Source organism: Terrapene carolina, unplaced genomic scaffold (assembly GCF_002925995.2).
Source record: "Terrapene carolina triunguis isolate 2854851 unplaced genomic scaffold, T_m_triunguis-2.0 Scaffold242, whole genome shotgun sequence".
NCBI classification, from domain to species: Eukaryota; Metazoa; Chordata; order Testudines; family Emydidae; genus Terrapene; species Terrapene triunguis.
In genome coordinates this window covers 2839080-2973723 of record NW_020664593.1, presented here as the reverse complement: position 1 = coordinate 2973723, position 134644 = coordinate 2839080, and the positions used below count along the sequence as shown (strand labels likewise).

The following is a 134644-nucleotide window of genomic DNA, read 5'->3' as shown; positions in this document are numbered from 1 at the left end:
CATGACCCTTGACCGAGTTTGGCAGAAAACTGTGCAGTTTAGTCTAGTTCAGGCCGTGGCCTGCACTGCTTTGTGCAAGGGCAGCTAGCATGACAGATCTCTGTTGGAGGGTTTATTTAGGGGCCTTCAGATTCACAGCTCTGACTATTAAAAAGAAGGCCCCCCTGCTCTATTTCCCCACACTCCTCAATCAAAATTGCTAAGGTAGAATGTTGAAAAGTGGCATTAAAGCAGTCCTCATTCAGCAGCAGCGTCTTTGAGAGTTCTACCCAACATTGGATTGGATTTAACCAAACTCTAACCTTTGAAAACCACAAGCTACACATTCTATGGGCTTTTTTTGCCATGGGGACTTTAGGCTACTCCAGGGTTAGGTGGCAGCTGAGCAGGGTTTTGAGACTCTGAGTGGCACCTCAGTGGAGGACTTAGGTGTCTTACATGCAGCTTGGTGTCTAAGTCCTTTTGTGGAGCTAGCCCTAACAACCTATTTTGGTCACTGAAATTTGCTTTGAGACCAATACACAGAGGGAACAGATCTGTGACGTAGAAAGGTGCCATTTTTACAGTAGCACATTTAAGAGTAGGACTGCATTTTAAATACCACAGCATTCTAGTCTATATATGGAAAATACTAAGTTACCTGTGGGTTTGAATCACGTGATAGAATAAAAGCATTTTCTGTAAATCCCAACATAACACAGGCATCTGCTTCCCTTCAGCTTGCCCAGCCTTCGCCCAATGCTGGATGTCAACTATTTGCCAGTAACAGACATGAGGATAGCACGGACATTTTGTTTCACCAATGAAGGGCAAGCTTTGTATCTCAGCTCTCCCACGGAGATCCAGCGACTGACATACAGCCAGGAGATGTGTGACAATCTACAGGTAGGGCTTGTAAACGTAGAAAGCACACATGCTGCTTGGCTTTCTTATTGTGGAGAAATCTTTGAAGCACTAATGGGCTCCCATTGTCAGATCTGTGCTTCCTACAGAGGAGGGCTGTACGTGTTTGCAGCACTTCTGAGCCAGCCAGAGGCATCTCAACAGAGCCCTCCCACCACTGCCTTGATCACAGTGGCTTACACCATTCTCAGGCTTTCGGCTGTTAACACCACGTCCTCTGGTTTAAAGTCTAGTGCAACCTGTTCCTTTTTCAGATAATTTTCATTCAATCCAATTCATTCTTATTTTTAATTTGGAACCTGAAACTCCAAATAACAGCGCAAAGATTGCCCAGATTTTTTGTAACATCTGCAGTGTCATGCATGGAACATATGTCAATTTGCATCAACATTTCCAGAGAGAACCAATTTTCTCAAGAGAAAAGCTCCTACATTTGGAAAGAGTAAAATGGAAAAAGAAATGCTTAATGTCACTGTCTAATGCTCTGATCCCTGAATATGCACGTTCCTTGTGTTAAGTCTATGAAAGAATGCAAAACACTAACCCAAAATTTTATCAGCTAAAGATGGGGGAAACAAGATGCTTCTAAAACATTTGTTCCCAAAGAGCAAATGATGTATTTGTAAATGGTCAATTTATCTGGAACAGTATGTTTTACTTGTAGGTTTCTCAAGGTAATGACACTTTTTACTCTCCTAAGTTTAATTAAATTTAAATTTAATTAAAAGTTAAAGTTTTAAATGATTAAAAATGGTAAGAAGTTGGATTGTAACATTATTGCCAGCAGATGTGCCAGGCATTAGCTTTAATGTAAGATATGATTTAGTGTGAAACGTCCATGAAAAGACAATTGCTTGCTTTTATTTTTTATAGTGAAACCAGTGCTAGCTTGACACACCTATAGATGGAAGTTCCCTATTTATTCATAGCAGAGGACAACATGGGCAGCAGCAGGCCACACTTCCTACGTGCACACCACACACCCCAAGTACACCTTATGCTTGCCCTGCAGGAACCACCTCATTGGGACACAGAGGAGGTCAACAGTACTTTTGGTCCATGGCCCCTGTGGAGTAGCTCCTGTCCCCTAGCGCCTGGACTAAGTCCACAAACTGACATTAACGGTAGCAACTTCTGGTTACTACTAAGTTGATCCAGAGTTGAAGCAGGTTGGCACTCGCCCTAACAAAGTAGAGCAAAGTCCTAATGTGCTGCTTTGGTTGAAAGAGGAACGGTTTCAAAATGTTATGAGTGACTACTTCAAAATGTATGGCACTCGATACCAGCATGGCTCTAACTGAAGGGAAAGTGTATCAGCACAACGACTGTTCCTTCCCTAACTTTAGTATTGCTTATTTTATTCTAAAAGTAAACACAGGCCACACTCTCCACATTAATACAGCTTCTTCAGCATTCAGTCAGTAGGCTAGAAGGGCAGGCGTTCTGAGTTGGATATAAACCATTAAAAGTCTCCAAAAAATCTATTAGTGATTAAGACATACTTTTGAATTACTTACAGTATTTTCCACTACAGTAACTGATACAGCCCTTCTTTGCAGGTGGGAAAAGGTTCTCACATTGTACTATACATTCAAATACAGCAGCTATGGAGATGGTCTAAGGAAAGTCATTTATTCCAAGCAAAAGCTAGTTCATTATGTGAGGTTTTTTTACACTCTAAATGTCATTTACTGAAGGAAGTTAATTGTGGGGGGTTATTGGGGAAGGATCATTAGCAGTAAAAATGGGAAATAAGCTTGAGGTTGTATAATGAGCAGAGAACCAGGATGCCCAACAAAAGACATGGTATTGCCAGCTGTCGTTAGACCATGGCAATGTGTTGAGCAGCAGAAGTCATCACAATGCTGGCATTTTCAGCACTGAAGAATTGTTATGAGGAATGAGTGCTGCAGCCAGGCTTGGGCTCACTGGAGAGGAGGAGTTGAAGCGACTGTTTACAAATTATTGGCGGGACTCTAAATACATCACTGAAGAAGGGTTTAAAACTAGGGGATGGGCTAGATTTGTGTTAGCCCAAGTAAGGGAATAAAAGGCTCTTACCTCCCAACACTGCCACACTCCAGCTGCTCACATCACAGCTTCTGCACAGAGAGGAAGAGCAAGGGCTTTATACACCCAGTATCCCCCTCCCCCCAAAAAGCAAGTGGGAGGAGCATTGGCAGAGAGCCATGGTTTCACCCACCCTGACCTACCAGCTGGCAGAGCAGTAGTATTAATGTGCTGAAGCCATCTCCCCACAAATGGTTGCTACATAAGAAGTTACCCTAGCAGACTGCAAATAACTTTGATAGCTAGATTTGTTTCTAAAGAACCATTGGTTTGAAGGATACAGGTGTAAGCTCTCTGGGGGCAGAGACCATGCCTTCAGCTGTGTCTGTAAATGTCTCGTGCACGATTGGTGCTGTGTAAATAGTAAAATTAAGTGGGAGGTAGGCACAGCTAGCATCCAGCGATGAGCTCTTGGAGGGAAGCCAATGGCCTTTTGTAAAAATTGCTTCCTGTCAGCAAGCACTAAACTCATCTTTATTGTTTTCTTTTTGCGAAGTATTGATGGTCTGGTTGCCTGGATAATCACCAGCTGATTGTGATTTCTTGATTTTAATCAACATTTTTATGTTGTGGCTTCGTTGCATAATTTGCTCTCCACAAGTCATAAAATATGAACCCACCAGGGGAATGAATACAAATTAATTTTTTTTTTAAATGTGAGTGGCTTTGGTTGGACATTTTATCTGCACTATTGACCCAGCTCTCATAGTAACCAGACATCAAATGCTTAATGCTGTGTTTTTCATAGTATGAGAATTTTTTTTAAAGAATTGATGTTGCAGACAAACTGACAGTCAAATGTTGTCCCTTCTAGACCTGGTCTTGCAATACAACATGTGGCATAGATCAGAATTCATCTTTTATTTGCCAAACATCTGATGTCAATGACTCTCTATTTAAAGTAAATGGCAATCTTCATCGCTCTAGTTCCCTCATGTGTTCTTCTGTCTGATTTTGGCCAGGACATGCTTGGGGATTTGTTTACCCCAGTGGAAACACCAGAAGCCCAGAACAGAGGCTTTCTCAAGGGGCTGTTTGGAGGAAGCGGGCAGACCTTTGACAGAGAAGAGCTGTGTAAGTGATTATAACTGAAACTAACAGAAGACAAACAGTTAAACCGATACAAGAACAGGACACGTAATCTAGGAAAGAAGGGATGTTAAAAATGTTAAACATAACAGAGAATTTGTCCCACAAGCTACTAGAAGGAGCAAGAGCTTGATCTTTCAGAGCCTTGTTTCTATCTACCCAAAATGTTTTCTTTCTTCCCAGTAAGAGCAAGTGAACAATAAAATAGGCCCCATCACTGCAGTTACTGAAGAACAGGTTCGAGATGGCACTAGTATCAAACCTGCCTGGGTAGCTTGAGGCAGTCTGTGTGCCACAGTACACTCCAAATAACAGCAAGGGAGTGAGGAACTAGCAATGAACTCTCCAGGTATTGATGGGGGAATGAGCTAACTCCACTTTCCCTGTGTAGTTGGCGAGGCTTCAGCAGGAAAAGCCTCTCGGAGTCTGGCTCAGCACATCCCTGGCTCAGGTGGAATTGAGGGTATGAAAGGAGCTGCAGGAGGGGTAATCGGAGACTTGGCTCGTGCGCGCCTCGCCCTTGATGAGAGAGGACAGAGACTGGGAGAACTGGATGAAAAGACTGCAAGCATGATGGCTAGTGCAGAGGCATTTTCCAAACATGCACATGAGGTATGGGTTCTTTGCACGTACCCATGGAGAGAGTTTGCCCTACCCAGGGTTACCCAAAGTTAAGAAAGCTGAACCTCCTTCAGGAAAATTGAACAAAGCACAGTCCCCCAAGTGTTGTTACCTTCATTTATACAGCACCCTTCCCCACACATTGGGGAACCCTGGTATAGATTGTCATTATATGACACTTTACTGTTTATCAAGCATGTAAGAAAGGAGAGAAAGTATTGTCATTCACATCTGCACCCACTGAAATAAATGGGGTAGTTTTCCACTTCAGAGCTGCTGTTTCGGGCTCTCTGCAAACTCAGGGAGCCATCTACTTTGGTTACACTTACTCCAGATTTTCATAGCATTTAAAGCCAAAATGGATGATCAGATCATCTAGTCTGCCCTCCTGTGTATCACAGGCCATTACATTTCATCTGGGTATCCCTATATTAAGCCTAAAGACTTCAGTTAGACCAAAAAAGTTCAGTCCTCAGGAAACAAAACTGTGCGCCATGGAGAGAAAACAGGGGAGCCCCAAGGTGCCACCAATGCCTGAGTTTCCTGCAATGTTTTCTTCATAAACATCTGTCTTTCAAAACTGCTGCCATCTCCCATTGGTGTCAGTGGGAGGGAGAGTACTATGTTCCGCCAGTTAAGATGACCATTGCATCCATTCATTGACGTGTCAGTGTTGTTCCTGAAATCAGGCCTCAGTCCCTTTGGGAACAATGGGAGATAAGGGCAATATTCATTCATTGCTTTGAAGATTTTATGTGCCTATCCCTCCTGTCAAATATTCTGTTATGAACAATAACAGGAGAAATATTACCATTAATCCTGCTTCTTTTAAAAACCCACTAGTTGCACAAGATGTGCTGAACAAGGAGGGGGAAACTAGGGTGGGTCACAGGTGTACATCTGGATGCAAGGGAACAAGTGGGGCACTACAGGGCACAAGAAACTGGAGGCATGACCATAGTGTGTTATGCTAAACTGGTTTGCTCTAAATAGGCTGCTTAGCATGGAGACATTTGCTCTGTAAAACTGAAATGATGTCACCCTATGGTATAGTCCTAAGAGGGGGAATCAACTGAAAAGTAGTAGTAGTACATTAAGGAATATTTACCTGTAATTCCAGTTTTCCAGATATCTGTACAGCTGGATTACCACCTACCTCATGCCCCAGGGAGAATGTTATTGGCTATTATAAGTGCGAGGCAAAAAAATGCTCTCAAAGAGATGTGTACGGACAGATGGTATTCTGGAGGCGAGGCACCTAGTGTACCCTAATATATGGCAGTTCCTACTTCACCTTATGCAAAAAGCAGTGTGCTAAAGTAGGAATTCCCTGAGAAGCGTCTCTTCAGTGAACAAGAGCTATGGGTAAATAATGTTCTTTGTGGAGGTTTAATACTTAATTATGAAGTTAGAGAAAGCCTCCGCGCCCCCCCCCCCCCCCCCCAAAAAAAAAGTATTTCACAGCAGCAAAGGGAAATGACGTTTGGCAAAGAACAACCTGCTGCTATTTGTTTGCTCCAAATTTTCTACTTGATTATGAAGTCCATGACAATGAATGGACCTACTTCATTTGTGGTACCACTAGTTCAGTGGAGTTCTACCACATACTAACTTAGCACAAGTCTTTACCATTAGCAAACCAGATTTTTGTATCTAATTTTCATTTTGCTTATTTCCCATCTCTGTAGTTGATGCTGAAATATAAGGACAAGAAATGGTACCAGTTTTAGACTTCTAAAGAAGCTGCTTGGCTTTGATGAGAACACTATTCAGGGAAGCGGAACTTATTCCCAACACTACCAATCACTGGCCAGAAACAAAACTTTCTCCTAGGAAATGTTTTCCTGTTATTTGTTTGGATTCACCACAAGCGGGAAGTCAAGGAGAAGTTTTATATCCCACAAAATGGAGCCTAGACTTGTACTGGTCTTTTAGTCAAAATACCTGGCTTATGGTGTAGTAAATCTTTTTCCAAAAGCAACTGAACAGTCACATTGGCATGTAGCTTTTTTCAGAAGCTCTAGGAATGAACTGTGGAGAGTGTCTCTGGTTAAAAATATCCTGTACAAACCTAGAATGTTAATGCACTTATTAAAAAAAATGAATACAATTTTGCATGACCAATTGACATCTTAAAAAGAAAGCATGTTGTGACCGAAGAAAAAGGGATTTATTTCTATGCTGAGCAAAAAATATTTAAAAACAGCAAAAATCTTTATTTTTAAAAACTACACTACAAACAGCCAGTACATTTCAAGCATGGCTGCTGCTACTCTGGACAGAAAAATTAGATGAGCTGCATTTTCTTATTTGCTGCTAGTTCTTTTCCTTATAAAATCTTAGGTTGAAATCATCAGTGCTATTTAATTCCTATCCAAAGAATAAACTAACATCCAAATCCAATCCAAATGCTTTATTTAGTGTTTGTGAAGGAGCCAGTTGGGATGTCACCTAAGTGAGAGTAGAGGGTGTCTTTACAATCCAAAGAGTGCAGGAAACACCTTCCATAAATACTAATTTTCTGAAAGCATCCTTTGAAGGGGCTGTGATAACATTTGTCACCCCAGAAGTGTCTGCATCACTTGGTTGCCTTGTTTTTTCAATATTAGAAGCTGAAGAGAAGGTGAGTCAGTAATTTATTGAATTAAACTGAAGAAAGTAGAGGGCCCAGTGGATCAAGCTGGTAAATCCCCTCAAGTCAGTGACTTCAGCAGCTTGCAGGAAAGAGTTGCACTGAAGTGATGCTAAGCAAATTGCACAGTAACCCAATTTAAAGCTGGCTGGCTGAAGATCACACCAGCAACAGGTTTGAGCTGCAAAGCCCAGCAGATGTAATTTTATATAGACCAGTTTCTCCACTGTCTTGCCTGGTGTATTACCACTTACAACCTGTGCAAAACACTGCCACAGAGATGAGTGAGTGGAGAATTCAGGAGCACATTATATCTACTTTGCACAAGTGTAAATGCCCACACAAGGTGCAAGGTACTGGTGAAATAGGCTGTTCATATCAGTAAAGCTGCTGCCAGACCTCAACTGCTGCCACGGGGCTTTATGTGGTTTCCATTATGGGCTTTTAATTTTCTTCATTTTGCAGATACTGTCAGATTCTTTTCCACAACAGTTTATCATGATGTATTTGCCTGAACAGCATTCACATTACATAACAGTCAATTTCCTTCCCCAGCTCAGTTTTACTCCTCTGCATCAGCATAATTTCCAAAGTAACCAACTGTGAAGTCAGATGGATTCTAAAATTGACTTGGGAACAAGGTGCCAAGGTCATGTTTGCCAGCAAGTATGCACAAGTACAAACTAGGGAGAGAGAGAGACGGAGACACTTTGTATCAGGAGAATTCACTGAAGGAAAATGGTCTGAGAAAGCAGCTGCAGCTAGTGACCTCCCAAATAGCCATGGCCATCAGATTTGCTTTAACTTCCTACGTTTGTATCATGACAGTTTAATGCACACTCTGGACCACAAGACACTGCTCTGGATTCTGCATTTCCATGGAAAGCACTGCTAACTCTCACTCAGTCGCTCTCTCGGCTATTCCTTTCTCATATCTTCCCTGTTTTTAGTGGGGGGTGGGTGCTCACTGGCAAAAACACCTATTGTATATTTAATTCAGCTCAATTTTAGATATAGGTTTTGGACTCAGAAGTCTGGCATCACAAGCTGTGTGAATTAAGGCTATGGCACAAGTTTGAGGCGTCATTAAGGTTACACTGTTATGGCTCAATATGAATTTTGTGCTATTCAGAATGTTTAAATTTTGCTGCGGGCAAGGTTAAAATGACAGCTTTGACCATTATAGTCCAGTTCTAGGCCTCTAAATAGCCTTAGGGCTAATCCAGCCCCTGTGTGAATTGCATGTTTACTCTACATGTACTCTGGCCTATAGTTAGTTTAAATCACTAATCTTGTGGGCAGTTCAGCTTTACAAACACCTTAGAGAGGATATGTTCCCTAATTTAGCTGCAAGACTAGAGAAGGTATTTAAATGGTCACTGGATTAGGCTCAGACCAAACAGGTAAAGATTCAGCAGGGAAATCATTCTACCAGGCACATGAGTTCGTTCTGTAACTTACTGCACCTGTTTCTATACTAATATAACCGGTATGAAAAGGATATTCCTGGTTCAAGTGTGATGCCATGTACACCTCCTCTACTGGCTACACTGGGAGTTTCCATTGCAATTCAATGACATGTTGCAGTATCCATAGATGTATCACACATAACTGTGTGGGCAGACTAGTGGAAAGCTTGGTGAGTGATTAGGATGGTACTAGTTCTGTGGTGTATAGAAATTCTCGGCTTGCTATTCCGCTTTTAGGCAGAGGTGTTGCTCTAACATCAGTTCAGGGACCTCTGATCCTGAATGAAATGGGAGCCTCCTTAGGCAGATGCTAGAGCTCACTCTGTCATGAAGCAGTTGCACAAATCAGTTTGAACAGCTACAGCCTGCGTGAGGGAAATGTGCCTCCAGTAGGTCATTTACATTACACTTGCTCTATCAACAGTCTCTAACTTAACACCACGCTGTATCAGTGGGAAAGCCAGCCAGTAGCTTTCAATTTGCCTCTTTACTTCACAAAAGAAGAAGAATTTAGATTCCCCAAACATACAATTTTGAATGTTTAAATCCTTCATCTTTTTCTCTAGAAAAACTCCCCAGGAGGTCACAACTGTATCTTCCTTTCATCTATGGCATATTGTACATCTTTTCAGAAAGTTACAAATTCCTGTTTCTGTAATGTTCAGCTTTTGTGACTATAATTATTAATTTTCTTGTAGTCTGTAGAGATCTAAAAAACTGTATATGTTTGTATATAGAACGTTCTATATATATATGTTGTATAAGTTTGTTAGTGCACACTGTTAAAATGCTTTCTATTGAGAGTTACCGTGGATGTAGAGAAAAGCCTTCACCTTAAAATTTAATGAGGGAGGGGGAAGCCTGGCCGGTTAGTTTCTTGTGACATGAGGAGGAGTGTGGGATTTTTAAAGGGCCTACCCTAAACATTTTTTGTTAATAACAAGAGTAATAAAGTTGCAGCCTTCAAGCTGATAAGCATAGCAATGATTTTACTTGCTGAGAAGAAAATTAGGACACTAGGCTTTCTAAGAAGAATGTTGAAATCAAATGTGCTTTCACCTTTTCTACCAAGCCAGCACCAGCTCACACAAAATCCATAACTTCTAGGCTCTTTCAACATCTGAACTCTTAGTTAAAAAGTACAAACTCCAGATAGGTTACATTAGATTTAAATTATAAAAGGCTCTCTCTAGCGACACTTTGGCATAATGTTGCTCAATTAAAAATTTTTATGATGTTAAAAAATACATTTTTCACTCACAAAAAAATATGCATTATCCCAAACAATCCGATATACAAAATACACACACAGCTAGGGGTGTAATATGCAGATAAAATATATGAAATTAGATTAATTATGTGGCTTCTCATTAGACGAGTCCTTACTAGTAAGAACTATTTTATGTGCAGCCAACTCCTAGACCTAGACCACTTTAAACGTCAATTCTGAATTAAATTTTTTTTAAAAATCTAATGAAATTCTGTAACAGCACCAGGATTTGTTCTCTATAATCACATAAGATTTTTCTAAATCATATTTTTTTACATTCCTGTGTCCCAACTATTTATACTTTTGAGTAGATGTGGTCTGACTGCATTTCTGAATTCAAATTAGACCTTTTTTCTCTGTATTAAACAGAATATAGGTTTTGCATAAATATTTAAATATACACAGATATTCGATTATTAGACGTGTGAAGTTATCACAAAAATTCTCTGTACAAGTTTTTACATATTCCTTTTTCAGAAACCATCTCACATCCAATTCCTTGTGTGTATTATAATAAATAAATGGTATACTGAAAAAATAATTCTGTATGTATCTAATGTGGAAAAACATCACAGCTAATGTAAACGTTGTATTCAACCTCAGGATTATTCTATTTATAAATTGTCTCTATTATATCACAGGCAAATTGCCAGACTGCATTTAATTGCACTCTTTAAGTATTCTACTCTGGGTATCCCACATCACTTTTCATGACCTAAAGGTGAATGCAAACACAATATATTTCAGTCTTGATTAATTTTGCCTTGGTATGGTGTCAGTAAGAACACTCTCTCTCTCTCTCTCTCATTAATGAGTTGCATGTTTCCATTTGTTGACAACACTTCATCTAGGTGTAATTCATGTAAAAGAGTTTCCATTCATGTGTTTTCTCTTATGTGATTATTGACTAAAATCAAAATATTGTACCTTTTTTTTTTTAAACTAGTGTCCAATATTCTGGCTCTGTCAAGGAACTGTGGACAAATTATGTGTGGTTTTCATTAATGAGGCACCACCTAATATTTCAAAATGAAGGTTAAATCCAGGAGTGAACCACACACTCCTCCTGCTCCACTAACCATTTACTGTTTTGACAGGTATCCTAAAATTGGCATCACAAAGGTAAATTAAGACACCTTTGATTGAAGCTATTCTGAGTTCCCAGTGAAAGAACTGATGGAAAGAAAATAAAGGAAAGAATTGACATTATTTTGTGTAATTCTTTTTTTTCAGGGGTATGTAGTTAGGTAAAGGGTTTATAATGCATATTCCATGTGATTAAGCATCCCTACTACAGTCAGCATTTCTACACACGGCTTTTTTTGGTTTACAACTTCCATACAACGTCAGGCCCTACTAATGCCATCTTGTAAGTTAGTCTCTTGAGCTGTTATTTCTGTATTTTCATGATGTCTGGGACTCCCACAATATGCTGGCAGAGCAGGGGGGGCGGAAGGGGGAGCTTACGTATATCTAGCCATTGTGGTTATCAGTGCTGTACTGCCTTGGCTCAAGAGTTCCTGCCTAAGATTCCAGTGTCAAAATGCATACATACTTTCACTGCGAGTTGTGCTCCTAAATAACTGAAGCACTTTTTAACCCTCCCCCCCCATAGGCTTTGAGTAAGTTACAGCTGCACCATTTGCTTAGACAGGTTACTTGTATTATGCAAAGAAATTTAGAGAACATAAAGTGGCACAGGAACTACAAAAAACCAACACATGTTCTACATACATTTGCAAATGGAACTGAGAAGCCCAATTCCCCCGGTCTTAGGAAACAACAATTTGTTGGTTGGTCTTCTAGCATATGGACAGGGCCCCTCACCCCACCTCCATATCAGGGGCGCACCATGATTTTTACAGAGTACCTGACCCAGCTGCAAACACCGTCACCATGGTACACCACACCCAAGCACCAGATGGCTGTGGAGTCTTTCTGCACATGAGTGGCTGCTGTGCACGCCCCTACTCCTTGGCTGGCAGGTGAACAGGAGCATATGTGGGGTAATTACTCACAATATGATTCTGTTGCTCCACCTGCAAGGAGACAAAAATCTCAGTCAAAGCTAATGAACAAGTACCAATCTTCCCACCTCCCTTCCAACTAAAGACTGGCCAAGCAAACTAAGGCCAGAGAGAAATGTCAAGTTATTCTGCCTGGAGAGGGGAGAGGGAATGGGACGGGAGAAGAAGGGACGGAGTAGGATATACAGAATTACTAGTGAGCAATCGCCCCCCAGCATACGTCTTTCTTCTTCCACCCTACCCAGCAACAGCAATTACAGACACCCTATGCTACAAGCTATGACCCAAAAAAGCCCTTACTATACCGTAGAGCTTGGAATAGGTACTGGCCTGAAGCAATGTCAGCAGACAAGGTCTGAGCAAACTGCGAATGTGAGTTGGAGGTCAGGGAAATGAGCCTTCAACATCGGTGGGAAATGCTTCCACTTTCTGAGCCCAGGAAAGATGCTACACCTCTTAGAGCATGGGATTTAACACTTACGGCCATAGACTTTGGACCCAGTCATGGCTTGGGGGCAAGGGGGGTTCAAGCTACAACTCACTGAGCTGTTATTGTGGATTCTGTCCCACATTTCAGCCTTCACAACAAAAGTGTTACTACTCTTATGAGTGGGAAATACATAAACTTCAGAGCCTGCCTGACAGCCAGGGAGAGCCATGTCCTCTGGCGCAACTAAGAGAGACTAGGACCATGTCTACACTACAAACTTTGGTAGATGCAAGTTGTGTCAGCCTAAAGTCATTGCAGTTAGTATATTACACATGTGAGTGCATACTTGACTCCTTCCACCAGGGCTGCATGTCAGTGCACAGTGCAGCACATCATGGGTAGCTATCCCAGTGTGCCACTCACCATCATCCAGTGCACTGTCTTTTTGAAAAATTTGACAATGCATGATGGGGTAGAAATGAGTCATGCAGGGGTGACTGGAGCAAGTGGGGGGGGGGGGGGTTTCAAGTTCCCATCATGCAACTTTCCACATCCCATAAAGCTATACATTTCCCATAATTTTCATGCCTCTTTTAAATAGATCCCACTTCTTGTTCACCATCTCTAAGAGCTCTGTTGTCATTCATGAGCATTGCAAACCCAGAACAAACAATCCTCTGATATTTGCAGTGCCACAGGAAGAACCGTACCAATGGAGGATATGATGGTTTGAGGACAGTTTGTTGTGGGACACAGCGAAAACAATTCAAGGATGTTGATGACATTCAAGGAGCAGTTGCCTATTTGGCCTCTATTTCCATGGGAATAAGTACAGTGCAGTGGCACTGAATAGTGGCACTATTTTCCACAGGCGGTGGTGATTTTAGCTGATATCTTACTTCTGAGGGCAACAAAAGCACAGTTGCTGCTGGTGTCCCAAAACTGTCTGGGCCCATATGCCGCTAGCCTGTTTACTGCTATAGTGCCTACTGAAGTCATTGTTGAATGGCATGGGAAAGTGTCCTATCGTGGAAGATGAAATGAGGCAGCCCACCCCAGAAGCCTTCAAGAGAGAGTTGCAGAGTACCTCCATGAAAGTTTCATCAAGATCTCTCAGGAGGATACAAGGAACCACTCTATGGACATAAACAAGCTGCTCTGCATGCCCGTCCACCCAACCCTACCGTGGAATGAAAAAGAGATACCTCTACCTCTGTTTGTTGTACCACTACCTCCTCTCGGAGAAGTAAACCAATGAAAAGTCAATGCCTGACTCCTGCTAACTTGGGGTTGGGCGGGGCATCATCTTTATATTTAAACATTGTGAAGAAAAATGCATGCACACTTACCTGAAGTTCCTTCCCCTGCATTGGGCTTTTCTGCACTTGGTTTGTGGGACTGACTAGACTGGTGGAGTCTCAAAAAGCTCCTGGCTCATGGCATAGCTGGATGCCCCCACTGCTGTGTCCCTCCTCTTCCCCCTGGCTGTTCACAGCAGGGGTCTGTGTCTCAGGCTCCTTGGACGTATCTAGAGTGTTTTGGGGTGCTGGTGGGGTCTCCGCCAAGTGTGGTATGCAGCTCATTGTAAAAGTGGTAGGCCAGTGGCTCAGCACCAGATTGATTGTTGGCCTTCCTGGCCTTGTGGTATGCCTGTCACAGTTCCTTTGCTTTCACATGGCATTGCTGCTGGTCCCTATCATACCCCTTTGTCTGCAATCCTTGTGCAATCTTTTCGTAGATGTCCACATGTCTACAACTGGGCCATAGCTGTGTTTGCACAGCCTCTTCTCCCCACTGGCCAGGTGATCCAATACCTCCTGTCTACTCCAGGCAGGAGAGCATCTAGTGTGTGGAGCTGTCATGGTTGGTTGGGCAGTTGCTCACAACGAGGAAGAGATGGCAGGTGTGCTCAGCAAAGTGGACAATACGGAAAAGGCATTTCATGAGGGTTTTAAACTGGGCAGTGGAGTTCACTATCGTGACCAGAGCAGTCACTGCAACAGAGGTGAAATGAGATTCATTAACCTGAAACTCTGAATGAGTCTCCAGAATAAACTCTAGGGGATGCAAAAACCTGAGTTCTCATGCAAGTTAAAATGAGTTTAATTCCCCTACTTTGCAGCTATCATGAATGCAATTAAGAATGGCACCTTAAGACAAAGTAGTTTCCATCCCTCTGAGGTGTTTTGCTCCCAAAAGGGACCCAGGAGCACCTGGAGGAGGGAGGGCAGGTTCCACTGAAGAACCAAGTGCTGGTGCTTAACTCTCTGCAGTGAATGGAACAAAAGAAGCTTTTAGCCCCAGGGATGAGCAATTTCTCTATCCTCTGATGGCACTGTGAATAGCAATGAGCTGACACACAGACCAGGAGAGAGTTAACTAAGATACATCTACGCTGCAATAAAAGACCTGCAGCACAGCTGTGGCTGGACTGGGTCTACTCACTCAGGCTCACAGGGCTTGGGCTGCAAGGCTAAAAGTTGCAGTGTAGACATTCAGATTTGGGCAGAAGCCCAGGCTCTGAGACCCACCCCCTCACGAGGTTTCACAGCCCACACTCCTGTCTGAGCTTCTATTTTTAGCCCTGCAGCCTGAGTCAATTGACCCAGGCCCTGAGACTTGATGCCAAGGATTTTTTATTGCAGTGTAGACATACCCTTAGGGGAAATTGAAGACATCTTTGAGACAGCAGCAACACGTGTCCAACTTTTTCTGAACTCCCAGCCTCAATTCCATGACAATACCTCCGTTCCCAGAAGAGCTCTGGTTTGCGAGCAGAAATGGGATTGGTTTTGAAAGTGGCTGGAGGCAAACCATTCCACCAATGGAAAGCCCAAATGCTAAACAAGTCCACTAAGGACCTGATGGTGAAGGCGCCGCTTGTAAGGAACCATTAGTCTTATTAAGATCATCTGGCTTATGCTAAAACAATCTACCATGATATTCTTTTCTCCAAGATAAACTGACCAGCAGGATGGAAGTCACTATTACCCAGGAACCCAGCAATAAGACTTTCTGAAGCCTCTCGGGAGCACTGTCGGTAAATCCCGGAGGCCATCTGGTTGTTACTTCTCAAAAGGACATGACTCTGATGGAAAGAACTGGAGAACCAAAGCTATTTCCTATGACTAGGCTGTGGGAAAGATTACTTTTTGACAGACACAGACCTGCTTTATCCTGCTGGACTTCAGCCAGCCTGGCAAGAGCAGAACAGAACATGAACCAGAATAGGCTAAAACGGCAAGTTGTGTGGACACTGGAGCACAGTGAGTGAACGCGCTGCAGCAGTAAAACATAACCTTTACCCCCCCTTCTCCTCTCATTCCCGTTCACTCATTCTTTGTTTTTTTCAGGCATGTCTACACTGCTCCAGAGTTCAGACTAAGGAGGTGTGAATAGCAGCATGTCCCAAAGTGCTGTGCTGTAATTCCCCCATGTGGACACTGCAGTGTGAACTGAAAGGTCCCAAGTTTGAACTCCAGACCTTTTAGTTTACACCCACAGAATCCACATAGGGGAATTACAGCACAATACTTTGGTGTGCACTGCTATTAACACCTGCTTAGGGCTTGTCTACACTACAGGTTATGTCAGTATAACTTATGTCGCTCAGGGGTGTGAATAAGCCACCTTCCTGAGCAATGTAAGTTACACCGACCTACGTGCCAGCGTGGACAGTGCTATGTTGGCAGGAGAGCTTCTCCTGCCAACATAGCTACCACCGCTTGCGGAGGTGGTTTTATTATGGCAAAGGGAGAGCTCTCTCCCATCGGCATAGACAGTCTTCACCAGATGCACTTCTAGTGTAGATTAGTCCTTAGCCCAAACTGCCGGGCAGCGTAGACATGCCCTTCCTCTTCCCTTCCTTCTGGCCTGCTGAGGCCAGGGGCAAGGTGGTGCAGCTCTGAAGAGCGCCTTTCACCTCCAAGGCAAGAGCAGACTGGAGAGAGATGCGTTAACTGGGGAGCAGAAAACAAACCCTTCATCTGACAGGCTGCATCCTACCTGTGAAAACAGAAGAGGAGATACCCTTTTGGCCTGTGCTGTGAGAGCCAGGCCACAAAGTCAATTCAGTCACTGGCAACAAGGCTCCAGGCCTAAAAGCAGCAAAAACAGCCTCCAACTAAATATCTGCTCAGTCTCAGCACAGCAGTGTGTGGATCAGAACATCCCAACAGCCAGTTCTCCCCCTTCAACCTGCTTGCCAATTTACAGTGCAAAACAGGCATCTTCTAAAGATTCCAGTAGAGTCAGAGGTGAGGTCTAACTACATTAATCCAGCACAGGGATTCCTCCAACACATCATTCAAAGGACAAGAGCCCGATTTCAGAGAGATTTAAAGTCCAGACAGACAGGAGCACACTTAACATGGCTCCTTTTTTCAGCAAGTTCTTTTCTAGCTCTTTTGGAGATTTGTTTTTGCCAATGACCAAAGCCTAACCTCAAAGACTACTTCCACCAGACTAACAGCAATGCCCTCTCTCCCACCTCCCCTTCTTTCCTGATTAGCCTTGCTAATAATTGAAGAAAATCTAATCAGAATTTAGGAACAAAAATAGCAGCAGTCAGGCATTGGCTCAGAATTTTAATATGACTCAAATGCAGCAGCCTCCTCACTATCAGAACAGTGACCACCTTTTATCTACTCCTTTGCTCTAAATTATTGCTTAGTTATAATGAATCCAATGAGTTTATCAAATAAAGTTTAACTGTGTGCCAATCATTTTATTCATTAGCATCCCAACATACATATTCTCAGCAAAATCTGTGTATGAGGCTCATCCTTTCACGATTTCTAAAAACAGAACTCAAGAGGGAAAAATAAAAATATATCAAACAAGGAGTAACTGAAACCAGTGGCCCTGTTGAGGCCTGAAGCAGGCACCCAGGCAAAAGGAAAGCATTAGTCTCTAGTGCCTAGGTAATGAATTCAGACTGGCTCATCCAGCCATGCTCAGTGTACACGTGTGAGCAGATACCAGGCTAATGTCTTGCTGCCAAGGCCCATATCTGTTAATTCTAAGCTTTAATAGCTTGGAGAAGGAGAGAAAACAAGCATGATTCCCGCAGCTGAACTGGAGGGTGAAGTATACAAGAGGTGTCAGATACCGTGGCGACAAATAGCACATAAACCTAGATAGACACACACCCAGAGGGTGATAGTGACACAGTGAAGGTGGTGTGAATTGAAGGTAAAACACTGGAGGAGACATAAGCGCTGCAGGACAGGTCAGGAATAAGCTAAGAAGTAGAACAAAGGTGGTTATTTAGTGCTTTCAGTCAGCACCATTTGTCTTTTTCCCAGTACAACAGCACACTTGGAGGAACAAAGCCCAGCTGTCAGACCCCCTGCACTCGGGCTCTGTTCACATTTTTAAAAACTCATGATGTGTTCATGAAATCTCAATTCCAGACACCCCTACTAGCAGCACAATGGCCGCGCTTGAAATTAATAAGCAGTAGCACAGTATCTGGCTGTTTTCAAAAGCCAAAGGTGCAACTGTACTCCATCTAGATGCGGGTTAAAAAAGGAGCATCAAAAAGGATATTACAGAATTAAAGGGAGTTCAGAAATGAGAGGATGATGGAAAAACTCTCAAATGAGGAGAGTGTGAAAAGACAGATTGCTTAGCTTAGAAAGGAGATGAATAAGAGGGGAAATGATAAAGTCTATATGCTAAAAGATGGTCTAGAGAAGGCAGATTGGGAGCTTCTGTTCTCCCTGTCTCATAACACACAAGGGAACATTCGATGAAATTAAACGGCAGCAAATTTGAGACCAGACATTTATATGGATAACAAGAATTCCAAAGCTATAATAGTTAACGCTGACATGATATTTTGTAAGGGAGATAAAAACCTCATGCTTCAAAGGTTTAAACCAAATGTCTAACACAGGGGTAGGCAACCTTTCAGAAGTGGTGTGCCGAGTCTTCATTTATTCACTCTAATTTAAGGTTTCGCGTGCCGGTAATACATTTTAACGTTTTTAGAAGGTCTCTTTCTATAAGTCTATATTATATAACTAAACTATTGTATGTAAAGTAAACAAGGTTTTCAAAATGTTTAAGAAGCATCATTTAAAATTAAATTAAAATGCTGATCGTACGCCACCAGCCTGCTCGCTGCCAGCCTAGGGTTCTGTTCACCTACGCCGGCAGCGGGCTGAGTAGGGCCTGCGGCTGGGACCGCAGACCTGGGGGTGGGTGTTTCAGGGGTCAGGGCAGAGGGCTGGGGGAGGGGGTGCAGGGCAGAAGGCTGGGTGTGTGTGTGGGGGTTCAGGGCAGAGGAATGGGGCTGTGGGGGTGCAGGGCAGAAGGCTGGGTGTGTGTTGGGGTGGGGGGTTCAGGGCAGAGGGCTGGGGAGTGTGGGGCGTGCAGGGCAGAAGGCTGAGTGTGTGTGTGGGGGGGGTCAGGGCAGAGGGCTGGGGTGCTCCCAGCCCCCTACCCTTAGCGGCTCATGGCAGGAGGCTGGAAGGGATATGCCCTGTTCCACCCCCTTCCCCCAGGCTCTGTCCCTACCTCTCTCTGCCTCCTCTACGGAGCTGTGTGCACGCTGCCGCTCTTCCCCCTCCCCTCGCTAGGGCCATCAGCTGATTGACCAGGGACGGAGAGGAGGCGGGGCAGGAAAGCACCATGCTGGGGGAAGAAGCGGGGGAGGGGCGAAGCTTACCTGCCACAGAACCAAGCTTCTGCCTCCTGCCCCCGCAGGGGAGAGCGGTGGGCGAGGGGGCTGAGTGGGGCTGGGGGCCGGGACTGCGGCAAGGAGCTGCGTGCCACTCAAAATCGGTTCGCGTGCCGTAGGTTGCCGACCCCTGGTCTAACATTTAGGGATTAGGACCTAATGGGGGGTTCTAACCCCTTCCTCTGAAGCAGCTGGTGCTGGTATCTGCTGGAGACAGGAGACTGTCCTAGATGGACCTCAGGATTGCTCCAGTATCACTGTTCCTAGAAAAAATGTTCTACCTGTTTATGAGGCTAAGTAACAGGCACTGAAGTGAAGATGTTATCACAGACGTGAAAGGTGAAATCTAGACAATCTCCAGCCAAGGTTGACCAGTATCAAAGTAGGGGAAAGATTGGTATCTTCTTGCTGTAAATGACTCAGCCTTAGTCAGCTACTGTTTAAATGACTCATCAACATGACAGACCCCAAAATGCACGTACTGGGAAAGTTGCTTCTTCTGGTCAGCCAGCTCCAGATTTTCTCCAGGTAAGGTTTTTATTTTTTGTTTTTGTTTTGTTTTGTTTTTTTTTAAAAGGTTTTCAAGGATGTTTTGTTTTTATTCAAAAACAACATTACTCTCTGAGGGTCAATTCTAAGATGAACGGCATGGGGGCAACAGGGATACAAACAAACCACTGACTTTCTTAAAATATTAAGGCCCTAGCAGGCAAACAGTGTTCCTTCTAGCAAAGAGAATTCTCTGCTCTGGCACACCGTAAGGCAATGCTCTACTCATAAAACACAACCTGTTTATAAAATCATTTCCACACTTTAATACCATCTCCAAAAATGTTGGCATCACATGAGGCTCACAGCAGGGCTCAAAGTGTTGAACATACACAAAGTTTGTCATTAAATACAAATACAGTGGCATCCTATTTCTTCTCCTGTACACAGCTCTGCAGGAACACTTCCTGAGTGACTCATGTTTTATTGTATTAAAAAGTCCATTTAATTTCAGATGCAGTAAATTCATTAGGTTTGGGTTTTTTAAAATCTATAGCCTCAATTTACATATTTTAACAGGAATTCATTTAAATATTAGCATTTAGAAATTAATAACTGTAAACTGTAAACACTCCTTGCTGTGCTATCTGACCTCACAGAGAAGTCTGCCTAGGGAATTCATACAAGGCTTTCAAAACACATTTAAGAAGCCAGTCTGTAACATGCTTAGTAAAAAGAAAGGCACCAATTAGCTACCAACTTCCTGGATTTACCAATAAGTGTGCAGTTAATAATGTCTCCACCTGTGTGTAAGTTGGCACCTGCGTTGTAGAGTCCATGGAGCATGAAGCTTCACCACCACGAGAGGGTCTTGTTTCATGCTCACAACTCCAGCTCCTGCAGGTCTCCCCAGCTAGGCCCAATTTTCACTTTAACATTCAGCTTCACTGAGAGTTTTATGGCATTTTCCATTTCAAATTTGACAATCTGAGCTACCTGCAAGGAAACAAACAAGGTTAGAATTTTCAATGCACTGTTGAGGGACCTAGAGCCACACACTTCAGATGCTCCATTTCATCATCATTAGTTTGGCAGGTCAGGGGCTTGCAGCTCTCCACTCTGTTTGTGTGTTTGGATAGATTCTCCATTGACAGGAGTCTGACTGAATGTTTCAAGTATGATTAAGATATATGAAAGGAGAGACTCAGGAAAGTATTAATACATTTTCTTAAGGAGCTGCATACACTGGAGACCTATCTTCCTGCTTCAGCCAGAAACAGATTCTACCAAACACACTTCCCAAAACATGCAAATGAGAGAGGTTAAAGCAAATCATATGAGGAGCTACATAAAAGGAGAGAGACAAAGCAAGGATACCCAGGAATAAAGAGCTCATTGTGTCAGTACAAGAGGTACTCTACAAGAGACAATTATAAGCAATTGGAAAAACAATAATTTTACCAAAATCATCCCAATGGAATGTCATAATACCCATGATCACAATAAATACATAATCACACAGATATGTAACATACTGAAAGAGGTATTACAACACATACTATACTGTACCCACTGTACAAATGTCAACCTTTTCTTCTAAAAATCTAAGCCAGCCATAGTTCTTCCTAAATTCTTCCCCACTTGCCTGACTGATCTCCCCAATGTAAGTTTTTAAAATTTTCAGACTCAAATGGACCTGTGTCCCACAAAAATTTCTATTCTCCATTCAGTGTATGCTACTGATATCAGAAATGTGAATCATGACATTGAGAGTACAGAAAATATATAGTGAAGAAATAAACCCCATGTTATAGCAAGCTGCTTTAATATATCTAGCTTGACAAAGTAAGGGGTAAGATGTGTGCTTAACATAAAAGTCTGCACTGTAGATGTCTGAAGATCTGCATGATGGTAATCTTAGTGAGGGAAAGGAATTGTTTAGTGCGATACATAGGGATGTAACTAGGAGCATTGGCATGAAATTAAGAAATAGAATAGGAAAAATACTCAATATCAGGGAAAGTGCCCTGAGAGACATACTGGGCTGTAAGACTGTCCCTCCAGGGAAGTAGTGAAAGCCGTATCCCTTGGAACTTTTAAAGGGTTTGATAAAACAGAAGAGTGTCCTAGGAGGAGCAATCCTGAATTGACCCTAGGAAGAAGAACCAGATTGGATCTGATCAGCAAATTCTAAAACCCTGACAACTCCTAGTGCCTCTGGAGGGGAAGTGGAGCACAGGCCAGCCCTGCTTACACATCAGCACTGACTACATGCATTACAAGTAAGGAATCCGCTTCAGTTCAGGGGTGAGTGAGACAACAGATTCTCATTCTTGGAGAACGAAACCTTCCAAGGATGTCTCTTTAGCCCAGCAGATCGTCATCTCATGGACACCTTCCCTCCCATTCGCCATCATGCAACATATAACGATTGCTTTTATGGAATAGCATCATTAGGAAAATATTCATTTATACACGTAATTAGCAGTCATGGATCCTCTGATGACATTTATGCTATCAGCATACTTTGAACCCTGCCCTTTCTGAATGGTGAGGGAAAGTAGAGAATATTTGGTACTCCCATCTAGCAGATAGTCAGCACCTCCTTTGATACAGGGAACCTGCCACACAAATTGAAGCATGCAATAATCCAGCCAGGACTAAAGAAACTTTTCACTCCACACTTTCAATCTCCCTTTTCTAAGCAAGCTAATTGAGAAGCTAGTTAATCACAATATTCAGTGTCACTTGTAGGGAACCATACCCCGGCCCTGGATCCCTCTCAGTCAGGCTTCAGGACAGGACACCACTGGTGGCTCTGGTGAGAATTCTCTCTTCTTGTCCATACTCACCAGATGGGCCTCTACAGCATTTGATTCTTTTGGTCACCAAATATTTCTGTTCTGCCTCCAAGAGGCTGCAAGAGTGAAGGGGAAACACCCTGAAATGTCTCAGGCCCTTCCTCTCAGACAGAACCCACAGAGTTGATATGGACAACTGCTTTCCACTTCCAAAGACCCCAGCTGTGGAGTCATGCAAGGCTCAGTCTTCTCCCCATATTATTCAATGTGAGCTTGTCTTCACTACAGTGTTAACTTTTGCACAACAATTTATGTTCTTCTATGTGTCTGACAATTTTATTCTTTAGTATTGTTTCAACTAATTTGCCTAGTACGGACATCAAACTTACCAGTCTGTAATTGCCGGGATCACCTCTAGAGCCCTTTTTAAATATTAGTGTTACATTAGCGATCTTCCAGTCATTGGGTACAAAAGCTGATTTAAAGGACAGGTTACAAACCATAGTTAATAGTTTCGCAACTTCACATTTGAGTTCTTTCAGATCTCTTGGGTGAATGCCATCTGGTCCGGGTGACTCGTTACTGTTAAAGTTTATCAATTAATTCCAAAACCTCCTCTAGTGACACTTCAATCTGTGACAATTCCTCAGATTTGTCACCTACAAAGGACGGCTCAGGTTTAGGAATCTCCTAACATCCTCAGCCGTGAAGACTGAAGCAAAGAATTCATTTAGTTTCTCCGCAATGACTATCGTCTTTAAGTGCTTCTTTTGTATCTCGATCAGCCAGGGGCCCCACTGGTTGTTTAGCAGGCTTCCTGCTTCTGATGTACTTAAAAAACATTTTGTTATTACCTTTTGAGTTTTGGGCTAGCTGTTCTTCAAACTCCTCTTTGGCTTTTCTTATTACATCTTTACGCTTAATTTGGCAGTGTTTATGCTCCTTTCTATTTACCTCACTAGGATTTAACTTCCACTTTTTAAAAGATGCCTTTTTATCTCTCACTGCTTCTTTTACATGGTTCTTAAGCCACGGTGGCTCTTTTTTAGTTCTTTTATTTTATTTTTTTAATTTGGGGTATATATTTAAGTTGGGCCTGTATTATGGTGTCTTTGAAAAGTGTCCATGCAGCTTGCAGGGATTTCACTCTAGTCACTGTACCTTTTAATTTCTGTTTAACTAACCTCATTTTTAAATAGTTCCCCTTTCTGAAATTAAATGCCACAGTTTTGGGCTGTTGAGGTGTTCTTCCTACCACAGGAATGTTAAATGTTATTATATTATGGTCATTATTTCCAAGCGGTCCTGTTATAGTTACCTCTTGGACCAGATCCTGCGCTCCACTCAGGACTAAATCGAGAACTGCCTCTCCCCTTGTGGGTTCCTGTATCAGCTGCTCCAAGAAGCAGTCATTTAAAGTATCAAGAAATTTTGTCTCTGCATTTCGCCCTGAGGTGACATGTACCCAGTCAATATGGGGATAATTGAAATCCCCCACTATTATGGAGTTCTTTATTTTGATAGCCTCTCTAATCTCCCTTAGCATTTCATTGTCGCTATCACGGTCTTGGTCAGGTGGTCGATAATAGATCCCTACTGTTATATTATTAGAGCATGGAATTACTATCCATGCTCTAATAATATAACAGTAGGGATCTATTATGGAGATTCTATGGAACATGTGGATTCATTTAAGATTTTTACTTTGATTCTACATTTTCTTTCACATATAGTGCCACCTCCCGCCCCCCCCGTTCTGTCCTTCCAAAATATTTTGTACTCCGGAATGATTGTGTCCCATTGGTTGTCCTCACTCCACCAGGTTTCTGTGATGCCTATTATATCAATATCCTCCTTTAACACGAGGCACTCTAGTTCACCCATCTTATTATTTAGACTACTTTGAGTAAAACCCTTTTCCCTTGTGATGAGAAGGGACTGGTTCTATTGTTCCTAACTGAAGGAGAGCGTTCAACTTCTTGTCTCAGTAAAAGCTGAGGGATCCCTGAAAAGGGATGGGGAAAAGGGTGGAAGGGAGGGAAGGACGTAAAATGGATGATACAGCCCAACATTATGACCTCTGAGACCCATTCGTTTGTAGTGATCTGCCTCCAAGCATACTGGAAATGAGAAAGGTGGTCTCCAAAGGGGATGGGGTGGGCAAATGGATGTAGCTGTAAAACCAGAAGCGTGGAAGGATTTGAACCCTTGACTGACCTGTCAAAACTGTTGCTTTGAAGATGACTGGGTGGTCTTGGAGGGCAGGTGAGCAGCCCTCTTTCTCTGAAATGTACGTCTTTTCCTGGAGGGTTCAGTAGATGTATAGAATCCAGAAAACGGAGCAGGATGTGATCTCTGGGCAGTCTATGACCTACTAACCCATCTCTTATTTGTAGGTGTATATACATACCCGGGGTTGTTCAGTAGCCCTAGAGTCCTTCAGTACGTTCAAGGACTTATCTGTGGTCTCTGAGAAAAGCTTAAGACCGTCAAAGTGGAGGTCCTCAGCAGTGTTCTGGAATTCTCTCGGACACCCCAAGAGCTGGAGCCATGACCCCCTGCACATAACTACCACTGTGGAGATGGACCTGGCAGCAGTGTCTGCAGCATTCACAGATGCTTGAAGAGCAGTTCTGGACAATAATTTGCCCTCTGAAATGATTAACTGGAATTGCTCCATATGTTGTTGCAACAGATGTTCAATAAAAGCAGTAAACCTATTATAGTTTGAAAAATTATATTTGGCCATGACCACCTGATAGTTCGTGATCCTGAATTGTAGGATTGCTGACTAGTGGAACTTCCATCCAAAGAGATCTAGTCTCTTTTGGTCTTTGTCATACGGGGTAGACTTGGAGAAGTGTTGCTTACCCCACTCATTTACCACATCCACCACCAGGGAGTTAGGTGGAGGGTTGGGGAACAAGAAATGGGAGTCTGTAGGGGAAACATAATACTTTTTATCTGCTTGCTTACCTGCTGGCAGAACAGTAGCAGGCGTCCGCTACCCTGTCTTATCTGGATCTAGGAGCACCTCATTAATGGGTAACACAACTCTGGAGTGTGTTGCTGACTGCAGAATATCCAGCAGTTTGTGCTATGAGTCCTTGATCTCTTCAAGTGGAATTTGAAGAGCGTCAGCTACCCTTTTCATGAGGTCTTGAAATTGCCGAAAATCCTGGGCCATGGAAAGTGGCAGAGGCATAATCACTTGGTTTGGAGTCAAGGATGAAATAAGTGTTTGAGGGGTGGCCTCTTTATCTGCCCTGATCTCCTGCTCCTCCAACGTCTCATCCTGTGTGGGAGCTGACTGGGGAGGAGAGGACTGTATGACTCTAGCCTCCCTATGAGACAGTGTCAGTGAACTGGTAAATTGCTGCTGATAAGCAGTCCAGAGGTCCCAGTATAGCCACTGGGGGGGGGGGGGCCATAGAGGAGTGGGGGTGGCATGCAGGGTTGGTTCCACCACCTTGATGACAAGCATGATCTTCCCTGTGACTGTTAAAAAATAGGTTTCTGAAAGGACGTGTCGGAGAATGCTGAACAAAAATGAAAGAGACCAACTAGAAGTCTCCTTCATCCTCCCCAATATCGTCCAAAGGGCACCAGAGGACAGTGGAGATCTGGAGATCAGAATCTTGGTACCAATAGATGCTCAGTACCCATGAAGAGTGGGGACTCTGATTTGTCCATTACAAACAGGTCCTTTGCGTATCTGAACTCGTGTGGCCATTACTAAGGCCTTGGCTACACTGGCGCTGTACAGTGCTGCAACTTGCTGCACTCAGGGGTGTGAAAACGCCCCCCCCGAGCGCAGCGAGTACAGCACTGTAAAGCGCCAGTGTAATCAGAGCCTGCAGCTACTCCCCTCGGAGAGGTGGAGTACATACAGCGCTGCGAGAGCTCTCGCAGCGCTGGCGGCGCGACTACACTCGCGCTGCTGTGAAGTCCCAAGTGTAGCCAAGGCCTAACAGATAGAGCCTCTCAGCAGTAAAGGCAGCATTTAAAACCTGGTGAGCCAAGCATGCCCTGACAGGAAAATAAGGCTCCCCAAGGAGGGAGAGAGAGAGGAACAAAACAATTCTCTCACTAATTATCTCTACTTAATTATCTCTAACTGTAATTATCACTCATACTAACTAATCCTAACAAACAACTATAGGAAAGCAGAAACAGGATGGCTCAGGCATGCTCAAGATGTACACGCTAGGGCTCTGTCTCAGGCCAAGGCAGTTGAGAAAGAGCTGAGGGCAGTTCACCCGTGCACCCCTACCTAGCCTCAATGTCCAGTACAAGGAGAGACAGGCAGTGTATGCAGGCCAAACGGATAATGCTAAGGGAAAAATTTCTGATCAAGGGCTCAAAAGGGGCACACACACACATGAAGTGGAGCACCAATAGGGACACTACTCAAAGAACCACGATGCGATGTGCCTCCAGAAATCCTAGCTCCTCACATGAATGAGTGGAGCACCAGTGTGGATACAGTAAAGTATGGCTTTGCCATACGGCTGCTAGTACCTGGGTGCCAATCACCTGAGTTAACTCTGCAGGGAAGACACCCCCTGAATGAAGTTGTTGGGACAGCTGGTGAGGTATGGGCAATGTACTAGGAGCACAGACACAGCACCAAGCTCTCAGTTGCCTTTATGTCAGTCAAACAGCACTACTCTCTAACTTTCTCGATGACTAGCCAAAATCCTCCCCTGGATAAACACCAGCTGGCTAAAGCTTGAGGTGATTCCATTAGGAAAAGGGAATTAGCTTGAAGAACTTGTCTCCTCTAACATCCCCAACTGTCAATGGCACCTGCCCTCTGAGGATTAAACTAGCCCACAGCTTCATGGTCCTTTTGGACTCCTCATTGTTAATGGATGCCCAAAGAGCTATGCCAACAAAAACCATCCACTTCTATCTGTGACTATCCAGAAGTTTGCACCCCCTCTTATCAGACACAGACTTGGCCACAGTGAAGCACACTTTCCTAATTTCCTGGCTTGGTAATTGCAATTTATATTAGGAATAAGCCATATACCCTGAAAAACCTCTCTGGTATAAATTGCTGCAGCCTGTCAGTTTAGCAACACAACTCACAATGAACAAACCACCCTAGTGCTTTGATCTCAGTGTGATGGCTGTGGAACTGCCATATAATAACCTAAGAATACTGAGATGTAATAATTTTATGAACACTGTATAGGACCTGCTCAGTAATGGGAAGTTACTGTACATTGGGTTATAAGACTTTCTTGCAGGAATCCATTGATCTAGCCTAATAGGGGACTATGGGGAAAATGAGCAGGAAAGCAACAAAATGGATCCAGATAAGGAACCTCCACACAAAACACTTGGGGGACAATTACAAGAAAATGGGGGAACTGTTAGCCTTGAGGAGCCTATATCCTGTCTCCAACAAAGATACAAGATTTGTTTTGCCAGGCAGGGAGCCCAGAGATCAAAAGGACACTAAACAAGAGAGGAACAGTGGGGCTCAATTATCAAGGGCTGTCCAAGGGGACAGGCTGATACAAAGAGAGACTCTGGGTATGTCTACACTACAAAATTAGGTCGATTTTATAGAAGTTGATTGCATATGTCCCCACTAAGCGCATTAAGTCGGCGGAGTGCATCCTCACTACCGTAGCTAGCATTGACTTACGGAGCGGTGCACTGTGGGTAGCTATCCCACAGTTCCCACAGTCTCCACTGCCCATTGGAATTCTGGGTTAAGCTCCCAATGCCTGATGGGGCAAAAACATTGTCGCGGGTGGTTTTGGGTACATGTCGTCAGTCGCCCCTCCCTCCGTGAAAGCAACGGCAAACACGCCTTTTTCCTGGGTTACCCATGCAGACGCCATACCATGGCAAGCATGGAGCCTGCTCAGCTCACCGTCACCGCTGCTGTGGGCAAGTTTACTGTGGGGGCTGCTGTGATCCAAGTAGCCAATGCAATCATTGACATTCTGTTATCAAGGGTAGTGACTCTGGGAAATGTGCGGGCCTTTTTAGATTTTAGGTGCATCATATTCCTGTCCTTTGTCGCTGGTGAAGAAGTCTTGCAGCCCTACGTTCCAGTCCGGTCGGCGCTGTAACACCCCCATAGCACTTCTGTGGTTGACACATTTAACAGCTCCAGGGCTCTTGCTCTTTTGCCTTGGCCGAGGTACCTTGCCCTACCAGGGCCTCCAAGCATTCGACACAGAAGCACCTGCAGCAGCTGGCATTGCTACACAGCAGCAGCTCCTTGCCTTTGCAGCAGACGGTGCAGTAGGACTGGTACCCATCCTTGTCGTACATGTCAAAGAGCTCCAGGAATCGATCCCTGCAAGTCTGGCAAAGGCCCCCCTCAAACAGCGGGTGGAATGTGTCTGGGTTTTTTCTCTCGCACGATAAACAACTGTCTTCAAGGCTCCTGTTGTTGTTTGTGACTTCAGAAACCATTTGCTCTCTGCTCTGGTCCTCCTCCACCTGCTCCTTGTTGCTGTTGCAGAAGTTAGTCTTTAGCTGCTTGGCCGGGGTTCTGGGAACGTCTTTCCTGCCCGGCTCCTAGCAACCTCCAGAGCATGGTGTATGGCTCGGCGATAGGAGACCAGCTTATTAAATGTGGAGTGGTTGAAATGCTGCCTAAAAGCCATCAGACCCACCAACTTGTCTGCTGAAACTTCGGAGAACTTCCCGTCCCCAAACCATTGCACCCAGCGCATTCCAGAGATTGCCTGACGTTTGGACGTGACTCTAGGAGACGATGATTGCAGGCCACCAGAAGAAGCCCTTGATCTTCCCCCACATCAGCTCCCCAATTCCAAAATCTTTCCCATCCTGGTATTCCACCTCTTCCCCTGCAACTCTGCTCTCCTGCTCCCCATCAACGAGTTTGGGGGCTCCGTTCTGGTCCTCCTGGGTGCTGCTGGCAGACGTGGTACTGCTGCTCTGGGAGGACTCCTTGGAATCCTCCTCAGTGAGGTCGATCAGGGGCACCTGGACAGACATGGCCATCCTTCTCTTAGAGCACCGAATGGGAGCCAGAGACTCCAGATCATTCTCTTCTTTAAGTTTCATCACATGGAGATTCAGTCCTGCTTAGAATATCATACAAGCTGGAGGCTTCTGCCTAAGGCTGCTCTCCCAGCTGGCAGCACTGCACAGTCGTACCTACCCCAGCCTACCCCTTGCTCCCATGGCTCATGAAGCCTGGACAGTAGTAAGGAGCAGTTCAACTATAGGCTGAGCAAGTGCAGAATGGTGGTAGAATGTGCCTTTGGACGTTTAAAAGCTCGCTGGCACTGTTTACTGACTAGGTCAGACCTCAGCGCAACCAACATTCCCATTGTTATTGCTGCTTGCTGTGTGCTCCATAATATCTGTGAGAGTAAGGGGGAGATGTTTATGGCGGGGTGGGAGGTTGAGGCAAATTGCCTGGTGTCCGATTTTGAGCAGCCAGACAGCAGGGCAATTAGAAGAGCACAGCAGGGCGCGCTGCGCATCAGAGAGGCTTTGAAAACCAGTTTCATGACTGGCCAGGCTTCGGTGCGACAGTTGTGTGTGTTTCTCCTTGATGCAAACCCACCCCCTTTGTTGATTTTAATTCCCTGTAAGCCAACCACCCTCCCCCCTTTGAAATAAAGTAACTATTGTTTTGAAACTATGCATTCTTTCTTTATTAATTTAAAAAAATGAGATAATGGACAAGGTAGCCCAGGTGGGGTGGGGGAGGAGGGAAGTACAAGGCCACATTGCTTATTGTAGCCACACTAAAAATCAAACTGTTTGAATGACAGCCTTCTGTTGCTTGGGCTATCCTCTGCAGTGGAGTGGCTGGGTGCCCGGAGCCTCCCCTCCCTCCCCCCGGCGTTCTTGGGCGTCTGGGTGAGGAGGCTATGGAACATAGGAAGGAGGGTAGGCAGTTATACAGTGGATACAGCGGGGGTCTGTGCTCTTGTTGGCTTTCCTGCAGCTCCAACAGACGCTTCTACATGTCAGTTTGCTCCCCCAACAGATGCTCCATCATGTCCGTTTGCTCCCCCATTAGCCTCAGCATCACGTCCTGCCTCTGCTCTTCGCGCTCACTTAATTCTTTCCTGGCCTCTGCCGCTGAATGCCTACATGTATTAAGCTGTGCCCTATCAGTGCGGGAGGACTGCATGAGCTCGGAAAACATGTCATTGCAAATGCGGTTTTTTTTGCCTTCTAATCTGCGATAACCTCAGGGACGGAGATGATAGGGGGAGCGTAGAAACATTTTATGCTCTACGATTCTGGGGGGACTGCATGGTCACCTGTGCTGCTGAGTTCGCCACGCTGACCAAACAGGAAATGAAATTAAAAAGTTCTCGGGGCTTTTCCTGTGTACCTGGCTAGTGCATGGGAGTTCAAAGTGCTGTCCAGAGCGGTCACAATGGAGCACTCTGGGATAGCTCCCGGAAGCCAATACCGTCGATTTGCGTCTGCACTACCCCAAATTCAACCCAGCAAGGTCGATTTTAGCGCTACTCCCCTCGTTGGGGAGGAGTACAGAAGTCAATTTTAAGAGCCCTTTAGGTCGACGGAACAGGGTTGATTGGGTGGACGCAGTCATTTTTAAATCGACCTAACGCAGCTAAATTCAACCTAACCCCGTAGTGTAGACCAGAGCTCTGTGAAAAGAGCCTGAAGAAACTGGGCCTTCCCCACATCCAGGGAATAGTAAGCCTTAGGGAGAAGCAGGTACACGTAGATACAGGATTACTGTTGTAAGATCTGTTTTTCTGAAATGCTTTTGTTCTAAATAATCATTTGCTTTAAGAATGCTGTTTGGTCACTGGGTATCACTGTCAAAACTCCTGGAGAGAAATTAACTGCAAGTACTGAACCCAAGTCAGGTCTGCTGAGGTAATCACAAGTGACTGCAGCCCAGGATCTGGTTAGTGAGTGGGAGAATGGCTTGATTCCACGCCAAGTCAAGTGATGGTGAGTGCATAACTGGCTGGATAACCGTACTCAGAGAGTTGTTATTAATGGTTCCCAATCCTGATGGAAAGGCATAACAAGTGGGGTTCCGCAGGGGTCTGTTTTGGGACCGGCTCTGTTCAATATCTTCATTAACGACTTAGATATTGGCATAGAAAGTACGCTTATTAAGTTTGCGGATGATACCAAACTGGGATGGATTGCAACTGCTTTGGAGGACAGGGTCATAATTCAAAATGATCTGGACAAATTGGAGAAATGGTCTGAGGTAAACAGGATGAAGTTTAACAAAGACAAATGCAAAGTGCTCCACTTAGGAAGGAAAAATCAGTTTCACACATACAGAATGGGAAGAGACTGTCTAGGAAGGAGTACAGCAGAAAGGGATCTAGGGGTTATAGAGGACCACAAGCTAAATATGAGTCAACAGTGTGATGCTGTTGCAAAAAAAGCAAACATGATTCTGGGATGTATTAACAGGTGTGTTGTGAGCAAGACACGAGAAGTCATTCTTCCGCTCTACTCTGTGCTGGTTAGGCCTCAGCTGGAGTATTGTGTCCAGTTCTGGGCACCGCATTTCAAGAAAGATGTGGAGAAATTGGAGAGGGTCCAGAAAAGAGCAACAAGAATGATTAAAGGTCTTGAGAACATGACCTATGAAGGAAGGCTGAAAGAATTGGGTTTGTTTAGTTTGGAAAAGAGAAGACAGAGGGGACATGATAGCAGTTTTCAGGTATCTAAAAGGGTGTCATAAGGAGGAGGGAGAAAACTTGTTCACCTTAGCCTCTAAGGATAGAACAAGAAGCAATGGGCTTAAACTGCAGCAAGGGAGGTCTAGGTTGGACATTAGGAAAAAGTTCCTAACTGTCAGGATGGTTAAACACTGGAATAATTTGCCTAGGGAGGTTGTGGAATCTCCATCTCTGGAGATATTTAAGAGTAGGTTAGATAAATGTCTATCAGGGATGGTCTAGACAGTATTTGGTCCTGCCATGCGGGCAGGGGACTGGACTCGATGACCTCTTGAGGTCCCTTCCAGTTCTAGAATCTATGAATCTATGGCTAGAGGCCAGAAGGGGTGCATCTGAAGAGACAAGGAGGGTGGTCAGAGGTGCAGTATGTCTGGTAACTGTGACACACTGGATGGGCTCCACACTGACTACAGGGTCCAATTCATGGTCTCTGTCCTGATATTCAAAGTCCTCCCCAGTTTTGGTCCTAGATGCCTGAGAGATTGCTTCTCCCACTGACCATGACCTCCAATGACCGTTATGTTCCAGCAGAATGATGAAGCTGTCGACCACCGTGGAAAGCTCATGAGCACAGGAGACAAAACTTCCACAGGCATTGAACTTAAACTAGAGAGCTTGCCATTTGCAGAACTGAGTTCTTCTCGCTCTCACATGCACAAACGACAACCTGATAAATGAATCACGTTTCCCCTACAGACTGGGAAGGGGAAAAGAGAAAGCAAGAGATTATCATTGCTCCTATTCTGAAATGCTTGGAAGGTGCTCAGATACTATGGTGACTAGGGACATATAAATACATAGGTTAGATATTTTTAGTTGTTTTTTAATGCACTTTAGCAGCTGGAAATAAATTGGAGCTAGCATTATGCATGTAACCAGGCTAACTCTCCACAGACCAGAACTGCTGTAGCAGCCAAAAACCAATATGTTTTACATAATGCTAAAACCTTTACATGAGGCACCAGTAGAGAAGAGAAACTTTTCTCTGATCCAATTTGGAAACTAAAACATTCCATGTTTTTCTAAAAGATATGCTCTAGTTCTACAAGAAGTCCCAGGGCCTGTGTTATACAGGAGGTCAACCACCTCACCCGCCCCAAAAAACAACCCAAAACATAGAAACATGCCTTCAAAATGAATATGAAGGGAGGAGGGAAAAGGTGATCACTAGCTCAGCTGGAAACAGAGTCGGTAACATTAGTTAGCTAAATCTGGAGCAGGAATGCAAGATTGATTCCAGGCAAGGATACCTTGTGCAAATACGTAGGGGTTCTAAGCGTCTGCACAGAAAATCTATTGGATGGAAACAGTTCTGAGGCAGGCTACAGAAGCTGATATTACTTCTATCTTAAGGTGACCATGAAGTTGCAGGCCTGTTAAATAACAATGAAGGATGCATCAGAAAACATATATGGCCATAGTTCTTTTGGAGACAGCATGACATATTGATCCAGTGTCAAAGCACAGAAGACCAGATAGTCTAAAGGAACTTTAGTCCACTTCAGATTGAAAAATTGGAACCTTTTCATATCAGTCTTAAGGAGAAAGGCCGCTCTGGAATGGACATGTAAATGTGGAGAAGACTACTGACCAGATGCAGAAGGTGGAATTCTGACACCTGTGGAAGGAATTTGGGATTTTTTTTAAAACACCAGCCTATCTTTAAAAACTTAGTTTTAAAAAATGGTTGGCCCAGTCAACTACCATCTGAAGCTCTCTCAGTTGGGGAGTTGATGTCTGCCACCAGGAAAATGATCTCCTTTTAGAAACATGAACCGACAGAATTAACGAAGTTGAAGAATAGGTCCCAGAAGCTGGTCTACGTTCAGTGCATTCATGGAAAGGCAAAATAGAAGAGGTGAACTCTAAGGGAGGATATCTCATGCAGACTGACAAGTGAAGAACAAAACCAAACAGCTTTCATGTGGGGCGCAGGAAGGGATCCACATCAGACTTTCATAGCAGGCCACCTTGCCATCTGAACTGGTATCTCATTCTGTCAAACTTCTTCCAGGCAGCTAAAAAGGCTGCACTTGCTTAAAAACACCATATTCTTGATTTGGAGTCACAGCTTATAAGGAGAGGGATCTCAGAGCAGGACGTCAAGAGGTGTCCCTGTTCTGTGTGATGTGATGTAGTGAGACGCTCTGGGAATAGCCACTGGTAGTCCTAAATGGAGTTGAGAACCTTATTTGCCAGTGGGTGGACCATTAAGATAATGGAATCTTTATTTATATCTCCTCAACTTAATCAGAACCGGAAGTAATGGGAGAGGAAAGATGTACGTAAACGTCTTCCAACCAGTAGTGAATGGAGATGTCATCTGCACAAAGTGTCAAGTGAAGGCTGTGTTGAAAGAAGAGCATTTGGTGCTCACTGGAGAGAAGAGGAGAAAAGATCTCTCTCTTGGGCATGCCCGACTTTAGAAAGATATCATCTGCTTCTCTTTGATCCAGAAACCACTCCCACGAGCCTATTACCAATTGGCTTAGCCTGCCTGCCAAACGGTATACAAGGTACATAGCCTTTCATAGCGTTCAGTGCCAGACGGAGTTATTTAATTCCAGCATATCATAGTATTTGTTATTGGAAATCTTCTGGGCTAACTTCACTTTGGATTTATCAGTGATCATAAATGAAGCAAGGAGTGCCTCTAGACACATACTCTCGGCACGAGACTTCTGGCACTGGTGGAACAGCACAGCTAGCCATGTTCCTTTTCCAGGCAATAAAAACAGTGAGTAAGTTTGCCTGTGATAAATATTTTGTGATTGCACCTGGGACACTTTTTGAAGCTGCTCCTTTGGTGACATCCGGGAAGACAAAAAACTGAGGAAGGGAAAGAGACGACAAGCACCAACAGCACAGCATCCTCCTTCCCACACAAACAGATTTTAAACTACAATAATAAATAAATAATAATAAATTAAATGACCCAATGCATGGAGCCAAGTCAGCCCCATGAAGTAAAAAACCCCCAAACTCAAAGACTCCCCAAAGTAAGGAGAAAAAACTACCCACTTGCCGGTGGAGTACACACATTCAGTGCAGCTGCACAGAGGAGCTACGTCGCCATCCTGAGTCAGTAAGGAAGTTGCAGGTACTAGAGGTCACCAGCATGCTAAGCCAGGGCGGCACTGCTTTGGGCTAGCAGCTAATAACTTTAGCCAGGGGACTTCCTGTCTTACTCAAAGAGCCTGGACCCAACATTGTTACTCTTTTTACACCCATCTGGCCTTAAGAGAAACATTGTTTTTATAGACTTATAGGCATGTCTGCAGACATCTCAAGAAATAGAAGACAGACCTCTAGAAAGAAAACCTAACCGGTTTGTTATAGAAAAGTACATGGGCTGGAAAAACAAATACACTCCTACCTGAATTACACTATCTTCTGCAACCTCATAGAGGAGCTCATCATGGAGCTGGAGGACGAAGAAACCTCCACTCTGTAACATCCCTCTGTTTCTTCTCCTCTCTAACCTTCCTACACAGGGAAAAGATATACACAGCTAACCAGCATTACACATAATCATATCTGTTTTAGCCCAAAAGACCTATATATGTTCATAATGCTACAAACAAGAATTGTATGGCAGAGCTCCAAGATGAAAAACATCCATGCACACAAGGGTACATATATAAAATATCATCATTATGCTATTATATCAATATTCATACAACTGTCTGGAAATAAAGAATGTTAATGCAAAGCTTTTCAAATATAAACATTCTAGCCTTAAATTATAAAGATGTAAATTAGGAAAAAAAACAAAGACAACCACTTCTCTCAGACCATCTGTTCTACAAGCAAATTTTAAACACAATCACGTTGGGTTTAATGAGAACTTGGTGTATAATGTTCTCTCAGGCAATGAAATAGAATTCGGCTCCGCTTCCAAAATTGTTTTAATGGCTAATTCTAAAGAGTCAGTGAGGCTTTACTCAGCCAACTCCACTGATCTGGAGTTGCAGCTACTACTACTGAAAAACATAAGCAGTCCTTGCCCAAAACACTAAACAACAGATGTGTACATGGGATCTTAGCAGGCCACACCTGCCAAAAACAGAATCCCTTCTGCATGCTCCATGTTAAGAGCTAAAAAAGGGGACCCAGAAGTTGGCAGGTGAGAGTGCAAATGGAGAGATTCCAGTTCAGACAAAATACTGGCTATCAATGGCTTCATTCAATCCTCAGTAGTCTAACACCTAAAACAGGGGAGGGCAAACTTTTTGGTCTGAGGGCCACATCAGGTTTCCAAAATTGAATGGAGGGCCGGTTAGGGGAGGCTGTGCCTCCCCAAACAGCCAGGCGTGGGCAAGCCCCCGACCTCTATCTGACTCCCCCCTGCTTCTCGCTCCCTGACAGCCCCGCCCTGGACTCCTTCCCCATCCACCATCCCCTGCTCCCCTGACTGGCCCCAGACCCCCAGCCACCCCATCCAACCCCCATCTCCTTCCTGACAGCCCTCCGCCCCCCCCCAGGACTCCTGCCCCATCCAACCCTCCCCCGCCTGACTGCCCCCCAGGACCGCTGCCCCCATTCAACCACCCTTGTTCCCCACCCTCTGACCCCCCTGATCCCTATCCACACCCGCACCCCCTGACCACCACCCTGAACTCCCCTGCTCCCTGCCCTCTTACCGCGCTGCCTGGAGCACCAGTGGCTGGCGGTGCTACAGCCACGCCGTTGCCACCACGCAGCACAGAGACCGGGTCAGGCCGGGCTCTGCAGCTGCGCTACCCCAGAAGCTCACAGCCCGCCGCCCAGAGCATTGCGCCGGCGGCGCAGTGAGCTGAGGCTGTGGGGGAGGGGGAACAGCAGGGGAGGGGCCGGGGGGGTAGCCTCCCAGGCCAGGAGCTCAGGGGCTGGGCAGGAGGGTCCCGCGGGCCAGATGTGGCCCGCGGGCCATAGTTTGCCCACCTCTGACCTAAAAAGACTATTATAAAACACACACACACCCTCTGGTGGGATAGCCATGTGATAAATTGCATAGCATTTGCACTGTTGACCACTTCACCTGCTTCTTGCCCACCAGTTCGCTTCTTCTGGGACAACTTCTAACATTGCAAACCTCTGAGAAACTTCAACCATCACCATTTAAAAAAAAAAAAAACTTTTACAAATGTTTCTCTTCTTTCCCTCCTAAAATTACACTTTCCAGAAGGGCAAGATGGATAACGTTCAGTCCTGCACCAGTGACAAATTTATAATCCATGAGCCATCAGGATGCTTCTTATTACTGGAAGACTGGAAATTCCCTCCATGCAGACATACACATTTGAACGGTATGTCATTTATTTATAGCCCTGGCACATCACAAGTTATCAAACCTTCTAATCTTGGCATTATGGGGCAAAGAAAAGCTACTTGACTAATTTTAGAACCTTCTTAAGATTAGTTATTAATTTGCTCTCTCTCCAAGGCCTGTAAATTGGACTCTCAGTATTAGGACAATCTCACTACATAGGTGGAGGGCTATGAAATACAGAACCAATTAAAATTGTTATGACCCTTAATGTAACATGTCTAAAATATATGGGTAGATATATATGTACATATATATTTTGTGCCACAAAGGTTTTATTGGCACTCATATGGGAATGAGCTGCATAATTCGATTGAAACTGCTAATTCATAAGTAGTGTGGCCAGGCCAAATTGATGTTGACAAAAGCTTTGTACCATATCTTTATATCCTAAATAAAAACAAGCTCCAGACTGAAATCTAATGGGAACTATATTCTTTGGCCAACCTGTTGTTACAGTTGGTGTTTTCTCACTGCCTTTGAAGACGAAGCATCTGCACTCTCCCCTCCCCCCCCCCTTTAAACAAATCAGTAGTAACATCATGGAATTTAGCACAATTGAACTCCTGTTTTCCTAGTCCAATGATCCAAATTTCTGATATGCCCCCTGAACCATTCAGGTAATTAGGGTTTTCAGATCAGAGTATTTTCTTCTCATTCACAAGCTGAGCAGACATTCCTCCTTAGGACTTGCCCGCCCACCCACGCACCCAACGCAACAAGAAAGACCAGTCCGGTATGAGAAAATAAACATTTATTCCCCACCACTTGCCCAAATCCCCCAGCTATAGCAGGCTTTTATTTTAAGCTACTTTTATCAGCTTTGGACTTCTGACATCAAATATAAAGAAGAATGAAGGCGTACCTGCCCTGTTGCTCTGGAATGAGCTCTCCAGATGTCCATGGGACTTCACTGCCGAGGGGAATGCTTCAAGCCGCCTCTGAATGTTCACAGTGGCTGTTTTGATAATGTCAGCAGCAGAACCCTGAACTGCTGTGTTCACAGCCTGGCGCTCTGCCTGAGGATTACAAAGATATCAGCTCTGAAAACTCACCCCATGGTATAAACCCCATATGTTACACACTTTGTAACAAATCTATGGTGACATACAAATAGACACCACAAATAGACACACAGCTTCATGAAACTGGCATGGGGAAGAGAAGTCAGAGTTTCTTACACAAACCACAGGCCTCTAGTCACTAGAGAAGAATTTTCAAATACTTGAAATTATTAGTACTAAGGCTGATAAGCCTTTATCAGCCACCAGCCATTACGGGGAGACCACCACACTTGTGGAGATCTGATTTCGTCCAGCAGAGGACAATCACACAACTAGTTGGATGCATTATGGGATGCTTGTGCCTTCTTGCAAAGTATCAAGTATAGGATACCATCAGAAGCAAGATGCTTGACTTCACAGATCAGAGGTCTGATCTACTGTGGCAAATCCTGCCAGTCAGAACATTACAACCTGTTCAAAAACCAAAACAAGCTACATTACTATGGTTATGGGGCAGGTTTTTCACATAAAAGAAAGCTCTCTCTACTAATGCTCTCCTCAAACAAGAAAATTCTCTTCACAGGTGGTTCTTTCTTCCCCTCCTAATTGAAATTCATGAAGGAAAATTTAAAGGAAACAAATTAAAATATCTTATAAGGGTCTTAAATATAATTTTTGAAAAGTAAAAATTGAACAGAAGTTGCCTCTCTTCACAATCTAATCAAGTAGCACCTATAAGATTTAGCAACTTTTAAATTAACCAAATAGTCTTTTTTTTGGTAAAATAAATAAACAAATAAATAAAAATTTAAAAAACCAACTTCTTGTATCAATTTTGAAAGTCTGCTGTTTCTCCATGCATTTATTTGGTATCTGGATTTCCACTGAGTCCTAATTATAACATTGAGCCTCCTACTGAGAAGTATAACGCTGTGTCAGGAAAATGGCTGCTCCCCCACCGAGTCAACTCGCTATTAGGGAAATAGCAAAACAGTGACAGATATTTCTAAGTCACCTTGCAAAACATTTTCTATACATAGTTTCATATTTCATAAACATTCAGCTGTCTAGTCACTGCGGTTTTCCTTTAAAGGGCCCCTTTTTTAACTAGCAAAAGTGTAGAATTTGAAATATCTTTTTGATGAAATCCAGACAATATGCAATTCATGAGGACTGTTGGGTGGGACTTGTTTATCCCAAAGAGTTAAACATTACTCTACTTCTTTAAATTGTGCCCATTTAAATCAATAAATAACTCACTGCAACTCCTAGGTGAGGGTCATGAAGTGAGGTTATAACCATGACGACTTCTGCACACCAAGCTGCAGTAGATTTACTTCAGAGTATGAGCAAAAAGCTCTAAAAAGGTAATTAAGAAAACACTGAACTAATGGAATCGAGTAACATGCATGCCCTGAATGAACTTGGTAAAGCCACATTGATGGTGCGATGAAAGAAGACATTTTTAAAGTGTTCAAAAATATTTGATTGATAAATCTTTTTAGATGACATGTTCTTTGGGGGCAGAGACAGCACATTCCTCCATATTTAGAAAGCACCAAGCACTGTATAGGCACTATTATAAATAATTGTATTATTATAATATAATCTACTATTATAAATAATAATAATAATAATAATAATAATAATAATAATAATAATAATCTTGGAGAAGGGTCTCTCCTGGAGTTCAATCTCAGGCCAAATGTTCCCAGCTGAACCCCCAAGGAACGTTAGTATACCTATCTAAATGCCCATTTGTTTTTGTCATGTTACAGAGAAGCAGCAAGTCCATAACCAAATAACCATCCTTTACACTGATGACTACTTCAGAGTGAGGAAATAACTGTGGTCCAGTACAGCTGCAATTTCTACTGTTCAGAAAGAACGGTTCTCAACATACATGAGCTTTGCTGTAAGGGTTTGGATCTTTGATAGCTGGCAGGTATCTGCGCCTCCCCAGGATGGTCTGCACAAAACCATCCCTGCTGCATTTCTTCACCGTCTCCCTCAGGAATTTTTGAATCCCTGGGAAAGGAAACAAAAGAAAAAATGTCCCATCATTCCACACTACTGCCAGAGTTCCATCACTCCCTCACTATATTGTGCTCTTTATGCTAGAACATCTGGTATTTCATGTTTACTCCATACTTTGTTTTTGCGCTAAGGCACTGACACTAGCTTTGGAATCCCAAATATCACATCACTAATATGTGGAGAAGAGGAAGTCCTTACACTTCTCATTCCCCCTGAGAGAGACAGGGGAAGCGAGTGAGGGATTTTTCTTTCAGGTGTATATTCAGCTCTCCTGGGTTAGTTTATTATGACTGGGAGGAGAATGAGGTTGTAGCTAGCTGTGCACAACTGTATTCCAAGTGGTAGGATGTCAATGTTATACCACTGCTATTTATTCTTTATTCTGGGAAATCAGGACTCATGGTGGCACTGAAGGGGCATATATGAGGAGGGAAATAAATTGAAAGAAAAAGAATCAGAGCCCTTGATGCCCCGTACAGCGTGACTTCAGATCTTCAGAAGAAAAAGAACTCATCCAATGCAAGGAAAGGAGAGAATGTGTCTTGGGAAGTAAAAAGAAACTCCAAGTAAGAGTGTGCTGTCAGTTGGGAATCAGACTTGTACTGAAGTGGACAAAGATTTACATTTTTTAAAACCCCTCCAGTTTTAGGATTTCAGAAAGATTCTTTTAAGGACTTGAAAAAAACTGAAAATGTTAAAAACAACATGATATACTAAAGGAGAAAAGTACGCAAAATAGAGACAGAATTACTTGATATATTATATGTGTAATTTAGTATGTTGAATCGGTATTACATGTAAGTGTTCTGTATTATGAAATGTTATGAGATACTGTTTTCTTTGTATATTATAGTGGAGGTCATATTCTAATGGACCTCAGTAAAGATGGGAGACAATCCAAAAGTTATCAGCGATAACCTTAAAACAGACCCAGTGAGGGAGCACTGACTCTTCACTTCATTATTTTCCAGCTCAGCTCCAAGCTCTCCTATTAAAGCTTGCTGTGACTCATCCCACTTGACCTCTGCTCATTTTCTGAATGCTACTCCCCTGTTCAGACAGTTCTTCCAAGGAAACCTGAGATGCTCCTTAAAAGTATGATATCTTTATATAAAGTGTGTGGGAGCTACTCTGAGCAGCCAGATAAAAATGGCAGGGCTAGAAGCAAAACTGTTTAAGATGTGATGAAAGCTGAAGGCAATGTGGAAAAGATCATTCAACATGGAAGATGACTAGTTGTGTTTACAAATGACAAATCGAGTCCTTAGGTCCAGAAATATTACATATCCTTAAAGCTGCACGTTCTAATAAGGAACTAATTCTAAGTTGGGAGCTTTAAAAATCAACCTTCCAGGGTGGACTTATTGACAGTCAAAACAACAAAATCATTAAAGTAATGCGGCATTTAATTTACAGGACATAGTTTAACAAAGCAGGGGCACAGAGTATATGTGGAAGCAGAGACTGCATTGCGTTGTGTACACGTACAAGCTTGAGAAGCTTTTTCTTTAGGCACAGAAGTAGTTACGAGTTGAACCAGTCCCAGGAGTGGAAGGGAATTTGGGGGAAGAGAATCAGGACCACAAACATATACTTTACCTGGGTATCTGGATTTGAAGGATTCGATGTAGCAGGCAGCATCATTTTCCTCAATACCCATCTGTTCTCCTAAAGATTTAGCTCCCATTCCATAGATGATTCCATAGCAAATCTGTCAGAGAAAAGACAGCAGGATCACAAGTACATGGTTAGCGATTCAGAGAGCAGAATTAACACAAAAGTTAAACTGTGGAAAAGAGTAAATCCCAATATGATTTTAGGATTTCAGTCTGGATCCTGTTGCTTTAGGGATATCATAACTCTGCATTCATGAAGAAATGACATTTATCACACACTTCAAGGACACCATTTTGAGCGTGAATCTTCTGAGGAACATAAGATTTACTGCGACATATCAGACCACTGGTCCATCCAGTCCAGTATCCTATCTTTAGAAGAGGCAAGTAACTGATGCACCATAAAAATTCAACTTCCCTTCACCTATTTTCCAAGTAATCCACTTAAGAGTAATGGGGGTGGGGAAAAAAGACTAGAAAATCTTCAGAATTTGCAGCTATTAGCTTAAGCTCTGATGTGTTCATGCCAACAGTATACAATACTGGTCTCAAATCCCAATGTATTTTGATGACTGCAGAAAATTATGAACCCAATCTCCCGCTTCTCATCTTATTGGAGATAGTTTTCTTTGATAGAACAATCAAAACCTCCTGACAGGGTGCTTAAAAATATTCTGGATAGAGGCCACATGGCAACTATTTTATCTCCTGGGGGGGGGGGGGGGTGGAGAAACTATTACGTTCCCCCATTTTATAATTTAATAGCCAAAGGAAACAGGTTTTTGAAGAGGCAGAGAGCTCCTTTACTTCAATAATAAACTTTGATCAAGTCCTTTCTACTCATTAAGTTGCTATGTCTGATGGAGTTTAGAAATTTTACCAAAAGACTACCTGCTTGGCTTGTTGCCTTATCTCATCTCCAACAGCTTCAGCATCAATCATCTTCCACTCAGCTGCAATGCTCTTGAAGACATCAGCTCCGCTGTTCAAGACCTCAATGAGCCGGCGGTCCCGAGACAAGTGAGCAAGGATCCTCAGCTCGAGTTGGGAGTAATCAGCAGCCAAGATTAAACCTCCTGCAGCCAACAGACCGAATGAATCCAAACAATAACCTTTCATAAATTAACACTCAGATATAATGTCCAAGTCCATCACCTAAGAAATTACAAACCAGATCCTCATCTACCTTGATGGGTCGTCATTTACACAGAAGCAAAGAAAACGCAACACACTGCCAAATCAGATTTCTCCACTCACTCACACTGGTAGCTTTAGATAAGTGTAAATACAGGACTGCCCAAGGACAAAGGCAGTGGAGACTCATTTGGCTAAGCAGACTACTGCGCACAAAACTACACCTACTGCCCCAGTTCTGAACAGCTTTTCACCAATATGATGCTCTAGTAGCTTCTCTTTCTCATGCCTCTGCACCCCATTGCAGATACTTTTAGCTGATTTGAGGCTGGGTGAGAACTCATTTGTGCTATCCTGTCCCAACCTCTGTCAGTGAATAGCTTCAGGGCTTACCTCTGCTGCTGCTCAGAGTTTTGCCAATCAGCCTGCCCAAAAAGATGTACATAACAGCATTTCCTCCCTTCACTACTAGATCTAGATTTTCATTAGCTATGTGCTTAACTCAATGAAAAGATACAAGACAGTGCAATACCAAATCATTACCTGGAAAAGGAACAAAAGCATGCCTCATGCTAACAGAAAATGGCATCCCTCTTTCTTTGGTTCCTTCATCAGCCAAAACCTTGAGGCCACAAGGCAAGGTACTGCACCGCTTTCTACCTCTGTGGAGACAAAACATTGTTTATTCAACTGATTTTTTACAGTGCCTATTGCTGCATCAACTGTGGTTACAGAGACTTTTAAAATCAGACTAACCATTTGCAAAAAACAACGAACAGTCATAATAACTTTGTATTGTTCCTTGGAGGTCTGACTCTGGCAGACTATCTGTGACACTGACAGACCAGGTGCCAGCTCATGCCATAGCCACTGGGCCTCACTAAACACCTGAATATTTTGTGATTGTTGGTGTACAGCAACAATCTATCACTAAATCCAGCTTGCCTGGGTGGCAAGATAGACTGGAATGCCAATGGGGACTGTCTGTTGATTCCATAGTAAGACTGTTATAGTGCTTTAGGAGTTCACACTGTTACTGAGTTGATGAAATCTAGTTATATTATATATAACCAGCTTGGGGTCTCTGCCCTCCTTCTTGACAGTCTGCCCTGAGGTTGGAATGTATGGTCATGAGCCACTCCAGACAGTGTGACAACCAGATTATTAATTTTTTGTGATTTGTGTCAAGCTCTGGATGGATAGAAATTAAAACTTAATTCAACAAGCACAGAAAGAGCATTCTAAAATATTTAATAAGAAACTTAAAACAACCTTAATATGTGCTGGATACATCAATTCTCAAAGAGTTTATTAAAACATGTTTTGCATTTAAAACTGATTTATTAAACAAACAAGGTATTATCTGTAACTAGTGAATTGAACTGATTGTTTCTGGTCATGATGTGCTTCACGATTTACATTTAGTAGATCTCATCCTCCTTTTTATTTACAGCTTGGAAAAGGTAAACAAGCTTTCCTGCTTTTTCTCCTCCCAATCCATTTCTAATTTTGAATGAAGTGTAATCCCAAAGAGATTACATAGGTTCCAGGGGCTCTGTCTGCTGGCAGCTCAGGGAGAGGCACACTGTCCTGGTAGGGAGGGGGAGCCAAGGCAGACTCAGTCCGCTCGGCAACAAATCAGGAGTGAAATGCCCTCCCAGGGAGCTCAGGAGAGGGGAGAAAGCAGTCTGGAGCCAGTCAGGGAATGTGCGGGACTGGTTGTGGGGAGCTGGTGGGTCCCAGACCTGCATGCAGGGTTTTCCCTGAGAACTGGCCTCTGGGGACCTGAAAGCAAGATCCCTCAAGCTTGGCCCTTTCCCTCTCCAAGGTGACTCCGTTTGTAGAGCTTTGTTGGGAAAACGTCCCCCAGCCAGGTTGAGTTAGCTCTCCAGCTCTCTAGGTGAGATCAGTCACCATATGGCCAGCTCTACTCTGGCTGTTAGTCCAGGGCTACTGCCTGCTGTGAGTGTATCTGAGTGCTGGGGTGGAAGACTTAAGTTTGAATTTTAGTATAGTTTTGTAATCCGCACCTTGAGCCCTGCACCCCTTTGTTGAGGGGAAATCCTGGAAGCAGCCCGACTCCTGCATGAAGAGGATACCTGCCAGCAGTGATCATCAGCCCCTCTGCAGTGACTGAGGAGTCCAGAGCCATCTCTGAACCCGAAGATTAGTCATGGAGTTATGAGTCACCATCTTTCAGTTAGCTAGTCAGGGAAATTGTTTGGGAGACCCCTTAACTCCCTGAACAGTGTCCTCAAGCCAAAGGGCAAGGGTTTGGGGGATTTTATTACCTGCTGCCCTATTAAATCTGCAGAGGGACTTACTACCTTATCCCACTTGGGCTGTACAGAACCCAGTCAGTCTAACTGCTGCATAGAAGACATCGTTGTCATAGATCATCAAGGGCCCCTACAAAGTTCGCGTACCAACAGGACACATGACTGGGGAAATTCATGGGTATTATCAGCATGGGCACTGGTGAACCTGAGAATAATGTTTTACCCTGTTTTATTTATTTCCTGTTTAATATAATTAATGTGTTAAATATATTGTATGTCTTTTTGTTATTTCTTGGAAATCTAGCAAGTGATTAGAATTTTCTTCCCAAGCTGCCCTGCTGACCCTGCCAGGAAGGAGCAAGGAGTGTGAAGGCACCGCCAAAGAAATTCATATGGGAAGAAAAGGAAGTTACACAGTACTGAGTGGGTGGTGGGATCCAGAAGAACCCAGGCCTGTCCATCAAAACCTGTAAGGAGATTGGCGCTAAAGGGGGCAGCTGGGTGGAAAGGGGGTTCTACAGAAGTAATCATTGAAATGAACTACGTGAATCAACTGAAAAGAAAAATATTCTCTCTGCACCTGCAAAAGAGGCTACTGCTGTCAAAAGCTGGTTTTAGCACTTCCACACACTCTGGTGCCACCTGCTTAGCCAGCGACTTCCACCAGTTCAATGGTTTGGCTTTCTTTAAAACTTGGCAGCAAATATGTATTGCCTAATTTTTTTTACATTAATTTAAATCATTTTAATAGATTATAGTAAGTTTAGGCCTTCGCATACGTGTCATAATTTCAAATTTGATTTTTAAATAGGTTTATTTTTTAAAATAAACCTATATTTAATGTAAAATGAAATGAAAAAACTGATTTAAATAAAAAGATCTTATTTTAAAAAATTGATTATTATCCACCCTGATGCCCAAGCTCAGATGAGTCTGCGGGGTGATAAATGGTTGGTATACACAGGGGACTGCACCTGGGTCCTGGTCAAGGAGTGGGAAAGTTGCAAAATTCCACCCTGAAGCAGGTAAGGATTAAAGGCCCAAGATGTGAGGTTAGTGCATTCAAAGAAACCAAAAAGCTAGCTCTGTAACCGTGACAACCGCCTTCAAATTTGAACCTTCTCCCACCCACTATCCTCAGGCTCAGAACACACATTCCCCCCCAACCTAACTCCCTGTAGGCTCACTCCTACCCAACACCCATCACAACACACTCAGAAATGTGCACACACACAAACTTGTACGCAGTGTTGTAGCCATGTTGGCCCCAAGATATTAGAGAGACAAGGTGGGTGAGGTAATAGCTTTTATTGGCCCAACTTCTCCAGTAAAAGATATTACCTCACCGACCTTGTCACACATGCTTGTTATTGGGGCTACAAAAGCAGGAGCAGAAGCAGCAGGGACCATATGCAGGAAACACTGTTTTTCTTTTGTAATGCGGAACAAAAACATCCCAAAGAAGTCTATTCTCTGCTTTTCCTCTGCAGAGAAGCCAAAAGTCCCACGGTGGCAGCCTCTGGGGGCTTCAGTTGCTCCGGTCCACCTGAAGCCCATCAGTGGCAGAAGGCGGCACTGCATCCAGCTGTGTATCACCACACTACATAGTAATGACATTGTTAGAACCTAGTGACCAGCCATTCATGCAAGGCTCCCCTATTCAGGGGCTCTGAAAGGACTTCGGAGTCCTTAGTTTCCAAGTAAAAGACTCTAGCAATCAGTTTAGCAGAGTGAAAAAATCTCCCCTTAAGATTAAAGTCAAATTCCTTAACCTGGGAAGAGCTAGACAAAATTAAGAGAGGAAAGACACCACCCACTTTCTATCAAATTCTTGTTAGTTTCCTTACTTTCCTTTCTGGTTTCTCTCTTCTTTCGAGCAGATACTACAGGAAATGAAGAGGATTCAGGAGGTCATGGAAAGAAATTTTTAAAGACAGATGGAGAAGGTAGGAGTGGCTAGTGGGGGGTACAGAGAAAATTCCCCAGTTAAGCCTCTGAATCAGGGATTTGCCATGCAGGGCTTGGTATCATCATCTCATTTAGCTACATCAGAGCTGTCTAATAAGGACACTTTAAAGGACCAGGTTAGGAGCCAAGAGTTAGGAGAATTACCGCAGGCTGGTCAGGTGGGCAATTACCAGAAAACGACAAGGCAATCAAGTTAACAGAAATAGCACAAGTGGAATCGCTGCTGGCCACATTCCTACCTGCCCCTAGGAAAAGTAGCACCACACCCTCGTGCTTGGGACGGTGGGCTCTCTCCAACCACGGTTGGCATTTCAATCTCAAAGTCTTTCGGCACATTCTGGATATTAGGTTCTATGAAGCTTATGCGACCTAAAATGAAATAAGAGCAAGAAGAAAATAAGGACCAAGGAGGAAACTGTTAAATGCAAGCATAGCATACATCTGAACATACACACACACACACAAACATATTTCTGTGCAGAGCAGAAAACAAAGGAAATCCATGTGTCAAAATCACTGCTTTCTGAACTATAAACTATAAACGACCAAGTCTCGGCCCGACAAATTTCTTGGATCGGCACCTGAGCAAGGAAGGCTGCCGAGGACGCCTGCACCCTAGTCGAGTGAGCCGTCACTATCACTGGTGGGGGCACCTTCAACAGCTCATAACAGTAGCGGATGCAGGCCGTGATCCACAATGATATTCTTTGGGCACACACTGGGCAACCCTTCATCCTATTTGCAACAGCAACGAACGACTGCATTGACTTACAGAACTGTTTCATTCTATCTATGTAGAAGGCCAGGGCCCATCTGACGTCCAGGGTATGCAACCTGCATTCCTCATCCATTGCGTGAGACTTTGGACAAAGGACCGGCAGGTATATGTCTTGACCAGCTTGGACCTGGGAGACGACCTTGGACAGAAAGGCCGGGTGCAGACGCAGTTGGATCGTGTAAAGCGGTTCCAATGTGAGCGCCCTGATTTTGGACACCCCACAGGCCGAAGTTTTAGCGACTAAGAAGGAGACCTTCCAGGAGAGAAGCAGGAGGGAGTGGGAAGCAAGGGGCTCAAAGCGGGGACCCATGAGCCTTGACAGCACAAGATTCAGGTCCCACGGGGGAACCACATCCCGGACATACAGGTAAAGGCACTCCAGGCCTTTCAGGAACCACGCTGTCATGTGGTGGGCAAAGACCAACCTGCCTTGAATGCCAAAATGGCCGCCAGGTGCACCTTGACTGAACACAGTGACTTTTGAGGATTTAAAAAAGGTCACAAACACACAGAAAGATGTACCTGACAGTGTCCTTGCAGGGTGACAGCCCATCCTTACCTGATCTGTTATATTTCAATAGTTCAGCCCAAACTCTACATAACAAATGCACTGATCAGAGACCCCTGCAACACAGAGGCAAAATCAGCCAAGCTAAGGATGTAGTGTAAAAGGCTCATCTTTAAAGCTCTTGAACATCATTGAACTGGGGGAGGAATGGTCCTGGCTGGACAGCTTTTCAGCCAGTACAGACTGCTGTTAACATACGGTGAATCAAAACCTTTGTGTTTTTAAAATTACTTAGCTTGTTAAGTTAGATATTAGCCTGCGTTTTACCCTTTTATATCTTTTGTAGCCAATCCTGACTTTTATGCATCATTACTTGTAATCACTTAAAATCTAACTTCCTGTAGTTAATAAACTTATCTTATTGTTTTATCTTAGCCATTGTGTTTGGTTGAAGTGTGTGGGAAACTCCATTTGGGATAACAAGGCATATCATTTTCCTTTGATGAAATAATAGACTTTCTATGAACTTGCATTATTCAGTAGTGTGCTGAACAGTACAAGATGCATATTTCTGGGGGAAGTCTGGGACTAGAGAGCTTGCTGGTGTTGCTCTGCAGTTTAATTCATGACTGGCTAGCCAGAGCATTCATGTAACACAACTGGGAGTGATTTTACATACTGGAAGCTGTGTGTGAACAGGTCAGGAGTGAGTGTTCTTACACCAAAGCAATGTAAGAGGCGTCCCAGGGTTGGAGAACTGAGGGGACATGGCTGTTCAACATTCCAGACTCTACCCTGTGAAATGTCAGCATTTTGTACTGATTCAGCAAAGTGCTGGTGGGGATACTTCTAATTACTAGCGCACTTGGAGTTTTGGACATGTGCATCTAATAAATCAACAATGAATGAATATAATATAGTAAGAAAATGAACTGAAAATTTTCAAGCCAAGTTTCAGTTCCATGAGAAGTTTTACTTATTTTATGCAAGATCATGACATACTTGAAAAACGGGGGTGGCTATGGAGATAAAAGCAAACTTCACCACTGTTTGGTGCTGGGTCAGTGAACACGATAAAATATTAAAGTAAAAATACATAGACATATCCCTGACACCAACAGAGTACAGAGATACCCATGGTTGTGGGAGGCAGACAGATATATTAGAGATGAAAACAAGACACAGATTAAAGTATTCTTGGATCTTGTATCCAGACAGACAGCTTCTTCACTAATAACTCAGCTGCACCTTTGAAACACTGCCTGCTGCTTTTCAATTTATGTAAAAATCTCAGAGGGGACTTCACATGGAACAAATCTGCTGAGAATCAGGTTTGAGAGGCAGAATAGATGATGGTCCTCAAAGCTTTAAAAGGATGCACACACTGATCCTCTGAAGAAACCATCCTCCATTGCATCTGGCCATTTCTTTTATGACTTCATCTCCTACATAACCTATTTACAGTTTTCATAAAGAGTGGATTTTAATATTCAACACAGGGTTAAAACCTGAACTCTGAAAAGGATAACAAACAAATGTTATCCTATGCTAATACTTAAATTTGTGTTTTTCTCATTTCAGCTTTTGCAGAAATCCTCACCCCTCCCAAAGCTTCAGAAGGCCTACTCTAGGTGTTGCTCCAACTGAGTGATGTTGTATACTAAAAAAACATTGAATTGAAATTCATATTTTCCTGCATACTGTTAGAATGCTCCTCGTACTCTAGAGACAAACCCCAGGCTCATGTGCCAGTATATGGGGCACCGCCAGCCCTATGTCCTCTCAGTTCCTTCTTGCTGGCAACTCCGACAGCAGGGAAGGAGGGTGTGATGGGTTGGATCACAGAAACCCCCTTGGGGCTGCCAACTGATGTGCCAAGACTACTTCTGCCCCTGCTTTCCCTGCCAGGTTGGGACTTCAGAGCCCTGCCTGGCTGTGCCAGACACGCTTGCCGGCCACAAACACAGACCCAGGTCTGAACCACGTCCCACAAACTGCAAGCTTAATTGAAAGCAGTTTAAGAAGTGTTCTGGTCTCCCACACCCAGATGCCCAGTTCCCAATGGGGTCCAAACCCCAAATAAATCCATTTTACCCTGTATAAAGCTTATACAAGGGAAACGCATATTTGTTCACCCCCTATAACACTGATAGAGAGATATGCACAGCTGTTCCCTTCCCTGCCCCCCAAGGTATTAATACATACTCTGGGTTAATTAATAAGTAAAAAGTTATTTTATTAAATACAAAAAGTGGATTTAAGTGGGTCCAAGTAATAACAGACAGAACAAAGTGAATTACCAAGCAAAATAAAATAACACACACAACTCTAAACCTAATACAGTAAGAAAACTGAATACAGATAACATCTCACCCTCACAGATGTTTCAATAAGCTTCTATCACAGACTGGACGCCTTCCATTCTGGGCCCCATCCTTCCCCCTGGTACAGTCCTTGTTCCAGCTCAGGTGGTAGCTAGGGGATTTCTCATGATTGCAGCCCCCTTTGTTCTGTTCCACCCACTTATATATCTTTTGCATAAGGCGGGAATCCTTTGTCCCTCTCTGGGTTCCCACTCCTCCTTCTAAATGGAAAAGCACCAGGTTAAAGATGGATTCCAGCTCAGGTGACATGATCTCATGTCACTGTAAGACTTCATTACCCACTTGCCAGCACACATGTATACAGAGCCATCTTCAGACAATTGTCCTGGTTAATGGGATCTATCAATATTCCAAACCACCATTAATGGCCCACACTTTGCATAATTACAATAGGACCTCAGAGTTATATTTCATATTTCTAGTTTCAGATACAAGAATGATACAGTCATACAAATAGGATGAACACAATCAATAGATTATAAGCTTTGTAATGATACCTTACAAGAGACCTTTTCCATGAAGCATATCCCAGTTACATTATATTCACACTAGCATATTTTTATAAAATCATATAGAGTGCAATGTCACAGAGGGCAGATCATGGAATGGACGTGAGCAACACGTCTTGAAGAACAGTTACAAAATGTAGGTAACTTTTTTCTTCTTCAAGTGCTTGCTCATGTCTATTCCATGTTAGATGACTCACAAGCAGTGTCCCTGGAGGTGGGCTCGGAGTTCACAGTCGTGCTGCTTGCAACACTGCTCTGCCAAAACTGGTCTCATCCCGGGCCTGCTGGGTGATAGCGTAGTGGGACACAAAGGTATGGATTGAAGACGAGGTGGCAGCTCTGCAAATACCTTGAATTGGTACCTGCGCGACGAAGGCTGCTGAAGAAGTTTGCACTCTGGTGGAATAGGCAGTCACGATAGATCCATTGGGCAGAGGTGATCACTACCAAGAAGGCGATCTTCCACAAGAGGAGCAGCAAGGAGCAGGATGCCAGTGGCTCAAAGGGGGGACCCGTGAGCTGAGAGAGAACCAGATTTAAGTCCCATAGAGGGATTGGGTCGCAGACTTGAGGGTAAGGGCCTGTCCAAGCCTTTCAGAAACCTGAGCGTCATTTTGTGAGAGAAGACCGATTTGCCCTGGATCAGAAGATGGAAGACTGAGATAGATGCCAAGTGCACCTTAATTGATGAAAGGGCCAGACCTTGGAGTTTGAGGTGAAGCAGGTAGTCCAAGATGGATTGCAGCGAAGACCTGGAGGGGGAAACTCCCCGGCCTGAGGCCCAACAGGGAAAACGTTTTCACTTGGCCAGGTAGGTTGCCCTGGTGGAGGGCTTCCTGCTACCCAGCAGGATGCACTGGATCTGCGCCAAGCATGCCCATTCCTCTGCATTCAACCACACAGAAGCCATGCTGTCAGATGAAAGGACACTAGGTTCGGGTGGATCAGACGGCCCTGATTCTGCGAGAATAAGTCCGGCCGGAGCGGGAGTTCCAGCAGGGCTGCTATGGAGAGATCCGTAAGTGTGCCAAACCAATGATGGCGTGGCCATGCCGGAGTCACTATGATGATTCTCACCTTGTCTCTCTTGACCTTCAAGAGGACCTTGTGCACCAGCGGTATTGGTGGAAAAGCGTATAGAAGCACCCCAGTCCATGGGAGCAGAAAGGCATTGTACAATGAGCCTTTCGCGAGACCGCAAATTGAGCAAAACTGTTGACACTTCCTGTTCAATCTGGATACAAACAGGATGCCTGGGGAGTCCCCCACCTCTGGAAGATCATGTTGACCACCTCTGGGTGGAATGACCACTTGTGGAGAGAAGGACCTACTCAGGAGATCCACCAGAGAATTCCAGGCTCCCGGGAGGTGTGACGCCTTGAGGTGAATGGCATGCTGCACACAGAAGTTCCACAGCCGGAGAGCCTCTTGACACAGGGCATACAAGTGGTCTCCGCCTTGCTTGTTGATGTAGAACATCGCGATAGTATTGTCCATCAAGATCTGCACCATTCTGCCCTTTAGGTATGTTAGGAATGCCTGGCATGCCAAATGTATCACCCTGAGCTCCCTTACATTTATATGGAGAGAGTGATCCTCCTGGGACCAGAGGCCCTGCGTATTGAGGTTACCAAGGTGGGCTCCCCACCCCAGATCCAAGGCATCAGAGACTGACGTCACCAATGGGAGTGGGGCTACAAAGGAAACCCCTGCCAGCACCGGTCACAGTTCTGTCCATCAAGTCAGGGAGGACAGCACGTTCAATGGAAATCCAAATGGTGTCCACCAGGGGTGTAGACCAATGCCAACTACATCTGCAGGGGTCTGCATGCCGGACTACGTGAGTACATGCTGCATACCCGGGCAGTCGTGAGCAGATGGGCTCTGATGCATTCGATGAGCTCTGACATAGCTTGGAATTGGGTCTCCAGTAGGTAGCTCTGGCCTCAGTAGAGTCGAAAACTGCGCCTATGAACTCTATTCTCTGAACTGGGGTCAGGTAGATTTTTGTTTGTTTATCACCAGTCCCAACTCCTGACAGGTGGCTCAGACTAGGTTGAGGTTGTGTTGGACTTTGGCCCCAGATCTGCCCTGGATAAGTCAGTTGTCGAGGTATGGACAGATTTGCACACTGCGACATCTCAGACAAGCTGCTACCAGCAGCACTTAGTGAAAACTCTTGGAGCTGCCAAGAGGCCAAAGGGCAGGACAGTGAACTGATGATGACCCTGGCCTACTACAAATCAGAGAAATCTCCTGTGTCCTCCGAAAACTGAAATATTGAAGTAAGCGTCTCTCAAATTGAGGGTGGCATACCAATCTCCCAGATCAAGAGAGGGAATAATGGACGCCAGAGAGACCATGCAAAACTTCAACTTCTTGAGATACTTGTTGAGGCGATGCAGGTCTAAGATGGGCCTGAGTCCCCCTTTGGCCTTCAGTATTAGGAAATACCAGGAATAGAACCCCTTTCCTTTTAGCTCTAGAGGGACTTCCTCCACAGCCCCCACCCATAGGAGAGACTCCACCTCCTGGGCAAGGAGCTGCTCGTGAGAAGGGTACCTGAAGAGGGACGGGGAAGGGGGATGGGAGGGAGGAGTGGAGAAGAGGAAAACTGCAGGGTGTAAGCAGATGCTATGGTGTTGAGCACCCAACAGTCCGAGGTAATTCGGGCCCATTCAGTGAGGAATGGGGACAAACGATCCAAAAATAAAAGGGAGGCCAGATCCTGAGGCAAATCCGGTGTGTTGTCCTCAAGCACACCCTCAAAATGCTTGCCACAGGCCACCTGAGTGGCGAATGGGACCGACTGTGGGGCCGAGGAGGACGGGGCAGACTGGTAGCCTTTAAGGCCTCTGTTTTTTCTCCTATAGGAGTTCTGCCAAGGCAGACCCGAGTATCTGGGCAGAGGTAGCCGGAAGTGTCTCCTTGAGGCCGGATATGTGTACAACCCAAGAGAGCACAGGGTGGCCCCAGAATCCTTCAGCCCATGCAGCCTAGTGTCCGTTTGCTCCAAAAACAGAGCATTGTCCTCGAAGGGGAGGTCCTGGATTGACAACTGGACCTCGTGCGAGAGCCTTGAGGCGTGCAGCGATTAACTGTGCCACATGGAGAAGGCCGATGCCATCAACCATGCTGCATCCAATGCCATTGAACAGAGGCCCTGACTAGTGCCTTGCCCACTTCCAAGATGGACAAGAACTCCTGCCTTGCCTCCTGCCATCAAGTCCCAAGTGTTGTAGTTGTATCGCCCCAGCAATGCTTGTTGATTGGCGATACATAGCTGCAGGCTGGCAGTAGAATACACCTTACTACCAAAAGGTCGAGTTTCTTAGCATCTTTAGTTTTAGGGATTGCGCTAGTTCACCCGTCTGTCTCATTCATTGGCAGCGGTGGCAACCATCAGTGAGCCGGGGGAGGGTGAGAGTACATGTACTCAAACCGTTGGGCTGAGATATAGTACTTTTTCTCCGCCCTTTTTGATGTTGGGGGCAGAGAGGATGGCTTTTGCCACAGTGCTTTGACTCTTTTCCGCTACTGCCACCCAGGACAGCACAGCAGCATGCATTGGAATAAACTGCCTAGGCAGGTTGTGGAATCTCCATCATTGGAGATTTTTAAGATCAAGAATGGTCTAAATCAGGGATCTCAAACCCAAATCACTACGAGGGCCACATGAGGACTAGTACATTGGCCCGAGGGCCGCATCACTGACACCTTTTCATATAAAGGTACAAAAGCCCCCTCCCCCCCCCAGCTACGCCCCCACTCCACCCCTTCCATGAGGCCCCGCCCCTACCCCACCTCTTCCCACCCTTTCCCCGCCCCCATTCCAACCCCTTCCCCAAATCCCTGCCCCTGCCCCGCCTCCTCCCCGAGCGCACAGCTCCCTGCTCCTCCCCCATCCCTCCTGGAAAGTGCTAAGCGCCGCCAAACAGCTGTTTGGCAGCGGGAAGTGCCTGGAGATAGGCAGAGGAGCGGGGATGCGGCGCGCTGGGAGGGGAGGGGAGCTTGACGGATGCAGGAAATAACTCCGGGGGATTCAGGTGTGGGGTGAGAGGTTTCTGTGTGGGCAAGCTGGGTGCGGGTGGCTCAGTGGGAGATCTGGATGAACGGGCTGGTTGAGGGACTCCAGGTGCAAGGGCAATGGAACTCTGCAGGGGATCCAGGTGAAGGTGGTTGGGGTTCAGCAGGAGGAGTCTGCATAGAGGGAGGTGGGAGGTCTGGGTATATGAGGCTCAGTGAGGGGGGTCCGGGTGCTGGGGGAGTGGGGCTTGATGGGTTGGGGATCCCAGTGCAGTTGGTTGGGGCTCACTGGGGGGTGTGTGGGTGGCTTGTGGGGGGGGGTTGGGGGCTTGTCAGGGTGAGGGTTTGATGAGCCTACTTAATGGGGGAACCTGCATCCTCTTCACCCGCAGAGGTTGCCAGTCTGTGATCAGAAAAGATTTCATATATATATATCTTACTACCTGTAGCAGTGTGAGTCTGAGATATAGGATAGATCCTCTCCATCCCCAGTGCAGGATTCAAACGTTTCTCCCTCTGCAGTGGAAACACCACTTTGGTCATTGCATTGGTGATCCTCCTCCATTCTAGAATCAGGCCCGGTAATGGGTGTAAGGCCTTTAATTTTTCCAAAACATCCTACAAAGGTAACAGCAGGATAGATATATTATTAGATGTCTTACAAGTTCTACAAAAAGAGTTTCTTCAGTTCTGCAGAGAAGATAAATCCTAATCTACATGGAGTGATATACTTACAGTAGTCTTCAATTTTTCTAGTCACATCTCAATATTATGTGAACATTAGCGCCGCTTACATTTGCTGTATGGGCAGCAAGAATGCCATGATATGTAGCTGCTGTAATAATATGCAGCCAGAGAAACAATTATTAGAATTAACTTGTGTCTTGAGTCCTAAATAAAGTTTTTAGAGTCTGCTTCATGCATCTGAAGAAGTGGGGTTTTTTACCCACGAAAGCTTATGCCCAAATAAATCTGTTAGTCTTTAAGGTGCCACCGGACTCCTTGTTGTTTTTGTGGATACAGACTAACACGGCTACCCCCGATACTTGCTTCATCAAATAAGTCACATGAAATTATCACTTGCACCATCCCTGTATTGTCTCCTCTCTCCCAGCATGAACTCTCCTCCTTCCTGTTCTTACACCATTGTGCCTTTTCTATCTATACATTAGGAGTGCCCAAACAAGGACCTTGATCACACTCGTCCAGGGACAAAGTGGACCACTAACAATTAAAACCTTGCAGTTGAAGTCAAACAGCAATTTCGACTTAGGGATCAAGGTAGGTACAAGCAAAAGCAAAAAAGGTGGCATATAATAATGCACATTTATATATGAGTACAGCCCCTGAGCTCCTAGCAGTTCCGTACAGCACTCAGCACCATAAAAGTTAGTCAACCCCTGTTGTGTATTCTCACTTAATTTCTGCCCTTCACCCCTTTGTTGCTTCTGCTGTGCCACACCTGTGCTGAACATCAAGCAAAATCTACTAACATCCTCATCTCCTCACTGCTGGAAGGTTTCCTGGGATCAGTATTTGCTTGTCAACACACTTATCACACTGGAGCAAAGGGATATTGGGAGAACAACACAAGTTAATGAGTCCTGAAAATAAGGAACACAAAAAGCTACTAATATGTTTTGTCCAACAAAAGCAGTAATTAGCTCCAGGCAATCAGGATGAGCACTGTGTTCCACAACAGTTAACAACTGACAGTCCTGTTGTTGGTCTTAGATCTTATACGTGCTACCAATATATTAAATTTCAAAACTCCAACAAGTTTGTGCTTCTGAAAGCTAATTCTGTGAAGCACAGAACACAGGAATGGTCACAGGGAAAATTCATCAGCTACGTTCTGCCACACAGGAACTTGTATATGACCCCAAAGCAAATCTCCTCCATTTACACTTAAACCATATTTTTTCTATGTATCTACTTCGGTATTTATACTGCATTTATTACCATTGTATCTGAGCACCTTTCAATAAGACGAGCAACTGACTCATTGATGGGAGATTCTCCAACCGTTAGCCCTATACATTTAACCTGGGATCTAAACCTCAATCTGTGCTATTTCTGGCTTACAGTAAATTCTGCACACCATATTCAGCTCGAACTTAAATGCATCCAAATCTGCTGTTTTAGAGTTATATCCTTGCTTACACCTCGTCTCTTCCTAAGGCACAGCTGTAACTGAAGGAAGAAGAGTGGCACTTGGTTAAAATTCTGTTGATGTAGAAGGCAGAACAGAATCCAGCCCACATCCCAAGAGCTGAATAGGTTCTCCAGTGCTAACAGAAGCAGAAGGTAGGAATAATTTATTTTCATCAGAGTCAGCATATCTGACTCTCATACATACAGGGAGCAGATCTGTGAAGTAACAAGGAATTCTTTTGATAGTCATTTTTCAGATGAGAACTATGCTTCAACTGTACCTTGGTCGTACTGAACTGCTTGCCCAACCTGACCCTGTTTCCATTAGCAGTAGCTCTTCTGGTATAACCCAGAGTTTTCTTGTTCCCTTGTATTTTCACGTCTCCATTTGGTGGCAACTTCAGATCCAAAAACAAGACCTAAAAGAGGCCAGCATTTCAGTAAGTATCTATATTTTCATTCCAGAAGAAAACAGTAAATGACTCTGAGCATTAAAATAGCCTATATTCTAACCAAAGCACAGCACTAATGCTCCAAGTAATTAAAAAGCTGACTAAAGAACTGTGTTACCCTCAGCTGTTCCTCCTTATTTTAATTAACTACAAAATGTAGTCTAAAATCTCATTTTCTAATCCTGAAAGTTTGGGAGCTCTGTTTCTAGATAAGGTAATTGACTGCTATAAAGTGATGTTACATGCATCCTTGCTTCTTAATGGCCGGCTGTAATGAAAATAAAAGTTAAGATGTCAAATGAGATGGAAAGGCCTCAGGAGGAGATGGCGGGGAGTGGGGTGGGAGGAGTGGGAGAAAGGAAGGGGAAAAGAAAAAATGTTAGCAAAGAAGAGACTGCAGAACAAAATGCACTGAAGGATGTGGTGGCAACTACCATTTACAGAATAGCTTCAAATAGTTTGAACATTGAGTTTTTCTACCAAAAATTTCCATCAGTTAAAAACCTAGCCATGATGAAGTAATTATTTTTCATTAGATACCCAGGCACTATGGTAACAGAATGATAAATAGTAATACTAATAATACACAATTCTTGTCCTAAATTGTTGTGTAATATTTTGCACTATTTAACAGCTGCTGCGTTTCATTCTAGAGCTGGCAGGCATGAGCGGAAGCAATTTTCACACACATTTGTATAGCATAAAGGTTTTACTGGCATGAGATTAGAATGATAGTATTTCTGGGTTTAGTTTTTATTTGTTTGTGTCTCCTTCTGAAGCATCAAAGATGGCCATGGCTGGAGATGGGACACAGAGTGAGGTGGGCCAAGCCAGTGATCTGATGTGGTACAGAGAATTTTCTCTCAGATCTTTGGCTGGGTGGTTCTTGCTCACGTGCTCAGGCTCTACCTGATTGCCATATGTTGGTCAGGAAGGAATTTTCCCTCTGGGTCAGACTGGCAGTGATCTTGGGAGGTTTCCCCTTTCTTCTGCAGAGTGTGGGTGTGGGTCATTTGCCAGGATCGCCTTGGTATCTCTCAACCAATTCCCTACTTGCAGGGACCTCAGATATTGGTGCACCTCAGTTCCTCCTGTTCTCTGCCTGTGACACAAAATAGCTGAGTCTCCTGAGGGCTGTAATATTTTTGTCTAAGTCCAGTTTTTGGGTTTAGTGTACAGGTGGCTGGTTGGTGATGGTGGCCTGTGAAATACATGAGGGTCAGACCAGAAGATATGATGATCCCTTCTAGCCTTAAACTATGACTCATGAGTGGTGAAGCCACAACAGAATTATATGGATCATCTCAAATGAGTGCTAAAGCTTTGCATCAAATCATTATCATTCTGTACATACTACATTTCACAGAAACGGTATTTTAGAGAGGGGTTTAATTTTATTTCTTAGCTCTGATTGGTCACAAAATATTGGACCTTACGTTAATCACTAGTTCAGGACTGGTTTTAGACCAGTATTATTCTGTGGATAATGGATTAATTTAAATTGCACAAAGGCAATTTTAGTGTGGAATAAGTACCCACACAGGAAGCCAGATTGTAGACAAGCCTCTAGTCTCACAGTATTAGCCCAAAACATTCTGGCAGCAATTTGCCAGGTGGCACACCCCATACATCATGGGCTGCAGACAGCATCTTTACAAATTAAAGATCTGATTCTGCAAAGCAGGGCTTTGGAGCTGTGCTCCGGCTCCGCTCCAGGCAAAAACCTGCAGCTCCACTGGTCTGGAGCTGCTCCACGCTCCAGCTTCGGGCTCCACTCCAAAGCCCTGCTGCAAACCCTTCACCTTCCACTGAAGTCACTGGGAGGTGAGTACCATGCAGGAAGTACTCAGCACCTTGCAGGACTGGGGCCTATGATGGCTGAAAAGGAAAACCAACTTAGATCAGAATTAAACTTGGTTTCTGTCTTTCCTTAAAGTGCAATTCCCTCATCATCATACACACACTCCACCCACCAAAGTTTTTACCCAAATATAGGAGAAGTTAATCTGACAGCCCTCAGATGCAATCACCCTACCCAACTCCTTGAAATACCTCTGCAATGTCATCAGGGCTGGTCAAAGAGAAGCTGTGGCCTGCCATCTGATAAGCCTGGGCCTCAATCTCATTCAGTTTAGCTTGCATGACATGTTTTTGGGTCTCGCACTCTGTTGTGCTAAAACCTATTCCATTCAGTTCCAGCAGGGCCAAGCAGTATTGGGTGGGCATCTCCACTTTATGGAAAACATCTGAAATATGTAGAAAAGCAAAGAAATGAGTTTATAACATCAATGGCAGGTCCATTTCAGCTGGATTTGGCAAATACCAAATCAACTAGATTTATAAACTCAGAATACAATGGGTGCTCATGCTCATTGTAAATTTCTAATCCCAGAATGACAACAATATTTATGTGTGCAGTGTTGTTGTAGCTGCGTTGGCCCCAGGATATTAGAAAGCTAAGGTGGGTGAGATAATATATTCCATTTGACCAACTTCTGTTAGTAAACAAGACAAGCTTTGAGCACACATAGAGCTCTTCTTCAGGTATGGCTCAAGGTGGTCTACCTAAGGGTATGTCTACACTACGAAATTAGGTCGAATTTATAGAAGCCGGTTTTATGGAAATCGGTTGTATACAGCCGATTGTGTGTGTCCCCACATAAAATGCTCTAAGTGCATTAGTTCGGCGGACCGCGTCCACAGTACAGAGGCTAGCGTCGACTTCCGGCGCATTGCACTATGGGTAGCTATCCCACAGTTCCCGCAGTCTCCGCCGCCCATTGGAATTCTGGGTTGAGATCCCAATGCCCGATGATGCAAAACAGTGCCGCGGGGCGTTCTGGGTACATGTCTCAGGCCCCTCCCCCTCCGTCACAGCAACGGCAGACAATAGATTCGCGCCTTTTTACCTGGGTTACCTGTGCAGACAACATACCACGGCAAGCATGGAGTCCGCTCAGCTCAGCTCACCGTCATCATATGTCATCTAGGTGCCGGCAGACGTGGGACTGCATTGCTACACAGCAGCAGCAGCTAACTGCCTTTTGGCGGTAGACGGTGCAGCATGACTGGTAGCCTTCATTGGCGATCTGGGTGCCGGCAGCCGTGGGGCTGGCAGCCGTGTGGCTGCATTGCACCAGCCCCTTGCCTTTTGGTAGAAGATGTTATATTACGATTGGTATCCGTCGTCATCGTACTGCAGTGGCTGTCGATCATGGGCACCTGGGCAGACAATGATGGTTATCAGTCGTAGTATGCCATTTTCTGCCATGCGCCCTGTTGGCTCATCGCACGTTAGCTGAGTCGTAGTATGCTATTTTCTGCCAAGTGCCCAGTATTTTCTGCTAAGCACCCAGAAGAGGCCGAGGGTGATCTGGGTGCTGGCAGACATGGGGCTGGCAGACGTGGGGCTAGATTGCTACACAGCAGCAACCCCTTGCCTTTTGGGCAGTAGATAGTATATTACGACTGGTATCCATCGTTGTCATACTGCAGTGGGTATCAGATCATGCAATAGACCTGAAGGCTAACTGCCAAGCGCCCAGTATTTGCTGCCAAGCACCCAGAAAATGCCGAGAGCTATCAGTCATGCTGCACCGTCGTCTTAAGATGTAAAAAATAGATTTATTCTGTATTCATTTGCTTCCCCCCTCCCTCCTGCTAAACCCAGGCTTTTGAGTTCAATCTTTGGTGGGGGGGGGCATTCTGTGTGACAGTTGTTTGTGTTTCTCCCTGATGCAAAGCCACCTTTCTTGATTTTAATCCCCTGTACCTGTACGCCATGTCGTCACTCGCCCCTCCCTCCCTCCCCTGGTCCGTCAGATACTACTTTCGCGCCTTTTTTCAGACCAGACGCCATAGCTAGCACTGGGATCATGGAGCCCGCTCAGATCACCGCGGCAATTATGAGCACTATGAACACCACGCGCATTGTCCTGGAGTATATGCAGAGCCAGGACATGCCAAAGCAAAACCAGGACCAGGCGAGGAGGAGGCGATTGCAGCGCGGCGACGAGAGTGATGAGGAAATGGACATGGACCTAGACCTCTCACAAGGCACAGGCCCCAGCAATGTGGAAATCATGGTGTTAATGGGGCAGGTTCATGCCGTGGAACGCCGATTCTGGGCCCGGGAAACAAGCACAGACTGGTGGGACCGCATCGTGCTGCAGGTGTGGGACGATTCCCAGTGGCTGCGAAACTTTCGCATGCGTAAGGGCACTTTCATGGAACTTTGTGACTTGCTTTCCCCTGCCCTGAAGCGCCAGAATACCAGGATGAGAGCAGCCCTCACAGTTGAGAAGCGAGTGGCGATAGCCCTGTGGAAGCTTGCAACACCAGACAGCTACCGGTCAGTCGGGAATCAATTTGGAGTGGGCAAATCTACTGTGGGGGCTGCTGTGATCCAAGTTGCCAGGGCAATGAGAGACCTGGTGATATCAAGGGTAGTGACTCTGGGAAACGTGCAGGCCATAGTGGATGGCTTTGCTGCAATGGGATTCCCAAACTGTGGTGGGGCGATAGACGGAACCCATATCCCTATCTTGGCACCGGAGCACCAAGCCAACGAGTACATAAACCGCAAGGGGTACTTTTCAATGCTGCTGCAAGCCCTGGTGGATCACAAGGGACGTTTCACCGACATCAACGTGGGCTGGCCGGGAAGGGTACATGATGCTCGCGTCTTCAGGCACTCTGCTCTGTTTAGAAAGCTGGAGGAAGGGACTTTCTTCCCGGACCAGAAAATAACCGTTGGGGATGTTGAAATGCCTATCGTGATCCTTGGGGACCCAGCCTACCCCTTAATGCCATGGCTCATGAAGCCGTACACAGGCAGCCTGGACAGGAGTCAGGACCTGTTCAACTACAGGCTGAGCAAGTGCCGAATGGTGGTGGAATGTGCATTTGGGCGTTTAAAAGCGCGCTGGCGCAGCTTACTGACTCGCTCAGACCTTAGCGAAAAGAATATCCCCATTGTTATTGCTGCTTGCTGTGCGCTCCACAATATCTGTGAGAGTAAGGGGGAGACATTTATGGCAGGGTGGGAGGTTGAGGCAAATCGCCTGGCCGCTGATTACGCGCAGCCAGACACCAGGGCGGTTAGAGGAGCACAGCAGGGCGCGGTGCGCATCAGAGAAGCTTTGAAAACGAGTTTTGTGACTGGCCAGGCTACGGAGTGAAACTTCTGTTTGTTTCTCCTTGATGAACCCTCCGCCCCTACACCCCCCCACCCGGTTAACTCTACTTCCCTGTAAACCAACCACCCCACCCTCCCCTACTACCCTCCCCACTTCGAGCACCACTTGCAGAGGCAATAAAGTCATTGTTACTTCACATTCATGCATTCTTTATTAATTCATCACACAACTAGGGGGATAATTGCAAAGGTAGCCCGGGATGGGTGGGGGAGGAGGGAAGGAAAAGGACACACTGCAGTTTAAAACTTTAACACTTATTGCTCGGGAAATCATCTGGGCTGGAGTGACTGGGTGGCCGGAGGCCCCCCCACCGTGTTCTTGGGCGTCTGGGTGAGGAGGCAATGGGACTTGGGGAGGAGGGCTGTTGGTTACACAGGAGCTGTAGCGGCAGTCTGTGCTCCTGCTGCCTTTCCTGCAGCTCAACCATACGCTGGAGCATATCAGTTTGATGCTCCAGCAGCCGGAGCATGGACTCTTGCCTTCTGTGTGCAAGCTGACGCCACCTCTCATCTTCAGCCCGCAACTTGCTCTGTTCCTCCCGCGCTTCAGCACGCAACCTCTCCTCCTCAGCCCACGATTCAGCCCGCCACCTCTCCTCTCATTCATATTGGGCTTTTCGATAATCAGTCATTGACTGCCTCCACGCATTCTGCTGTGCTCTGTCAGCGTGGGAGGCAGTCTGTAGTTCTGTAAACATTTCATCACGCATCCTTCGCTTCCGTTTTCGAATATTCACTAGCCTCTGTGAAGGAGAACGATTTGCAGCTGGTGGATGAGAAGGGAGAGGTGGTTAAAAAAGATACATTTTAGAGAACAATGGGTACACTCTTTTATGTTACATTTTGCTGTTCACATTACACAGCAGATGTGCTTTCGTTACAAGGTCGCATTTTTCCTCTTATATTGAGGGCCTGCCGGTTTGGTGTGAGAGATCACTCACGCAGTGCCAGGCCACAGATTTCAGCTTGCAGGCAGCCATGGTAAGACACAGTCTTTTGGCTTTTTTAACCTTCTTAACATGTGGGGATGGTTTCAAAGAGTACTGCTCTCATTAACCATACCAACCACCCGTTGGGTTGGCCATTTAAAATGGGTTTGCAATGTAAAAGGAGGGGCTGCGGTTTCAGGGTTAACGTGCAGCACAAACCCAACTAATAACCCTCCCCCACACACCCAATTCTCTGGGATGATCACTTCACCCCTCCCCCCACCGCGTGGCTAACAGCGGGGAATATTTCTGTTCAGCAGACCAGGAAGGGGCACCTCTGAATGTCCCCTTAATAAAATTGCCCCATTTCAACCAGGTAACCGTGAATGATATCACTCTCCTGAGGATAACAAAGAACGATAAGGAATGGATGTTGTCTGCATGCCAGCAAACACCGGGACCATACGCTGCCATGCTTTGTTATGCAATGATTCCAGACTACGTGCTACTGGCCTGGCGTGGTAAAGTGTCCTACCATGGCGGACGGGATAAGGCAGCCCTCCCCAGAAACCTTTTGCAAAGGCTTTGGGAGTACATGAAGGAGAGCTTTCTGGAGGATTTCCGCTCCATCCCCATACACGTTAACAGACTTTTCCAGTAGCTGTACTGGCCGCGATTGCCAGGGCAAATTAATCATTAATCATTAAACACGCTTGCTTTTAAACCATGTGTAATATTTACAAAGGTACACTCACCAGAGGTCCCCTGTGTGCCCACAGGGTCTTGGGTGAGTTCGGGGGTTACTGGTTCCAGGTCCAGGGTGATAAACATATCCTGGCTGTTGGGGAAACCGGTTTCTCTGCTTCCTTGCTGCTGTGAGCTATTTACATTATCTTCATCCTCATCTTCCTCGTCCCCAAAACCCGCTTCCCTGTGTGTTTCCCCAGTGAGGGACTCATAGCACACGGTTGGGGTAGTGGTGGCTGCACCCCCTAGAATGGCATGCAGCTCCGCGTAGAAGCGGCATGTTTGCGGCTCAGCCCCGGACCTTCCGTTTGCCTCTCTGGCTTTGTGGTAGGCTTGCCTTAGCTCCTTAATTTTCACGCGGCACTGCTGTGCGTCCCTGTTATGGCCTCTGTCCTTCATGGCCCTGGAGACCTTTTCTAATATTTTGCCATTTCGTTTACTGCTTCGGAGTTCGGCCAACACTGATTCATCTCCCCATATGGCGAGCAGATCCCGAACCTCCCGTTCTGTCCATGCTGGAGCTCTTTTGCGATCCTGGGACTCCATCACGGTTACCTGTGCTGATGAGCTCTGCGGGGTCACCTGTGCTCTCCATGGTCAGCAAACAGGAAATGAAATTCAAACGTTCGCGGGGCTTTTCCTGTCTACCTGGCCAGTGCATCTGAGTAGAGAGTGCTGTCCAGAGCAGTCACAATGAAGCACTGTGGGATAGCTCCCGGAGGCCAATAACATCGAATTCCATCCACACTAACCCAATTCCGACCCCCTAAGGCCGATTTTATCGCTAATCCCCTCGTCGGAGGTGGAGTACAGAAACCGGTTTAAAGGGCCCTTTAAGTCGAAAGAAAGGGCTTCGTCGTGTGAACGTGTCCAGGCTTAATTCGATTTAACGCAGCTAAATTCAACCTAAACTCGTAGTGTAGACCAGGCCTAAGAAGAGCTTTGTGTAAGCTCAAAAGCTTGTCTCTCTCACCAACAAAATTTGATCCAATAAAAAAATACTTCAACTCACCCACCTTGTCTCAACAATATTTATGACCATTTTTGAGAACCAAATATGCAGCATATTATACGGAGATGTTTGCGATGGAGTGCAATGAAGTTGGAAGATGGAGAGCCTTATATCAGGGCATGTTATAGAGCCTTGTATTAAGGAACACTACACTTTCCAGAAAAATAAAATAAAATAAAATAAAACCAAAACACAGAACTTCCTAAGCTCCTTGACACAAAACATGTTTATTTCTCAGAACAAAGATTTCAAAGCCTAATTATTTTCCTTATATTAGATACAGTAAAAGCTGTGTTATCTGGCACTTTACTAATCGGAGAGCTCTATAAACTGGCATTTCTGATCTTCATTGAAAGTCCGGTTGGTGCAGGGTCGGCAGGCTCCCTACCTGGCACCGTGTGGCTCCCCGGAAGCGGTGATATGTCTCTGCTGCTCCTAGGTGGAGGAATGGTCACAGGGGCACCGTGCACTGCCCTCACCCTGCAGCCAATGGGAGATGTGGGGGCAGCACCTGTGGCAGAGGCAGCGCACAGAGCCACCTGGTTGTGCCTCCACCTAGGAGCAGCAGGGACACGTCACCGCTTGCAGGGAGCCACCCCAGGTGAGCACTGCCTGGATCCGGCACCCTGAAACCCCTCCCACACCTCACCCCCTGCCCCAAGCCCCCTCCCGCACCCCTAACTCCCTCCCTCTTAGTTAACCGGAGTTTTTGACTTACCAGCATCCTCCACCCCACCAATTCCTCAACATGCCAGATAACCATGCTTTTACTGTATTATGGTGATGGGTGTTATAGAAATACTAAGACTATTCACATGTATAATGTGCCACAATTAAAAGGAAACTGGCTACAGGGCTCAGTAACAACAAGATCTACTTACAACATATATACATATACCTTTCTTTTACTTTAACCAGAGAATTATTAATGTTGTGCTGCCAAGTTAGACAACCCCCCAGTGCAAATTTCAGTGCAAAGCCACTGAGCCTGCAGGCCCATATACCAGGGACTCAAAATAGTTTTGTGCACACATATGTATACATACTGAAAAGGTCTCAACAGATCAGTCTGTTCATGGGATTACCTCCAAGTCCTCTTTACCTGTTAGATTTTCCTTCTGCAACAAGGAATTGAGTTGGTTCATGGTGTTGAAGATGAGCACAGATTCTATGGCTGCTCGGTACCGGCCAGAGTAATCAGCATTGGCACTAAGTCCCAGGCTCTGAACTCCTTGGCCAGTTCCCATCCCTTCAAGCAAGGGCAGTTCGTGAGGGAGAAAGTTGGTTACCATGTTGTGAAGGGTACGCTCCTTACAGCCAGGATCCAGCAGCCAGCATGCTACCTAAAATGGAGACAAACCTATCCTGAAAATCTTTTTATTGATTATAATACTTCAACAAAAATATTAATTGGGAATTAGACCAAAAATTCTTAACATTAGTATTAACGTCAAACATCTGCAAAGTATCAGCTTTCTTGATTAAGTAGGTGAGTTAGAATAATTCCTGGAAGAAATTAAATGATTTAGAGATAAATTTTCAAAAGCACCTGAATGATATAGCAGCCTAAGTCTCACTGAAAGTCACTTAGGCACTTTTGAAAATTTTATCCGGAGTCAATTAAATGCACACAAAAATGTTGCCTGCAGTCAATAGTCCTTTCTATAGAACACACAATTTTAAAAGCTAAGATGAAATAAATGTGAAAACTATAGTTAAAACGTGACTACTCTGAAAACTGACTTTGTAAAAAGTGGCTTTATTGGATTTACCACCAACTTGGGATCTGAGAAGCTGAGCTCTTTTCCTGTTTGCATATCGGCACTAGTAATAAGGATTCAGCAAGCCAAATTCTATTTTCAGTAACCCCTGTGAAGCCCACTGTCTTTAATGAAATCAAAATTTCACCCTGAAACTGAAATATAGCTAACAGCTCTGTTGATGGTGCATGAGCCATAAGAGAATCCAGCTCACTCTTCCATAGTGGTGCTACAGTGCAAAACAGAGTAAAAAAAATACTGACAAAAAATACATGTTTAGTAAAGTAAACAGCTTTTACTACACACAGGGAGCAGAGCAAGCTTTTTTTTTTTTTTTTTTTAAACAAGTCTTTTATTTTATTTTTTACATTAAATCTACACCTTCATACTAAAAGCTAAGTACTCTTGTGCTGCACATCTTAGATACAGTTTGCTTATCTACATATTTTGATAGTGACATCATGCAATTCCACCTGAAGGCTGGTCTGCTTTATATAAGCAATAATGGTAATGTCTCCTAGTGACTAAATCAACCAGAGGTGATTTACAAATTGTAATTTAAGTCATAAGTACGAAGTTAGAAAAAGTCAGACTTTCATGATTTGCCAGGTGGCAAAAGACACAGGAAAAAAATCTACTGATTCCCCATGTGCTCTGTAATTAGTTACAAACAAAATGGTCTAGAATCTATCAGGTTTACTGATGAGAAAAAACATAAATGAAGACATTGACAGTTATATGCCTTCACTCTAAAGCCCTAGGAGACCAACTGTTTCTTAAGTGTTCACTGATATATAAACAATACTATAGCAAAGTATAAATGAATGTTACTTACCTGTAATCAAGGTTCTTCAAGATGAGCCACTGCATATTCATACTTGTGAGATCAAGTTAGCTGTGCTGCAAGCTTCTGAAACCTTCAGGAAAGCAGTGTCCATTGAGGCTACTCGTCTCTCCCATCCTGAAGGAGTCCAAGGGCATGAAAGAGGGAGTGGCCCCAACCACCTCTCAGTTCTTCTGCTAGTTCAGGAATTCCTAACCTGAGACTCCAAAGAAGTGGAAAGGTGAGTGTGAATATGCAGAGGCTCAGCTCAAAGAACTGTGGTTCCACTGAATAACCTTCATTTCTTCTTCAAATGGTCTCTGCATATTCCTACATGCAGGAGTTTAGCAAGCAGTACAACCCCCAGGAAGGTCAGGTGAGGAATTCTAGGTGAACAAAGAGAGCAGAACTGCCAAACAAGTATCAGTTCTGGATGCCAACAGCAAATAGAAGCAACCGATCTAAGTCTCCCAAAACAAGTCTTAATGTGGGACATTTTTGCTAAAAACGCATATAGCTGCAGCATCAGTCATACAACATGATACAATGAAGACCATGTGAGGGCATGCCATAGATGCTGCCTTTGCCTTGGATGAGGACTGACAGTTCCAGAAGACTGAAGTCCTGCCAAGTCATAATAATTGTGACACATACTGCATAGATGGACAACCTTTTGACCATGACAGACTGGCTCCTCCCATCAGCTCCATTTCTCCAAGGGATTGGGGAAGTTTTAGATAAGCTTTGGCCTGAAATAAATAATGACTAAGTTCTCTGAATATGCAGAAGTATGATACCTGGATCTGTGAACGTAAAGAAGGCCAAAAAGCCAGCAGACATTCCAATGGTCTGAAAGAGATGGACATATCAGACACCTTAAACTGTTGGGATGTAGATGTGGACTTCGTCACAGGGTTATAAAGAGACTCTGAAGACAAGTCAGTCAGTCCTTTCTGGAACATCAGGATGGATCCTATGACACTGTATGCTATTTTTCCTACAGAGACTATGTAGCAAAGAAATGTTTGGATCCATGAATCTCAGAATCAATAGAACTTTTGATGGGTATAGTACTCTCACATCCTGAGGCAGCCTCTGAACCTGGCATCAGTTCTTAGCCTATCAAGTTCTTGTAAATCTGGTCCTGGGAAATTGAATTAGCCCTTAGGAATTGGCTGGGATCTCAACAGAACCTCAGCAGTTCCTACCAAGAACAAAGAACTGACAGTTCCAGGGCCAAATAAATTAACTTTTACAACTTCTCACAGTAGAGGAATCTAAGAATGGATCAGTCCATTTCTTCTCACATTCAGGGTGAGGGTCTGATAGATGGAATATTGGAAAAGGAAAGCCTTCTCCCAGACAATCAGGGTGTGAAGTGTGTGCATCTGAAAAATGGCCAAACAGGAAGCACAATGTGAAAACACTACCCTGTAACAGAGATCCACCATTCCACATCCGATCAGAAGCTTGTACTACCCCTTTCTAGTGTGATGAAGACCTCCACATTGATCTACTTGCTTACACCAGTATGTTGGGCACAGAGTCAGTAAGGAAAGCAGCTCTGCAAAGATCATGCTGTTGGAAATGTAATACCAGACACCACTGACCTAGGTGGATCAGGGGCCTCAGTGGTACTGAACCACTAGACAAGTGACTCTCAATAGTCAGATGCTCTTACTGGGTGGATCTCAGGCAATTGGATCCCTTTTTGGCAGTCCTTCATGTTTGACTGTTGATCTGAATTCAGGCTCCGATCCTGAATCCAAAGTCATACCTATCAGCCACAGATCCATACACAGCTTTTATTTATTTATATAGATCAGTAATATGCTATGGATCTGGGTGTTGCAGCTCCCAGCCCCACACTGCCGGATCCGGATCCGGGTTTTGCAGCCCCAGATACATGCTAGGCTTCCAGATCCAGATTTTGCAGCCCCAAATGTACTCTGGGCTGCCAGCTATTGGATTTTGCAGCCCGAGATGCATGATAGGCTTGAAGATCCAGATCCATGTTTTGCAGCCCCGAATCCAAGCTAGGCTAAGGTGGGCAAACTTGCTCCTGAGGCACAGTCTTTGAAGCTGATGCTAAATTTATGCGGTGCCAACTTAGTTATCTGGGCCTGAGGAGCCTTCCGGTTTGTAGGGGAATGTGAGGCAGCCCTTCCACTCCTGCAGGTCCAATCAAAGACCAAGCTGGACCAACATCTCCTCAGGTCTTTTAAAAGAAAAATCTGACTAACTATAAACAAAATCTTCCTCAAAAAGTGAAGAAAAGACTATGAGGACAGTATAGAGGATGCAGTGTGCTGTAAGCTCGCTGCACTTGGGGCAGTTAGAAAGGAACAGAAGGGTGGCTGGGGCCACTTCCCCTTTCATACCCTCAGAACCTTCCAGGATGGGGAGGGGCAGGTGGCCCCAATGAACACTGCTTTCCAGGAGGCGCTAGAAGTTTGTGTCTCAGGTGCCTTGATCCCACAAGTAGGAATACGCAGAGGCCATGTGAAGAAGTTATAGTTCAGACCTGAATGACTTGGGTTAGTAGTGAACCATGAAGCCTATACACAAATGCCTTCAGTCACACAATAAGTGTGGGTATTTCTGTAAGTACACCTGTTGCATTTCTACTAGATACCTGCATGGGTTGGGAACTTAAAGCACCAACCACTGTCTTTGTTTTATCCAGTGTATTTTATATGCATCAATACCTTTTTGTTTCAAAATAAACTGCACCTTAAGCCATACTATAGAAATAGGAAGACCTGTGGGTTGTTCTGAAGCATGCTCTCTCACAGGAGAGCTGTGTTCCAGAGATTTCAGTGTCTAAGCGATAGAAAGCTTAGAATCCTCCCCACCGTATTTCCAAGTATTTGAATCAATAGGCTAATTTTCAGAGGTGCTAAGAGATGGCTTCAATAGGAGCAGAGTGTGCTCAGCAACTATGAAGATCAAGCTACAAAAGGTTTTTAAGAGAATCTAGTGTAGCAGCTGAGAAAGGCCCCTCAACCACTTCTGAAAATTTTAGAACTTCATGTTTTGTGAAAAAGTAATGTTTAAAAAACACCTGGAAGGCCCCTGGAGACATGAAATCAAGATAGTGGCTAACAAAGCGTTTCTGTTGAGACACACGCTGGATCCCAAACATGTTCTATTCTCCTTGTCTTTGTTTCAGGTCTTTGATGAGCATGTTAATCCCTTACATTGTACTCAGCTTATAAAAGTTTAAGAAAAGTTTTCCTGTTCCAATATTTTTAATTTGGTTAAAAATTCTTTTACTCTTTTTTTCCATTATGTGTCACACTGTGATGTGAACTTTGAAAGTCATCACCAACGACATCCCCCTCCCCAAACACACACACACTTAAATGTGGTAGTGCTTTTTACTAACCAGGGCGAGGTTAGTTTTTAACTCTTTCAAACACTTTCCTTGATTTCCAACCAGTGGAACCCTCCCCTCCTCTCAAACTTAAGCGTGAATGTAGTTCTTCTGGAAATGAGAGACTGGTGGTACTAGTGAGAGCCTAGGTACCTCTTCTGCCATTCCATCCCAGGCCTCTTGTGCCAATGGAATAGAAGTTCTGGAATGCTAGCATTGCCATTAAGACCTGTATGAGACCCAAACTCGTCTTCCATATGTGACCTAATGAAGATCTGAAGTCAGATCTCCCTAGGTGAAACACTTACCACTGAGCCCTTTCTGTGTCTATTGCAGACGCTGAGAAACTTCAAAAAAATCGTAAGAAGTAAATGTAAAATATTAGTTAATGTGGACTTCTATTACTTTAGCTGTAAATAACATCATTAAAAACTTTGAAAACAAACATTTCTGTCAACACTAAATAAAAAACAAATGACTTGAGCAGAGTATTAAGCACTAAAAGCTACCCAGACTCACTGGTTTAAATAATGAATGGAAGTTTTAAATGAATTAAGAAAATTTAATTTCTGAAACCTTTGGGTCCTCGAAACTTCCTTCCAGGGAGATGCCACAAGCCAACAGAAGGGTCTTATAGTGCTGGATGAGGTTGTACATGACAAGTGAGTGCGCGCTCTCAGATTCCTTCTGCAAGCAGGACTGTACTTGACATAATCTATCAGTCACAGACAGGTTCTGATCCAAAGGAGGTGGTGCCAAGCTGGCACTGATTTCTGAGATAAGGGACACAAATTAATTTATTCAGTACAAGGAGAGAAAGGGGTGAGGGAATGTGGGATTCTTTGAAGCTACCAGCCCTAAACAGAAAACACTGAGTGTATAATTGGAGCTTGAACAAATAATAAATCCATATTGTTTTGATGCAGTAGGGATCCAAGGAACTAAATGAGTACTAGTTTATTTATAAAGAATAGCTCAGATGTAGTATCTGGTTATCACAGAGATCCTGTTTTTACCCCTGTATCACAGGTGGGTTGACTGAGGTACAAGGAAATATAGTGACTTGCTTGGTTACATTCAAGCAGATCAGCCAGCAACTCAATGCTTTTCTTGACCTTTTCTGTAACCAACAGACTTCATTGCCTCCTTTAGAAATGGAGGAACAGGAAATATATGAAACAGTGACAAACATGTCACTCTCAGCCCTGGATGTTATTGATTAATATGGCTGATTGCTTTTGTCATGCAACTGAGCTGGGTTAGGGACTCTCATAAGGGACATACTCTTGGAAGCCATCTCCCAAAAGGGATGCCATCTCCTCACAGTTCTTCCCTGAAACGTGTGGTGTTTTGCAGTTTGGTCTATCTGGCAATCCTCACTTACCAGTCTGGTCGTCTTGTTTCTGCTGCAATGAGACATAGTAGGCATCCTTTCCACCCCAGCATACAGACAATCCAACTACCAAGATGTCTTCACAACCTTTGATAGGAAACCCATCATCTTTAACCTGGATCCGCTGAGGAGATCTTACTAAATAAACATTTTTTAAAAGTTATAATTCTAAAACAGCATCCATAAATATAGCAGTTTGTTCAACTGAAAAATCTAATAATGAAACAACCCAACACAGCCTGGAATTCTTAAAACTGAACAAATGCTTTAATTCTCTTATATGTATCAGACTCACTCTTCCTCCCCTGTGCCCCCAGTTCTTTTTAACTAGCGACTTTAGAATAGCAAGGTGCCAAACACAAACAACCACTTAGGATTCCTTAAAGAGATTTGGCTTTCTGCCTCATAACATACTCAAAATTTGGGGTATAATGGTATTCCTTCACCCTGCATTGGGGCACATCTCATTTTTAGTCAAAATTATTTATTACATTCTTGTTGCTGAGACAATATTTTTGGTTTGGTTCCTATGTTCAGGCAAATCGTCCAGTGTTTAACTCCCTGGTTTTTTGTTTTTATGTGGGGTGTGTGTTTATAAGATAGGAATAGGGAGTAAAATTAAAAACACAACAGTACATGTGGGGATTTTTGCAATCAGGCACAGAGAGTTTCAGAGACAAGCTGCTGATGATGTTTCCATCTCCTCCCCTGAGACAGATGGAGGGAAGCTGCTGCTTGCTCACACTTCTTAAAAGATGGGGGGAGTGGTTTGGAAAAAGGCGAAAGCAGTTATCCTTCTCCCTCTAAGGAAACTGCTTGAATCAGCCTCCCAATTGCTCCTGAATGGCTGCCTTCTTTCCACTGCATCGGCCCCTTAGGAGAGTTGCAGTATATGAATACTACACATGAAAAAGTGCATGAGTACAGCAATGATCTGAGGGGTTGGGGACTGGATTGAATTTCATAGCTAAACAACTAAATCTACCCAAATTAACTTTTTGTAAATTGGAAAGTATTTAACCTCAGATCAGCCCACAATATCTGTAAGGAATACTGCCTGGCTAGCAGAGGCCATGAATAAGTTGCTTATGTTTGTTTCTGAATTCAGTGCCAAGATGAAAGCCATTTATGTATCTTCCCCTGTATCACCAGGAGACTACACCATTCCATTTTAAAATGAGGGATGTGATACGTTCATATTTGCTCTGTGCACTAATTAGTCCGAGTGTGAGTGTTCATGTGAACAAGAGTCTGCAAATAAATACAGGAAGAAAGTACTTAATGTCCACTGCCGGGTGGTAATGCTGGTAGCCTTTTAATAAGGCTGGGGCCATCCCACACTCCAGTAACCTTCATCTTCCCAGATCCACCCTTTAAATGATTCACCTAGTGCTATTCATCCTTCCCTCCTGAAACCCAACTCCTTCCTTCTATAGTGAATCTCAGTACTCGATTTATCTTCTTATTTAGATAAACCCAAGGAATAAATTTATAGTCATTCCCATTAACTTCTCAGGCTAAACAGAGTATGGTTCACAATTTAACGTGGTAGAAATGTGAAAGAGGAACTGACCTTGTTTGAATCTGCCACCTATAGTTGACTTGGGGGACAAGAGACATTTTGTTCTTTCACAAGCCACCGAGATGGCAAATCTGCTATTGTTCCTCCATTCTCTGATGAAGGTCTGGAAGAGAGCTTTGTCACTTGCCACATCAATAATAGTGAAGCTTTCAGCACTGCATGAAATAAGTGGCAAAACATGTTGAGATAATTGCAATGAAAAGCCTTGGTCTATAAGAGAATTGTCTTTTACGGGGTTAGTCTCAAGCAAAACCTCACATGTTTCTCCATTACCAGGCTTAAATGGCAGTGTTTCTATATGGTGGTCTGAACTAGGTTTGCCATTCTGCAGTGGCTGAAAAGGTGGTACTTCATCTATGCGGCTGACATTTTTGTTTTTTCCAAACGTTAGAGAAGAAGATGTGCCAAAACTTTTTGGAACAGGTTCCTTAGGAGGCGTTGGAGGAATAAGTCCTTTTCTGATATCCGGTTGGGGGTCAGATATTCTGTTGCTTCCTTTGAGCAGCAGAGGGTTATAAGCTGGTTTCTGAACATCTAGGGCTCCCTTATTGCTCTCTCTAACTTTGAAATAGTTCTTTAAACCCTGGCAAGTGGATAATGACTCTCTCTGACAATAGCTGAATTCAGAAATTGTACCTGGCTCTTGTTTACTGTTTGAGATTACCAACTTTCCTTTTGAGGAGGAGACTCTTGGACTTAAAACAACAGGTTTATTATCTGAAGGACTAGGCCATCTGTCTAAAATATCTTGCAACCCTGGGCTTATGTCAAATGAATGATCAGACCACACCACTGGATTGGTATTCTTTTCCACAGCTTGTTGGGCATTCTGGAGCCTTTCACCTTGATCCAGTCTTGTCCCCTCTGGTCTAGGATCATCCTCCTCACGCCTTAGTTTTCTTAACCCTAGCTCAACAAGAGCTGCAGACAGACTGTCTCCTTGACAAGGAGGCAAGTCTACATTACCTAAAGCTTCAGCTATCTGCAAAGAATCTATATCAGAGAATATAACAGACACATCATTACACTGTGCTGGATGCTGATGCTCATTCCAGTTTACACTGACAGTTAATATATCCCGAATGGGTTCCACGTTCTGCTGATGCAAAATATCAGCAAGAGAGCTGGAAGTGGCTTTAGAGGGAGGAGTCACAACCTTCTGTTCCCCAGATTCTGCCCCTTCAGCCTCATGTGTGCGCATATCTGGAGGGCCATTGACATAACTGAAGCTATCATCAAACAATAAACTGTCACTCATATTCAGACTAGTTTCAGGAGGGGGATGGCACTCAACTTGTACAAGCACAGTGTGAGGGCACTGGGCATTGGCGGGAGAGACTGCCTTCTGAAGACCTTGAGAAGCACTTTCCTTCACTGAATTTTGGGTCTGATAACCTTGTAAAAAGCTACATAGTTGTGAGTCAGTGAAAGAAAAATCATTTCCTTTAAAGCAAAATGCAGATTCTGTGCATTTCATTGCAGGCTGTAAATTAGGGCTTCTAGAGCCCAAAGCATTAGTGCAATGTAAATCTGTGGTTTCTTTCGTGGTATTTCTTGTCCCAAGATTTGAACAGACCACTTTTCTAAGTGCTGCAGCTAGCTTTTCATTTGCAACATCTTCATTTTGTAAAGTGCTGGCACAGTGTAGTTTCATGGAGATTTTCTGCACAGGTATCTCTGTCCACTCTGTATCTTTTTCTCCCTGCTGTCTTCCAATTTCAGCTGCCACCTGCTGTTGTAATAGCCTATCAGTCTGTGTATCCAACTGGAAGCTGTCTTCAAATTCTTTGGAAACTGAATACAGATCAGGAGAATAACCATTTTTAATATCTTTTGCAACACAAATAGCTCTGGATTTTACTGTGGAGTCTTTCAGAAAATCCTCAGGCTGATTATCTGCTTTACCCACGCCTCCAGTTTGTAACAATATTCCATTGGGCTTTTCAGTACATGTTTTGCCATCATTTTGAATTTGAAAATGAAAGGATTTATTTTCATGAGGGTAAAAATAAACAGTTTTCTGTTTGCTAGCACTAGTGCTCACGTGCATGTTTGCAGAACTGCTGGCTCCATCATTACAAAGTTCTGTGCCTAGAACCATTTGTTGTTTGGCAGGTATCTTTTCAGCACAGTTTGTAACTGGTTGGATTTTGCTCTGTTTAACACCCATGTATTCATTTTTCGCTGACCTACTAGAAATTCCCAGGTCTCGCATAGTATCATCTGTCTCCATATTCATGGGTGGAGCATCTCTCACTACAGTATCCCTACCTTCCAGGGGATTCACTGTTTCTTTAGGATTGGATTTATTAGTAGTGGAAGGCTCTGTAAGTAATTCCTCCATTATCTCTTTGCTCTCTGGTTGCATTTCGTCCACCTGTAAAGATTCTGAGCCTTTGACAGTGAAGAGCTTGTGAGCAGATGATTCGTTTTCTCCAAATTCCTTGTTCTTTCGATCTGAAAAAGACTTAGCTTTAGACTTGCTACGACTGGATACAGAGGGCCCATTTATCTCTGTTGTGTGCATCCTTGACTCATCAAGCAGCAACTGATGCTGTTTTGAAACAGTGCTTTTGCCCTCAGTTTGACTGAAACTAGTGTCCATAGTCCTCCTGTACCCAGATGCCTTAGAAGTTTTCCGTGAAGTGAAGTTCAAAGTTGGTCTTTTCCCCTTTTCAGTAGGGAATTCTTGAGTTGTTGCCCCAGAGCCTGCCTCACTTTTGGTCAGAAAAGTAACTTCCCTGTTTTCTTTACCTTTGCCCAAATTTGGCCGCTTTCTAGCGCTGTATACGACATCACCATTTCTCTCCTTTGTCTGGGTGTGATCTTCCTGCAATTCATTTTGGGATCTGGGGTTTGACATACTACCACTTAACAGCCTTTTATTTCCCTTTTTAATATTTGATGAATTCCCAGCTTGAAAATGGGTGCCTTTATCAGGTAGAATTCTGTACCCTTCATTGCTGAATACTTTTAAAATCCCTAGTGAACATTCCCCATTCAGTTTACATTTTCTGTCCTCCAGCTCTGATTCACTGCTGGTCATGGAAGATGTATCAGACTCAAGAAAAGAATCTGGGCTCCATTGCACTCCCATCATAGCCAAGTCCTGTTGTAGGAGTATTCTAGCTTCCTCCACAATAAGGGATGCTGCTTCACTTTCGGTTAAGCCCTTCATTCCCACCATCCAGATACAGTGGGTATTCCGACGCTCCTCAGCTGCCTCTTCATCTTCATCCACTGCCCTACGAATGCTAACGGAAGGAAAACAACTTGAAGTTAGACAGAAAGTTGTTTAGAAACACTCATACTGACAATAACAATCAGTCAAAGCAAGCACCATGCTACTGTGCTCTTATCTTCAATTAGGATAGTAGTTTCAATGAACCATTATGGCAAAACATGTTTCTGGACCACACAGGCTGCACCTTCTAGGAAATGAGTATTTGATGGTTGTTGTTTTTTGTTTTTGTTGTTTTTTTGTTTGTTTGTTTTTTTAAAGTGAATGTAGTGCTAGTAGAAGGTATAAGAGTAACCATGCTAAGGCTGCAGTGCAGTGCCCCCATGCAGGTTTGCCCTCCCTTCTCCCTCAGTGTGACAAAAACCTGGGGCAACCTATGTAACAGCAAGTAATTCTAGACTTAGTTGTTGTTCTACTACGTCAGCTCACAATTAGCACAGTCCTGAAAGCCCATCATGTGGGGAATGCCCATTAATTTAAATGAGTGCTATGCACAAAGGATCCCAAGGTGAACAATTAGGATTTTCTCATAGGGACAGCTGTTTACTAGGCAGTGGATCAAGGCCACCAATATAATTTTCCTTTGATGTAGTCCATATAAAGTTTAGAGAAACTGCGGGTAAAAAACGGTTACTCACCTTCTGGTAACTGTTATTCTTCGAGACGTGTTGCTCATATCCATTCCAATTAGGGGTGTGCATGCCACGTGCACAGTCATCAGAAAGTTTTCCCCCTAGCAGCACCCGTTGGGTCGGCTGTGGAGCCCCCTGGAGTGGCACCTTCATGGCGCTCAATATATGACCCTGCTGACCTGGCGCCTCCTCAGTTCCTTCTTGCTGGCTACTCCGAGAGAGGGGAAGGCAGGTGGATTTGGAATGGATATGACATCTCGAAGAACAACAGTTACGAAAAGGTGAGAAACCGTTTTTCTTCAAGTAATTGCTCATATTGATTCCAATTAGGTGACTCCCAATCCTCACCTAGGTGGTGGGGTTGGAGTTAAGGAAACGCTGATTGTAGCACCGCTCTGCCAAAAGCTGCATCATCTCTGGCATGCCAGACGATGGCATAATGAGAGGTGAACATATGTACCGAGGACCAAGTTGCTGTCCTGCAGATTTCTTGTATCGGGACCTGGGCCAGAAATGGAGCAGATGAGGCCTGAGCCCTTGTGGAGTGTGCTGTAAGAGCCAGGGCTGGTATTTTGGCCAGCTCACAGCACGTGTGGATGCATGACATGATCCAGGAAGATATTCTTTGAGATGAGACCGGGAGTCCTTTCATCTGGTCTGCCACAGCTATGAACAACTGTTCGACTTTCTGAACGGCTTAGTGCGCTCGATGTAAAAGGCTAGTGATTGCGGAACATCCAGGGAGTGCAGCCTCTGCTCACGGCTACTGGCATGAAGCTTAGGATAAAAAACAGGCAGGAAAATGTCCTGAGTAGTGTGGAAGCGTGACACAACCTTAGGAAGAAAGGCTGGGTGAGGTCAGAGTTGCACCTTATCCCTGTGGAAAACCGTATGAGGTGGGTCTGAGGTAAGGGCCTTTAACTCAGACACCCTCCTTGCTGAAGTAATGGCGACAAGAAAGGCTACCTTCCACGACAGATAGAAAAGGGAGCAAGTCGCCAGCGGTTCAAATTAGCCTGGAGAGGACCAGGTTAAGGTCCCATGCAGGGACAGGCTTGAAATGTTTATGTTGGATTGCCGGGGTGTGCATACCCAAGGATTTCATGGTAGCCCTGGAGTCCTTAAGGCTATGCAGCCTAGAGTCAGTCTGCTCTGCAAACAGACCAGGCCCCATCAAAAGGCAGGTCCTGCATGGTCTGTTGAACCTCAGACAGGAGTCCCGAGGCCTGCAGCAATGAGCTACGCCTCATGGCAATACCGGAGAACAAGGTGAATGCCATTGAGTCCACAGCATCCAGTGAGGCCAGTAAAAAGGTCCGTGCCACTGCCTTGCCCTCCTCCACTATCACTTCAAACTCCTTCCTGGACTCTGTTGGCACCAGCTCCTTAAACTTGAGCATCGAGTTCCAGGAGTTGAAGCTGTATCTACTCAGAATTGCCTGCTGGTTGGCAATCCTGAGTTGCAACTCCCCCTGTGGAATACATTTTGTGCCCCAATAAATCTAGCACTTGGCATCCTTGGACTTGGATGCTAGGGCTTGTTGTCCCTGCTTCTCCTTTTCATTTACTGCAGCTACCACCAATGAGTAAGGCTGTGGGTGTGTGAAGAGGTATTCGTACCCCTTAGATGGGACGAAATAGTTCCTCTCCACACCCTTCACGGTGGGAGGGATGGAGGCCGGGGTCTGCCAAATGGTCTTAGAATCATAGAATATTAGGGTCATCTAATCCAACCCCCTACTCAAAGCAGGACCAACACCAACTAAATCATCCCAACCAGGGCTTTGTCATGCCAGGCCTCAAAAACATCTAAGGATGGAGATTCCACCACCTTCCTAGGTAACCCATTCCAATGCTTCACCACCCTCTTAGTGAAAAAGTTTTTCCTAATATTCAACCTAAACCTCCCCCACTGCAACTTGAGACCATTGCTTCTTGTTCTGTCATCTGCCACCACTGAGAACAGCCCAGCTCCATCCTCTTTGGAATCCCCCTTCAGGTAGTTGAAGGCCATCAAATCCCCCTCAGTCTTCCCTTCTGCAGACTAAATAACCCCAGTTCCCTCAGCCTCTCCTCATAAGGGTGCCCCAGCCCCCTAATCATTTTTGTTGCCTTCCGCTGGACTCTCTCCAATTTGTCCACATCCCTTCTGTAGTGAGGGGACCAAAACTGGATGCAGTAATCCAGGTGTGGCCTCACCAATGCCGAATAGAGGGGAATAATCACTTCCCTCGATCTGCTGGCAAAGCTCCTACTAATACAGCCCAATATGCCATTGGCCTTCTTGGCAACAAAGGCACACTGCTGACTCATATCCAGCTTCTCGTCCACTGTAATCCCCAGGCTGGAGAGCGGCGCCGCGATCGGGGTCTGTGCGGGGACGCGGACTGGTGCTGGGATGACCGGTGCCAGGATCGGCATCGCGATTGGGAGGGCTGGCACGACCTGGAGTGTTGCCGCAAGTGCAATCAGTGCCGGGACTTCGAGCAGCAGTGCTGAAGGACAGAGCATCGCCAGTTTTCCTCGAGACGGTGCCACACATTGCAGTACCGGAGGCTTGACTTGAAGGACCTAGGACCGCGGTGCCATCATGGCGATGAGGTCCCTCACGGCCTCAAAGGTGTCCGAGGTGGATGGCAATTCCACCTCCTCATTGACCTGGCTCGGGGAGTCCAACGGCACCGGACTCGACGGTCCCCCGCTTGTGGGGCCAAAGTCAACGGTGCCGGCTCCAAAGTCTTTGGCCCTGGGTGCTCTTCTCTGGCACACACCCTATTGGCCAGCTCCAAAGGGGTGGGTCTCTGAGTCAGAGATCTATTCCTCCCCTGCTTCCGGTGCTGCTTCTGCATCAGGGAATGGGAACACCGCGGGTCTCTCCCAGAGTCCTTCCGTGGTGCCACTTCTACCACTGCTGCCGGGGCACTGCGCACCGATGAACTCGGTGCTGGGTCTTGTCACGCTGATGTAGGTTGCAGTCTAACTGCTGCCTCCATAAGGAGCTGCTTGAGGCAAAAGTCTCCCTCCTTTTTTGTTCTGGGGCAAAACTCTTTACAAATCCTACACTTGTCCGCTTGGCGTGCTTCCCTCAGACACTAAGCAAGCGTCATGGGGGGTCGCCCGTTGGTATGAGCTTATTGCAGGACTTGCAGGGTTTGAACCCTTGGGACTTAGGCATACCCTGAGTCCCAAAGGGGAACGCGGTCAGGGTGAAGGGGAAGATCACCCACTCCCAACAACTATCTGCTGTAACCGAAAACACTAAAATTAAACTTAACAAGGCTAGGAATAACTGTGAACTAAACTAAACTGAAAGCTAAGGAAAACGAGGAGAGCTTGCTAAGCAGGTCACCGCAGTTCCAACGACCGTCCCTGGCAGTAAGAAGGAACTGAGGAGGCACCAGGTCGGCGGGGTCATATATTGAGCGCCATGAAGGCACCACTCCAGGGGGCTCCACAGCCGACCCGACGGGTGCTGCTATGGGAAAAACTTTCCGATGACTGTGCACACACACCTAACTGGAATCGAAATGAGCAATCACTCGAAGAAACCATGTTCACGTTATAATGAAACACCTAACAACTATATAAGTTTTGAGTGTGAGAACAGGCTCTCTGCGGGGATTTAACTTAGTTCACCTGTGTAGACATGCCACATGGGTTACTTTTTGAATGGACAAACTTTTGCTTTATTACAGTGTTAGCTTGGACAATGATTTAGTTTAAAAAGGTACCTCAAGCACAAACTTCACAAAACCCCCACAAAGCATGGTGGAATTACACCAGTAAAATAATTAGCAGCCTCTTCAAGTGACAACTTGCATTTAAATAAGAAACGTACAGACACCTCCGTAATTAATATGGCTCTTACCGGGTATGCAAAATTGAATTTACGAGTTTTTAGTTGGCATTCCTTTTGCTGACAAACCAGCTCACAAACTTACTGTTGTCCAATTAAATCCTTACAATAGTACTCTGTACTAGTAGTTTTCTCTAACATAACACTAGTAGAGGATCTGACTATGTTACAACATGGATTAATTAATTAGAACACTCCTGATGAGAAGAGAAGTATCATCCCTGTTCAACAGGAGGTGAAACGGACACTGAGGGTAAGTCAACACTGCAATAAAACACCCGTGACCGGCCTGGCTCAGCTGAATAAGGCTTGCGCGACTTGAGCTGTGGGGCTATAAAATTGCGGTATAGACATTTGGGCTTTGACTGGAGCCTGGGCTCTGGAACCCCAAAAGTGGGGAGCGTCCCAGAGCCCAGACTCAGCCCATGCCCGGAAATCTACACTGCAATTTTATAGCTCCACAGCCCGAGCCAGCTGATACAAGCCAGCCCCAGATATTTTATTGCAGTGTAGACATACTCGGAGAGATAAAGTGACTTTCCCACGGCTATACAGTGGGTCAACAGAAAAGGAAGGAACAGAACCCAGGACTCCCAAACTTATCCTGTAACCACCACATGCTCTAATTCAGGGGTAGGCAACCTATGGCACATGTGCCAAAGGCGGCACGCGAGCTGATTTTCAGTGGCACTCACACGGCCAGGGTCCTGGCCACTGGTCCGGGGGGGCTCTGCATTTTAATTTAATTTTAAATGAAGCTTCTTAAACATTTTAAAAACCCTATTTACTTTAAATACAACAACAGTTTAGTTATATATTATAGACTTATAGAAAGAGACCTTATAAAAACGTTAAAGTGTATTACTGGCACGCAAAACCTTAAATTAGAGTGAATAAATGAAGACATGGCACGCCACTTCTGAAAGGTTGCCAACCCCTGCTCTAATTCATTAGAAGTACTCTTGGAACTATATAGTCACGACTGAATAACTTAACTCCATTTATAGTGGAAAGGAATGCACTCAAAAAGGTGTCCAGGTTGACAACTTGTTGATTTCTCACCTTTTGAATGGTACAGCATTCTTCAGGGCAGTTTCCACTTCAGCAGTATTTCCTTTAGCAAGATCAGCCACTGTGATGAAGCCAGCATTATAAAGAGCTCTGGAATACTGCGCATTCAGCAGAGATACCCGAACCAGGTCACACAGCTCCCTCTGGACACCAAAGGTGAGGCGACTCTGGAACTGGGAGAGCAACTGTTCCATGTTGTGCCATCCCAGACGGTTAGAGAAAACTGTTACCATCCCTGGAACATGAAAATTATATTCTGTTAGGCTTAATTTAACTTCAATTCTAAAAAGTTAGATCCATTTTCCTCTGTAATATCAGTTTGAACATGCAAAAATAATATAATTTAAACTAAAAATTCTCTCTTTACAAGTCAGGCAACATTCTTGATTCCCCAGTGTAATAATACTCTTATGTTTCTAAATGTCTTGACCTACGATGCAGTCAGAAAAATGCTGGATAACCAAGGAACAAGCTATAGCCTCTGTATGAAATATTTGATCAGGAAATTGCCAATACAGAAGTTCTACTCTTTAAGATGACAACATTGCTCCCTCTCTACTCTATTATCTTAACATTAAATTGCAATTAAACAGAGACTGACAGATGTGAGACCTTGGAAGCACAGAAACTTCAAAAGATATGTGCCAAACATTACAGACACTGAGATTATTCATAAACTTGTGTGTGTGTGTGTGTGTGTCTTTGTGAGCTAGTGATGGTATTTTAACTCCACAGAGCAGGGTGGGAGTTCCCAAGACAGGCAAACAACTCCAGAGAAGAACTGCACATACTAGTTCAGACTGGGTTCCAGAGGCCCAGCAGACAAAGAACGGGGACTTTTGGTATAAAGTGGAAAGACTGAACTCAGTCAGTGATCCTCTCTGATCCTCCAACTGACATGAAACTATCAATCACTAAGAAGGCAAAACCTTGCTGGAAGGATTTGAAGGAATTTGGCAACCTATCAGGGTCTCCATGTTGCAGATTGATGACACCTGGCAAGCTTAGCATGTTGCATAGATTGTCTTTTGGCTTATGCTGTGTTTCTTTTGTAATGTTTTGTCCTGAAACAAACATACTATGCTCTGTGAAAGCTGGCTGGTCACTGGTAACCCTGCCATTATCCCTTAAGGGTGAGTGAACGACAGGTGGTGAACTAAGGTCAGACCCACTAGGACAGTGGTCTCCAAACTTTTTATGCCCAAGATCACTTTTTGAATTTAAAGGCAACCCAGGATCTACAGTGCCCCTTCCCTGAGGCCCCTCCCCTTCCCCAAAGCCCTGCCCCACTCACTCCATCCCCTCCCTCTCTCCCACCCTCACTCACTTTCACCAGGCTGGGGTTGGGGTTCGGAAGGGGGTGCGGGCTCTGGGCTGGGGCAGAGGGGTTCGCAGTGTGGGAGGGGGATCTGGACTGAGCCTGGGGCAGGGCGTTGGGGTGAAGAGGGGGTGAGAGGTGCAAGCTCTGGGAGGGAGTTTGGGTGCAGGAGGGAGCTCCGGGCTGGGGCACAGTGTTGGAGTGCAGGAGGGGGTACAGGGTGCTGGCTCTGGGAGGGGGGTCAGGGCTGGGGCAGTGGGTTCAGGTGCAGGAGGAGGTACGGGGTACTGACTCCGGAAGGAGGCTCAAGGCTGGGGTTTGGGATGCAGGAGGGGGTATGGGGTGCTGACTCTGGGAGGGGGATCAGAGCCAGGGGTTGGGGAATCGCCTACCGCCGGGCAGCACTGACTTCTGGCAGCTCCTGGTCTGTGGTGCAGCTTGGCTGCCGCTAAGGCAGGCTCCCTGCCTACCCTGGCCCCACACCACTCCTGTAAGGGGCCAACACGCCCCTGCCGCCCCTGGGAGGCGTCGGGGGCATGTGGCTCCACGCACTGCCCCTCTCTGCAAGCACTGCCCCTGCAGCTCCCATTACCCACAGCTCCCCGTTCTTGGCCAGTGGGAGCTACGGGGGCGGTGCTTGCAGCCAGGAGCAGCAAGCGGAGGGAGATCCCTGCCCCCCCTGGGGCCAAGCTAGCCACTTCTGGGAGCGGCGTGGGGCCAGGGCAGGCAGGCAGCCTGCCTTAGCGGCAGCCCGCTACACCACCAGAGATCGCGATCAATTGGGAGATCCTCTAGGATTGACTAATCAATCGCGATCGACTGGTTCGTGACCACTGCGCTAGGATAAACACAATGAATTGCAGGGGGACTGCAAATCTAAATCTCGTGTCTGTCGAGAGAGGGCCACAGACCATAGAGAGGTGCAAGCTGCAGTCCTGAGACCTAAGAGGGAGCCAGGATATCATGGAGTGGGCAGAAATGCAGTTTACTTCAAAACTGTGACAGGGACCATCCAAGCTTACATCCTAGGATAAAACTATTATTTCATTTGTGGTTCAAATTCCAGCAATCACAACTATTAAAAGAACAATTCAAGCATTGAAACTCAGGAAGTGCCAGAGTTAAGATTGAACATACATCCTTAATTCTGCCCCTGGTGCAAATACTACAGAGTTTAATTACATAAACACATACTATTTTCTCAATATATTGTATTTTTCTACAATCCTACATACATGTGTAGGATTTGGCCATATTTTTTTATTCTTGTACGTATACTCAGACTATAACACCTGATTTTTCATAGAATATCTTCTCAATAATGTATGCATTTTACTAATTTTGTTAGTCTGAACGTACTATACATTCAGCAGAAAAATTTTCCTTTGGAGACACCTCTAAGCAATTACTGTGGTAGCACTCTTACAAGCTATTTCTTTAAAGAAACACACTGATTTATATTCTATATTTCATGGTTGTTGTTTTTTTAACTGTCTCATGTAGAAAAATATCCAGGTTTTCATAGGGCCTATCCTCAAACTATCTTAATAAAGTTCAGATATTACCTTTCTCCAACAGTGGGTGAACTTTAAAATAGTGTTAAAATATTTCCTTTATGAGTGAAAATCTGAGTACAGAATTTGTTTGTAAATCACAAAATCACAATATATTCCTAACTAGGCAAGTCCAAGTAAACTGAAAAATATTTTTTTCCAAAACGTGATTTAATCGGTATTTCTAGGTGCTAAATATTTAACTTTATTTAAAAGCCTACAACTTTAATTTTTCAGAGTTGAAAATTTTCAAAAAATTCTGATTTCTTACAGAGCACCCTTTAAATGACATGTCCAGATTTTTAAAAAAAACCTTTAAAAATATAAAGCTATCTGGTTAGCTATTACTTCTAACTATGGTAGTAGGTACATAATTCTCAGATAGAAATATGTCCCCTTACGACATATTATTGTGATTGCAATTAGATATATTAATGAAGCATCATTGATAGCAATGTAACCATTCAAAAGGATTTGTAACTGAATTCCAAACTTCTACATATGTCAGCATGTTTTCACTACTTTTCTATGTCATACTTTCTATGTTATACTATGCTGTAAAAGTATACTGGTATACTTTTCACATAAATGGCTTTCCCGGACAGTCTGACATATACAGAATAGTACAAGATCTACCAAATGTTGTATACTTTGTTATATCCTCAGCTATAGTGCGATATATTAGAGTGAAACTTTCCATTTTGAGTCCTGTCCCATATGGACATTGGCCCCCAGTTCCTTTAATGGATAACTGTTCTTTACACCAGCCCAAAAGCAGCTGTGCAAAGTAATGGGGTTAAATCTCCCATTTGAACTACACAGAAGGACCATGGAGGAACGTCTATTATCTCTGTGACACTGCACCCCATATTCATCATAGCAGTATGCTTATGATATGATTATGACATAATTATGATGCATCTAGTACAAGATATGCCATGTGGTGTCTATGGTGTCTATGGAAAAGTTATGATTTTTATTTGTATGCATGTATCATTTTTGTATCTGAAGTTATGAATATTGACTATGTATCTGTATTTCAAATGTGGTTACACCTGGATGTTACGCACTAGGCAAGATGCTTCCAGTCTAGACAGCTGACTGTGAAGGGCCTATTCAAGGTAATGGGCCATTAAGGGAAACAATAGGCCTTATAAGCTTATCCCCCACCTGGTGAGCCTTTCTGGGAATGCTTCAGACAGCCTATGGACAATGGCTGCTATTACTCATTGGGAGCATGCCAGGGCACTTGATCAAATCACATGAAACTAAACCCCATTTTGGTACCTGTATTTTTCCACAAACTGGGCTGGGAACTTAGCTTAGAACAAAGGAGTTCCCGCCATATGGAAAGGCTATAAATAGGGCCCTATCAAATTCACGACCATGAAAAACATGTCACGGACCATGAAATCTGGTCTCCCCCCATGAAATCTGGTCTTTTTTGTCCTTTTACCCTATACTACAGAGATTTCAGAGGGGAGACCAGTGTTTCTCAAATTGGGGGTCCTGACCCAAAAGGGAGTTTCACGGGGCGAGGGGGGGGTCTCAAGGTTATTTTAGGGGGTCGCAGTATTGCCATTGTTACTTCTGCGCTGTCTTCAGAGCTGGGTGGCCAGAAAGCGGCAGCTGCTGACTGAGGGCCCAGCTCTGCAGGCATAAGTGCAAAAGTCAGGGTGGCAATACCATACCATGACATTCTTACTTCTGCGCTGCTGCTGGCAGTGGCTCTGCCTTCAGAGTTGGGCTCCCGGCCAGCAGCTGCCACTCTCCAGCTGCCCAGCTCTGAAGGCAGCGCCAGCAGCAGCACAGAAGCAAGGATAGCATTACCAGCACCTCCCCTACAATAACCTTGCGAACCCTTCCACAACTCCTTTTTGGGTCAGGACCCCTACAATTCCAACACCTTGAATTTTCAGATTTAAATAGCTGAAATCATGAAATTTACTATTTTTAAAATCCTATGACTGTGAAATTGACCAAAATGGACCGTGAATTTGGTAGGGCTCTATGTATAGTATCCTCAGGCCGGCCAGCTGGGTTTTTATTGAACAAGAAAATTGTGGCAAAGGAAACAATGCTAAGCTACCATGGATTGATTAAAAAAAAAAAAAAAAAAAAAAAAAAAAATCACACCCTTCAGGAATTTTCACTACTTTATGGGTTTGGGATAGAACCAGAGGCAAAATAAATTAATTTTCCCTCGCCAATGATACCCATTGCAAATAATCCAGATCTTAACCCAAATCACGAACCCAAGAGCTTTAAACACTAGGAGAGCCATGGAATACAACTGGTTGGCTAGCTATTCAGTAAAGGAACTTTTCTAACTTATTTAGACATCAAAACTAACTTTAACTAGCCCAGTCTCACTTAGTACCAGAATTTTCAAGTTAGGCATTATGTTTCTCAGCTTTCTAGAAAAGCTAATTTATACAGAAAGCTAACTTTAATAGAAGAAATGGGGTCTGGTCAATTAGGAAACAAAAAAATTATAACTAATTGATATCAACCTTTGCAGACAACTTTCCTAACCAAAATATGTCCATATATGACACACTGGGAAAAGGATGTGAATAGACAAATTATCCTAGAGGAATGGGATTTCCTCTGGAAAAGAGGACCAGCAACCTCAGTCTGTAGCATGATGATAGAAAATTTCTTTAAGAAACTGTTTCGATGGTACCGCAAACCAGTAAGGTTAATACGTATATAGAGATTGAATAGGTAGAAATGTTGGAAAAATTATGGTGAAAGAGAATGCATATATGGCGGACATGCCCAGTCAGAAAACACTGGGATGTAATCCATGACCAAATATCACAAATTGTTGGATATTTATTATCAAATGAACATTTGGTAATCCTCTTGGCACTTCCTAGTGAAAATAACCACACAAAAGGAAATGAAGAAGTAATGTCTCATCTAATAGAAGCTGCTCCCTCTCACTGGAAAAAGAAAAACAATCCAGCCATAGATAAATGGTTAAAAAAAAAATATGGGAGGTTGCTGTTATGGAAAAACACACCAATTATGAACTGAGCAAAATAGAAAGAACAATACTTAGATATTTGGTTACCATTTTTTCAAATACACAAAGTACTTCCACCTGTAACAAAAACAAGCACACCTGTCCATTTATTTTTTTTTAAAACATTTGATAGACATGCCTGGTCCATTAAATATGTTCTGTGACAAAGACAGGCTTCTCCAGTGTGAGAGACTGCGCTTCTCCCCATGGGGGAGACACCCAAAACCCAGTGCCTGTTTAGGGGAAGGACTGACACCCCGGGACCAGCGACAGGACAACACCTGCCCCAGTGAGGGGGCCAGGGAAAGGTACTCCATTTTTGTTTTGGTGCCTTATAGACTTGTTTCCCTTTGTTTGGCAGAGGAGCACTCCTCAGACCTGCCCCGAGCCTACCTGGAAAGCTCTGAGAAACAAACCCTGAAGAGGGAAGACAGACACGCTCCAGAGCGGGGGCTGATTTACCCCAGGACCTGTCCCTGCCAGAGGAGGAAGCGCTAAGCCCAGCAAGGCAGAAGGGGTGCCTTGCCACAGTGTATACAGAGATTTCACTCAATTTAATAAAATCACTAGAAATGACGTCATACATGTTGTAATGATGCTCACTCTGCAATATGTTAAATAGAGAGATCTGATGACTATATTACTGAATGTCTCTCACAGTTGTAATGGATTTTTTTTTTTTGTTTCTGATAATTACATGTGAAGGATTGTAAATTTGTTAATACTTCCTAAATAAATAGTGAAAAAAAAAATCTTATTTGAAAATTAGCATGTTCTCAGATACTTAATAACTATCATAATGTATACGCACTAGGGGGAAAATTAAGGTTGCACATTCATATTAAGCCTTAGCTTTGGCACATCCTGACTTTTGAAACCTTAACATTGCATTAACAGAGTTGCCCAGATATTAAATATTCAGCTATTGTTAAAGAACAGAGGTTCTCAAACTGTGATCCGTGGACCACAAGTGGTCCGCGGATATTTCCCTCTAAGGTGTGCGTCTGGGCGGCTGAACACGAGAGAATGAAAGGCGACCCACCTAAAGGTGTGGCTCCAGTAATTAGGTGCCTGACCCTGGAGAAGATGCACATGTAATGTGAGGTGGTGGCCTTGGGGGGGGGGGGGGGGGATAGGGGGGGGGGGGGGGGGGCAGGGGGGTGATAAGAGGGGATGGGGGAAATTTGGGATGTGTGGGGCTGTGGCAGCCAGAGAAAGAGGCGACTTTCCCCAGCTCCAGGGCTGCAGCTGCTGAGGAGAGACGGCCCTCCTTCCCAGCCTCAGCTCGGGGGCTCCTGCAGTGGAGGAGAGGGGGTACATCCATCGCATTAGAAAGGTAAGACTATGGGTATTAAAATATGAGTTGTGCACTTTTATTTGTAGAACAAAAAACCGTTATTTATTATTACGTTTTTTTATATAGCGCTTTTATCCAAAGTGCTTTACAATAGTTACAACATTTGGAAAGATCATTAAGTGGTCCGCCGAGACCCTCAGCAATTTTCAAGTAGTCCGTGGAAAAAAAAAGTTTGAGAACCACTGTTAAAGAGGATTAAAAACTCATGTTTTTCTTAAATGTTGCAGCAAAAGCTAGGCATTAGACCATGTTTCTTTTGTTCATGGTGCAAATGAACAAAAGTACCAAAACCTGAAAAAAATATTGAAACTTCAAGTGTCTGTAGGGAAAGAAGCCTGCCTCTACAACATAACAATCTAAGAGTTCATTCTGACTCTATAACCTGCAGCACAATACATACTGTTCCATCCTCTCCAAATCTCACCTCTCCATACTATTAGAGAACAACTTTCAAAGAGACTTTAAAATAGAAATTTTTATTATGGACCTTTTTAAAAGAAGTCCTACTCTCTTTTCTTGCCTACAGCAAAGGATGAAGTCTGAGTCAAATCAATGAAGCTGGCTCCTTCTGGATAGCTCCTCTTGATACTGGTTTTCAACCTAAAAATTAAACAGTTAGCACAATGGGGTCCTGAACTACGATAGGGACCTCTAGGTGCTACTGCAATACAGATTAAGCAGATTTAAAATTTTTATTAAAGCTAATGTTAAAAAAATTATATAATACATAGGTTGAGAAAAATACTAATCTGACATTTTGTCTATTATTGTTACAAATAACACCTAATGTTACTGTAACTGAGAGAATAGAGACTTTTCCTTTTTTTGTTTACTTTTTGTATTTGACTGTATTTTGTCTATAAATTTCACTATTTCCCTGTGGGTCTTGCACACAGTTACAAGGGACAGAAAAAATGGTTACTTACAGCAATTGTGGTTCTTCAATATGTTGTAGTCAGTGTGGATCCCACTCTGTGGTGCGCATGCAACCCATGTGGACGAGCACTGAATCTTTGCAATAGCAGTGTCGTTTGGGACTGCATCTGTGCAGTACATGTTCTTGAGCCTCTCATCCAAAGGCATTAAAGGCAGGGCAGCCACAACCATCCCTCAGTTCCCTTGCCAATTCCAAGTCCCAGACATGAAACACTCCAAAAAAGCAGGGATGGAGAAGAGCAGGTCATAGGATTCACAGTAAGGAAACAACTTGAAGAACCACAGTTACTATACACCAAGTAACTGTCCTTTCTTCAAGTATGTGTGCAGGGGAACTAGAACAGTTTTTATAGCAGGGATTCTGAGAGCCATTGAACCAAACTGTAAACCTTTATATATAATGGAAACCACTTCAAGCCAGAGGGTGCTGCAGCACCCCTGTCCCTACCCCTAGTTTCAGCACCTATGTATGTGTGTCAGCGTGGATTCCTCACTGGCCAACAAGCAGTGCCCCACCTGGAAGGTGGAATTGAGGAGTCCTGATTGTCGTAAATAGTGATTGTAATACCACTCTTCCACAGCTGGCATCTGACTCTGCAGCTAGAGAGAGGGCACGGTATCTAAAAAAAAGTAATTGACGTACTGCATGTGATTGCCTTACACATTTCTGATACTGAAATGTTCCTAAAAGTGGAAGATGTAGCTTGTGCTCTAGTGGAGTGAGCTTTACATTTGGGGGCAGTACATCAGCCATCTGGTAGCAGAGCAATATACAATGTATGATCCATATCCTCTGGAAGGAGATAGTTTGATCCTTCGAAGGCCCAGAAACAACAACAAAGAGACAGGATGATAGTCAAATGGAATTTGTTCTGTCAAGATAATACAATAAAAATCTTGAAACACTTAAGATGTGAAGATGTTTTTCTCCTGGTCCAGAATGAAGCCTGGGGAAGAAGACAGGCAAGTTGATGGAATGATTTAAGTGAAACTTCAAGATCATCTTAGGTTTAAATTCTGGATGAGGCCTCACCACCACTTTGTCCTCGTGAAATGTTGTTTAAGGGATATCAACAGTAAGAATTTGCAGCTCGCTGACCCTGCTGGCTGAAAATATGGCAACTAGGAAGACCGATTCAAGGGTACAGTGGTGTAAGCACATTCCGCAAGTGGCTCAAAAGGGGGCTCCAAGAGGTTTGCAAGGACAATGGTGAGATTCTATATAGGAGAAGGTTCCTTGATGGGAGAGTAAGCATAACGTAGCCCTTTCAGAAATCTATATATTGTAGGATGTGAAAAGACTGAACAGTATTGGATAGGTGAGAGACATGATGAAATTGCTGCTAGATGAACTTTGATGGAGCTGAATGAAAGACCCAGTTGTTTTATATCCTGGAGGTAGTCCAGGATCTTTGGTATGGGAGCCTGCACTGGGTCAAGACTGCATTGGGTTGCCCCTATTGAGAGTCTTTTCCATTTAGAGGAATAAGTTTTCCTTTTGAGAGGTTTTCTGCTTTGTAGGAGGATTTCTCAGACCTGAAGGGAGCAGTCTGTCAGTATTAACCAGCCAACATCCAAACTGTCGGATGCAGTGACTTCAGATCCAAAGTATCTGACCTCAGATCTGGAATACTAGGTAAATGATATTCAGAGAAGATCTGTTAGCCAGAACTATCTTGAACACTATGGAGCTATTAGGACTATTTTGCCTTTGTCCCAGCTGATCTTACAGATTCACCTGGGAATCAGGGGAATATGTTGCAGACGCGTTGTCCATCAAAATTTGCACTGTGGAATTTTGTAAGAGATCAGAATGCAGGATAGCCTGATTGATCACAGCTTCAATACATTTATGTGGAGAGTCATATCCTTTTGACCCCAGATCCCTTGTATCCAGAGGTTCGGGTGGGTTTCCCAATCCGTGGTTGATGAGTCTATGAGAAGTGTCTTCCTCCATAGGTGGTGGGGAGAGGATGTTTCTTTTGTGGTCCTCTTTGTGGATTTGGAGTTCTCCTGAACCACAGACACTTTTAATGATCCTGACTGGGGTAAGCATAGAAGTGCTTGGATCCCTTCTGTGGCACTTGATACTTTTTCTCCATCCTTTTGGTGGTAGGAGGAATGGTGACCAGTATTTGCCATAATGCCTTTGCAGGGTCAAGTATCCCCTTGTTAATTGGCTGGGATAATCTGGCCAGTGCTAAGGAATTTGAATGACTGAAGTCTGAATATCCAGGGCCTCTGAGTATAGCTAGCAATTCCTAGAATGTCTTAAAATCATCTGGTGCTGGTACTGGAGCTGTAACCTTCACTTTATATGGGAACAATGAGGATTCCTGAGGAGGTGAAGGAAAATGCTGCTGTTCCGCTAATCCCACTTTGTCCAGTGTCTGATGTTCATTGTCTCAGTCCAGTGTGGGCAAGCTGGACAGCAATGCTGATGGGGAATGGGATCTCTTCCGCTTTCTTGAGAGATGGGATGGAGATTGACTCCTGGAGGCATGGGAAGGTGGTCCCCAAATGGCCCAGTAGGACTAAAATGGCACGTTATACTGGTACAGCTGGCTTCACTGGGGTTGGCCAGCCCATTACCATCCATGCCAGGATTGTGACAAGGTTCTAATGAGTAAGCATTCAATCCATTACACAGGATCTTCTTCCTGAATATTAAAGGGAGATAGTTTGATGCTTTATGCTGGCAAAAAGATATGGCCCAGTGATGGGGATGAAGAGTATATCTTGTTAAAGAGCAGTGCCGAGGTGTAAGCTGATCTTGGTGCCAGGATGATATCATGTGCCAGTAGTGGTGATGGTCTCTGTGCCAAGGAAGACTCTAGTAAAGATGTAGACTCCATTGCAGCACTGGAACATATATGAGCAGAGGACTCTGCAGACAATGCTGACATCAGTATTTGCATTGCCGACTGCGTAGATGCTGCCACTGAGGTTGGTACTGGGTGTGTTTGTTGATGCTGAGCTTGTGACCAAGCCTGTGCTGCTAACCCCTGTGATGGCTGAGGGCTTAGTGAACTTCTCTCTGGCACATCATTTTTTCAACCTCTCCTTATGAGAGTACACTGACCAGTGCCTAGAGCAATGCTTTTGTCTGTGCTCCAGCCAACTTTGTCCCTCAGCACCGGTATTTGGTGCCAGAACTGTTGGTGCTGGGATCATCCATGCAGAGTCCTTTGACAGTGTTTTTTTCTCAGTGACAGGACTTGGCATAGTGGGCCGTCTGGTGGGGGCACTCAAGATTTCTTCAGTGCTTGATCAGTCTTAGGAGCACAGTCTCCTCAGGATGAGATGACAACTCACTGACCGCTCCATAGGACAGAGCTTGAAACATGTGCCTGTGAGGAGAACGAACAGCAGACAAAGCACTGATCCAATACATAGTTCTCTTCAAGGCAAAACAAGCAGCAGCTATGGCCCTCAATAAGCAGAATGAGGCAGTCACAGTATGGACAGGACTTCAAGTTTTGAGTCTACCATGGGGCACATGGTAGTGCAAAGCTCCTAGTGGAACTGTAGAGGGAGGGGGGGGGTTGGTTTTTTTTTTAAATAGTCCCAAATTGATAAACTAAGGGGAAACAGGAACATTTTTAAAAGGTAGGTAGATGACTGTTCTATCAAACTATAGCAAACACTGAGGAGTAGCGACCTGAACATTTGTTCTGTTTTGTTGTCATGGGCAATAAGAGGGAACTGAGGGCAGTTGCAGCCCCCCTCCCTTTATACCCTCAGATGAGAGATATGAGGACATGTGCTGTACATGTGCAACTCCAACAGACACTGCTATTCAAAAGATTCCACTCTGGCACACATGAGGTGCATGCGCACCCTAGAGTGGGGTGCTCAAAGAAGAAACGATAGATAGAAAAATATAGTCAAATGACTGTGATAGATTGACACTACTCTGTAATGTCCTGGACAAACTTTACTGAATTACATTAAACCTTACTGAAGTTTAACATTTTTGGAGTTGATTGTATTAAAAACACAAATATTTACATACTATTTTGGGATTGTAAGGATCTTCAAAGGACCTTTTGAAACAAAGTGAGCTTTTAACATTAAGAGTTTTTTCTAGGAGGAGGGGATATATGCTAATATAATTCCACCAGTTATCAACCCTTTAAAGTCATCCACCTGGAGAGGTGCACATATACTGGTTCAAACTGGTATACTGGCTTGTGGCCTTCTTTCTGATCCAGCAGATGGACAGAACCCCTGGACCACGGGGGGCCCCAGTCCTTAGAGGTTTGGAAGGACTTGGCCTACTGAGGCCACATAATACTGAATATTTCTTCTGAGCTGAAGCTGTGATGAACTTGTGACCACAAAGGAAACTCCTTGGGTGGTGTGTTGAATGACTACTCCTGCCAGGACTGCTCCATCTTAGTGTTGGGATGATCTCTGGTTAGCTTATTAGCATACATTTAGGTTCTTTTATTGTTTTTAATGCTTTCTCTGTAGTGCTTTTACCCTAATAAGAAAATATGCTTGCATAAAAAGAGCTGTGTGGTACCAATAACCGGGGCAGCCACACTGTTAACTGTCTCTGAAGAGAAAGCAAGTAGGTGTGCTTGAGCAGACTGTCTCAGCTGGGAACAACACATCAAAGGCAGGGAACTGTGCAGCCTGGAAATGCCCGGGTCAGACGGGAAAGAGACGTAGGTCTTCACGCAAAAAGGCAACGGGTAGCGAGCTGGAAGTCTGAGAGTGGGTACCCTTAAGTGGACCACTGAGGAGAAATCCAGGTGCAGCTGCCCTGAACTATGAAAATGACAAAAATTGGCTGGGGAAGTCAGGGGCAGATTGCACAGAATATATGGCCTGCACAATTACTGATGACAATGGGTAAGATGGAGAAAAACAAGCTTGACTCTCACTGGCCAGACTAAGTTTGCAAGGCTAGCAGTGCTAGGAAAAATCAACTCCTTTTTACCTGTAAACTGAGCACATGGGATATGGAAATCATTGGAAGAAAGACACAGAACTCCATTTTTATAGCCACTCAGAATACAACTGCATTCATTCATCTTAACCACACCTTATTTCAAGAGAGACATCATTCATTTTAGCCCCAAAGTTACCTATATTCTTGAAAAAAATCTTGTATCCCTTCACTAATTGCTGAAAATGATTTACACTGGGAATAGAGAATCATGAAACTGATATTACAAGAAGTAATTAACACTATCAGAATGAATACTGTTAACATTTAAAACTTTCCTTCCTGAATAATTTTTGTGTGCCCTTCATTTTCGGTCTTTGTCACACACTGCATAGAATCATAGACTATCAGGGTTGGAAGGGACCTCAGGAGGTCATCTAGTCCAACCCCCTGCTCAAAGCAGGACCAATTCCCAACTAAATCATCCCAGCCAGGGCTTTGTCAAGCCGGGCCTTAAAAACCTCCAAGGAAGGAGACTCCACCACCTCCCTAGGTAACGCATTCCAGTGCTTCACCACCCTCCTAGTGAAATAGTGTTTCCTAATATCCAACCTAGACCTCCCCCACTGCAACTTGAGACCATTGCTCCTTGTTCTGTCATCTGCCACCACTGAGAACAGCTGAGCTCCATCCTCTCTGGAACCCCCCCTCAGGTAGTTGAAAGCAGCTATCAAATCTCCCCTCATTCTTCTCTTCTGGAGACTAAACAATCCCAGTTCCCTCAGCCTCTCCTCATAAGTCATGTGCTCCAGACCCCTAATCATTTTTGTTGCCCTCCGCTGGACTCTTTCCAATTTTTCCACATCCTTCTTGCAGTGTGGGGCCCAAAACTGGACACAGTACTCCAGATGAGGCCTCACCAATGTCGAATAAAGGGGAACGATCACGTTCCTCGATCTGCTGGCAATGCCCCTGCTTATACAGCCCAAAATGCCGTTAGCCTTCTTGGCAACAAGAGCACACTGTTGACTCATATCCAGCTTCTCGTCCACTGTGACCCCTAGGTCCTTTTCTGCAGAACTGCTACCTAGCCATTCGGTCCCTAGTCTGTAGCAGTGCATGGGATTCTTCCGTCCTAAGTGCAGGACTCTGCACTTGTCCTTGTTGAACCTCATCAGGTTTTTTTTGGCCCAATCCTCTAATTTGTCTAGGTCCCCCCCTGTATCCGATCCCTACCCTCTAGTGTATCTACCACGCCTCCCAGTTTAGTGTCATCTGCAAACTTGCTGAGAGTGCAGTCCATACCATCCTCCAGATCATTAATAAAGATATTAAACAAAACCGGCCCCAGGACCGACCCTTGGGGCACTCCGCTTGAAACCGGCTGCCAACTAGACATGGAGCCATTGATCACTACCCGTTGAGCCCGACGATCTAGCCAGCTTTCTATCCACTTTACAGTCCATTCATCCAGCCCATACTTCTTTAACTTGCCGGCAAGAATACTGTGGGAGACCGTATCAAAAGCTTTGCTAAAGTCAAGGAATAACACATCCACTGCTTTCCCCTCATCCACAGAGCCAGTTATCTCATCATAGAAGGCAATTAGGTTAGTCAGGCACGACTTCCCCTTGGTGAATCCATGCTGACTGTTCCTGATCACTTTCCTCTCCTCTAAGTGTTTCATAATTGATTCCTTGAGGACCTGCTCCATGATTTTTCCAGGGACTGAGGTGAGGCTGACTGGCCTGTAGTTCCCCGGATCCTCCTCCTGCCCTTTTTTGAAGATGGGCACTACATTAGCCTTTTTCCAGTCATACAGGACCTCCCCCGATCGCCATGAGTTTTCAAAAATAATGGCTAATGGCTCTGCAATCTCATCCGCCAACTCCTTTAGCACCCTCGGATGCAGCGCATCCGGCCCCATGGACTTGTGCACGTCCAGTTTTTCTAAATAGTCCCGAACCACTTCTTTCTCCACAGAGGGCTGGTCACCTTCTCCCCATACTGTGCTGCCCAGTGCAGCAGTCTGGGAGCTGACCTTGTTCGTGAAGACAGAGGCAAAAAAAGCATAGAGTACATTAACTTTTTCCACATCCTCGGTCACTAGGTTGCCTCCCTCATTCAGTAAGGGGCCCACACTTTCCTTGACTTTCTTCTTGTTGCTAACATACCTGAATAAACCCTTCTTGTTACTCTTAACATCTCTTGCTAGCTGCAACTCCAAGTGTGATTTGGCCTTCCTGATTTCACTCCTGCATGCCTGAGCAATATTTTTATACTCCTCCCTGGTCATTTGTCCAATCTTCCACTTCTTGTAAGCTTCTTTTTTGCGTTTAAGATCAGCAAGGATTTCACTGTTTAGCCAAGCTGGTCGCCTGCTATATTTACTATTCTTTCTACACATCGGGATGGTTTGTTCCTGCAACCGCAATAAGGATTCTTTAAAATACAGCCAGCTCTCCTGGACCCCTTTGCCCTTCATGTTATTCTCCCAGGGGATCCTGCCCATCTGTTCCCTGAGGGAGTCAAAGTCTGCTTTTCTGAAGTCCAGGGTCCGTATTCTGCTGCTCTCCTTTCTTCCTTGTGTCAGGATCCTGAACTCGACCATCTCATGGTCACTGCCTCCCAGGTTCCCAGCCACTTTTGCTTCCCCTACTAATTCTTCCCTGTTTGTGAGCAGCAGGTCAAGAAAAGCATCCCACATTTGGGCCTTGAAAAGTTGGGAGATGTGACCACTCTTTAAAATTCATGGACCCCATTTGTGGAGTTTACAAGGACTTTGGTGATGAAAGAAAAGTTTTCTTATTCATGTTGTGTCCTGTTATCTTTTGATTTGCCAGACCTATTTTGGCAGGCAAATTAACACTCTCTGAACCCTTTTTAAGTGTTTGAGATGCTATGGTAAGTGACAAGGAGGCTTCTGTCTTTTTCGGCAATTGTAAAATTACAATTTTTCAGCCAGTTAATTTTGCAGCTGAGAAATCTCTGAACTAAGTATCAGCTGCATCCAAACTTTGTCCACATGAGAGCACCACATTGGTAGTTTGGCAGGAGCATAGAATTAGCCTATACTTAATTTGCATAAAATGGGACAAATTATATTCACTTACCATTAAGATGCAGCCTTTGAAGACTACATTTCCCAACATGCAGTTCTCCATATTTATCCTATCCTCCTCCAATGAGTGGTGTAGCCTCTGCAGGATGCTTTTCCATAACAGAGCAGATGGCAAGTACAGACTGCACTAAAACAGTGCATGGGCTAAATTTATCACTGCCACATTTTAACCAACAATGCCATATATGAAGAAGACGGACCATATTTTCTCCAGTAACAAACTAGAAAGACCAAATATTTAGAACTAGATAATGCAAGACTCCAGAATTTTTTCTGTCCCTTTGACTCACCTGCATAGGTGGCAGCAGACTGTTGCAAGGACTGAAGCTGGCCACGACTACAGTTATATTTCTTAGTAATATCCTTTAAGGGAACCTCACTGATTAAATCCAGTAGGGCAAGGCTGGTGAAAAACCTGTACAAAAAGCATATAGAGAAATTTAAAAAAATAAAGTAATTGAGGCCAAGCTAGTAGTAATGAGACACTACTGTGCTACTCTGGGCCAGAAGTGGCAAACAAAGGAAATAACTTCTCGGACCATTTTTCTTAACACATACCCAAACTTCTTGTAGCTACAGATCTCTTACCCAATATGGATGAACTCATAAGGGACCGATCCAAATTGCATTAGCTAACAGCTCAGCCAACAGGAGAGCCAATCCCAGACAATGCTTTCATACAGAACAGAACCTAGCAATTGGATCATCTCCTCACACATTTGTCCTTTAGAACCTCCTCCCCTTAGGCACTTAGACCCATCTGTTATTACCTTTTATGAATGGCCATTTGCCTGTGCTGTTTCTCTGTTTTAGCTATGATTTTGCCCTTTACAGAGCGAGCCAGGAAGCCTTCTTCAATTCCCACCAGCTCAGCCACTCGCTTCATAGATGAAGGCAGCTTCTCCCACAGGCAGAAAAACTGATACCAGTCAATAGTGGTCCACTCCTCGTACACAGGAGTGACCTAAAGGAAACAAATCAATGTCGCATTCTTTAAAGCAAAATCTTTACTTCACAAGAATAGGCATAGCACTACATTTGCAAGGAAGAGAATAATAATGTAATCCAGGACACATGGTTACAGTGTCCTACATACAACTCAGATGCACTGAGTCATAACCACATACCCTGAAGAATGTAAAAGCTCTTCCAAACTACTTTTTAATATTTGGACTAATGAGCTCTGACACACATTCTCATGATTACACAGTTCAGACCCTTTGTCAGATTGTTCCTTAAACCCAAGACATTAAAAATACGGGCTTTTGAACAATAGCTTTATTTTTACTTCACATAACTGATTAACATATGCCTGTCTATTAAGATCAGTGTCAATGAGACATGTTTTTCTAGTACATTCCACCAAGAAACAGGATCTCCAGTTACAGCAGCCTTGCTAGACCCTGCCATGGTATCTGATCATGTAGAGGAGTAGGGTTCTGCAGTCCACTTTTCCTCTCACTTCATGATAAACTCCAGCACAAAAATCTCAGTGCTATTATTTATATGAACAAAAATACCCAAACAATTCAACCACTAAGGGACAAAACAAAACATTCTGGTTATAATTCAATCAGCCTGGTTCAATAACAGGAGAGAGAATGTCGTAATATTTACATCAACATACTGAGAGAGACTGTTTCAAAATAACTAGTTAACAGTACTTGGGGCACATTTAACAGAATACAAAATGCAGAATGTCTGGGGCGCAGCTACAAATCCTCCATCTCCCTTTTAATGTTGGCAAGGGTAAGAATTGCTGAAGACAGGATCCCATTCCAGAGAGGTAGGCCTTTTTTATCCATTCCTAGCCAACAAATATTTCTTTTTTATCAAATTCCGAAAAAGGTCAGCCATAGATTTGTACAGTCAGAACATTCAAGCCTAAGGGAGTTAAAGACCATTATTATAGTAGACAGAGAAAAACTATAACACATAGGATACATTTGGAGAGCAACTCCCGGCAAACATCATCTCCAGTCTTGCTTTGGAAATGAACAGTTTACAAATAATGTTTTAGGCAAGGTTAATAGGAAAGAATCTCAAGAACATTTTGTTCAAGAGCACTATTTCAAACTAAATACACTGGACAAACTGCTGTGCTTGAAAACTCCAGAGAGAAAATACATTACATTAACATCTCCTGCCTCAGAACACGAGCAGAATTTCATTTTCTACTTTTTAATAGATGTCAGCAGGGAACGAGTGCATTGCTGCATACTATACAAAGCAGCTCTGCTTTGCTTACTGAAAGTAGAAACAAAATATAAACCTTCCTGATGAATGCAGTTTGCAGGCACATACAGGACACTAGCACACCCTACAAAATCACTGAGTTTTGGTCAGCACCTGGTCAATGACAGAACAAGCAGGGGCGTGGAGTTGAGAGCAGGCAAAAGCACACATTCCTGGCTGTTTATGATCCCAACAATCAGATCATCCCAGTTTTGTTTTGCATGGGTCACATAGTTCCTCAGCAGGGATTTCCAAACTGTCACAATTCTGTTTCAGAGGCTATGTTTTGTCTTTATTAGGACAATATGTACAAAGATGCACATTTAATGGGGAGAAAGAACAATATCAGATTTTGGACAGCATTCCTTTAAGGCCTTCTTGCCCATGAAACTTACAAGGCTTATCAGGACACCTAATCACTCTCTTGTTAATCTTTACAGGCTCATGACTCCCTCTCCAGGAATTTTAATTGGCTTTTAAGGGCTTCTTGAATATGCACACACAGATCCTTGTTGTCTTGTTGGGGACCCCACCCCACAACAGATTTAGCAGACTCCTCAGGGCTCCCCTCTCATAGTTGTAGTAGGCTCCTCCACCCCAAATATACCAAACAGGCTCATCAGGGACCAAAAACCTTCTTAACATAAGAACGGCCGTACCGGGTCAGACCAAAGGTCCATCTAGCCCAGTATCCTGTCTACCGACAGTGGCCAATGCCAGGTGCCCCAGAGGGAGTGGACCAACACGCAATGATCAAGTGATCTCTCTCCTGCCATCCATCTCCATCCTCTGACAAACAGAGGCTAGGGACACCATTCCTTACCCATCCTGGCTAATAGCCATGAATGGACTTAACCACCATGAATTTATCCAGTTCTCTTTTAAATGCTGTTATAGTCCTAGCCTTCACAACCTCCTCAGGTAAGGAGTTCCACAAGTTGACTGTGCACTGCGTGAAGAAGAACTTCCTTGTATTTGTTTTAAACCTGCTGCCTATTAATTTCATTTGGTGACCCCTAGTTCTTGTACTATGGGAATAAGTAAATAACTTTTCCTTATCCACTTTCTCCACATCACTCATAATTTTATATACCTCTATCATATCCCCCCTTAGTCTCCTCTTTTCCAAGCTGAAGAGTCCTAGCCTCTTTAATCTCTCCTCATATGGGACCCGTTCCAAACCCCTAATCATTTTAGTTGCCCTTTTCTGAACCTTTTCTAGTGCCAGTATATTTTTTTTTAGATGAGGAGACCACATCTGTACGCAGTATTCAAAATGTGGGCGTACCATCGATTTATATAAGGGCAATAATATATTCTCAGTCTTATTCTCTATCCCCTTTTTAATGATTCCTGACATCCTGTTTGCTTTTTTGACCGCCTCTGCACACTGCGCGGACATCTTCAGAGAACTATCCACGATGACTGCGAGATCTTTTTCCTGACTCGTTGTAGCTAAATTAGCCCCCATCATATTATATGTATAGTTGGGGTTATTCTTTCCAATGTGCATTACTTTACATTTATCCACATTAAATTTCATTTGCCATTTTGTTGCCCAATCACTTAGTTTTGTGAGATCTTTTTGAAGTTCTTCACAGTCTGCTTTGGTCTTAACTATCTTGAGCAGTTTAGTATCATCTGCAAACTTTGCCACCTCACTTTTTACCCCTTTCTCCAGATCATTTATGAATAAGTTGAATAGGATTGGTCCGAGGACTGACCCTTGGGGAACACCACTAGTTACCCCTCTCCATTCTGAGAATTTACCATTAATTCCTACCCTTTGTTCCCGGTCTTTTAACCAGTTCTCAATCCATGAAAGGACCTTCCCTTTTATCCCTTGACAACTTAATTTACGTAAGAGCCTTTGGTGAGGGACCTTGTCAAAGGCTTTCTGGAAATCTAAGTACACTATGTCCACTGGATCCCCCTTGTCCACGTTTGTTGACCCCTTCAAAAAACTCTAATAGATTAGTAAGACACGATTTCCCTTTACAGAAACCATGTTGACTGTTGCTCAACAGTATATGTTTTTCTATGTGTCTGACAATTTTATTCTTAACTATTGTTTCGACTAATTTGCCCGGTACCGACGTTAGACTTACCGGTCTGTAATTGCCGGGATCACCTCTAGAGCCCTTTTTAAATATTGGCGTTACATTAGCTAACTTCCAGTCATTGGGTACAGAAGCCGATTTAAAGGACAGGTTACAAACCTTAGTTAATAGTTCCGCAACTTCACATTTGAGTTCTTTCAGAACTCTTGGGTGAATGCAATCTGGTCCTGGTGACTTGTTAATGTTAAGTTTATCAATTAATTCCAAAACCTCCTCTAGTGACACTTCAATCTGTGACAGTTCCTCAGATTTGTCACCTACAAAAGCCGGCTCAGGTTTGGGAATCTCCCTAACATCCTTAAAGCTTATAGGGAGGTTGGGATTGGCCCCCAATAAGCTTCCTTAGGCTCAGAATAGGTGATAGGGTCCAGTAAGTCTCTGAAGTCTCAGTGGGTGTCTGAGGTACCTAAGTATGATGAGCCTAAGTGCCTCAGGAGGACGTCAAATTCAGAAAACCTTTGTCCAATTCACTTCAAATATTTTAGAAAAATTCTACCTGTGTTCCAGACACAAAATTCTAATTTTGAGACAGATGAGACTTTTCTACGGGTTTGAGGAAAGCGGATACCAAATTGGGTTTATAATGGATGCAACCAATTGAACCTCAACTATGGAGCGGCAGCTACTTCATAATATTTGCTGCAGAAGCAGAATAGTTTCCGAACTTAATCAGGGTGGATTGATTTAAATCACTGATTTCAATCATGATTTAAATCAGCAAGCAGAAAACCTTGATTTAAAGAATTGATTTTAATCATGTTTTGCATTTGTAGTTTTTAATTATTTTCTTAAAGAAGGGTTGAGTTTCATTGGTTGAGCCAATAAAACACTGATTTTGCCACTAAATATAATCTTTGCACTAAATTAGGTGCTTCATTTTGCTAACTAGGAGGATACACTATATCCATACACATTTATTTAAGCAATTATATAGCTCAACATACATTTATTCAGATTTGTAATTTTTACATCTTTATTATGTAACAAAATGATGTATTGGGGGGAGGGATAGCTCAGTGGTTTGAGCATTGGCCTGCTAAACCCAGGGTTGAGAGTTCAATCCTTGAGGGGGCCACTTAGGGATCTGGGGCAAAATCAGTACTTGGTCCTGCTAGTGAAGGCAGGGGGCTAGACTTGATGACCTTTCAAGGTCCCTTCCAGTTCTAGGAGATAAAATAAATAAATTAATGGAGATATCCTATTTATTTACTAACTAAAGGATTATTAATTTTTTTACTGGTGATTTGTATCAATCTCTGGATGAATAGAAATTCAAAAACAATTTTTTTATTCAATAAGAACACCCTAAGTGTGCTGGATACATAAGAAAAAAAATTATCAAAGAGTTTATCAAAATATGTTTTGTATTTACAACTGATTTATTAAACAAAAGTATTAACTACAGTATTATCTGTAGTTAGTAAACAAAACTAAATGTTTTCGTCACTATGTCCAAGATTTTAGAAGTAGTAGACTTCATCCTATCATACCTTGTTTTTAATTCATAAATGGGAAGAGGAAAAGAAACTTTCCTTCTTTTTCAACTCCCAAATGTCTTCTTAACCTTGAACGAACTAGTTGAATGAACCAAAATGAAGAAAATATTCTCTGCACCTGCCGAAGAGACTACTGCTGTCAAAAGCTGGTTTAGCATTTCAACAAACTCTAGTCCCAGGTGGTTTAACTTTCTTTAAAACTTCAGCAGCAAACATGTATTCTTTTAGTAATGTTCTTTGTATTTAATTTAAATGGTTTAAAAAGATTATAATATCTTTAGGCCTTAACATAGGTTGTCAATTCAAATTTAATTGGTGAGAAAGGAGTTCATAAGAGCAGCTTCAGGTGTGGTATTCCACCAGTTGTCTCAACCATACTCCCAGTAGTCAGCCCAACTATCTTGCACTAAACACACCAGACAGGGCGGCTCCAACCTGCTTGGAGTGGGTGAAGCCCACCCTAGATTCTTTCGTCTTTCTGCAAGACCCAGGCCTACATCAGATGGAATTAGCAATCCTCCACCCAACCCAACGGCTATGAAAGCCACTACTGTGTTTGCTTCGGATCAACCTGATTCGGGACCTATAAAAATTAATCTACTGGATGGGGTTTTGTACGTATTGGAACATGGAAAGTGTTAACTCTGAATAAGGAAGACTCCAAGGAGCTGCTGGTCAGAGAAATGTAAAGGTTAAATATATCCATCGTTAGCCTCACCAAAATACACCTTATAGATAATAGCAAGAAGAGAACATAATTATGTGTTACAGTTGTTGTTTTCGCATGAGCTTGTCATTACAAACATAAGAATGGCCCAACTGAGTCAGACCAAAGGTCCATCTAACCCAGTATCCTGTCTTCTGACAGTGGCCAGTGCCAGGTACCCCAGAGGGAATGAACAGAACAGGTAATCACCAAGTGATCCATCCCGTCGCTCATACCCAGCTTCTGGCAAACAGAGGCTAGGGACACCATTCCTGCCCATCCTGGCTAATAGCCATTGATGGACCTATCCTCCATGAATTTATCTAGATCTTTTTTGAACCCTGTTATGGTCTTGGCCTTCACAACATCCTCTGGCAAGGAGTTCCACAGGCTAACTGTGCATTGTGTGAAGAAATATTTCCTTTTATTTGTTTTAAACCTGCTGCCTATTAATTTCATTAGGTGACGCCCTAGTTCTTGTGTTATGAGTAGTAAACAACACTTCCTTATCTACTCTCTCTACACTAGTCATGATTTTATAGACCTCAATCATATCTCCCCTTAGCCATCTCTTTTCCAAGCTGAAAAGTCCCAGTCTTATTAATCTCTCCTCATACGGAAGCTGTTCCATACCCCTAATCATTTTTGTTGCCCTTTTCTGAACCTTTTCCAATTCAAATATATCTTTTTTGAGATGGGGCGACCACATCTTCACGCAGTTTTCAAGATGTGGGTGTACCATGGATTTATATAGAGGCAACATGATATTTTCTGCCCTATTATTTATCCCTTTCTTAATTATTCCCAGCATTGTTTGCTTTTTTGACTGCTGCTGCACATTGAGTGGATGTTTTCAGAGAACTATTCACAATGACTCAAAGATCTCTTTCTTGAGTAGTAACAGCTAATTTAGACCCCATCATTTTATATGTATAGTTGGGATTATGCTTTCCACTGTGCATTACTTTGCATTTATCAACATTAAATTTCATCTGCCATTTTGTTGCCCAGTCACCCAGTTTTGAGAGATCCTTTTGTAGCTCTTCACAGTCTGCCTGGGTCTTAACTATCTTTAGAATTTTTGTATCATCTGCAAATTTTGCCACCTCACTTTCCAGATGATTTATGAATACGTTGAATAGGACTGGAACCAGAACAGACTCCTGGGGGACACCACTATTTACCTCTCTCCACTCTGAAAACTGACCATTTATACCTACCCTTTATTTCCTATCTTTTAAACAGTTACCAATCCATGAGAGCACCTTCCCTCTTATTCCGTGGCAGCTTACTTTGCGTAAGAGCCTTTGGTGAGGGACCTTGTCAAAGGCTTTCTGAAAATCTAAGTACACTATATCCACAAGATCCTCTTGGTCCACATGCTTGTTGACCCCCTCAAAAAATTCTAGTAGATTGGTGCGGCATGATTTCCCTTTACTAAAACCATGATGACTCTTCCTCAACAAATTATGTTCACCTATATGTCTGACAATATTGTTCGTTATATAGTTTCAACCAGTTTGCCCGGTAGTGAAGTCAGGCTTACAGGCCTGTAAATTGCCGGGATCACCTCTGGAGCCCTTTTTAAAAATTGGCGTCACATTAGCTATCCTCCAGTCATCTGGTACAGAAGCGGATTTAAATGATAGATTACAGACTACAGTTGTTAGTTCTGCAATTTCACATTTGAGCACCTTCAGAACTCTTGGGTGAATACCATCTGGTCCTGGTGACTCATTGCTGTTTAATTTATCAATTTGTTCCAAAACCTCCCCTCCTGATACCTCAATCTGGGACAGTTCCTCAGATCTGTCACCTAAAAAGAATGACTCAGGTTTGGGAATCTCCCTCGCATCCTCAGCCGTTAAGACCGATGCAAAGAATTCATTTATTTTCTCCGCAATGGCCTTATCGTCCTTGAGTGCTCCTTTAGCACCTCACTCGTCCAGTGGCCCCACTGGTTGTTTAGCAGGCTTCCTGCTTCTGATATACTTAAAAAAAATTTGCTATTACTTTTTGAGTCTTTGGCTAACTGTTCCTCAAATTCTTTTTTGGCCTTCCTAATTGTATTTTTATACTTCATTTGCCAGTGTTTATGCTCCTTTCTATTTTCCTCACTAGGATTTAACTTCCACTTTTTAAAGGATCCCTTTTTGCCTCTCACTGCTTCTTTTACTTTGTTGTTTAGCCACAATGGCTCCTTTTTGGTTCTCTTTCTATGTTTCTTTTAATTTGGTGTATACATTTAAGTTGAGCCTCTATTATGGTGTCTTTAAAAATTATCCACGCAACTTGTAGAGATTTCACTTTTGGCACTGTACCCTTTAATTTCTGTTTAACTAACCTCAGTTTTGTGTAGTTCCCCTTTCTGAAATTAAATGCTACAGTGTTGGACCACTGTGGTGTTTTTCCTGCCACAGGGATATTAAATTTAATTATATTATGGTCACTATTACCAAGCGGTCCAGCTATATGCACCTCTTGGACCAGATCCTGTACTCCACTTAGGACTAAATCAAGAATTGCCTCTTCTCTGGTGGGTTCCAGGACCAGCTGCTCCAAGAAGCATCATTTTTAAGGTGTCAAGAAGGTTTATCTCTGCATCCCATCCTGAGGTGACATGCACCCAGTCAATATGGAGATAATTGAAATCCCTCATTATTATTATTATTATTGAGTTTTTTATTTTAATAGCCTCTCTAATCTCCCTTAGCATTTCACAGTCACTATCACCATCCTGGTCAGGTGGTCGGTAATATATCCCTACCACTCTATTCTTATTATTAGAGCATGGAATTTCTATCCAGAGAGATTCTATGGTACAGTTTGATTCATTTACGATTTTTACTTCATTTGATTCTATGCTTTCTTTCACATATAATGACACTCCCCCACCAGCACGACCTGTTCTGTCCTTCCGATATATTTTGTACGCTGGTATTATTGTATGCCATTGATTATCCTCATTCCACCAAGTTTCTGTGATGCCTATTATATTAATATCCTCATTTAATACGAGGCACTATAGTTCACCCATTTAATTATTTAGACTTCTAGCACTGGTATATAAGCACTTTAAAAACTTGTCTCCTTTTAGCTGTCTGCCATTACACGATGTAACTGAATGGGACTCTTTTATTTGACTGTTTCTGATCAGACCCCTGCCTGTATTTTATAATTTTTCATCCTCTGCTCCTCACTAGGACATAGAGTTCTCTATTAATAGATCCTCCCCTAAGGGATATCTGAACCACGTGCTCCTCCGCACCTGTCGGCTTTCCCCCAGCCCTTCGTTTAAGGGGGGAAACCTCTACGACCTTTTTAATGTTAAGTGCCAGCAATCTGGTTCCATTTTGGTTTAGGCGGAGCCTATCCTTCCTGTATAGGCTCCCCCTTTTCCCAAAAGTTTCCCCAGTTCCTAATGAATCTAAACCCCTCATCCCTACACCATTGTCTCATCCACGCATTGAGACTCTTCAGTTCTGCCTGTCTAACTGGCCCTGCGCGTGGAACTGGGAGCATTTCAGAGAATGCTACCATGGAGGTCCTGGACTTAAATCTCTTACCTAGCAGCCTAAATTTGGCCTCCAGGACCGGTCTCCTATCCTTCCCTATGTCATTAGTACCTACATGTACCATGACCACCAGCCCCTCCCCAGCACTACACATAAGTCTCGAGAGATCTGCAACCTTCGAACCAGGCAGGCAAGTCACCATGAGGTTCTCTCGGTCATCGCAAACACAGCTATTTATGTTTCTAATGATCGAATCCCCCATTACTAATACCTGTCTCTTTCTAATAGCTGGAGTTCCCTCCCCCAGAGAGGTATCCTCAGTGCGAGAGGCTACCACAACATCATCTGGAAGGAGGGTCCCAACTATGTGATTGTTTCCCTCTGCTCCAGTTAGATGCTCGCCTTCCCTGGGTCTTTCATCCTCAACAGCACAGAGGCTGTCAGACCCAGGGTGGGACCGTTCTGTGTCCCAGAAAGTCTCATCTATGTACCTCTCTGTCTCCCTCAGGTCCTCCAGTTCAGCCACTCTGGTCTCCAAAGCCTGTACACTGTCTCTGAGGGCCAGGAGCTCCTTGCACCGAATGCACACATACGCCACCTGCCCATAGGGCAGGTAATCGTACATGCTGTATTGGGTGCAATAAACTGGGAAGCCCCCACTCTGTTGCTGGACTTCTGCCTGCATTCTCTTTTTCCTCCTGCAGCTGGTTCCTTTGTTGTTGTTTTGTTTATATCAAGGGGGTGTTTTTGGTTTTTAAGTTTAAAGAATGTCGAGTTCAAGCCCCTGCTCACACACCGCCTGTAAACCCCATTGCAAAACTCCCGTTTCACGGGAAGCATGGTTTCTGTGGCATGGTTTCACAGTAAGCAAATTAACCAACTTACTTGGCTCAGTAACAACAGCTGACCAAAGATGACTGATTATATAATAATCTCTTGGAATTGGAAACCATCCATCAGCAACTGAAGAGTTTATTGGTCTGCTAGCCTTAGTAACACTGACCACAAATTAGTCCCTGGCATATTTCCATCTCAGATTAAAAAGCAGAACTTTGAATAAGCTAACCTAAAAAAAAAAAAATAGCATTTGAAAATGCTACACAGTTGACATCTCAAAAAGGTTTGAGGCCCAATCAGACTATACTGATGCTAAATCAATTGGGATGGACTTTAAACCCTAGATAATTGATGATGCTATGACTGTCATTGGTCCCAAAAATAAAGAAGTAACAAGAAACCCCGGATCTTCCTTAATACCTTACCCATCACTAAAGAGCATTGCACTGCTCATTTCAGAGGTGATATGGTCATGTATCGTAAAGCTAAACAGCATTCATAATAAAGCAATATCTGCTGATCGCAAAGCTGTTATGGAAGCCAAAGCCACTGTACTTAATAAAACTTCTAACAGGAGGCTGCACCTCCTTGTATAAACACTTCCGTGACCTCACTGACGAGAAAGGTCATTCAGCCAGTGCAGTCCACTCCAGTTCTGGTCAGCTAATCAAGGCAGAAGCAGAGTGTATGGCATGCTGAAGTGAACATTTCATCCACCTGCTAAATGCACCCCCATTCTTTGGATCCTGATATTAAGGCCACTGCCAAGATGACCTATTTCCACACAAAATGATCCTGGCAAATTAACTATTAACAAAATCCAAAGTGCTCTAATAAAGCTTAAGGAAAATAAGACAGCAGGAATCTGTGGAATTCCTGCAGAAGCATTAAAAAGCATGGGACAAGCTATTTGTTTGTGGCTGCAGATGCTGTTCAATATCTGAAGAACAGACTCAGTCCAGTCCCACTGGCAAAGAGGCATTATTTTATAGCTTTGGAAATGTAAAGGCAGCAAACAAGACTGCTGCAACATCACAGCGTTACTCATCTACCTGTTCCCGGGAAAGTTTTTCCTTCTGTCTTGCTCGTCTGAGCCACTGATATCTTAATGAGCAAGGGAAGACCAAGATAAGCTGGCTTCATTCCCAGCCATTCCATGATGGAGCAATTCTTCAGTGCACCAGCTTATTGAGAAGGCATGAGAACTGAAATGCCCTGTTCACATTGCATTGTGGACCACAATGCACAATCAACCACATTTGATTCTGCTGTCGGCGAATCACTTTGATCTTGAAACTCGCAGGCCTTCCTGACAAACTCTGGAGAATGTTTCATCTTCTATATGCCTCCTCAAGCTAGGTTCTTGTAAATAGGGGAAAAAAATCATCTTCCAAATTAGATTGGGCATTTGACAAGGATGCATTGCAACTCCAGAACTCTTCAATACCATCATAGATTATGTGCTTAACCAGGCACTAAGTCAATACATACACCTTGATGATAAGAATCTCCTGGACATCAATTTTGCTGATAACATAGCACTAGTTACTGAATCAATAGATGAACTAATCGTGGAAAGCTCAGTGGCAAAAGTCAGCCTGAAAATTGTTTAGATTGGCAACTGGAAGAATTTTGGTTTTAATTACGAACATGCTGCTGGATCTAGCATCTAAGTGGATGACGACCCCGTCAAGACTGTCACTGATTTCCCCTACCTCACTTCTGTTGTTGATAACAGGGGCATCACTGAGAAAATGTGACGCCTGCGCTGCAAAAGCGCTGTTCATAATGGGGTGCCTCGTTAAGAACATCTTTCCTAAACCAAACATCCTGATAAGTAAACCAACAAAGCTGAGGCTATATAATGCTACTGTGGTCAGTATTCTGACCTCTTGGACTGAAACATGGCCCCTCACTGCTTCAGATGAAGCATCACCGAATGATTGAGAACATCAAGTAGTACGAACTCAAGTCAAATGAAGAGATCTGTTTTCTAACTAAACAGGTCTTGCTCTTTCAAAACTGTCACCCAATGTTCTTTAAGGTGGCATGCTCATCTACTCCGAATGCCTACCAACTTTCTTGTAAGAATCACCTCCAATTTTGACCCAATGAAAGCAAGATGGAAAAGACCCCCAGAAGACTTGAAACATGATGGCTGAACAGCGTCAACAGATACCTGTTCCTCACAGACATCCTACCATGTAACGTGCCAGATTTGGCTCAGGACAGAACATCATGGAGGTGCATAACGTGTTCAGTGACCACTACACTGTCCAACCAAAAGCATGGGAACTTAATTTAAATAAAAAATCCAATTTAAATTAAAATAATCTGATTTAATTTTTTAAGTCATCAATTTTTGTCCACCCTGAATAGGACAGTTACCTGTTCCGTAATTGGTGTTCTTCGAGATGTGTTGCTCAGCTGTATTCCACTATAGGTGTGCGTGCTCGCCACATGCACCGGTGCCGGAAGTTTTTCCCTTAGCAGTATCCATAGTGGGGGAGCACAGCTGCGACCCCTGGAGTGGCGCCAGTATATCGCGCCATAAAGGGGGCTGCGTGCTCCCCCCACCCTCAGGTCCTTCTTGCCAGACAACTCCGACAGAGGGGAAGGAGGGTGGGACGTGGAATAGACCTGAGCAACATATCTCGAAGAACGCCAGTTACGGAACAGGTAACTGTCCTTTCTTCTTCGAGTGATTGCTCATGTGTATTCCACTATAGGTGACTCCAAGCTATCCCTGATGGAGGCGGGTAGGAGTTTAAGTGTAAAGTTTAAGGGTTGCCTGGGCGGAGCACCGCCCTACCAAACCCGGCGTCATCCCTTGGTTGGGAGATGATCGCATAGTGCGATGAAAAAGTGTGGACAGAGGACCACGTAGCAGCCCTACAGATGTCCTGAATAGGGACATGAGCCACATAGGCTGCTGACGAGGCCTGGGCTCTCGTCGAATGAGCCTTCACTATAGGAGGTGGGGGAACCCCTGCCAGGTCATAACAGGTGCGAATGCACGAAGTGATCCAGCGGGAGATCCGCTGCGTGGAGACCGGTCGCCCCCTCATGCGCTCGGCCGAAGCAATGAAAAGCTGGGGGGACCTTCTAAATGGCCTGGTTCTGTCCAGGTAAAAGGCCAGCGCTCTGCGCACATCTAACATGTGCAGGCGGCGTACCTCATTGGAGGAATGGGGCTTAGGACAGAGGATCGGGAGGAAAATATCCTGATCCATATGGAAAGCCGAGACCACCTTCGGCAAAAAGGCAGGGTGAGGGCGGAGCTGAACCTTGTCTTTATAAAAGACCGTATAGGGCGGTTCAGAGGTCAGGGCCCTGAGCTCAGAGACCTGGCGGGCTGAGGTGATAGTCACTAAGAACGCCACCTTCCACGACAGATGGGACCACGAACACGTGGTTAACGGCTCAAAAGGAGGCCCTGTGAGGCGGGAGAGTACCAGGTTTAGATCCCAGAGCGAGACCAGGGGTCTGGCGTAAGGGAATGCCCGATCTAACCCTTTCAGAAACCGGGCCGTCATGTGATGGGAGAACACAGACAGGCCCTGCAACGGGGGATGGAAGGCTGAAATGGCTGCCAGGTGCACCCTGATGGAGGAGGGCACCAGGCCTTGGGTCCGAAGGGACAGGAGGTAATCGAGGACAAGTTGGATAGGAGCGGAAGAGGGAGAGAAACCTCTATCCCTTGCCCACATAGAGAAACTATACCACTTAGCCAGGTAGGTTCGCCGCATGGAGGGTTTCCTACTTTCCAGCAGGACTCTTCTCACATCCTCAGAACACCTCCCCTCCTCCTCATTCAACCACGAAGCAGCCACGCTGTCAGATGGAGCGCGGCTAGGTTGGGATGGAGGAGGCGACCTTCCCCCTGGGAGAGGAGGTCCGGCCGTAGCGGCAGCCTGCAAGGAGGGGGCCGCTAAGAGTTGCAGCAGGGACCCGTACCAATGCTGACGGGCCAAATCCGAGGCTATGAGGATCATCCTCGCACCGTCTGACTGTAGGACCCTGTCTATTAAGGGGAAGGGCGGGAAGGTGTACAAGAGGGGCCCCGACCATGGGAGCAGGAACATATCCGATATGGCCCCTTCGCCCTCTCCCGCTCTGGAGCAGAATCGAGGACACTGTCGATTCTGGGCGGTGGCGAACAGGTCTACCTGGGGAGCACCCCATTGTAGGAAGATCCACCTGGTCACCTCCTTGTGCAGGGACCACTCGTGTTGCTGGGAGAATACCCTGCTCAGGCGGTCCGCGAGTGTGTTGCTCTTGCCGGGCAGGTAAAAGGCCCGAAGGAGTATACTGTGGGCTATACAAAACTCCCACAGGAGCTAGGCTTCCTGGCATAAGGCCCGGGAACGCATGCCCCCGTTTGTTGATGTAGTACCTGGCGGTCGTGTCGTCCGTGAGGACTCTGACTACCTTCCCTCGTATGTGCTGGCGAAAAGCCACGCACGCCAGGCGTACAGCTCTGAGCTCCCTGACATTTATGTGCAGGGTTAGCTCCTGTGGTGAGCACATACCCTGGGTCCTGAAATCCCCCACGTGGGCTCCCCAGCCCAGGTCCGAGGCGTCCGACACTAGATCTAGTGAGGGATGGGGCTCTCAGAAGGGGATACCCCGGAGCATGTTGCTCGGGAGGGACCACCATTGGAGGTCTGCCACCACCCTGGGTGGCACTGTGACAACCTTGTCCAGGCCATCCCTGGCCTGGGAGTACCGGGAGGCCAGCCAAAGCTGGAGGGGCCTCATCTGCAGCCTGGCACATCGCACCACGTAGGCGCATGCTGCCATGTGGCCTAGTATTTGAAGGCACACGCATGCCGTGGTTATCGGAAAAGCCGTGACGGAGGCGATGAGAGCCTTGAGCGTCTCGAACCTGTCCCATGGGAGGGAGGCCGTGGCTACTCGGGAATCTAGCAGCGCCCCTATGAATTCTATGTGCTGGACTGGAAGTAATGTGGATTTCTCCTCGTTTACCAGTAGGCCTAGAGCCGCGCAGATGTCTAGCAGGAACTTCATCTGCTGCTGCACCAGAGCGCGAGACCGGACCTTGAGCAGCCAGTCGTCGAGGTAGGGGAAGATCTGCAGCCCTTGCCTCCTGAGGTGGGCCGCCACCACCGCCATACACTTTGTAAATACCCTGGGTGCAGTAGAAAGGCCAAAGGGGAGGACCGTAAATTGGAAGTGGTCCTGACCCACCAGGAAACAGAGGTAGCACCTGTGACCCTCGAAAATGTGGATGTGAAAGTAAGCATCCTGAAGGTCCAGCACAGTAAACCAATCCCCCTGGTCCAAGGATGGAATAATAGAGGCCAGGGACACCATGAGGAATTTGCAACGCACCAGAAACTGGTTGAGGTTCCGCAGGTCAAGGATGGGCCGAAGCCCACCCTTTGCCTTGGGGATGAGGAAATACCTGGAGTAAAAACCTTTGCCCTGGTATTCCTGAGGTACCTGTTCCACCGCTCCCAGAGAGAGGAGGCGCTCTACTTCCTGGTAGAGGAGTAGGGCATGCTCCGGGGACGCGTCCGGCCGCCCGGACGGGGGACAAGTGGGAGGGGCTGAAACAAACTGCACCTTGTACCCTTGGGAGATGGTACTGAGGACCCATTGGTCTGACGTGATATGGAACCACTGCAGTCGGAAGTCCGATAAACGGTTTAGAAAAGGTAACTTTATTAACTGGGTGGGGGGTACACTGGCAACAGACCCAGTGACCCCCCTCAACGAGTCAAAAACGCCATTTTCCCAGCCATTTGGCCTTCGAGGCCCCAGGCCATGGGGCCGAGCGGGATTGGCGTTGGGACCGATGTCTTTGATCCCTCTGCCGCTTAGGCGGGGGTTCATATCTGCCCCTAGCTTGCGGAGCAGAGGGTTGAGGCCTGGGTTTGTCCTTAGAAGGCGGGATGTAGAGGCCTAGCATCTGCAGGGTGGTACGGGAGTCCTTCATCCCGTGCAGACGGGTGTTTGTCTGGTCCGCGAAAAGGGCCTTGCCATCAAACGGCAGGTCCTGCATTATGGACTGGGATTCTGACGACAGCCCCGAAAGCAAGAGCCATGCCGCCCGTCACATGGAGACAGCGGTCGCCATCAAACGAGCGGCTGTGTCTGCAGCGTCCAAAGCCGCCTTGACGGCGGTCGCACCCGCCTCAACTCCTTCACCTCCTTGTCAGGAATGAGGGGCTCAAATTTGGGGAGGGATCCCCAGAGGTTAAACTCGTAACGGCTCAGAAGCTCCTGATGGTTGGCCACCCTGAACTGGAAACTCGTTAACGAATAAACCTTTTTACCAAAAGCATCAAGTCTACGAGCATCCTTGTCCTTTGGCGTGGCTGGCCATTCCGTTCACGGTGGTGGACCGATTCAATCACTAGGGAGTTTGGAGCTGGGTGGATATAAAGGTACTCGAGACCCCTCGCAGGGACGAAGTACTTCCTCTCGGCCGTCTTAGAAATAGGCCCAAGAGAGGCCGGGGTCTGCCAAAGGCCAGTGGTGATGTTGGCAACTCCCTGATGGAAAGGGAGCGCCACACGCCCCGGTACCGAGGAGGCGAAGACATTGAAGAGGGTATCGGAGGGCTCCTCCATCTCCTCGGCCCGGAGCTCGAGGTTGGCTGCCACACTCCGAAGCAGCTCTTGGTGGGCTTTAAAGTTCTCCTGGGAAGAAGGAGGCGGTACCGCAACCAAATCGCCCTGAGCCGAAGCGGTGGACAGCGCAGCGCCTTCAGCGGCTAATGGCACCGTGGGCTCCATGTCCGGGTTCGGTGCCGGAGTCGGTGGTTCAGCACCCACGAGTTGATCTCGGTGCCGTGAAGGTGACGCGGGTTGGCACTGAGAAGCTCCAGCCACGGAGCGAGGGCCTGGCAGGGCAGGCTGGTCCTGCGGTGCAGTGCGGCCCTGGGAGAGACAGCTGCGCGCCGAAGCCGAGGTCCGGGAGGAGCGCACGATGCCGTAAGAACGGCTGGAGCGGTCCCGATCGTGACGACTCCTTCCCCGAGACTTTGACCTAGAGGAGGTAGATACATATATGTCCGAGGAGCTGTCCCTGGATTCATTGCGGCGCCTGTGGCCACGGTGCCTGGGACTCTCGGGACGCGCCACGAGCATGGTGTCTGTGATGGCGGGTGCCCGAGTGGGAGCGTCTGTGCCAACGGCGTCGCAACCTGTCCCTCTCGGACTCGCTGGAAGAGGAACGGCGCTGTCTCTTGCCTCCTCCTCGACGGCGCTCAAGGCCGGAGTGGGATCTGCTCTTGAAAGAGTCCAGACGCGGAGTCGACGCGCAGCTCTAATAGGCACCTCAACCCGGGAAGGTGCCTCGGCCTCAGGCACCTGCGGGGAGTGCTGATGGGTGCCCAAAGGCGGCTTTCCACGGGAGCGGGGGCCCGATTGCGGCAGCGCTCCCGGCACCGGAAGTGTCAGTATATCACGTGCGGCCTGAGCTGCCTCCGGCGTCGAAGGCATGCGTACCTCCGGTGAGGCTCACGCAGACGGGATTGGACTACTCCACTCAGTGCGAGTCGGAGGTCTCTGTCCTGGTGGGGATTGTGGGCTGCCCAACTCGGGTCTAGCCTCACCCCTGTTCTTCTCCCAGCGCCGCTGAGACTTCCCTGGCTACTTAGCTGGGGAGCGGTGCCGGGACGTCGACAGTGCTTCGCTGCGCACCAAGGACGCGGTGCCGGGTGCCAATTCGGAACGGCGCACCGGAGGCGCTTCACCACGTGCCGACGACGCGGAGCCCGGCACGGTGTCAGCTCGACGCGCTGGTGCCGGGACCAATGCCGACTCCATTAAAAGAGCCCGAAGTCGGATCTCACGCTCCTTCTTTGTCCGTGGCTTGAAGGAGCAACAGATCTTGCACTTCTCACTAACGTGAGACTCGCCCAGACAGCAAAGACACTGATTGTGGGGATCGCTTCTGGGCATAGAGTTGCGAAAGGAGTCGCACGACTTGAAGCCTGGGCCACGGGGCATGCCCTGAGCCAGGCACTCACGAAAGAAAGTTCAATAACGGAGAGAGATCAGTGAACCGGATACCACTAAGCTAGATACGCTGCAGCTATGCTAAGCTGGAGCAAGTTCTGACTACCTTCACTGGCGGCAAGAAGGAACTGAGGGTAGGGGGAACACGCAGCACCCTTTATAGCATGATATACCGGCGCCACTCCAGGGGTCGCAGCGGTGCTCCCCCACTACGGATACTGCTAAGGGAAAAACTTCTGGCACCGGTGCACGTGGCAAGCACGCACACCTATAGTGGAATACACATGAGCAATCACTCGAAGAAGAATGAATGCTTTTCAAAACATTTCCCCATGAGGGACCACCTGAACAAAATAAACAAAGCAAGAGATCCTTGAATCCAAAATGCTGTGTATTCTCTCTTCTCCTTCACCTGTACAACTAACGCTGCTATAGAGAGACGAACAAGGAACCTACCAAATAGAGAATATGCAGGTCATTCTCCAGGACAAAACCTTTCATGGCTCTCTGGAGGTCAGCAAAGATTCCCAGGGCCTCAGTTGGTGACAGAGAAGAGGAAAGAGTAGCAGTGCCAAGATGTGTTGGACGATAGACCTCTGCTGTAAGAGAAACAGGCATTTAATGTTACACGAAAGCTAATTCTTCATTTTCAATTTGGAAAGTGCTTTATAAATATTAATCAACCCTCTTTGGGGAAGAGGAGTATTTCTCCATTTTACAGATGGGAAACTAACACTGGAAGTCTAAATGCCTCACCCAACGCTAGTTAGCCTCAGAGCTGGGATCAAAACTCAGGCTCGCAATCCTGTGCTCCAACTGAATGAGAGACAATTATAAGTCAAATAAAAAACCTGATGTAAATCCCACTGTGACATTCTGTACCTTGGGGGAGCACCATGTAACCCCCATATTCCTTATTTATATATAATTGTGATAGATATTGTATATAAATCAGGCAATGTGAGTGTCATAACTACAAAGGGAAGGGTAACAGCCCGCCTGTGTACAATACTATAAAATCCCTCCTGGCCAGAGACTCCAAAATCCTTTTACCTGTAAAGGGTTAAGAAGCTCAGGTAACCTGGCTGACACCTGACCCAAACGACCAATAAGGGGACAAGATACTTTCAAATCTTGGGGGGCGGGGAGGGAAGGCTTTTGTTTGTGCTCTTTGTTTTGGTGGTTGTTCGCTCTTGGGACTAAGAGGGATCAGACATCAATCCAGGCTCTCCAAATCTTTCTAAACAAGTCTCTCATATTTCAAACTTGTAAGTAAACAGCCAGGCATGGCGTGTTAGTTTTATCTTTGTTTTCTCAACTTGTAAATGTACCTTTTACTAGGGTGTTTACCTCTGTTTGCTGTACTTTGAACCTAAGGCTAGAGGGGGGTCCTCTGGGCTCTTTAAGTTTGATTACCCTGTAAAGTTATTTCCCATCCTGATTTTACAGAAATGATTTTTACCTTTTTCTTTAATTAAAAGCCTTCTTTTTAAGAACCTGATTGATTTTTCCTTGTTTTTAGATCCAAGGGGGTTGGAACTTGATCCACCAGGAGTTGGTGGGAGAAAGAAGGGGGGGATGGTTAATTTCCCCTTGTTTTAAGATCCAAGGGGTTTGGATCTGTATTCACCAGGGAATTGGTGAAGAGTCTCTCAACGCTACCCAGGGAAGGGAATTAGCACATTGGGAGCGGTGGCAGCGGACCAGATCTAAGCTGGTAGTTAAGCTTAGAAGTTTTCATGCAGGCCCCCACATTTGTACCCTAAAGTTCAGAGTGGGGAAGCAGCCTTGACAGTGGGGTATAAAGAGAAAGAACAATGACTTTCGGCAGATCATAACCTATCTAAATATATATATCATTAGTATATAAGAAGTGAAAAGATTGTGTTGTATGGTTGTCAGTAAAACATGCTGTAAGTTTGGGAATCGGCCAGATATTAGCTCCCCAGAGACAACAGCAAGGAAAGTAACCGATGCCCGGGCATGTGTCAAACAACCATCAACAGCCATTGTTCAGCAAGGGAGCTACAATTCAATGACTCATTTGCACAAGGCCACATCAAGGGAATTGCTCAACTTTGCCTGGAGACTCAGCAATGCCCACCAGACATGCTTGGACTCGTGTTCTCCAAGCACATGGGACTAGGGTTATAAAAAAAGAACACAGTGGCCCTATGCTTGGCCTATTCTCCTTCCCCCACTTATGCTGCAAGCAACAAGGACACTCAGAAGACTGAAGACTCCAACAGAGGAGACTGGCCCACGTTTCAAGGGTGAAACCTATGTACTATGAATTGCAATACCCGGTGGGTGAGAAACTGCTCAATCTAGATGTTGCCCAGTCTAATAGGGTTGAAAGTTTAGACTACATGCTTATATTTTATTTTGGTAACTAACTCTGACTCTTTGCCTATTGCTTATAATTAAGGTTAAGATTTTTGTCACGGCTATTTTTAGTAAAAATCACAGATAGGTCACGGGCAACAAACAAAAATTCACGGAGCCCATGACCAGTGCATGACTTTTACTAAAAATAACCGTACAAGCCATGGGGAAAGGCGCATGGCCCCGGCTGCAGCTCCCTGTGGAAGCTGCAGGCAGGGGTGCACAGCTCCAGCTGCAGCCTTTCGTGGAAGCCACAGGACAGGGGCGCACGGCCCCGGTCACAACCCTCACCGTGGGACAGGGGCGCACAGCCCCGGCTGCAGCCCCCAACGGAAGGGGGAGCACGCCCCCACTTCATCCCCTGGCAGGGGCCATGGGCAAACAGTCCAGTTACAACCACCACTGTGGGGCGGGGTGCGTGGCCACCGCTTCAGCCCCCACTGTGGGGCAGGGGCACACAGCCCTGGTTTAGCCCCCAGCGTAAGCCCTGGGGCAGGGGCACATGGCCCCAGCCGCAGCCCACACCACGGGGCAGGTGCACAGTACACGGCCCCAGCTGCAGCCACAGGGCAGGAGCACATGGCCCCGGTTGCAGCCCCTGACGCAGGGCAGGGGAGCATAGACCTGGCTCCAGCCCCAGCCTCGGCTCCAGCCGCACCTGTTGACAGCTGAACCCCAAGAAGTCATGGAGGTCCAGTGAAGTCACACAATCCATGACTGCTGTGACCTCTGTGATTAAATCGTAGCCTTACTTATAATAATTTAAAATCCATCTTTTGTAGTCAAAAAACTTGTTTTACTGTTTATCTTTTCCAATAAGTTTGCCTGAAGTGTTTGATAAATCTGCTCAAGTTCACAAAGGCCCACTTTCCACTGATGAAGTGGTGAACCAATTAATAAACTTGCACTGCTCGTCTTGAGCAGTGCAAGACGGTATATTCCTGAGGTACAAGGCTGGGAGCTGGGGGGATTTGGCTGGTGCCTCTCTGTGTGTGATTCATGAGTGGCTCTGGGAGCATTCATTCAATCTAGCTGGGTGTGGTTGAGTGATCACAGCACCTGCAGTGGTTTGCTGCTTGTCACTAGCAAAGCATTGTGAAAGACAGCCCAGGCTGGAGAGTTAAGGGGGCACAGCGATCCCACAGTCCCAGGCTGCACCCTGGGGACCCCGTCACACCCACCCCTTTGTCCCTGTTGCCCAAAACTAGAGTTACATATTTTTCTCTTAAAATATATATATATATATTCTCGTGTCATCTTTGTTATTTTTATATCAGGAAACACTAAATTGACCAACAGCTGGGATTCTCCAAATATATTGCAACTGTAGGAGTGGCACTCCTTTGCTTGCAGGTCTCTGAACCTTAGAAAACAGTGTGAACAGTAAGAAGAGCATGCACACTTTCCAAACTGAAGATATGAAAGGGACTGCCCCTTCTCAAGTTGTCTCCACTTCCTCTGGCTAATGACAACAGCTGAAGACACAGGGAAAAGGGGAGGGTCAGTGTGGATCTACAGAGGTAACATATTCAGTGAACTTCAGTTATTAGTAAATAACTTTCTTGCCTCCCAAACTGAACATTAAACAAAGTCTCTGAGGCTGCAATTTTAATGGGGTGAAAGCTTAACATATCAAAATCCAAATGCAAATGTCCCACATGTGCTGGGGATCTGGGTTGGGAATTTTCATGCCACACAAGGCACACCTTTTAAAAGTAGAACGTTTCACTGGAATCACCATGCTGGATCTAAGGCCTGGTCTACACTGGGGGGAGAGAAGGGGAGAAATCGACCGAAGATACGCAACTTCAGCTACGAGAACAGCGTAGCTGAAGTCGACATATTTTAGGTCGACTAACCTCATGGCGCAGGGTTGACTGCCGCTGCTCCCTCGTCGACTCTGCTTCCACTTCTCACCGCGGTGGAGTACAGGAGTCGACGGCAGAGCGATCGGGGATCGATTTATCTCGTCTACAAAATCGATCCCTGATAGATCAATCACCACCCACCGATCCAGCGGGTAGTGTAGACATACCCTTAGACACCAACAGGAATGAGATTTCCTATCTTTAACTGAACAAAACATTAAACTTAACTATCCTAAATAGAAAGTATCCCAAACTATGTGTCTAGTGAAACAGAACGGGAGGAAATGTCAGGGCCAATTTTGCTGGCTAACGAAGAGGAACTAAGATTAAAGAATTCGAAACATCAGGTCCATGGTCAGTGTTCACATACCACATAAAGGACACACTGCTTTGTAGTTCCATGACTTGTAAGCTAGAACACATGAATCTTAGTGGGGATCTGCAGAGGTCACTCCATGAAGAACTGTTTTTTCTTAAATACATACCAAAAATAAATTAATGAAAAAATTGAATCCATGGCATCCTAATCAAATGCCAATATCTGCTAAAGCTTTTTTGGCTAAATCCCAGAAGGCTAATTATAAATTTATACTTAGCTCTTGAAGTACTGCCCAGCCAAAAATCTCTAGATTACAGTCACTCAAAGAGCAGAAAATGTGTATACATAACACCCAGAAGCATCCATTTTTACCTTTCATTCCATTGCCAGAGTCTAAAATCTGGATGAACTCATTCTCTAGCAGCCATCTCACACAAGCCTCAACAGCTCCATTCTGAGCTCTGTCTTCATCTCTCTCACTTTTCTGATCGCTGTCTTTCAGACTGGCAGCAAGGAGTGTGCAGGAAGCGTAGGTCCGCACATCATCTGGAGTGCTGGCCACTCCACCCACTATGATCTGTTAAAGAAAATTCCACAATCATCATTGTTGCAAAAGAGTAACATAGAATTTAAGACATGAAAAATTAATGGATTGTTCTATAATGGATCCAAAGAAAAAGTTTGGTGTGACAGGAACATGTGGTAAAACAGTTGCAAACTCCTACTACCACTGAGGAAGATAAACTGTCTTCACAGCTATCTTTATTTTGCAAAGAGGATAAGATGCTTTTGACTCTGCCTACTGTATCGGATTGCTCACTGCAAGAGAAAGTGAATTAGTAACCCCATTTAAAGAACATCCTAACATTTTGGAGGCAATAAGGCACACAGTAGCATTTCAGGGTAAGGAGATTAAAACTAGACTCGCTGCTTGGACACCACTGAGAGATTCTAAGAAAAGGGTAAAACATGATTCATTAAGTTTTGGATACAGAACAACCAAACCAGGGAACAGGATGCTCCCTAGTGCTGTTCATCTATTGAAGTTTTTTGTTTTGTGGGTTCGTATGTTTTTTAAAAACACATGTAAATATCGTATCCCATTACCGTTTTCCTGGTTTGTAGAGGTTTTTGTATTATGCTTTTATATTATTATATATTAGCCTCTTTCTTCATGAGTTACTACCTCAGCACTGGAGGTAAGGGGAGATTTAGTAACAAAAACATTCTGTAGTGAATTCAAATTTTTTTTTTTTTTTTTTTTTTTAAGTAAAAAAAAAAAACTAACTACCAACAAAAGGGGAGACATTTTGCAGAGCTGCATTTTAAAAACAGTTCATTTTATTAGAGATCCCTATACTCTGTACACCTCTCACTGCTAATAAAAATACAGAATCTGGGACATATCTGACCAGTCTCCAGATACTAACATAGTTTCTTCAGAAGAGGTTATATGTAAAACAGTTAAGAAAGGAACTGGATTACAAAAATGTTTAAAACCTGAAAAGCAACTTTGTAAAAATGGACAGATCTACTCCTTAGATGTTAGAGTCAGATCCGTTCACATAAGTGGCAAAAAATAGTTCTGTTGCTTTTTTATTTCAATTAGCCCTGCAGAACGAGTACAGATAAGAGAGATCGAGCAAGATTCTATTTCTCATACATTAACAGAATTATTTATTAAGTTCCAATTAATCACATCTGTAGAAAAGGGGTGCATAACTTAGGGCCTAAATTAGTCTACAGAACCTTTAGTATTAATGATGTTGTACAAAAACCATCTAGTTTGACTCTCAGGCTACATCTATACTACAAGTTAGGGGTGTGATTTCCCTGCTTGTGTATCCCTGATCGCCATATTTGGGGTTGGGAAGGAATTTTCCTCCAGGGCAGATTGGCAGAGGCCCTGGGGGGTTTTCGCCTTCCTCTGCAGCATGGGGCACAGGTCACTTGCTGGAAGATTCTCTGCACCTTGAAGTCTTTAAACCACAAGCTGAGGACTTCAGTAGCTCAGACATAGGTCAGGGGTTTGTTACAGGAGTGGGTGGGCGAGATTCTGTGGCCTGCGTTGTGCAGGAGGTCAGACAAGATCATAATGGTCCCTTCTGACCTTAAAGTCTATGAGTCTACATACTCATGCTAACTCTTATTGAGTTAGTGTGAGTATAATAGCAGCATAGCCATGGTAGCACAGGTAGCAGAAGCAGAAGCACAGCTGAGCTATGCAAAGTATATACCCACCGCATGGACCAGCCATGCCTCTGCAACCCATGCTACCATGGCTATGCTACTATTTATACCCGTGCTAGCTCGATGAGAGCTAGCGTGAGTATATGCACACAAGCAGGGGTATCACACCCCTAGCTTGTAATGTAGCTTTTGCCTCAGATCTCTGTTTAAACATGCAGTGCTAGCAGTGATACCTTTTTCCACCTATAACCTAGGCACATTTAATATGGCGTCACTGAGACACAAAGATGGAATCCCAAAATGCAATTTTCAGAGTCACTTCCTCTCTGAATTAACAACAATCTCAGCTGCATCTTTATATTGCAGCTACAAGTACAGACTGAAATGGATATGTATTACTTTCATGTGAAGCTGTCTGGGTTGAAGTAATGGGGAAGGAGAAGAAGAATGGGTGTGAAGTATGTTTAGCAGTGTCACATAAGCAGTCATCCTAAACTTATGTGGAATAACGTAACAAACAAAGTTCTAGTCCCTTTCCATGTGTCCCATACCTCCAGGATTGCTCGTATCATGCTAGATGTAACCCCTTCCCCCTTTCCTCTGAACAAACAGCTGTGGACAGGCTTGAGTGATCCCTGAAGCAGAGCAATGCCTTTCGATCTCTCAGAGGACTTGCACACTAGAATGCTCTCACCTATGAGAAAAAAAGAGATGAAGTGCTCAAAAAAAAAGCAACCTACATTTTCAATTAAGACAATTTGAAGAGCTTTTAAATGATTTATTTATCAATTCATGCAAGGAACATCATTTAAAGTTACACAGATCATGAGTAAGAAATTTCAATATACTGCAGGTAACATTCCTCCTAGATATCTGGGTCATTTTGCTGTAATATCCACAAAGTTCAGTGAGGACACATTATCAGAGAATTGCCTTGTGAACACTTTGGGTGATATTGGCCAAAAAGCCAAGCAATTTTATATTTGTACAATCCTTAACAATGTTTACCCAATGCTGCGGAACGGCTCCACAGGTGCATGACAGTTAACAGATGGCATATGCTGTCCAATTAACAGACACTGCACTCACTAGATCCAATACTAGGGAAGATTCAGGACAGAGAAAGCCTCGTCTTGTTCTGAAGTCAACTAGTTCCACACTAGGCAGAGGAGTCCATTTTTTTCTCTCCTCTGTTGTAGGATGAAATGACTGTCACAAACCCAGAGAGAAAACAGAAGTGAAATGTGACAGAAACTGGGCAGCTCAGATGATAAAACTACACAGCACTTGAATGACACCTATCTCTAATACAAACAGTCTGACAGCAACACTTCAGAACATACTGAAAATATATTTATTAATATCCTGATATCTTTACAGATTCTACGACAGCAGCCTTAAGAGACTGACTTAGTAACCATTTGTTCTCCAGACTTAAAGTTTCCCTTTTACAGTTGAAACAATATAAAGTACTTAAGTCATTAATGTATCAGCTAACAATTTAATCTCTGATATTCATATACCTATGAAATTCCAAGGGAGGCAGGGAAAGTCATACAAAGGTTCCTAAGTTGTGAACCAAAACTACTGTCCACTGACATATTTATAACATTCATATATAATCATATTATCTATGATGATAAAGTGAACCACAGGGGGGGAAGTCATTGAAGAAGATACACATTCCCTCACTGGGAAGTTATTAAACATTTAGAGCCAACATCTCCAGATAGCTGCTAAACAGTTACAACAAGCAGGCTTAGTCAGATGAAAACATATTCCTTTTCAAACACAGAACTAACTAATCTGCTAATCATCTGATATTAGATAGATTCTTCTAGTGCAGTAGTTCCCAAACTTTAACAACCTGTGAACCCCTTTCACTAAAATGTCAAGTCTCACAAACCCCCTCCTAAAAATGAATATTTCCAGTGATTTTCTCCTTTACCTGAGTATAAATTATAAAAGCAGTGATCTTGGAAATATAAAATTTGTTTTTATGACATGCTTATTACACACTATTTAGTATTAATTATTTATCGTTACAGTATTTTTATTATGTTATGAAAATGGCAACACTCTTCCAAGATCTCACTTTCATAGCTTGTATCACTTTGAATAAGCCTGTTATAAGACAAGGCTCCTATGTTTCATCAAGGAGTATCAGATGTGAAACAGCATGAAGGTACTTAAGAAGCCAACTCAGAGTTCCTCCTACACAAGCATTCAGGTCTTGAGGAGTCCAGGCAAACAAGGCACGTTACAACAAAGCTTAAACTTGTTCTTCATAATAATTTTAAAAACAATACTAGCTGCCCATTTAATTTTAAAAACAGCAAAAAATATCCACCTCCCTTTCCATTTCTTATAAGGAGTCTTGAAGTTTAAATCTCCTCAGTGTGATAGATATGCTTGCTTTGATCTGCTTAGCTCTTGGAAGTCCAGGGGCTCCGTGTGGTGGCCCCGAGCTGCCCAGGGTCCCTAGGGACAGCTCTGTCCGCCATTAGGGAATTTTTTCCCCGAGAACCCCCTGTAACATTTCACGAACTCCAGTTTGGAAACCACAGTTCTAGTGCTTTGGCCATTGAGGAACAATCCTGCATTGGAGAGAAGAAAATGGATGATCCAACAAGTTTTGTCCATCTCTAACCGCTAGTTCAGTATGTAGTTCTGTAACTAATCCATTCACCACCCTGCACAACTCCACCAGAAATGGAAAAAGGTGAAACAGAGCCAATTTTGTAGTTTCTGCTCCTCAATACTAAACAGTCCTGCTCACTTCTCCCATGGAAAGAGAGAGACAATTTTGACAAACAGAGAAGAAGTGGGAATAATCCAATTTAGAAACATTAAAAAGTTTATTTCTACTCAGATCAAATGAAAAAACTCAAGTCTCCAGATACTTCAAATTCCAGTATTTGGAGGTCTTGACAGTAACAATTAGTCTCTGTTCCTTGTTTTGTCAACCAAATTTATTTTCTTTTTTATTCTTAAAAATTGTAATTTTTATATATATTTTTTCACTATCTATTTAGGAAGTTTTAACAAGTTTACATATTCTTGTCATATTGTTGTCAGTGATCCCTCGAGGTCGAGGATGATCTCTTTCACAGGTGTTTATTTTTTAATCGGTCCTTTGGTGACTGAGGAGTCTGAAACTTGAGCCACAGGCTTGCTAGCAGACGTTGCAGGTGGTGTTGGATGTCAGGGTTGGGCCGTGATCGCTACGTGTCAGTTATCTGTCTTTTCTTTTCTGGTGTTGTTCTGTGACCAGGGCAAGGCGATTTTCCTTAAAAATGGACGTTCCCTTTCTGACAAGTGTTTGCCAGTTATCCCTGTCCTGGGCTACTGTCTCCCAGTATGTGGTATCGATGCCACATCTCTTGATGTTTGTTTATCTCAAGGATGTCTTTAAAGCATATCTTTTGGCCTCCCATTTCCTTTCTCCTTTGGTGAGTTGGGCGTACAACAGCTGTTCTGGTAAGCGTACATCAGGCGTGCACACACAGTTGGTGCTGGATAATCAGGGTCTCAACACTGAAGATGTTGGCCTCTGTAAGGACACTGGCATTAGTGTGGCAATCCTCACACTTTATGTTGAGGATCTTGCGAACAAAGTTCTGGTGCTGACGTTCCAGGTTTTTCAGGTGTTTTCTACAGGTCACCCAAGTCACACAGCCATAGAAGAGATTTGGGATTACCACCACTTTTTAAACTAAAAGTCTAGTGGTGTGTTCTGATGTTGTGATTGTTGAACATCTCCAAGACAGTATGCAAGGCTGGTGCAGCGGATTCTGTGCTGAATCTTGACATCTATGTCTGCCCTCTGTGACAGATGGCTGCCAAGATAGGCAAAGTATTCTATATTTTCCAGTTCTTCTTTGTCAATGAAGATCTTCCTTGCTGGGTCTGATGATTGACCGGGAGTGGGCTGGTGGTCAACTTTTGTTTTGCTGGTGTTCAGATTGGCCCTAGGCTTTTGTAAGCTCCAGAGAAACAAGAAGGAGTAGGCAATTCAGTAAGAATCTAGCAAGACTCTTCCCAGCGATGGAGAGAAGGGCAATGCCTCATTAGTTGCCACAGTTGGCCTTGTCTCCCTTTTTGAAAATGGTGACTATGTTAGCATTACGTAAGTCAGCAGGGATTTGTTCGGTGCACCAGATTTTGAGGAGCAGCAAATGAAGCTTGTTAGTCAGTGTTTCTCCCCCCACTTTCAGTACTTTGGCTGTTATGCCATCAGGACCTGGTGCTTTATTGTTCTTCATTCATTTAACTGCTTTGCAGACCTCCTCAGGTGTTGGTGGGTTGGCAAGAGTTTCCCAAATTGGTGCTGAGGGATGGAGTCGATGATGTCATCAGTCACAGTTGATTCTTGATTTAAAAGCTTTTGGTAGTGTTCCTTCCAGCGCTCTTTGATGGATTCGTTATCTTTAAGAAGGGTACTACCATCTCTGGATCTCAGCAGTGTGAGGCCACATGAGCTTGGGCCATACAGAGTCTTTGTCTCACAAAAAATGCTCGGCATATCATGTCTTTCAGCAAATGCTTGGATTTCTTTTGCTTTGTCCTCCCACCATAGAATATCAGGGTTGGAAGGGACCTCAGGAAGTCATCTAGTCCAACCCCCCTGCTCCAAGCAGGACCAAACCCCAGACAGATTTTTTCCCCAGATCCCTAAATGGCCCCCTCAAGGATTGAACTCACAATCCTGGGTTTAGCAGGCCAATGCTAAAACCATTGAGCTATCCCCTCCCCCTCATTTGTTTTTGATTTCTCAGATCCTCCTTTGAACTTCAGCTTTGAGTTGATGGAAAGAGCTCTGCTTCTGACTAGATGATGAATGGTTTTGCCAGTCACAGAAAGCTTTTCTCTTCTCACTCCAAAAGGGCTGTGATCTCAATGTTGTCATTGTAAAACCAGTCCCGATAGCGGCAGGTAGCAAAGCCGATAGATTCCTCACAAGCCTCATGGATGGCCTATTTTAGGGCTTCCCAGTCTTTGACACTTGTGTTGTCATTTCCAGGTGTGCATATGGTCATTTTTCCCCTGAGGAGTGTTTGGAAGTTCTCTTGATGCACTGAGGACTGCAATCTTTGGATGTTTTATTGCCATCTGTATGATTTGGATTGCTTTCTATGTTTTGGTGCAATCCAGATAGACATAACTGATCTCACCAGGCAGTGGTCAGTCCAGCAATCATCAGCTCCTCTCATGACATCGGTGATTAGGACATCTCTTAGATCCTATTTTCTTACAATGACATAGTCAAGGAGGTGCCATTGTTTTGAACGGGGTGTTACCAAGTTGTTTTTTACTTGTTGCTGTCTGAAGATTGTGTTTGTGATCACAAGGTCGTGCTTTGCACATTTGCACTGATAATGGTAGCAAATGACTTATTGGCCAATTGGAGGCATTCGTTGATGCTGACAGGGAACTCAGTCAGGCGGTTGACTAGAAGGTTCTTGATTGCAAAGCCAACACCGTGTATTCGCCTGTGGCTTGCTGGTTTTCCTTTCCAGAAGAAAGTGTAACCGTTGCCCCCTTCCCTCAAGTGGCCTTCACCTACACGTCTTGTCTCACTGAGAGCAGCGATGTCAATGTGGTACCTCGAGAGGTCTTGGGCGACAATTGCAGTTCTGTGTTTGGGTATTTTCACGTTTTGATTCATCTAGGAGAGTACGGACATTCCAAGTGGCAAGAAACATTTTCATTTTTCGACCGCATTGGGAGTGATCCCTCTGGACACAGTTATCCCGTCGGGTATGGTGGAAAAGCCTTTGTCTGGGGCACCTTTTCTAGCCCGTTCCCCATATGGAGTGAACAGAGGGGTTCCTAAAAAGGCCTGCTCAGTCGTGATTGCTGCTGCTAATAATGGCCCCCATCTCAGTCCAGGGGCACATGGCGACCAGCTTGCGGTCACCGCGTGCGTGTAGGTCTGTGAATAGGGACTCCTTGTGATCACTTCACCTGTCCCTGTCACCACTCGTCCATCGCCACAGAATTTTTATGGGTGGAGGTGTGAAAAAAAGTTCTTCCTGTGAGAGAAGCCTGTGTGTGAGTAATTTAATGTCGGGGATCCGTTTCGCATCAGCAGCCACACAAATCTTGGCAGAAGAGGCGCCTGGGTCCAGCGACAAGGAGGTCCAATACGACCGGGGGTTTCTCCTCCGTTGCAGCCTTTGTCCACTTTTGCAGCCGTTGAGAAGTGATCCTGCTTCATCCGCCTGCTCTGCCGTTGAGGTCTTATACTAGGTTGTGTTGTGTTGGGCTGGGCTGCACTTTGTTTGGTACCTCGCCTTCGACCTAACCGCCATGGGTGACCCTACCAGGAGTACAGGACTCCCAACGGCATTGCTCTTAGGGTCTTAAGGATATACAAGCTTCTCCACCACATCAAGGTGGCAGCCCAGAAACCAAAAACTATCATTACAACAGTTAGCATTTGTTTAAAGAGACATTATATGGGAATAAAGTAATCTGATCTTTCTATGTAACAGGGTGCTACCACATTACACAGTGAGCATCATTACAACATCTATGTCAATTTTATTAATTTGAGTGAAATCTCAATATACACATACTTAACAGACCAGGTATGTCTACCAAATATTATTAAAAAAAAAAATTGGACAGGTGTGGTGGATGTGTGTGCGGAAGGTGTGGGAGGAGAGGGGTTGTTTGGTTGTTTTTTGCAGGTGATGTACTTTCTCTGATGTAAAAGGTAACCAAATATCTAAGTAACTATCTGTCCATTTTGCTGGGTACATAATTGGTGTGTTAATTCTTCCATAACCACAACCTGCCATATATATTTTGCTATTTATCTTTTTCCAGTGAGATGCTAATAGGCAAGCAACTACTAGCAGATGAGAGATTCATTCATTTCCTTTTGAGTGACCATTTCCACTGGAAGTGCCAGGAGGATCACCAAAGGATCATTTCATAATAAATATCTAACCATTTTTGATATTTGGTTATTGACTGCATCCCAATACTCTCTAATGACTAGACATGTCCACCATATATGCATACAATCTCCTCTTTCACCACAATTTCACCAACATTTATCCCCTTTAACCTCTCTATATATTTTAACCTGACTGGTGTGAGGTACCACTGAAACAGTATCTCAAAGATTTTTTTTTTTTTTAATTGTGCTACAGACGGTGGTTGTTGGTCATCTTTCTCAGATCAAACCTTACTTTTTGTTCCTTGTTTGTCAACCAAATTTCTAATCCATTCTGGGAAGTTGTTGTTTTTGAAAATGGAATTGCTGTAGCAGAAAGAGCAGCAGCTGGTATTTACCATTATATTTACACTTTCATCCAAAATGCTTTACAGAATAGGGGGGGAGGAGGGTACATTTATAAACTCATAAGCAGATGTTCAGACTGCATACTGTGCAAGAGTAAACTAAGGTTCATGTCAGACAGGTAAAAAATAAATCACCTCCTCTCATGAGGGGGGAAAAAAAGGAGCTTCAAAAGCCAAGCAACTTCATTTTATAGGAGGTTTGGTCAAAGTGTAACCAGCAGGCTACAAGAAATTCTACAACAGAGCATGTGACTTCCCTCTTCAACACAGCGGTGTGGCCTACAGAGACACTAGGTTCCAACATGCAATGCTGCCAGGTTGCTCAAATCAAGATGGAATGTTACATTTCAAGATATGAGATAGCTGTCCCAGTACACAGGACTGCTGATACACCACTGGTGGAGGAGGAGATGGTTCAGGGTGGACACTGGCAGCTGGTTACTTCTGGCAGCAGGCAGTGCTCCACCCCTGCTCCGAACCCTCCCGCCGTGGTAATAGGTAACTGTTATGCTCTTCTTGATACAGGAGAGAAGAAATCATCCCCTACAGTAAAGGAGGAGAAGCCTCATACCCCTAAGGCTGGGAGGTCTGCTGCCACCACTGCGAATAGGAAACGTAGGGTAGTGGTGGTCGGAGACTCTCTGCTGAGGGGGACGGAGGCGCCCATCTGTCGCCCTGACATTTCATCTCGGGAGGTATGCTGCCTGCCGGGGGCCCGTATCCGAAACGTTACGGAGGCATTGTCGAGGATTATCCAGCCCTCTGACTACTACCCCATGCTACTCATACACGTAGGCACAAATGATACTGCGAGGTGTGACAATGAGCGGATCAAGAGTGACTACAGGGCTCTGGGAGTACGGGTGAAGGAGTTTGGAGAGCAGGTGGTATTCTCTTCGATTCTTCCTGTCAAAGGTAGGGGCCCGGGCAGAGACAAATGCATCATGGAGGTGAATGCCTGGCTGCGAAGATGGTGTCGCCAGGAGGGCTTTGGCTTCCTCGACCACGGGATGCTATTCGAGGAAGGACTGCTAGGCAGAGATGGCGTTCACCTTTTGAGGAGGGGAAAGACCCTATTTGGACACAGACTGGCTAACCTAGTGAGGAGGGCTTTAAACTAGGTTCGACGGGGACAGGTGAGCAAAGCCCACCGGTAAGTGGGAAACATGGAGACCTAGGAGATGGGTCGGAAACAAGAGGGAGCGTGGGCTATAATGGCCAAGAGAGAAAGGAGGGTCAGGGCAAAACTGGGAGGCAAGATCAAACCAGTATCTTAGATGCCTATATACAAATGCGAGGGTAATAAGCAGGAAGAACTGGAAATGCTAATAAATAAATACAACTATGACATTGTTGGCATCACTGAAACTTGGTGGGATAATACACGATTGGAATGTTGGTGTGGATGGGTACAGCTTGCTCAGGAAGGATAGACGGGGAAAAAGAGAGGAGGTGTTGCCTTATATATTAAAAATGTACACACTTGGACTGAGGT

The 134644-nt window shown here is 44.6% G+C and overlaps 3 protein-coding genes across 4 annotated transcripts in view; 1 reads left to right on the top strand and 2 right to left on the bottom strand.

Moving 5' to 3' along the window:
* The window catches only part of STXBP5L (syntaxin binding protein 5 like), a 418796-nt gene extending 409334 nt beyond the window's left edge, over positions 1-9462 (top strand). Inside the window, exons 24-27 of the mRNA XM_029912782.1 lie at positions 720-885; positions 3936-4047; positions 4454-4674; positions 6372-9462. Coding sequence (XP_029768642.1) covers positions 720-885; positions 3936-4047; positions 4454-4674; positions 6372-6413 — 541 coding nt within the window. The 3' untranslated portion in view covers positions 6414-9462. The remainder of the gene's footprint in view (positions 1-719; positions 886-3935; positions 4048-4453; positions 4675-6371) is intronic.
* A 10849-nt stretch (positions 9463-20311) lies between these two features.
* On the bottom strand, positions 20312-126483 carry LOC112108353 (DNA polymerase theta). Of its 2 annotated transcripts, XM_026657377.2 has the most exons (21): positions 126387-126483; positions 124018-124222; positions 119530-119669; positions 100944-101137; positions 100464-100588; positions 83952-84195; positions 75152-78414; positions 73570-73716; positions 72762-72958; positions 67329-67569; positions 60394-60587; positions 58171-58308; positions 56179-56353; positions 47770-47899; positions 43827-43945; positions 43041-43225; positions 42133-42244; positions 40400-40524; positions 38358-38511; positions 35561-35670; positions 20312-20681 (listed from the first exon to the last, which is right to left on the bottom strand). In XM_026657377.2, the coding sequence occupies exons 1-21, from the start codon at positions 126405-126407 to the stop codon at positions 20568-20570; spliced, it is 6333 nt and encodes a 2110-aa protein (XP_026513162.1). In that variant the 5' UTR covers positions 126408-126483; the 3' UTR covers positions 20312-20567. The 2 variants fall into 2 exon arrangements, with proteins under 2 accessions (XP_026513162.1, XP_026513163.1); XM_026657378.2 differs by lacking the exon at positions 35561-35670 and having other exon boundaries at positions 20581-20681; positions 119530-119672.
* Positions 126484-131179: 4696 nt separating this feature from the next.
* The window catches only part of LOC115271287 (DNA polymerase theta-like), a 46140-nt gene continuing 42675 nt past the window's right edge, over positions 131180-134644 (bottom strand). The window contains exons 9-10 of the mRNA XM_029912770.1: positions 133038-133108; positions 131180-131503 (exon numbers count right to left, since the gene is read on the bottom strand). Coding sequence (XP_029768630.1) covers positions 131180-131503; positions 133038-133108 — 395 coding nt within the window. The remainder of the gene's footprint in view (positions 131504-133037; positions 133109-134644) is intronic.

Excerpts from the sequence above, each read along its gene's own strand:
- LOC112108353 (XM_026657377.2), bottom strand. The coding sequence starts at position 126,407 with ATGATACGAGCAATCCTGGAG. Across the intron at positions 124,223-126,386 it reads TGATACGAGCAATCCTGGAG|ATCATAGTGGGTGGAGTGGC; the intron begins GTATGGGACACA and ends TTTCTTTAACAG. Across the intron at positions 43,226-43,826 it reads TGCTTTTGTTCCTTTTCCAG|GAGGTTTAATCTTGGCTGCT; the intron begins GTAATGATTTGG and ends TGTTGGCTGCAG.